The sequence below is a fragment of the Symphalangus syndactylus genome, chromosome 16, assembly GCF_028878055.3.
Source record: "Symphalangus syndactylus isolate Jambi chromosome 16, NHGRI_mSymSyn1-v2.1_pri, whole genome shotgun sequence".
In the NCBI taxonomy this organism is placed as follows: Eukaryota; Metazoa; Chordata; class Mammalia; order Primates; family Hylobatidae; genus Symphalangus; species Symphalangus syndactylus.
Window position 1 is genome coordinate 102159732 of NC_072438.2, and position 144179 is coordinate 102303910.

Genomic DNA, 144179 nt, shown 5'->3' on the forward strand with positions numbered 1-144179 from the left:
CTTTTGTTTATTACTTTATCCCCAACACATTCAATAGTACATACCATATTGCATGTCTACAGAAGTCGTTCATAATTATTTTGTACAATGAATGTATTTTATCTGATAGTTTTTCTTGGCAGTGAAAATATGCTTTTTCCTTACAGCTGCTCTTATTGAAAGACATTCCTCTTAACTGAGTTTCCTCGCTCCAGTAATTCAAGAAGAAAAAGTGTATATAGAGAAAAAGCATTAATAGTATTTTATAACTTATTCCTAAAAAAGAGTTGATTAAATTTTTATCATTAGTGCAGCAATGAAATTTCTTTTAAACTCTGAAAATGAGGACACATTCAGTGCCTTATATTTTCAATGCCTTGTGTAGACCAAAAATAGATAAAAAGAAGAATCAGTAGGAAAGTAATATTTTATATACCAATCTCTAACAGAATCACAATAAAACAAATTAATGTTTGAAATTATCACCATTAGGTCAAATCTATGTCTTCAGCTTCAAAATACTTCATTCATTCAATGGTTAATCGGTCACTGACTACTGTAGGCTGGGTACTGGGGAGCCAAAAGAGAAATTAATCACAGTCATCAATTTAAAAACCAAAAACTCTGTCAGCCAAGTGTATGCAACAGTTTTGCAGAATAAACACAGTGAGTTTGGTTTAAGACAAAGAGAAATTTAAGTTTCCAGAATATTGGGGAGAAAGTGTCTAATAGGATGGTGGAGTTCATGTAGAGATTCTGGACTGGAAAAATGATTTGGCCACCATTAGCATAGGACTAGATGCCACTGAAGTGGCAGAGATCACTTAGAATAAATGGTAAACAAAAAAGAGGCCTTACTTCCTTGAGATTCTTGTGACTAGGAGCCAGACACTACAGAGCATGGAAAATATTTTGTAAGGTAGAGTTACCGAAGACGGCCTTTTTCTCCGAGATATGCTGACATGCTTAATGTGGGCTTTCTTTACAACAATGTGATCATTCCAACAACTACTAGTTCCACGATGTTTTTAGAGTTTACAAATGTATTACTATAGTGAGTTTTATTGTATCTGAGCCTCATGAGAGATATACGATTATTCCTATTTTATGCAAAACTTCAGAAAGTTTAAATGAAAGGTCACAAATAGATGATTGATACCTAATCCACAGCTCTTGGATGATCCATAGCGTCAATGTTTTCAATGAAGAGAAGGTGATTTTCACCCCGTCCTTCACTTCTAGTTTTTCCTAATTGTTCTATATGACTTTATTGAAAGCTACACTTCAAAATCAATCTCTCCCCTTCTCAAACTATCTTTCTTAATAAGAATAATTGTTAGGAAGTTCCCACAGCTACCTAATACCCTCTAATTCCCAAGACCTTGGGAATGTTTCTGACTATTAATTTTGAAGGCATCCCAGCAATAGAGTTTCAGTTTGATTATAAAGAAAATAACATCTCGGATATTATTATATTTAAATATTTAGAATTATTTAAAATTAACTTTCTGCAAATAAATCTTGGAGGGAAATGAGAACAAGAGTTTATTTAAGAAGTAGTATTTTATTTTTTTCTACAGATCGACTTACTAACACTGTGGTTCTCCATAGAAATAAATAAAATTCACATACATAAAAAACGGTAGAGAATACTAAATATGCCAAATAACGAATTCCTTTAAGCATACATATATATATACACACATATATATACATATATATGCACACACATATATATACATATATATACACACACACATACATATACATGTATATATACACACACATATACATATATATACTTTTATACCTGCCCAGAAAGGTAAGTTTGTCACTGCTTAGAGATTGCTGAAAGCAAAATGAAAGAGTTCCATCAAGTGGTCATATCACGACATAGCAGTTAGTATTTCACCAATACAAAGAGGAAAACAATTTCTCTGAAATCTAGTTCAGACATACATTTCCAACCGAGCTATGAAAATTTTATGCCATGCAACATTAAAAAACCGAATTAAATGCATTTTAAACATTACCACTAATTCATTTTCCAATTCATTTTTAAACTGCTACTAAAATAGAAACTATGTAATTTTTATTTTTTGTCTTTTTCATATCAAATACTCTCTCCATATAGTTTGCAGTTGAAAATGCGTGGTTATCTTTGGGAGGCCGAGGCGGGCGGATCACGAGGTCAGGAGATCGAGACCACGGTGAAACCCCGTCTCTACAAAAAAAAAAAAAATTAGCCAGGCGTGGTGGCAGGCGCCTGTAGTCCCAGCTACTCGGAGAGGCTGAGGCAGGAGGATGGCGTGAACCCGGGAGGCGGAGCTTGCAGTGAGCCGAGATTGCGCCACTGCACTCCAGCCTGGGCGACAGAGCAAGACTCCGTCTCAAAAAAAAAAAAAAAAAAAGAAAAGAAAATGCGTGGTTATAATCTTAATTTGCATGTTATAGTCATCTGTTTAAATTAGCAGGTTAACCACAGGTAATACTAAACTAAGTATTTGGATTGCACCGAAAATTCAGAAACTAACTACCTGCAAATGACCTATACATTTTAAAACAGTACAAAGTAAATACAAGGAAAACTCAACTCAAGGTTGTTTTAAAAAATAAGTTATAAAACATAAACATGAGTTAACTTGCTTCTTTTAACAACCTAAAGTTTTTGCCTTGCCAAATTTCATCTCCTTCATAAAGATAGACAAAACAGGCATCTTTCTTTTTAAAGTATAATTGATTTAAAGGGTCATTTTCTAATTATTTTGGAAAAACCATCATGGCTTATTTTAATGTTATAAATGCTACTTCTAAATATATATTACAGATTAAGATTTGTTTCTTGCTTAATAAAGCAGTAGTTCATTTAAGCAACCATTGTTTAATTAAACTTTCTGAATATAATAATATGTATTACTAATGAGATGATGTTAAACAATAGATTTTTATATAAAACCTATGAAATATATATTATCTAGACATAAAATTGGAAGCAATGTATTTAATGATTAAGATCATGGATTTTGGCATCAGAGAGATTTGATTTGAATCTAATCTCTTCCACTTTTTTTCTCTGTAACCTGGAGCAATGGCAAGCGTACTTTGTTTTATTGCACTTTTCTTGTAGATACTGTGTTTTTTACAAATTGAAGGTTTGCGGCCAGCCTGTCTTGAGCAATTCTATCCACACCATTTTTTCCAACAGCATTTGCTCACTTTTGGTTTCTGTGTCATATTCCAGTAACTCTCACAATATTTCAGATTTTTTCATTGTCATTATATTAGTTATGGTTATCTGTGATCAATGATCTTTTATGTCACTATTGTAATTGTTTGTGGGGCACCATACACTCTGCACATATAAGATAGTGAACTTAATTAATATCATGTGTGTTCTCACTTCTTCAGCAACTAGCTGTTCTTTCATCTCTCTTCTTCTCCTCAAGCCTCACTATTCCGAGACACAACAATATTAAAATTAGACCAAGTAATAACCCTACAATGGCCTCTAAGTGTTCAAGTGAGAAGAAAAGCATCATACATCTCTCACTTTAAGTCAAAAGCTGGAAATGATTAAACTTAATGAAGAAGGCATGTTGAAAGCTGAGAGAGGCTAAAAGCTAGGTCTCTTATAAAAAACAGCCAATTTAGGAACACAAAGGGAAAGTTCTGGAAGGTAATTGAAAGTGCTACTACAGTGAACAAACAAACGACAAGGAATGTAAAACAGACTTGTTGTTGATACGAAGAACGTTTTATTAGTCTGGATAGAAAATCAAACCAACTACAACAAGGCCCAAATTATCTTCAATTATCTTCAGGCTGAGAGAAATGAAGAAGAAAAGTTAGACTCTAGAAGAAGTTGGCTGATAATTTTTAAGGAAAGAAGCCATCCCAAAATAAAAGAAAAAGTGCAAGGTGAAGTAGTAGCATGTGCTGATGTAGAAGCTTTAGCACATAATCTGTAAAATCTAGCTAAGATAATAGATGAAGGTTGTTACACTAAACAAGAGATTTTCAGTGTAGATGAAACAGACTTATATTGAAAGAAGATGCAGTCTAGGACCTTCATGGCTAGAAAATAAGTCAAAGCCTGGCTTTAAAGCTTCAGTGCACAGAGTGACACTCTTGGTAGGGGCTAATGCAGCTGGTAAATTGAAGTTGAAGCCAATATTGATTTATGATTCTGAAAATAGTAAAAATTATGCTAAATCTACTGTGCCTGTACTCTATAAATGGAGCAAAGTCTGAATGACAGCATATCTGTTAACAGTATGGTCTACTGGATATTTTTATCCTGCTCTTGAGACCTACTGCTCAGAAAAAAAAGAGTCCTTTCAAAATATTGCTGTTCATTGACAATGTACCTGAACACCCAAGAGTTCTGATGGAGATGAACAAGGATATTCGTGTTTTTAAGCTCGTTAACACAACATCCATTCTGTAGCCTCTGAATCAAGGAGTAATTTCAACTTTCAAGTTTTATTACATAAGAACTAAACATGGTAAGGTTATTGCTGCCATAATGACTCCTCTGATTAATCTGGGTAAAATAAATTGAAAATCTTCAGGAAAGGATTCACCACTCTAGATGACACTAAGGACATTTGTGATTCCTGGGAGGAGTCCAAAATATCAACAATAACAGGAGTTTAGAAGAAGTTGAGTCCAACTCTCACAGATGACCTTGAGGGGTTTAACTCTTCAGTGGAAGTAAATGCGGATGTGGTGGAATCAGCAAGACAACTAGAATTAGAAGTGGAGCCTGAAAATGTGACTGAGTTGCTGCAGTTTCAAGATACAATTTTAATGCATTAGGATTTGTTTCTTAGAGATGAGCAAAGAAAGTCGTTCCTTGAGATAGAATCTACTCCTGGTAATGATGCTGTGAACATTCTTGAAATAACAACAAAGAATTTAGAATATTACAGAAACTTAGTTGATAAAGCAGTGGTAGAATTTGGGTTTGAAAGAAGTTGTACTGTGGGGAAAAAGCTATCAAACAGCATCACATGCTACAAAAAAAAAATCTTTCATGAAAGGAAAAGTCAACCAATGTGGCAAACTTCATTGCTGCCTTGTTAGAAGAAATTGCCACAGCCACATTAACCTTAAGAAACCACCACCCTGATTGGTCAGCTGCCACCAACACTTGGACCAAACCCTTTACCTGTGAAAAATCACAACTTGATGAAGGAACAGATAATCATTAGCATTTTAGCAATAAAGTATTTTAAAATTAAAGTATGTGCATTGTTTTTAGACATACTTCTATTGCACACTCAGCTGCTTATATTGTAATGTAAACATGACTTTTTGATGCATTGGAAAACCAACAAACTTGTATGACTCACTTTATTGCAATGTTTGCTTTACTGCAGTGGTCTGGAACTGAATCTGCAATATCTCCAAGGTATGCCTGTATATCTTCACGTATAATAGGGAAGTAATTCTACTGATACAGGTATGGTAGAGCTTAGATAATGTCTCTTATATCAAGCATCTAGATTAGTAGCTGACTATCATCAAAATGAAAACACATGTTTGGGAAATAATATTTCCACTGTTCTATCTTGTTATTGGTAGGTGAGAGTGGTGGTGAACTTTCACCTCAAATTGTTTGATTTAAATAGTTGAAAAAATATAAACAAGTAAGGAGACAAAAGACAAATGTATTGCTTCTATGATGGCAATACGATCATATTTCTTCTGAGTGCTCTATGACCTTCCTCCAATCTAAGCAATATTTCCATTTCTACTAGAAGCCATAGAGAGATTCACAATGTTACCCTTCTTTCTGTCTTTTGGAAATTTGCAGTGATAATAAGCTGATTTAAAATCCTTACTTAATATCAAGAACAACTCTTCCTGTCAACATGGTAATAAAATGAACACTGAGGATGAAGAAAGAGAGAGAGAGAGAGAGAATGATAAAGTGCATTCAGTAAAACATAAACAAGTAAAGGATGTGGGCGCAAGGTATATAGGAAGTATTAATATTTGTACTCCTCTCACATATTTTGTCATGTGTGAAATAATTCAAAAGTAAGATGTAAGTAAACCTAAAAGAAAAACTAAAACTCCCTTTAGGAAACCTAAAAGTGAATAGATTCACACTTCAACCAACTTTTGACGATATGTCAGCAAGATGGAAAATAACTACAAAAGGACAGCTGGAGATACAAGAAGAAATGTTGAGTGAAGAACATGGAAAGCATGTAGATAAACCAGAGTCTGTGTGAAGTAACAAAAAAATTAAATTTGGGAATACAGAAAGGATATAATTAAAATATGGGACAATAAGTAAGACTAGCAGGTGATTTGATTTTTATAATTCTAAGGTCCCTATGTTATATAAAGAAGGAATAGAGAAAATGATTAATGTAGACTTTAAGTAAATAAATCTGTTAAAATTTCATGGTAACTATTAAAAGAATAAAGAGGGAAATAGAATTTAAATAAAAACTTCATGTAAAGGATGCAGAAAAAGTGATAAAAAGTAAAAGCGATGAAGCAAAAGAGGAACATACAAAACAAGAAATAGGATGGTAATGAATCCAAATATAACAGCAATCCTAATAAATGTAAATAAATTAACTTTCTAGTTAAAGGTTAAATTCAATAAAAGATAAGATCCAGGATTATACTATCGAAGAATCACACATGAAAATAAAAACATGGGAAAACTGATACACAAATGATAAGAAATTAGGCAGCTTAAATATTAGTCAAAGGAAAGCTGGTGAATCTATATTAATATTATAGAGTGAAGTCTTTAAGGCACAAAGCATCATATAGAATGGAAAACATCATAAAACAATGATAATTATACACTCATTTCAACTTTGATGCCTCTAATAACTTGCCTCAAAACATATAAAGAAGTCAACAAACCCATCATACCAAGGAATACACAGTGTTCTCACGTACGCACGGAACTTCAGAGAAAGCCGAACCACATGGGGAAGACATAATGCACATATCAGCCAATTCCAAGGAATTATCAGACAGATATATTTCTCTTAGCACAACGAAGTTCAAAGTCAGAAAAAAACATTTTTTTGAAAAATTTGTAGATTTGGAAATAGGAAAGCATATTGAAAGCATACAAGAAAGCAATAAAGTCTGAAAACAGATAAATTCAACAGTTAACTTAAGATATTAGGGAAAACATAAGAAACCCAAGCAGAAGAAATGCAATTATAAAAACCAACAATAATAATGAATGAAATAGTAAATAGAGATACAGCAGATTAAAACAAAAAGATTAACAAATCCAAAGGCTAATTCTTATATACTTAATATATGTGTGTGTCTAATCTACTCTCAATATTAAACTATTAATCCTTTCTTTCCTAAATATATATCAACAATGATTGTTATATTTTTTCTATTTTTATATTTGCACAGGGAAATGTGATATTCACCATGTTTCACTTAGTGTTTTTTAACTCAGTATCATTTTTGAGGCCAATTTTGAGACCCATGTGTATAGAGAGATACTTTATTCCTTTTAACTATTGCCCAGTAATATAGAGATTAAATTTTTATCCATCTATCCCCCATTTGCTATCTACTAATAGTATTTCAAAGCACATCCCTGAATTTTCCTATGCATCTCTGTTACACGTTACCCTAAAGAGAAATGACAAGCTTTTTAGAGAAGTGGCATACTCAATTTCCCTAAATGTTGGCAAATTGATTATTTAAATGACATTTAGCAGAAAATCTAACAAAACATTTTTCTTCACATTAAAAAAGAAATCCTTAAATTGCTTCTTAGTTTCTATAAAAATGGAAGAGTGAAGAAGTATTCAGGGCTTTATGTTTTATTCAATTGGATCAATATCCTCCATAATCCTGTGAATCATCTTTTTAAAAAATTTGTAAAACTTAAGACAATATTTTATAGTTTTGCTCCACATTATTTGAAATTTAGAAACTTTTATTTCTAATTAGATTGCTATGACATTGAGTGTGTGTGTGTTTGTGTGTGTGTGTGATTGGTATGTATAGAAATTATCTACTACATGCAAGATATAAAAATATGATAAAGTGTTTGGACCTTAGCCTTAGAAAACAACATCTCCATAACTGTGGTGTGGCTGAGATGATGTTCAGGTATCATCTCATATTTGGCTACATTTCTAAGTTTATTTCTACATTGCCAAGTTTGTCACTATAACATGGCCATTTCTTGTATAGGAGACAGATGCTCTTTAGGTGTGCCCATCATAAAACTAGTTTAATAAATCAGGACACATTGAAAATAAAATAAGCCTCAAGCACAAAGCAGGACCAATCCTTGAACAACGTGTATATTCAATATATACTCCATTGGCTTCAATAGTGAAAATATACTGTGAGCTGTCACAAAGTTGGTAGGCTCTGATCCCCAGTGGGTACTGTGCCTGTCCTTTGCATAACTAGAGGGATTGTTAGTCCTCTTTGCATACATCACGATTGTTAATAAAGTGATATTTGTCAAAATGAGTAAGCACCTGTTGCCATGGAAGGTGCCATAAGCAAGATTATAAAACAAATTGTTGTAGTTGGCTAGGAACCAGGAGGAAGATGAACACCAGAAGAAAAGGCATTCTTTCCTTAATTCCTCATACCCATTTTACAATACATTGCATACAGTTGTTTATGCAGAACACAGGCTGTTCTCTTTTTTTCTGAAACCTCATGTAACCGATGGTATTTTAAATGAGCTCTAATACAAAGTGCCTCACACACTGCTATCCTATGCCTCATTTAACCCATTATATGGGTTCCCTCTTGAAACATTTAGTCTTCATTTGTCTATTTTTCCTGTAACTTATTTTTAGGAATAGAAAAATCATGTCCTGGGACGCATGTCTTCTGGCACATATTTAAAATACCTAAGGGGGCTCAGGTAACATCAAGACCCTAGTAGGTGCAGACAGGTCGCCACCAATATCTTGGCATTTTATTTCAATTACTTACTATCTTTCAATATGGCCCACAGCATGAAGATTTTGCATATACCAGTTTATTTTTTAATTGAAAATTGAAATAATACCAATACTCATAAAAAAATCCATTCAATTCTATTCAGTAAACAGTCTTCCTCTTCATGCCAGTAGATATCTGTAACTCTTTCCCCAGGTTCCTTATTTAAAGTATCTTTACCAAAAAAAGCAGACAGGCTTCAAATAACTGTCTGACATTGGAGAATGACAATATTTTTTCTTGTGAGTTAGCATCCTAGCTAGGCACTGATATGAGATATACTGACATAGCTTTCATGCCAAATCTCATTCTTGTATTGTTCATGAATAGATTCATTATTTTGGTACAAAGACTTTAAATATCAAGTTTAATTGATCTTTTATATCACACTTCTCCAGAATTTTTTACTGAAGGATAAATTTGTTCCTCCAAAAAGCACAGCCTGTCCCGAGCAGATGCATGCCATTAAAAAAAAATCACATAAATGTCTTCTTTTGGTTCTATCACAGCCTAACATATGAATCCATGTTTATTGTGGTAATGATTCAAACTAGTAAAATGGGGTATAATTTTTGTTTGTATTATATTTGCAGTGCTCCTCATTTGTAGGTACCCCATACTGGCTATTCTCATGTTTTATGTGAATCACATGGTGTATTGACTAGCTCTGTGATCTTGGAAAAAATGACTAGCTGCAAAAAGTTCTCTCATTTCTTCTGCCAATCCCATTCTGTGAAGAGGAAAATGTAAGACTATGTGTGCAAAAATTCTAAGACACTGAGAGTCCAAAGAAAATAGAGAATAGATTTTTAAGCTTGAGAACAGAAAGCATTTGTGATTATTAAGACTGAATTCTTGTGACTTTGAGTCAGAATGGCTTGTTTTTAGTTGGAAGTTATCTTCTAGATCCTTATTCTCTGATTATATGCAATTTGGAAATGTCCTACATAAAAACTGCTGCCTAACTTGTCACCTGGTTTTCTTCCAATGCACAGAAAGAACTAGAAGCCCTGCAACAAATGGATTGTGTGCACCATCTGGCCATTTTGTGTCGCATACTAAATTTTAAACTAAAAATGCCTTTCTTCTTCTCATACTAGAACATAAGAAATTTGCTATCTTTTCTGGCTTGATGTATAACTTAATTTAGTTGTTAATATAAGTTGTTGATGGCTAAAATTGTGTAAAATGTAGTTATACATAATTTTTAGCTTCAAAGTCACAAATTTTGTCACTTTATTATGGAGGAATTGCAAATATCTCTAGGGTATAAACTCAGCCTGATTTCTGGATATCTGTTTTTTTCTATTTGCAACTTCAAATATGTGTGTAACACCATTGCGAACTCTCAATTTTGTTAGGTATCTTTCAAGTATATATGACAAGTTAACATATGCATATTTTATATAATTTTTACATGTAAGTGCATATGAGTTCCTCTGAACTTTGAGAAACTAAACTGTCCAGAAAGCTATGTTTTTACATGTAGCCATTTGTAATTTGGTAACCACAGGAAATGTAAATCTGAAAATAACTATAAAACAGTTAAGGATAAGTATATAGTGTGATTCTTTTCCTTATCTAATATAAATTTTTAAAGCCACAGGAAAAGGAGCCGAAGACTGGACTATAACAGGTTTGGAGGCTATGGATACATAGAATGATACCAATTTATGGCAATACAGATTGATATTAGCTCGTGTTATTGAGGGCCTACTCTTTGCCTTATTTTTTATGTATGTATGTATGGCTTTATTTATGTATTTATTTATTTTTAGAGACAGGGTCTCACTCTGTGGTTCAGATTGGAGTGCAGTAGCGCGATCACAGCTCACTGCAACCTCAACCTCCCAGGCCTAAGCAATCCTTCTGCCACAGCCTCCCAAGTAGCTGAGACTACAGGCAAGTGCCACTGCACCCAGCTAACTTTAAAAATATTTTGTAGAAACTGGGTCTTTCCCTGTTGCCCAGGCTGATCTTGAACTCCCGGGCTAAAGCGATCGTCCCACCTGGGCCTCCCAAAGTGCGGGGATTACACCCACAAGCCACCGTGCCCAACCGCCATTGCCTTTATACATATTACCTCATTTAAATACACATTTTTCCAATGGAAGGAACTGGAGCTTAGATAAATTCTATACCTCTCAAAATAACACCACGTGGATTTTTAAAAAATCTTTAAGCATTTACCTACTTATTTATTTGGCTAATGGGGAAACAAAGCTTCCAGTCACAAACATCTCCCGTCACAAACATCACGATCCATGATGATAGAGCAAAATCAGATATGCTAAATTTAGCCAAATGTATTGCATACAGTAGGTCATCAATACATGCTTATTGAATTAATTAAAATCCAACTTGAAAAGGAAATTGACCCTGTCAAATATTTGTATATTTTATCTCATCAAATTTAGTTGTGTGTGAGCCAAAGAAAACATATAAAAAGTGTTTTATTTTGCAGGGACAGATGTATAAAATATTATCTAATTTTAATATACTAAAGGCATAGTTATAGTTTTCCTTTAAACATCATTTTGACCTTTATGATGTGACTATTTTACCCTCCAAAAACAGTACACTTTATAATTATAATTGCTGGAACATGCCACTTTCTAGAATTATGAAAAATAATTCGTTTCACATAAAGGCTTTATTTTGGAATGAACAAATGAATGTTGGCTGTCATCCTAATTTGTGCCTCCCGAAAGATTGGTTTCCTACCTCTAGATAGGGATAAAATAAAATTTAATCTTTAAGAATTCACATTTCTTGTTTGGCAAGAGTTTGTATTGCACCTAATTTGCTGAAATAGAAATTAAAGAATCTCGGCTACATTGAACAACTGGGCTTTGAATGTCTAAAACTGTTTCCTCAGAAGAGAACTGGTGATGTCATTGCATCAAGTCACTGGGCTGAATTGCTGAAAGGGAGATGCATGGAAACAATATTGTACCCTCAACATTTCCATTGAGGAGCACAATGTCTCCATATACACTATTACCAGTTTCCCTTCAGAATTTTCTCTATGTCTGCTTTTAATTATCCCAAATTCATTTATCCCCAATATTTAAGTTCTCCCTCCCTCTTCCCCTATATTTCCCTTTGAACGTATCTTTTCTGCATCCATTGCAGAGAGATCACTTCGTTGTAACTGAACACAGATCTGAATGCTTACCACTTGCAGAGTCCAATTCACAAGAGTGAGGTCTGGTAGAAAGAAAGCGATTTTACTAACCAAAGCTAGTAAAGGGGATGCGGTCGGATTCCCATCCAAACCAACCACTTCAATTTTGGGGGTGAGGGTAGGGGTTTAAGTGTGGAAAAATTGATATGGAAGGCGCGCAAGAATTGTGCTGAGTACAATGTCTGTGTGTTTTTCTCTGGTGGCTATTTTGTGTCTCAGTCCTCCTGAATCACGAGCTGGCAGCATCTCAACAATGGCGGGGTTGTTGACTAGCCAGCCACCTTGCAGTAATCTTGGGAATTTTGCAGCTGAGTCTCCAAGCTTCCTTTGTCAGACTCAAGATTAGCCCCTGCAACTTCTAAGAAGGCATATAGACGACAGCATACAATTAGATAAATGTGAAGGGAGTATACATGGTAGGAAAGGGAGGGATATGGAGTCTATTTTATGGCTAAGAGAAAAGGCTTCTGCAGTTTTCTTCAAGGTTTTATCTTGAAACCCAAGATTAAAAAAAATAAAATGCATTTTGAAGTTAAGCTGTCTGGTTTTTTAATGATTTATAGCTCTGGGGGTCTTCTCTTTTCTAAATATCCCCAAGCCCTAGGATGTATTTTGGGCAATATTTTGTACTAAATATGTGAATTCAAAATGAGATATTTATTTACCTTGTACTTTATGTTGCAAATTTCCTAAAACTGTAATTTTAACAATCTACACATTTATATTTATATGATGGTTTTGTTAATTTCAACACTTTTCTCCAACAAGCGGATTTATACAAAACTGACAATGTGAATCTTCTTCAGCATCCCCCTTCAACATCTTAATAGGATAAAATGAATCATAATTTTAAACTACATTTCTTAATTTAAAGAAAAAAATTATGTGGACATATTCACATTCAAGGTGAGCATCCAGCAAACAGTAAATCAGGCAGGTGGTTATGTTGGGAAATGGTAGCAAAACATTTACAATTGATGCCATATGGCTTTCAGCCTAGTAGGGCCAACTAGCTGTGTTCAATGACTCTGGGGAGATTAAGCTGTTTGAAGGTCGTGAATGCTAATTCTAAAGCTCTGGGGCAGTGACAGGAAGTTGGTAGCAATATGCAGGGAAACCATCCCTCCAACTGAGTGGATAAGCCTCTCTCATAAGTGGACCGAGGGTTGTTCTTGTTGGGCCTGTGCTCTGATTTGGAGACAAAGAACCAGGTATAACCACTATTGCTGCATATACACAGCAGGCAGTAACGTATATTCTGATCCTGTCATTGTCTTTCTTAAACTGACCAGGAGTCCTTATCATAAAGTTCAAATCCCCTTCCATTATCTTCCTGTTTGAGCTGATACCCCTGTCCTCTAGACTAAGCCCCAGGCACATTAAGTTTCTAAGTTGACATTTTTAATTAAGTTTTAAAGACATATTTGGAGAATTTTTTAATGCACAAGTATATGTCCAGCTCAAATAATTCTACTTTGAATGTGCTTTCCAGGGTTTCTTGAATGCCATTGAGAAATTACAGCACATATAAAGAAAATAGAAAAGAAATAGCAATCACTGAATCAATGATTAGCGAAAAAAAAACAACAAAAGCTAAAGCTTTTCAGCAATTAAGTTCACCAATTTTCAGTGAATAACTCAAGTGAAATAAATTAATTTATCTACTTGAAAATGGCTAATGCAGAGTCAAAGATTAAAATGTTGAAAATAAATTTTCCTCTTACACGCCAACCTTTAAGGAAAATATTATTGAACTCTTCTGGAACACAAAATCTTTGCAACCAGCGTTATTATGTATCTTATTCACTTACATTAAACTAAAACTATATATGCATGAGGGAATGTTTCTTCAAATATTAACCATAAATAGAAATTAGGTTGTATATTTCATTCCTAAGATTTTCTAGACTGGGTTTTTCTGAAAGATGCAACACCATTCTCTTTATATTCTACAAATAAAAACACACTACCCCAGAGCATTGGGTTCAGAATGTGCTACCCCAGAAGATGGCACCTTCGCATTTGAGAAAATCACAGAGGACAAAGGTCTCTGACCTTCTCCAATCCTTCTTCTCTGAAGCAAGCTGTAAAGGAATCTGATCTTCAGCTGGGTGCGGTGGCTCATGCCTGTAATCCCAGCACTTTGGGAGGCCGAGGTGGGTGGATCACGAGGTCAGGAAATCGAGACCATCCTGGCTAACATGGTGAAACCCCGTCTCTACTAAAAATACAAAAAGTATCCGGGTGTGGTGGCGGCGCCTGTAGTCCCAGCTACTCGGGAGGCTGAGGCAGGAAAACGGTGTGAACCTGGCAGGTGGAGCTTGCAGTGAGTCGAGATCACGCCACTGCCCTCCAGCCTGGGAGACAGAGCAAGACTCTGTCTTAAAAAAAAAAAAAAAAAAAAATCTGATCTTCCTCTGAAGTATGTGATAAGAGCCTCATGTGCCTCATATCTGGAGACAAGGAATGTCACACTGGGACACAGAAAGTAATATGAACAAACAGGCCTTGCTAAGTTGCCCCAGCTTATTACCATTAGATCATACTCCCTCTGTTCAATCATGCTTCCTCATGACTGTCTACTCCCCATCCAACCTAAGCATAAATATACATAGATTTCCCCATTTCTTTGGGTCTTCATTTCTGAAGGTCCACATGTCACATAAAATTTACATTAAATAAATATATATGCTTTTCTGTTGTTAAACTGTCTTTTGTTATAGGTGCTTCAGCCATGAACCTAGTGATGGATGAGAAAAAAAAATCCCTTCTACCCTACACTAACAAGGAAGGACAAGAGAGAGAATTCTAATTTCTTACCATAGGTATTCAATGTGATGAGAGGGTGGTCATTTGATGTATAAAATTAGGAATTCATTCTAAAACATGTTTGAAACTTTTGTGTTTAGGTTATTGCAGAGGAAGGGGCAAGTTTGGTGCTCCAAATTCCTGTTTTATTTGCCATCATAGAAAGGATTTGAATTTGCAAGACACTTCACAAAAGTCTGATTTTTTTTTCACTTTAAATGTGGTATTGTGGTTACTGTAATGAGGTGGCATCGACACTGCTAATACTTACCCTTTGGAGTTTACCCCAAGGCTTTACCATAAGACATCATCCAGATCACTGTGCTTTCTTTTAAAAAACAAGTCTTTATTAAAAAGAAAAGCACAAATTAGACCATCACAAATAGAAATTAGTAATAGCCAGAAATGTATTTAGCAGCAATTTTTTTTTCTTTTCTGTTTTAACAGAGTCTTGCTCCGTCTCTCAGGCTGGAGTGCAGTGGCGTGATCTTGGCTCACTGTAACCTCCACCTCCCAGGTTCAAGCAATTCTCCTGCCTCAGCCTCCCAGAGTAGTTGTAACTAGAGGTATCCACCACCACACCCAGGTAATTTGCATATTTTTAGTAGAGTTCGGGTATCACCATGTTAGCCAGGCTGGTCTTGAACTCCTGACCTCAGGTGACCCGCCTACCAAAGTGCCGGGATTACAGGAGTGAGGCACTGCGCCTAGACTATTTAACATCAGTTCTAAACATTGTTGACACATTGCAGTATCTTTCTAATTTTCTCTAATATCCTTAATTAATTATATAATGTGATTTTTGAAGAATTCTTATATACATTAACATAAAGTTCAAGAAGGCCATTAGCAAAGGGTTTTAAAAAGAGTAGTTTTTTTACAAAGATTTTCCATTTTGAACAGTTTTTTCTTATGAAATAAATTTCTCCATGTCTTTTAAAAATACGAAACTTGGCTCCCATTAAATATGCTCATTTTCAGTTACCCATGGGATACCCTTACTTATCTATGATAACAGACACTTGTCATAATTTCCTGTATACTCCTAATGTCAGAGGTATGTTTACAAGTGGTATCATTTATTTCTGGATTTCATTTCCAGCTATTTAATCTCCAGATTCATGAAAACGCATTTTTAAGATTATCTCTGAAAAAAATACCTGCTTTTTATCTACTCAAAATATATCTACACCTAAGTACACTTTGGATAAGCAGTTATTTTTAGGCAAAACTTTTACTAAGATAAGTATATGACAACATAAATAATTGAGGATATCCATGTGTAACTAAAAGTGAAAATATTTACTTTACCTGGAAGATGTGTTTTTTTTTAAAAAACCCTGAAATAATTGATTTCATGCAAAAAAAAGTGCTAAAAGAAAAATGCGTAATCTCTGTATGATAAAAACATTTTCTCGAGCTGTGCAGATGACCTTGTTGATTTTTATTTTATCTAAGAATGATTTTAATATGCAATAATACAACTTACAGCAACATATAACAATGCTTTTAATAGTAACACAAAAGTAACAAAGAAATACAGATAAAAATGTTATACTGAACTCATCATTTGACATACTTCATGTATTAGAAAAATTTGCCGAATAATGTCAATTATCAAAACATGTAGCTGCTATGTAGTCCCTTAAAAACTGATATTTCCAGCATGTATATAATACACATATAAGTATATTCGTGTTGAACATAGTTTTAATACTTTTTATATTTTTTAAAAAGAAATTGTATGCCTTTTGTTCAAAACCACTATAACATACTTGACCTGTGTGTGATTTTTATTTTCCATTAAAATATTTAATTTCCAATATAGTTTGGATGCAGGAGAGTCTGCATTTTAGGAAGCAAAAAAATAAATTTTAGAAAGGTAAAATATCAAAGCCAGTTTTGTAGTAATAGTAATGTCTAAAAGTTGAAATAGCAGTAGCTGTCATTAAATGAGCACCTACTATATTTCAGGCACTAAACTAGATTCTTATAGACTCTTTAATATTAATATCATACTTTATAAATGTGAAATTTTAGACTGCAAAATACATAACTTGCTAAAAGTCACAGATGTAATAAACTATCAATCCAGAATTTGAACTTAAATCTTTTGGCTGCAGAGAGGAAAACAAAAGAAGGGTAGATAAATAGCTAGACGAATCCGTTGACTGACAGTCGTATCAGCTTCCCTTTACTGAATGCTGATCTCATCACACCAGTATAACTTTGTAAAATGTGTTTATTATTTCCATGTTCAAAGTGAGTGATTTAAGGCTAAAAATGATAAGAAATGTGTCCTTGATGGCAGCTATCACTGGAAGATCCAGAATTTAAACCAATATTTCACTATCCAGTATTACTCATTCCAAAGCACTCAGCCTTTCTGCTATCACATACAATTTCCACTTCAAGTAACAAATTCAAATATAATCAGTACAAAGTTTATCCTACCCTGAAAATGAAATGTATAATATTCAAGAACAACTTGATGATTCACATCTGAGAAAACATAGTACTCTCAAAGTGACAAATACTGAATAAATAAATATTACCTCTGTATTGGATGTCTAAAAATGCGTAAGGACAAGATACTTCAAGCTGGAAAAATTAGAGTGCAACCAAAAGACAACGGAGAAACCAAACATAGCTGGTCACATACGTATTTTTGTAACGATTTTTAAGTCTGGGAGTCTTGTTTCCTAAGCAAACATTTATTTTGTTCTTAGCCAGAAGTTTATATCGGCCTAGATTATGTAAAATACTGAAAAAAGAAATATGAAAACTTTATTTTTGGTTGTGTCATCAAACAGTGCCTTACATATATGAATGACTACATTTTCAAAAGCTGCCAAACTTTAATTTCTTCTGTTAGTATCTCTATATCTGCACATATTCAACATTCAAAGTAAGGAATCTTGTGGTGTGTGTTATATTGTTCAAGTATTGATCATTTTGTTGCAACTCTGGAAACACTTTTTAGCCCCTGAAGCCTGAATTAGGGGTATCTATATAGAGAGGAAATTATTGGCTTATCAAAAGTGTGCATAGATTCTGTACGTCAAGTCTATCCATCATAGACTTCCTAAAAGGTGGATTAGATTTGAAGCTCTCTCAATTTATTTTGTTATGGTTTATTGGCACATTCATTTTGCACAACTGTTTATACAAAATAAATGGCAGCTCATATCTTAAGCCCCTCCATTAGTGGAGTCCAATTCACCATCTAAGATAACAAAAACATAGGAATCTTCAGTTCCTACTGCTACCATTACAGAAGGCTCAAGCTGTAGAATATTTGATGCTTTCTGCTCTCAAAGTTCTGATCCAGTCCTTTCTCTTACATAACATCTGTCCATGGCCTTGCTCAGAGGGACCCAGTGCTCATTCAAAGATCCCTTTATTGTGGTGAATGTTTAATTTCTTACTAATATTCATTCAAATGCAATACATGTATATTTCCATTCGGTCTGTGCTGCTATAATGGAATATAAGAGACTGGGCAATTTGTAGAGATACTTCATGGTTCTGGAAACTGGAAAATCCAAGATGCAAAGGCAAGTGTCTGGTGAGGACCTTCTTTCTGTGTCATCTCATGGTGGAAGGTGAGACAGCAAGAGATTGAACTCCCAGCCTTAAGTTATTTTAAATCAGCATGAATCTGTTCACAAGGCTTCAGCCTTCATGACCTAAACACCTCCCATTGGGCCCCACCTCCCAACAGTGGTTCATTGGATTATGTTCCAACACATGCCTTTTGGAGGGACACAGCCAAACGATAATGATATATAACAGCATTTTCTAAGTGTTCATTTTGATGAATTTTGACAAATGTTTACAGTACTGTAACAACCACTTCAATGGAGACGTTTCATCCTAAAAATTCCTTTGTTCTATAGATTCAATTTTTATATTCTTCTGAAATTTTATGCTGAAATCTAATACCCAATATAATGGTATTGGGAGTTGGAGGCTTTGGGAGGTGATTAGGTCATAAGAACAGAGACTTAATCAAAGGAGTTAGTGCTTTTTATAAGAGACCCTGGAGATATCCCGTCCTTCTACAATGTGAGGAGACAAAAGAATGACAGCCACCTCTGAATCAGGAAGTGAGTCATTACCAGGCACTGAATCTGTCAGTAACGTGAATTTGAACTTCTGGTCTCCAAAACTGTGAAAAATAAATTTTGGTTGTTTATAAACGACCCAGTCTATGATATTCTGTTACAGCAACCTAAAGTACTATGTTACCTGGTGCCCCTTTGTAATCAGTCCTCGCCCCCAACCTGACACCTAGCCCCTGTCTACCCCACTCAGATTTGGGTGGCTACAGTTTTGGCTATTAAATAATGTCACAAAAATTCAATCATATACTATGTAGCCTTGATTGTTTTTTATTGAGTTTACTTAATGCGTTGGAGATTTCTTCATGCTGTTACATATGTCTATATTTTATTTTTTTATCACAAACTAGTGTTCCATTTGATTATACCTTTACTAATACATGGGCCTCTGGATTATTTCTAGTTTAAGGCCATGCAAATAAAGTTGCTATAAACATTAGCAAATGGGTCTCTGTATGAACATGCTTTTATTTCTCTTGGGTAAACACCCAGGAATTGATAGTTGAGTCATATGATAAATGTATATTTAAATTTAAAAGAAACTTCCCTATTGTTTTCCAAAGCAACTATACCACTGATGTTTCCACATATCCTCATCAGTACTCCATCTTCTGTGATTCCATTATAGCCATCCTAGTAGCTGTATAGGGCATCTCATTGCAATTTTAATTGCATTTTCCTTATGACTAGTGGCCTTAAGCAAATTTTCACTGCTTATTTGCCATTCGTATATACAGTGGTTCCACGTTCTCCATGAGGGATTAGTTCTAGAACCCTGATGGAGGCCAAAATCCAGAAATGCTAAAATTCCAACATTGGTCCTGTATAACCTGGGAAAATTAAAAGTAAGCCCTCTGCATCCTTGGGCTGCCCAATCTGGGAATACTATATTTTCTATCCATAGTTGGTTGAATCTGTGAATGTGGAGCTCGTACACATGAAAGGCCAACTGTATTTTTTGAAAGTCCAGTTTTTAGTCTGTTTCTACCAGTTATAAAAATTTCCAGTTCGCATATATGGAAACTTTTTATGTGGATGGCTGAGGGTTCTTTTGGAAAAACATACTGTCAAGAAAAGAACATGGGGATTATAAGCCTGACTTTAGAGCAAAATCTGATTTTTTAAAAAGGAATTTTTATTAAAATGTCTAAAAAACATTGGGGCCCTGTTGACATCACTTGGATACCCGGCTGGTATAATCTATGACAGTAAAAAGAGCCTGTCTACGTACTATTGCATGGAATATGAGATATTGAGGACTTTGGCATGTCGGTAGTTATGTCCACTGGTATTTATTTAGGCAGAGTATGCGGGGCTGCCAGGATTAAGAGAGGGCATAGGGTCAAGTGTGCATCCTGAGAAGCTGTAAACAGAAAAGAAAGTGTAACCTAGTAAACCGTGCAGTTCCTGCAGGAATCTGGCAGGAATGGGACACAGTGGGCCCAGCATGGTCTACCAACCCCCTGCTGAATCCTTGAAATGCCTTCTGAAAACCTCCAGAAAGAAAGGATAGAGTACTACATGGAGGGTTGAAGGTTCTGGTTTCTCCTGGCTCTTGTTTCTGTTTACGATTTGTATCTGTAGTACCTTCCTGGGACTGCCCTAACAAAACAGCACACAGTGGGTGGCTTAATCAGAAGTGTACTGTCTCAGAGTTCTGGAGGGTAGAAGTCTAAAATCATGGTGTTGAAAAGGTGGCTCCTTCTGAGAGCCACAAGGAAAAAGCTATTCCAGAGAAGTCTCTCTCCTAATGTCTTGCAGCTTTGGGTGTTTCTTGGTGTTTTAGTCTGTTGTCCTGCTGCTCATGAAGACATACCAGAGACTGGGTAATTTATACAGAAAAAGAGGTTTAATGAACTCACAGTTCCATGTGCTGGGAAGGCCTCATAGTCATGGCAGAAGACAAAAGGCTCATTTCACATGGCGGCAGGCAAGAGAGAATGAGAACCAAGCAAAGAGGAGACCCCTTATCAAACCAGCAGATCTTGTGAGACTCATTCACCACCTCAAGAACAGCATGGGGAAAACCACCCCGTGATCCAATGATCTCTCACCAGATCCCTCCCACAACACATGGGAGTTACGGAAGCTACAACTATGATTCAATTACCTCCCCCAGATCCCTCCCACAACACATGGGAGTTACGGGAGCTAAGCCAGACCATATCGCTTGGCTTATCAATGGCATTCTTCCTGTGTCTTCACATCGCCTTCTCTGTATGCCTATCTTTCCCTGTGTCCACATTTCTCCTTTTTGAAAGGACAGAGTCATATTGGATTGGGCCCATCCTAAAGACCTCGTCCTGACTTGGTCATTTGCAAAGGCTGTATTTCCATACAAGGTCACATTCACAGCTACTGGAATTACCGCCTCATTATTTGCTGAAGGTACACAATTGAACCCATAACACTGTCAGTCTAGTAATTGTGCCCTTTTAGGTAATTTCTGTTTTCCACTCATAATTTAAAATGAAAGTATCTTGAAATTATAAAAGACAATAGTGCTAAGAGAAAATTTCCATCAACCTATGATTTTAAACTCTTCAAAGTGCTAAGAGAAAATATCCATCAATCTATTATTTTAAACCTTTCTAAATTATTAAGAGTAAGATACATAAAATAAGATAATTTTCAGGACAGCCATGGTTGTTCATGCCTGTAATCTCAGCACTTTGGGAGGCTCGGGAGAGCAGACTGCTTGAGCTCAAGAGTTCAAGACCAGCCTGGACAAGATGGCGAAACTTCATTTCTACTAAAAATACAAACAATTAGCCTGCTGTGGGCATGGTGGCAAATGCCTGTAGTCCCAGTTACCCAAGAGGCTGAGGCGGGAGACCTGCTTGAGCCCAGAAAGTCAAGGCTGCAGTGAACCATGATTGCACCACAGCACTGCAGCCTGGGTGACAGCCTGAGACCCTGCCACAGACACACACACGCACATACACACACACACACATTCAAATAAATGATTGAGTTTACATACCAAAGAGCAACAAAACATATGCTTCAATGAGAAGAAAAGAGTGAGATCTAGGTTCCACTGAGTTATACAGAAACTTGAAAACACGTTGGTGTATCTAAATAATCAATAACCAAAGTAACAGCAATAATAACATTAAGGATAATGACTATTTAGCTAGGAATTTAAAAAACAATACATAATTATATTTATAAATTGTAATAACATAAAAACTGGAAGAGATGATCATATCTAAAATTTTCTATAGCCCTTAAATTGTTCAGGTAGAAGGAGATGATTGATTCAAGTTGTACTTTGTTAATGCAATCTTGTGCTTCTTTAGTGCCAATGCACTTTGTTCAACATTTAAGAATAACTAAATAAAGAGCAATGAAAAGCGACACAGATTAAATGGAAAAGCAAATATACAAACAAACAACACACTCCCCAAAAATATGCAATCAAGTCAATAAAAAGCAGAAAACAAACGAAAAAAGTAAACAAGTAAAAATACAGTGAAATTTTCTTAAAGATGCAGAAATAGATCCATATGTGTCAAAATCATATTTAGTATGAATAGATTAATTTCACTATTAAAAGACAGAGTACAAGCTATAATGACAAAGGATTTTTAAACGCTGAGGGACATAAAATGATATGCCAAAATTTAGATTGTATAGTGACATTAATATCTCATTAAATATGCTAGAGTAAAATCTGAAATATATTCAAAATTAACTTTGGGAGCCCGAGGTGGGTGGATCACGAGGTCAGGAGATCGAGACCATCCTGGCTAACATGGTGAAATCCCGTCTCTACTAAAAATACAAAAAATTAGCCGGGGGTGGTGGCAGGCACCTGTAGTCCCAGCTACTAGGGAGGCTGAGGCAGGAGAACAGGGTGAACCCGGGAGGCGGAGCTTGCAGTGAGCCGAGATCGTGCCCCTGCACTCCAGCCTGGGCGACAGAGCCAGACTCCATCTCAAAAAAAAAAAAAAAAAAAAAAAAGGCTTTCCAGTTGAAATATCTTTATAATGTAATATTGAATTCCCATGGCTAAGGAAAAATAATTTTATAATTAATCAGGTCTAAATAAAATAAATTAAATACTGAAAGGGCAAAAAATTATCTTAAAGCTTTTACACTTCAATGCTCAGTTTTGCTGTGAAACTAAAACTGTTTTAAAATTAAAGTATGTTAAATAGAAATAATTATTTGGGGGACATTTAACGTCTCTTGATTAACCCTTGGACTTGTAGAGATTTTAGCTTAGAACGGGCATAAAAATTGTAACAATTATTATTGTGAATAGAATAGAATATTGTTCTGAGAACAGTAAATATTTCTCGAGAATTTCGATGTGTCAGAGGCTGGAATATTTTCACATATTGTTTAACTCTTTTGTCTTATATACTATTTTGTCTTTAAAACAATCAGATGAGGAAAATGAGGCTCAGATAGCAACTAGCCTGACCCAAATCACACAGCTAGAAAGCAGAGGATGCAGGATTTAAACCCAGAACCTGTTTGACCATTCACTACACTCTACCACCTCCAAGGAACGTGGTGCGTATATGATACTTGAGGACATATCAACAGTCACGACTAAGGTTTAGTAAAACGGTGGAGAAATGAAGACAATGTTGAAAGAGAAAGAGTTCTAAGCCAACCACAATTAAAGTCTGAGTATGAAGAAGTCATGCAAAATATTTAACGATTTTACAAATGAAGAAGATGAGGCTAAGAGAGAATTCATTGCTTGCCTTATCGGACATCACAGTCCTCACTAATTATTTTAGTTTCTGTTTTCTTTCACATGTCTTGAAACTTGCATCATCCTATAATAGCCACTAGAATTTAGTACTTAATTTTTCTCTCGTTTCTGTGCATCTGTGCATGGAGAGGGATACGCCTGCTGCATGCTGATAGAAACTGACATTGTTTGAAAACACCTACTTTCATTTCCTAAATATGTGATTTCAAATATAACATAATTAAATATATAAATACTTAGGATATTTTTCTCTCTCTTAAAATTTATCTTAGCTTTGCAGGCCATATGCTCAGAAATATGTGTTCCTTGTAAAAGCCACCATCTTGACCTCTTATTCTCCAACCATTAGCACAGTAAGTGTGCATTTAAACAGTTAACTAGCTATGAAATTGTTGGTAGAGGAGTTCTACAAAAACTGCAATGTATTAAAATCCTGTTTGGTCACAACTTTCTGAGGGGGGGAAGAAAACTTCATATGAGTTATGGCGATGTAATTTATGTTGATTATAATAAAAAATTGCTTTAGGCCAATAAAATTCAAATTAACAAAACACATTCAGAAACGAGGTTTAAAACATAAATAGCATGAAATAGGGGAGATTAGAGCTAACATTTTCCAGGAGCTAAATAAACACACAAGCTCATATAGCATTTATTGTAAAGGTTAGAAGAGAAATCTAATTCAATATATTTTATGTACATGTAGAATGATTAGAATCTGTCTGGTTCTTGATAAATATAATCTAAATAATTAATTTAGAGATCTTTCTCCCATCTTCAGTCAGAGTTTTATAAATTAATGAAATTATCTCTTATCATTTCATCTTAGATGTCATAAGACTTTGGAAACAGAGGGTATTAGGGACTAATTTACAACACATAAATAGCTTGAACAGGTGGTACTTAATACCATCACAGATACTGGTCACTGGGTAGAGTTCACAGTTATGGAAGTGAATGCCAATTAGAAAAATGTTCATATCCTCGTCACTGAATAAACTTAAACTAAGTGAAAAGATACCACTTGCCAGGTGCAGTGGCTCAGGCCTGTAATCCCAGCACTTTGGGAGGCCGAGGCAGGCAGATCACAAGGTCAGGAGATCGAGACCATCCTGGCTAACAAGGTGAAACCCCGTCTCTACTAAAAATGCAAAAAAAAATTAGCCGGGCGTGGTGGCGGACGCCTGTAGTCCCAGCTACTCGGGAGGCTGAGGCAGGAGAATGGTGTGAACCCGGGAGGTGGAGCTTGCATTGAGCCGAGATCGCACCACTGCACTCCAGCCTGGGCGACAGAGCGAGACTCCGTCTCAGGAAAAAAAAAAAAAAAAGAATGGACGAATACAAATGCTTTTAATTCCGTTCAGACTTAAGACTTCACAGTTCTCAGAGACACCAAAGAAATTCTTTCCCAAAGTTTTTTTTGCAGAGATATATTTAAAGGCATAATTATATTTTTAAGAGCTTCCCAGATTGTAACAAATATAAGTAACTTCAACTAGCAAATAAGAAATTCATAAATGTAGCTAGCTGCTCAGTATTGCTGATTTGATATCATTTGATATCTTCGAACTGTACCAACATTTAATGAGGATATAACTGAGTGAATCCTGCAACATAAATATTAACATATGTGCTAAAATGAGCTATAATGGATATATATATTTCCAATGTCATTTAGAGCAAATACTTATATTAATCAGGCTGAATTATATGACTCCTACATTGAATCTTTGAACAATTGAGTTACAGTGGCAAATAATAGACAAATAAAGAAATGACATAATTGGATCATAAACTGATTTAGTAGTCTTATATAATTTTTAAGTAGAGCCTGAAGGAAGAGTGCTGATCATGAAATAGTATCCTAAAAGAATGCAGCTATTACTTAATAATACAAGGAAATCAGAAAATTTGTCAAGGATCATGCAGCATAGTGAGTAGTGATGATTTACATATATCAGAATAGATGATTTACATATATCAGAACTGATGATTTACATATATCAGAATAGATGATTTACATATATCAGAATTGATGACTTACATATATCAGAATATTCATCCCTTAACTTAACTACTCATAGATAACAACTTGAGCATTGTGAAATGTTGTTTTCTCTCTGAGGTATTCTTTCAGATCCTACATACCAGTGAAACTACTGACATCAGCTCCTCCGAAGGGCTCCAGGAGAAGCTGACTCACTAAAGGGCGAAGTTTCTACATCCTGGTGATTTAAGATTTAATCCCCCTAACCCAAACCAGTCAGTGACTCCATTTATCCAGCCCCTGGTCCTCTACAATCCCTTCACCCCAAACAAGTACTCTCTGGAAAGACAGATTTGAGGGTGCTCGCATCTCCTCACTCAGCTGTCCTGCAATCATTAAACTCCTTCTTTAATGCAAACTCTGTTTATCAATTTATCAGACTGTAACTGCACAGCAGTCAGAGCATACAAACACGTGAGTCCTGTATCATTTATAAATATTTAACTTTTATATATATTTAACTTCTATACACATAATTGACTATTTTGTATATTACTATTAGTAGGTAATAATAATATTTATATTTCTTCCATAGGTAGCTTCTGGGGCATTTCTGCCTGGTAAATTTTATTCTTTAATGACAAAGACTAAAGTAAGTAACTTTAAAATATTATTGAGAATATTTTTTCTATTGATGGGACACTGTATTTGTAGGTAGAAATAAAAACCTAGCTTTTTACTAAACTTAATTTTAAACACAATTCAAAATATAAATATAAAATTAAGAATTTCCAAAATTAAACTTAGTTTTAGAAACTCACATAAGCAAGTGTAATACTGAAGAGCAAAGAAACTATGGTCTACAAAAAAAATTATAAGTAATTCATGAAATCTAAGGGCTAATTTGTGAAGTAAATTAGGAGGATATTTTATGCTGTAGCTCCATCCTAGAGACCGAGAGAATCGCTCTAGGAAAACCTGCTCAACTCTTTTTAACCAGAAATTCTTTCTTTCTCCAGAAATCCCTTTCAGGTAATGCCTAATAATATCTCACTGAACATGTATTAGAAATCGTAGTTTAATTTTTAATTAAATAATTCAGTGAAAATATATTAATTGTAAAGATAAATTTTAACACATATGGGAATACTAGACTTACGGTGGTCATCAACCCAAAATGCTACAAAATTACATGGAATGGTTCGTTTGGCAAAAATAAATATCACCACTACCACCAAAAACCTAGGTTTCAAAAAGAAATACAAGAAGCATTCCAAAATGTTAAAAATTTTTCATTTGTCTACTTTCTAAATGCTCTTTATAATACTTATGTCATCATAATTTTGAAGTTTAAAAGTAAAGAAATATTTCTCCTAGTTAATATACTGCCTTAAAGTTACTCTGGCTCACAAACAGAACAAATCAAAGCATGACTTGACAGCCGTCAAATTACAGGAAATTGAAGCTAAATGAAATTGGACACCTCACCTCATCTAAACTCCTTACTTTATAAGAAGGAAAAGCCTCACAAAATGTTGAGGTCATTTAACTTCAAGTCATCAGGTGAGTTAGAGATAATCTGAGAACACCACTTTTTTTCTCTTTGTTACTATTCTCTCATGAAGTTTTGCCTGAAAACAGGTCTACTAAAGATATAAGAATTTGTAATGAAGATGAATATATATCATTGCCTTTCTGCTTAGGGTTGTTCAATATTTTCCCATTGATAATATATAAAATCCTACCTACTTTGACCTCCTCTCCTACCATTTCCTTGCTATCTCCTAGAACTTCATTCTTGACTCCAAAGCTGCAGCCTCCTGCATCAGTTTCTTTTGTTTGAAATCTTCAGCCCTTCATAAATTTCATCCACCAAACTCTTATTTATCCTTTAACTCCCTATTATTTTTTCTTCCAGTGCCACATTTTCCTTCATTAGCACATATCCAATTTAACGTTATATAGTTTGAGTTTTTGCTTGACTTTCTGTTTCTCCATTAAAGCATAAGCTCCACAAAAGCAAGTATCATGTCTGATTTAACAGGGTATATTCTATTCTTATAAGAGTGCTGCCACGTAAGTGTCAATGAATGTTTGTGAAATAAATGAAGGACTAAAGGAGTGACTGAACAAATAAAAATACGTTCTCTGTGTGTATTGTATGTGTGAATAAGATTTTGAGTTTGGCCAAGGCAGTTAATCACATATTAACAACTCATTAGATACATAAGGTTTATAGCAATGAGGTACAAAATTGGTTCAACACCAAATTCTAAGATGAAACAAGGTTTGTGTTCAGAAATATAGTGTCACTTTTTCTAATATCAGTTGCCCCCCAACTATCAGCATGACACATGCAAACCATTGATACGTGTTTTTCTGGGTTTTTTTTGTATTGAAGATTCCACATGAAGGAAAATTATTATATTTCTAATAGGAAGTCCTGTTCTAAATGACAACAAATCTGAGGGTGAACACATTTGTTTAAAAGAGAGAGATTAAAAAGATGAGATTCTGTGTGTACAGTATATAACTGAAGAGAGTTGTATCTAGCAATTTGACAAGAAAGGTGAAACAGAACATTAACCTGAGCACACAAGTTCAGCTAATGATCTGGGATGGGGAGTTGTGGGTAGAGAGGAGGACAAAGACGAAAGACAAGCATTTACCCCAAGTTACTTTCCAAAGATGAGAAAAAGCCCTCTTAGTAATGTCTTTCAAAATCTAACTACTTTCAAGAACACATCGATGAGATACAGAGAGATACCAATCAAGTTGGACAGTAACTTAAAAGTCAGATGACTTTTTAAGCATAAGTAACTTAGAACTGTAAAGTAAAAAACACTAAATATCATTGACTTTAAAGTGGATACTGAAGCAAAAAAAAAAACCCTTCTATTAAAAACTAGACTATATGCAGTAACTGATGTAGAAAACTTAGCATAAATATTTATACAAAATTGCCCTACCATATTTTATTAAAGTATGACATTATAAATTAAGAGAAAATCATTTTAAAAATGAGTTATATTCTAGGCCTTTTTTCTCAAAATGAGTTTCATAAATTGATATGGTTATTAGCATAGGAATTTCAATAATAGGAACAAAGAAACCAAATGAAAACCTAATGTGTGTGTGTGTGTATACAATTACCTGGCATTCCAACTTCAACATGTTTAAAAATATTTCAGTAAAAAATGTTAGATTTATTTTAAGGTAGTTTGTAAGATATTTATTAGGTTTATTTGTAGGCCTTGCACACTAAGTTAAGCAACACTATCATAAAATAAATTATTTGATGATGAAACAGAAACTCAAAGCTTCATATTATAATTAAATAAACTCTAAAGGATCTAGTAACTTCAACTGTATGCCCTAAAATAACATCAGGACTACAGTGTGTATCAACTTGCCCACAGAAAACGCAACAATGAAAGAAAGAAAGAGATATCTATTTTTTCATAAAAGATCAACACACTTTGTCCAATTTTTTTGTCCAACTGCTATCAAGTGGGCCAACGCTAATGGCAAATAAAAGAGCTGCCATTCAACATGCATTCTAGTAGTGAATATTAACTGACTACTATGTGAAGGCAGTGTTCGTTGAACAAATAAAAGAATCCTTGCCTGTGTGACGCTTATATTTTGGTCACTTTACATTGTACTGGAGGAAACTTGAAGAATAGAATACCAGCAATATTAACAACATTATCCCACTAGAAGGTCTCCAGTGACTGATACTTTCAGACTCATCTCAATGACCCTATATGATCTTTATATTCCAAGGAGCATGGCAATGGATTTTAACATTTCCAAATTAAAAGGTAATGGTAAAGTAATGATAACCAACATAAAAATGACTCCCTGGAAACGAAAGCAACTCATTTCAAATGGCTTTGGAATGCCATTAGGACAGCACCTTTTTCTTTGTAATGCAAAAGTCTCACAATCCAGAGAGCAGGTCTTGTGAATTTTGTGAATTTTGATGAGAGGTAAGGCATTACAGAAAGACCCAAAAGTCATGCTCCAGATCCCGGCAATATAGCTAGTAGGACAGACACAGAGTACATAGTTTTACTACTGATCACAGTGATTTAGAGATTGGAACCCATAGTTCTGTGAGATCAGGCATCATTTCAAGATAAAATTTACATTTTTAATAAATGCAAACTTTGGCTCAGCTAAACAAGGTACCTTGGGCTATATTTACTGTAGATAGATAAATTTGGCGTAATTAACCCTTGCGCAGTCTAAACATACCATGTGCCAAAAATGATGTAAAGCACTGAATATGTGAGATAAAGTATGAGAATTCTATTGACAAATACAGGCAACAGCTTCCATTTAATTGAGAAGAAACCGTATACCTAGCACAAGTCTTTTTCTGTGCATTAACTTTTCATAATACAACTATATGAAGTTTATAGTATAAAATAGTATATGAAACTATTTTATATATAAATAAAAGTGTTTCCAAAGGTTAAGAAAGGGCACGGTGAGAGTGAGAAGCACAGTCTGAGTGGGCAGGACAATCTAGTTGTCTATCTGTGCTTTAAACTCCTATAAACATCATCTCCCACACCACGGCATCTAACTCAGAGTCACATTTCATTTGCCAGCAAATGGAAGCCTCATAAACCCAAAATGTGAACGGCAATGAAGTTCATAGAGCACGCTTTGAGTGCACAGAGTATCTTTGCAAACATTATCTTTTTTTTTTATTATACTTTAAGTTTTAGGGTACATGTGCACAACGTGGAGGTTTGTTACATATGTATACATGTGGCATGTTGGTGTGCTGCACCCATTAACTCATCATTTAACATTAGGTATATTTCCTAATGCTATCCCTTCCCCTCCCCCCAAACATTATCTTTTAAGACTTTCACAATCACGCCATGAGATTATTCCCATATCAAAAAGTAGGAAATGAAAGCCTGGAAAGAAGTTATATTGACCTTAAACTGCTCTCAAACCCAAGTGTACAAATGATTTTTCTTGCAAAGAAATTCATATTCTACACAAAGTTCTATTTCAAAATGAATTCTGGAATTCAATTAAACACTCATCTTGAAAACGAGAGCTTAAGTGGAAATTCCTCACTGGTATTCAAGCAAATAAATTAAATAATGATATTAAATCTACATCTAATCTCTTATTATTACATATTGAAAGTTTGCTATATAGCTACCACTAAGTTATACATTTCCAGTGACACAAACCATAAAATGAATTTGTTTCTATTGGTACTAGGGAAAAAAAAAAAAACACTACATAGACAGCAAAAAGGTCAATCTACTAATTTATCTTCTAATAACTTTCCACCCAGGAGCATTCGTCCCTCTCATTAGACAGTTGCTCTATGCTTCTTTTTTTCACATTCTAATTGCCTCACCTGAACCAAAAAAAGAATGTGGATCTAGGATCAATACCTTTTGAAAAGTCATTTATTTCATTATATTATTTTTTCATATATCTGCATTATTGCATAGAATACCTGATTGGTCTTATGCTAAGTTTTTCATGTAACATTACCTCTGCAAGATTTTAATAAGTATCCTTCCAAAAATGTTTGAAAAATCTTGGGTAAAACATATTAAGTAAGTTCCTGTTTTATAGTTTTCCAAGAGTTTTACTATCCTTGGCCAATGACAAAATTCAAAGCAGAGATACAGTACACAAATTTTGTAAAACCTACCTATTTTTCTTGTAAGACTGTGGCTTTGTTTTGTTTTGTTTTGAACTTCTTTTCTGTGATGTGACATAAGACTGTGTGTTGAGTTAGGGGTGGGGACATACATTAACAGAGGTTTAGGAACTGCTTTGCTAAAGCAAGTTTGAGGAGAAAATGGGGAGACTAATACAAGATTTTCCTTTAAGCAGTGGGAGTTGAAGGGGTAGGTGGTTTTTGGAGAAAGAAGAGACCCATTCATGGCACAGGCTTCTTTATGTTTCTGCTCTTTGTGATACATAATGAGGATACAGACATTCACTTCCTCTATTTCCCACCCCTGGCAGGGGGTAACCCAAAGGTACCTGATAAAGACACAACCTTATAGCTGTATCATGTATCCCTGACTGTGTTAGGACTGGAGAGGCCTGAGGAATTAAAAACATGCATGCATTAAATGGAACAAATACAGAGAAGAAGAAAACTCAGACATGGTAAATTAACTGTGTACCTTTCCTTACAACCCAGCACATCACAGGGTACATGACCTGCTTCCTTTTGACCTGCTTCCTTTACGTTGACTGCATGAACAGGGAAGGGGGTTGGGGTACACGTGGGAGATAATTGCATTTATTATGTACCTGGTATTAATACATCTATAGAGTCAATTGGAATGACTATACTGAAGAAACAGCAAGGGAAGAACTGAAAAGGCTAAAATAAATACTTGGTTCTCTAAAAAATACTACAAAAAGACTTCTCATGTCTGACAAATTACATTTTAGTTTAATAGTAATAAGTGACCAAAACTAAGGTGATTTGATAAATATCATAAGGTATTTCATTGTGAAATTGATATCTATACGTATTGCTTCTAAAGCTCAGTAATCTGTTCTTGAATTGAGAAATTACTGAGACAACATCAAAAGCTGTCATTTTTGTTTCTATGTTGTTGTTGTTGTTATTGTTTGTGAGGTGAGAGCTTCCAAACTTTATGACTGTTTGAAAGGGGCCTCTATAGACCTTGCCTGAATATTAAGTCATGTGAAATGATAAAAAGCTTTCTGATTTATTGGGTTAGACAAAGAAAAAATTGAGAAATTGAGCATCATTAAAATTAAAGACCTTTGTTATTCAAACTGTGCTTAGAATGAAAAGAAAAGCCACAGGTTGGGAGAAAATCTTTTCAAAACATATTCAAAACATATCAGATAAATTAGTGGTATTTAAAGTATACAAAGAACTCGAAAATAAGAAAGAAAACAACTCATTTAAAAAATAGGCCAAAGGTCTAAATACAGCTGTCAAATAGGGATATTGAAGTTACTAGTCATGTATCATTAGGGAACTGCAAGTCACAGCAACCGTGAGATATTATTACATGACTATTAAAATGACCAATATCTAAAAGTCTGATAATACCAAAAGCTGGCAAATGTGAGAAGAAACAGGAACTTTTATTCATTGCTGGCGAGAATGCAGAATAGTACAGCTACTTTGGGAGTCAGTTTGGCAGTTTCTTATTAACTAAACATACTCCTACCACACAACCCAGTAATTACATTCCCTGGTATTTACTTAAAGGATTTGAAAACTTACATGCACACAAAAACTTCTTCCCATGAATGTTACAGGAGCCTTATTCATGATCACTAAAATCGAAATGTCCTTCAGGAAGTGAATGGAAAAATAAACTGTGGTATATCCAGGCAATGGAATAGTATTCTGTCAAGCTACAGAAGACACACAGGAACCTTTAAATGCATATTGCCAAGTGAAAGAAGCCAGTCTGAAAAGTCTATATACTGTATGATTCAACTACATGACCTTCTGGAGAAAGCGAAACTATGGAGACAGTAAAGAGATCAGTGGCTATTAGGGATTTGGAGGAGATTTGTGCAGTCTAAACATGTCATGTGCCAACAATGACGTAAAGATATGTGAGATAAAGTATGACGAATTCTATTGACAAACACACGCAATGGCTTCCATTTAACTGAGAAGAAACCATATACCTAGCACAAGTCTTTTTCTGTGCATTAACATTTTGTAATACAACTATATGAAGTTATAGCCTATTTTATATATGAATAAAAGCATTTCCAAAGGTTAAGAAAGGGCACAGTGAGAGTGAGAAGCACAGTCTGGGTAGGTAGGACAATCTAGTTTTCTATCTGTGCTTTAAACTCCTATAACCATCATCTCAATCTACTAATTTATCTTCTACATAAATTAGTAGAGGAAGCGATGAATGGATGGAGCAAGGAAGAATTTTAGGAGAGTGAATCCCTTATTCTGTGTGACACTGTAGTGAGGATTATTTGTCATTACACATTTGACAAAACCTATAGAATTCATAAGACAAGGAGTAAACTCTAATATAAACTACATACTTTAGTCAATAATAATGTACCAATATTGACTCATCAACTATAACAAATGTACCACACTATTGCAAGATGTTAAAAATCGGGGAAATTTGGGTAGAGGCTGAGGATGACGTGTGAATGCTTATTCACTTCTTTCTACAAACCTAAAATTGCTTTTAAAAAGTCGATACAAATTAAAACAAGGCAGGGTTTTCATGCAATGGAAAAAAACACACAATTTTAGTAAGTGACTGATAATTATGCTTATGCCACTTTGCTAGATTACACTTCATTAATGAATATAGTTTCATTCTTCATGTTATAAAGCAGAATAAAGTCAGATATCTAGAGAAATTGATTTTAATGATTAGAGTAAAAACATTTTCACCTCCAGTGTCAGAATGAGTCCTTCAGAATCAGTCCATTTTATAGTTAAATCAATCATTGTTTTAAAAAAATATTGAGAAAAACATTAACTTCACTTTTTCCATCAAACTCAATGTCATGACAGCATTGTGAATCATTTCAATCTAGGATTAAAACCTATATCTGGACCCAGTGGACTTACTGTGATAGACTCTGAAAATGTAAGACGTTAAAGTCCAGTCTTTGATCTGCTGTCCTCTGCAGTTAACAAAAGGTCAGTTTATCCTGCTTCTTTTCTCTCTTTTTCATATATCTTGCACTTCAGCTTAATATTAGTATCAAGCTAAATTTCTTCTTTTATTTTGATTGATAAAGGAAAACAGATTGTTTCAATACAGTTACTGAGAATAAGCAGCAAAAGGTACTTATAAAGTACACAAGAGAGCTATCAGATAAAAATTTGTTCAAAAAAAGATTTGGAAATTTTTATTGCATGAATGTTCAAACGGAAAGGAAAACTTTCTGGATTCTTTTTCCACCACACATGAGTAGCAGTACTAAAGTAGTGAATAATGTCCGTTCATTTGGTAGTTTTCATGTATTTCTGATATCAGAAATGGACTGTTAGTAACTAGTTTTAAAAGCAGAGCATTTTTGTGCATGGCATTCCCCTGAATTCCAAAGCCCAAACTTAACTTAGGCTAATTTCTCTCTGCTGGGAGCACCATTAATTTCTCATAGATAACATTTCATATATATGTGGCATTCTGATGATGTAAAGGAATTCACACATTATGGGCCTACAAGCCAAATTTAATCAATGGCTTGCTTCATATGGCTGAGAGCTAAAAATTGTTTTGGCATTTTGGAAGTGTTTAAAGAAGGAGAATGAAGGGGAGAAGAAGAATGAGTAGATGAAGGAGAGACAGAGACTACATATGGCCAGCCAAGCCTATAATATTTACTGTCTAGTTCTTTACAGAAAGAAGTTTTCCAATCTTGAACAAAACACACACATCTTTGTTATGCCAAAAGGACTACAATAAGTCTTCATTTAACATCATCGACAGGTGCTTGAAAACTGGTCATAGGTATATAGATTTATGGTCACGTGATGTTTTGATACACGCATACGTGGGGATAAATTGGGGATGGTTAATTGGTACAAAAATACAGTAAGCGAAACCGATTTTACCATAGGTTGACATCAAAAGAGTTAAACTTCTATGGCTTTTGGTAACTAAAACGTCAACAAACTTGTAAATAAAGATCAAAACACTTCTAATATTAAATGCTGAAATAAATTTCAGCTATTCATACATTTAAGATTAATAAAAGCTAGTAAAATCATTATTTACCTACTTATTTGAGTTTAGGGTTGCAGTTGACTGCAGCCTATCCTGTCAGCTCAGGACGCAATGTGGGAACCAGCCCTGGACAGGACGCCGTCGCATTGCAGGTGCACTCACACATACCCACAGTTACTCAGACTGGGACCACATAGACACGTCAATCAACCTAACATGCACAGCCTTGGGAAGTGAGAGGAAACTGGAGCATCCAGAGAATATCCATGCAGACATGGGGAGAATACATACGCTCTACACAGACAGTGAACCCCAATTGGAATCAATTTGTTTTTTCTCATCAACATTATAATGAAATGACATTGAATGAAACGTCGTTATTCGAAGACCTGTTGTACTCAGTTCTAAACATTTCAGAATTAAGAGATCTACACACATCCTCTTCTATATAATGGAGTGGGTCTCTTAAAATTTCCTGGCAACATACTCTTAGCCAGCCTAGGAAACACTTTAGAATAGAACTGCATTATAATAAATTTTCATATTCTATTTATATCTTCATATTTCTCCCTCTACTTATTAAGGTATAGTCTTGTATATGTAATCCTTCGTTCCTGAACAAGGTGAACATATGATCTCATGATGTGTGTTTTAATTTCTTAACTTTGTTGAGATTTGGGAATGTGAGGATGATGGAAAGGAAAGAAAGGAACTCAGCAGCTATAAAAGAAATCTGACCTTTAATATTTTTATTGAATTTGTTTGTTTTATTTTTCCTTCCTTTGCACAAATGAGAGCTTCCAGTTTTACAAAGGGTACCACCAATTTTAGGACAAAAATTTGTATTTGTGGGATAACACAAGTTGGAGACACAATGATTTAGAGATTGCATATCAATTTTATCAAATAAATATGATAAAGTAGGGGATATGCACACACACACACACACACACACACGTAGTGACAAAACCATTGACACAGATACCCAGATGGCACTTAATGTGCTTTCAGCCTTAAATTCTTTCTCAAGGACAAGCCATTTGTTTGCAAATGATTTAATATTCAAAAATGATTAAACATGAGAAAAAATGCATTGCACATAAAGTTCAGATTACAAATGAATTACAGTCATACTAATATAACTATAATTTATAATGAATTCAAATGGCTTTCAGAAGGGTCATCTGTGGCATGTGAAGAGCAATCTGAATTGATTTTTCTGGTAACTGGTCACAGCAATGTTTTCTAGACTAGTGAGTGAGTGCTCATACAGCACCATGTGTGTTCAACAACACATAAAGTTGGATGACAAAATCTACTTTTAGTGAGAAGGCAGCTATTTCCAGGGGCACCAATACTAATGTCTGTTTTGAGTCTTGGGTTTGCTTTTGTTTGTTTACAAGGCAATGTAATGTTTAAGGAAAAAAAAAAATTCTACCAATCCATGTTGAGTGAACATTTCAATCCATGTAAAGGCAAAAGTCAGCTGCCACCATGCCATGCAAACCTTATAGTACATGACATGTTAAATCGGTAACCTCGAAAGGGACTTCTCAGAAGCTATGAGTAAAAGGCACACACAAAATGCCTCTGAGATAAATTCACAAATGAAACGGAAAAGGGTATCTGTGTACATCCAAGAAGAATAGTAATTATCAGAAAACAAGAACACTTCTAAATTGAAAGAATCCCTAAAGTAAAAGAAGACCAAAGAAAAAGAAATAAAGATGAGAAGTGAGATGAGGCGAAAATGGTGAGCGACAAGGAGACATACTGAGAAAAAAAGTAGCTAAAGATAGTGTGTTATTATTTCAGCAAAATTAAGTATATCAATACTGAGAAATATGACTTGAAATAGATTCAGTACCTCAAGCAGAAACATAAACAAATAACATCTGGGTTTTTCTTTTGATAACCAGTATTTTAAATACGAAAATCTAAAAATTTTATCTTTGTGTAAGAGTTACACATTTATCATACCAATCAATAACAAAAAGGGGCTATAAATACTTTATGGAAATAAATGTCCTAGCAGATGTTAACCAGACATCAGTCTTCACCGGTAAGGATTAGATTTGAAGGTGTTTGCAGATAATTAAAACTTGTTTTTATAACATAACTTAGCAGCTAAGTAGTATAATGAAAATGGGATATTCAAATTATAAAATATAAAATATTAAAGATAGAAGAACATGTTTATTTTTTCAATATAAATATTGTTACACCTCAGAGAAACAGTATGAAATCTCAGGGCTCATGAAAGGCCACATTCTAGAGATAGTGATTGACAGGTGTGGTAATTCCCCTACAGCGTGGTGCCTGTTGTCATGGAGTAGCATGTCTCCTACAGGGTACTACCAGCAGGTTCAAGTAGGAAGAGCCAATAGTCCATGTGAGAAACCCCGGAAGGCTAAAGATAGAAGGAAATATTTGTGCCACGTTGAAGAGCAAGTTCACCAGGTGAATTGACATGTGGCTAGGGTACAACTTCCCATACATATATAAATAATGAAACACACAAAAAATTATCAGAAAAGTGTTTTATTATTATTAGAGTCATGATTAGCACTCTCCTCATCAGGAGAGTTTTATGTTTTTTTCTAGCCCTACTCTATACTTTTTAAACACAGTCTCCAATTTTGAAAATAAAACTTTCTTATTTTTAATTCAAATCTCAATCAAAATAAGACAAAAACCGAAAATGTAGAAGTTCCTTATTTTGACCATCTATATATCATACACAACAAAAAGACTGATAAAATTCCACTAAACACAACAGCTAGATCCGTATTCCCGTTACTGCTTAAGCCCATTCCAGTAAGGATTTTGTACCAAATCTGCCCTTGCCAAGGCTACCTGGGGCCTTCATTTTATTATTTGCAATGGACAATTTTAACTTCACATCCATGTTGGCTTCCTTACATCCTAGATGCACATACAGGCAGATTTTTTCCCATCAGATGTGATATGATCTTACAACTTCGGAATGCCTTGATGACCTCCTCTTTATCTAAAGATCACTTTAAAAAGCCTGAAGTATTTGGCTCTTCCCTAAATCTTTGGCCAGACGTAATGTCATCCTCCCATTGGCTTTCTTTGTCCAAACTACATTAGCCTTATCTCAGATCTTCAAACAAGTTATATTTCCTGCCTAAGGTCTTTCTATGAGTGAGTGAAAGGTCTGATGAAGATAGTTCCTTTTTGCCCCCAAAGGTTTCATTGATCATGCTGATAATGAATTTACTGTTATTTTAATCTCTTACTGTTATACTCAGGCTTAAATTCTCTACCCTACACACTTCAGTTGATATAATTATAATTTCCACTATGATGCTTCTCTCTCTTCTATCAACACTCTCTCCTCACAGGGTTTCATCCAGATCAGGAGTCAGTAACATTTTTGACAAAGAGCCAGATAGTAAATATTGCAGGCTTTGTGTTGCCAAGAGGCAAATTTATGGAACTTTCCCTGCTGAAAAGTTTCCCTGTATTTTACATTTTAGACTTATAAATGCCACACGTACTTATAACTCATGAGCCATACAAAAACAGGCGGCAGACCAGATCTGGCTCATGGGCTTTAATAGTTTGCCAACCCCTCACCTAGATTCATGACTTTAGGCATGATCTATAGGCTACGATGATCTAACTCACATCTCTAGCTAAGTCAACTTGTCAGTGCCTACTTGATGTCTCCACTTGGATTCTAACTAGCGTCTAAATTTAAGATTAAAAAAATGTAAAATCAATCACACATACGCACCTACCCACACCTCTGTCACTTGCAAACTGCCTCAGGTCACAAGACTTTGCCATATCACTAAAAGTGACCATAATCCCCCATGTCCCTAAATCCAAATACCTTGATATAATTCTTGCTCGGTAAATTCAGTCATCTTCAAATCAACTTCCAATCTCAACTGATTTTCTCCAACTTTATTGCTACACTCATAATCCCAACCACCATCATCCTTCAACTGGACAGGTGCAATAGTCAGCTAAATGAACCCCCTTCCTTCACTACTGTACCCTTCCACAATAGTACACCCTCCTAAGAGCTAACCTCATCATATCACACATCCATCATACACTGTTCAATGTAGTTAACTTATATTCACACTTTGATATAAGATCTAGATTTGGTCCCTGAGAACACTCATGTAATCTCTCTCCATGCTCTTCCTTCATGGACATTCCAGCCAACCCGGCCTTTTCTTTGTAAGAAAGTATCAAGCTCTCTTTTTAAATTACAGAATCTTTATATCTGCCCTTCTTTCTGCTCAGAGCACCCCAGATCTTCAAAGTACCTTCCTATTTGTCTTCACTCAACTTTCAAATGAAATATTACCTCGTCAGAGAGAAAAATGCTCTGAAATACCTATAGCCAGATCAGTGCCTTCCTACTTGCCAGTTTTACTCAGCCATGTTATCACATGTAATCTTCTTCGTAGTAGTGTACCTTATAGCCCTTCACACCATTGCTTTGCTTAGATATTTGTATGTCTTCGTCCTCTTTCCCTCCTCACTACAGGATAGCCAACTGTGTCTTCGCCTTCTTCACTGCTATATCCCCTAGTGCCTGGTAGGCTTTCTATAAACAGTCATTTATTGACTTATTGACTACATGTATATGCTAATCCTTTTTACTAATTTTTGTTACACTATATATTTCTCTTCTCCCTCTCTTCGCTTCCCTCTTTTCATGTCCCTTGATGCTTCCTACTCAATATTAATATGGACATCATTTTGTGTCTTCAGCATTTCTCTTTTCATTATATTATGATAGGTTAATTTTCCTAAGAAAACACTATTTTGACAAAAGCAAAGCATTCAAGTAAAGCAGCATAGGATCAATTTTTTCCTACTGAAAAGGAAACACCATCTTTCCGAGAAGACAATTCCACCAGGAAACAAAACAAACAAACACATTTCTGGTAAGTCCTAGTTCCCAAGACTTGAAGCCAGTATGTTTTTCCACTTTCAAGTATCCTTGACTGTAGAGATAAAAGGTATCCACTTAGAGATATTAACTCATTACCACTGCCTAAATTTGGCTTCCAGAAACACAACTTAATATGACAACAATGGATGTGATAATCATTTGAAAGTAGCTTTATCAAAATCATCCAACAGAACAAGTTACTTTCCTAATTAGCATCTTCAGTTAAATACCTAAATCTGATGAATAATAAGTTATGCATTATGCTAAATTGCATTGGCTCACTATCCTAGAATGCTTTCAAATTAATTAAAAATGAGATATTCAGTGATGAGAAATATAAAAAGATAAAAACCTATTTCAATCAGTTTAAATTAGAATTTAACATTTCTTCAATACACTATTTTGTAGTCAATTGCAAGAGTAATAAAGCAAAATTATTGAGTCTTTAACAGGGACCGTTCAAAATTCATAATGAATTATTAAAAAGAAAACTAAGGTCGCTACCAACTTTCCACCTCACTTCAAAGCACAGCCAAGGTCATTACAACAGGAAGTAAGACTCCACACAATTCCCACTTCTTCGCCTCTATTCTGTTACTTCTGGAATCTTCTACTACTCCAAATTGTGTGTTAGCTCCAGACTCAGCAGTTCTCACCACCTTGTTCTTCCAATTGCCATCTTCTCTGTGCTGCCTTTCTTGACTACCCAGTTAAAAATTACCCTTTGAAAATTACCTGATCCCCATCCAGGATTACTTTTCACCATCTAACTTACGATACTTTGCATATTTATGTGGCTCATTGTCTGTTATCTGTCTCCCTAAGTAAGAATGCGAGCTTCATGATGGCAGAGTTTTGGTCAATTTCCTTCACTCAATAATTCCTGACCCAAAGTAAACACTTCATAAGTATTTTTTGAATATACAAATATATAGTCCGAATTATCAAGGAGCTTATAAATAAATAAAGACACAACCCAGCATATAGTGCAGTTTGAGAAATATTGATAGTGTGGTATAGGAGGAGGTATGTAAACTATGAGAAGCAACAGTTAAATAAGAAGCAATCCAGAAAGACACACAGTGTGGGTGACATCTGAGTTAAAGGACAGAAGGTAAGAAGATAACCAGATGGAGAGAAGAGAGGAAGATCTTACAAACAAGCATCAGAAGTTACCATAAGAAAAGCAAGTCCAAAATCATCATAAGAAAAACAATTGCATCCCAGTTATTATGACAAACATAATTAACTATGAAAACCCAGAACAGTTCATGCTTTGATAATGCTAAAGTTGATACGTAGATTAAGATGTGATATAACAATCTGCACATCTTAGTGCTTCCTAACTTCTGAGAAAACATTTTTAGGCAAGATATGATGATTTAAGGAAGAAAAGTTGCTGATGGATGAGGCACGTCCCTTAAAGACAAACACTATGAAGACTGCGTACAGCCTTTATAATGGAAAGGTGCCAGGTTTTTTTTTTAGTCCTTAGAATCTCAGTTGGCAACTTTGAAATTCATGTGTAATTCATGAGTTTTTTAAAAGAAATGTAATAAGTAACACAAGTGATTCTAGAGCTTGTCTTTAGGCTGAGGTAGATATTGGCATTATAAATTGAAGTGTTAGAAAGGAACAATAAGAATTAAGAATAAGCAGTAATTTCTGCCAAGATCTGTGGCATCCAGTCTCACACATAAGGCTTTTTGGAATCTCTTGGTTTCCAAAGTTCAGGCTCTCATACTTAAGTTTGTACATAAAGGACTTAAGTTATTCTTAAAGCACAGTTTTAGCACTTCACACCAGGAGATGGTTATGAGACTGATCACAGGATAAAGTGAAATAGGATGTGCGCCTGCTTGTAGAAGGAACCTCGTTCCTTTTGCCATTCTATTCCTACTTTTCTGGCAGGAAAGTCCTAGAAAAAAATTCATATATAGATTAACTTTAAACAATTTACATTATATTTTACTATTATTAGCTTCTAGAATATCTTAACTTAGGCTGGCCCTGGTGGCTCACACTTGAAATCCCAGCACTTTGGGAGGCTGAAGTGGGTGGATCACTTGAAGTCAGGAGTTTGAGACTAGCCTAGCCAACATGGTCAAACCTAGTCTCTACTAAAAATCGAAAAATTAGCCGGGTGTGGTGATGCATACCTGTAATCCCACCTACACGGGAGGCTGAGGCAGGAGAACCATTGAGCCCGGGAGGTGGGGGCCACAGTGAGCCAAGGTTGTGTCACTGCACTCCACCTGGGAAACAGAGCAAGACTCTGTCTCAGAAAAACAAAAAACGAACAAACAAAGTGTATCTTAGCTTATATATTTCTCACATCTGATCCTACCACTTTACTTCTTTTTTCCTGTTTATACCAATTATTTCTATTCCTCTTTACATACAGACAGAAAGATAAGACTAAAATGTGTCATAGACAATGACATCTAGTAAATTGACGTATTCTTCATGTTTAATTCCACAACAGATTTCAAATACAACCAAAATCTCCAAATAAAATCTTAATTCTAAATTGAGTGCTTGTACAGTCTTCAAATATGTTCAAATAGAACATCAAAGCTCAATAAAAATAGTTATATCACTTGGGATGGTGTTTAAAATATTTTTTCCTAAATAAATTCAGCTTCAGAAGATGAGAAAACCTTCATTAGGAGATGTTTTAAAGAACAAATTAAGTTAAATGTGAAGGAAATCATACTTTATTAGGTTGAATAGTAAGATTTATTTATTACTATTGTGAATTAATGCCATCCAAATATTGAGTGATGTAATTCAATTTAGTAAAAGAAAAAGGTCTAAATTATCAACTTCCTTTCTTATAAAAATGTAATATGCTATAACTTGCATTTTTTCCAAGGCAACGACCCTGATGATCAGAGAGGTTAAAACCTAAAAACATTTAAAATCATCTAATCTAAATTATAAAAAAGAAATCCCTTTCTTCAGAAAAAATATTTTTTTAAGGAAGCACTCAAAAACAAATCTCTACTAGTAGATATACAGCATACACATCTCTTACTATCTCCCATGCAGACTGCATAAAATGGCTTGCTGGCTACTTTTAAGAAAACAACATTCAGATGTCTGGAAAGTATCTGAAATGCATGATTAATCTACACAGATAATTTTCTCAAGAAACCAAATTTTGAAGACAAGTAATTCAAAAGTCTATTGTCTTTAAAGTAAATCCGCTGGTATTCTTAAACTGCTGTAATCCTTTCTCTGTTTACCTTACAGTGTGCACCTCTCAAGCTATGGGAATGCATGTCTTCTGTAAGAATAGCTGACTTCTTTTGTAGGAAATAGGTGTTGGAAATGACTGTTAGGATTTCAAATGTTTGGGAGTGTGTATTCATGTGGGTTTTATGTGTTGAATATTTGCATTTATAATTTTAAGATGCTTAAATCAAAAACTAAAATGACCTATGTAACATAATTCCGCCATAGGATAAATTAAATTCAATTAAATGTTCCCATACAAATTATTATCTACCACAATGTAAAAATATTTATATATCACAAAGACGTAATAAACACTGACTTCCATTATACAGCAGAGTTCAATTTCACTACTACTTAGCTTGATGATATTTTAAGGTCATGTCTCTTGGAATACACATTCAATATTCATTGCCAAATGTCACATTCAATATTCATTGCCAAATGTCTGAGCTCACCTCTCTTGAAGCAATATTCAATTATCAAATGAAAATAATTTACCAAGCAACCTCACAAAACACAAACTCTAGGTAGCATCAAGGTTTTTCAAAGTGATTATTCCTTACTGGTCACGATCCTAAGATATTAAAACTCATAGATCACATTATCTGAGATTTTCTAATTGAAAAGCCGTAGCTGTAAACCTTTCATTCAAAGTCGGATACTACCTTCAGCTGTCAAAAGAATTATGCAATCACTTAAACTTCTGGAATGAAAGAGAAAATGAAGGGAACAATAAAAGTAACTTTGAAATGCACTGGGAAATGAATATAAGGAACCAAATGGAGGCAAAGACAGAGAGAGAGAGAGAGGGCTGTTTATCTAACCTTCCCTTCTTGAGTGGGTTTTCTCTGATATCTCTAGAGAACAATTGGATGGGTAACAATGAAATACAAAACACAAGATATTGTCTTCCTATAATTACTTGTAATGATTCCAAGATGGCATAATTTGGGAACCTGCTAAATAGGACAACAAAGTGATCTGCTTTTCCAAAATTTTGCCCCTTACCTTCTATATTATTTCATGGTGAAGATCAATAAAACTGAATATTGGAATTGCCAGATATTATCAGATTTTATTTTTTGAATGCTTAACAGCTGACTCAAAATCTGGTCATAAAAATGGAAGTTAAATTAAATTGTCCTCAAAATTTAAGTTTGCTACATTTGTAAGAACCACTTGCTTCTTCAAAATCTCAAACTTTCTCATATCGAGCAGCAAATTGAAATGAGGAATTTAAGCATGTAAATTCATCGTGGAAACCAAATTGATTAAAATTTTCTGTGTATTCATGATAATGTTTAAAATTTTTGCTACATTTAAACCCTAAGTTAGTTACAAAAACTCTAAAATTATGCTTGTTTAAAAACTTGGGCTAACTTGCTTTTGAAAACATACTGACATATTCGTTCCATTCTTCTTATAATTATTTTTTTGTCACTCCCAAACAGCACACCATTGTATATATCCCCAAAATAGCACTTCTTTGTTAAAGCCATTAAGACAGAAATATTTTTGAGCCAGGTGCAATGGCTCATGCCTGTAATCTCAGTATTTTGGGAGGCCTAGGTTAGAGGACTGCTTGAGGATAGGAGTTTGTGACCTGCCTGGGCAACATAGCAAGACCCAGTCTTTACAAATGAAATGAAAATAAAATATAAAATAAACTGGCTGGGCATAGTAGTGCACACCTGTGGTCACAGCTACCAGAAGGCTGAGATGAGAGGACTATATGAACCCAGGGGTTTGGGGCTGTGAATGAGCTATGACTGCACCACTGCACTTCAGCCAGAACTATGGGTTGGTGAGTCAGAAATAAGTTCTCAGTTCTGAATATAATAACTGTTCCTGGAACTCCCCAGAATGAGCTGGGTTTTCTTTTGCCTCTCTATAGTCCCTCTTCCTCAGGAAATACCCCCATGGTTCTGCCCGCTGTGCTATTAATTACACCAATGCTTATTATATGTCAGTTCAGTTTTATCTAGATTCTCCCAAAGTCAGTGCTGAACTTAGTTGTTTGAAAATGTATATATTGTAATAGTTACCAAAAAGACAAAATACAGCTAGATATTTATGCTATTTGTTTTATTTCCATCGTAGGTATATTTCCTTTTAAAATTCATGAATATCTTTCTCTAAGGATTGTCTCCGTTTCCAGATGTTAAGCACTTTCTCATGCACACACCACCTAAGCAGCAAAGACACAGAGTCCACGTCAGGGAATGTCACATTCAGGATAAGCACCTATTATTCTGTAATTCAGAAGTAGGAAAATGGATGTCCTCAAGCAGATGCTTTTCTTGACAGATACAAAAAATTGACAAGGATCATTGACTTACTTCCAACTCACCATTCATCCCTTTTCTCTTATTTTGACCCTAAGGGTCCAAGACGGATAATGGCCCTACATTCTTATTTGGAATTCAGATTTCAGACTGCATTTCTTCTATCATTGTTTATAAGTAGTGGTTGCACACAGTTGCGATAATACTATGACATTAATCTACATTCCTCGTTAAATCGATTTTTGCCTTCCATTTTTTGAGCTTAGCTACAATTTCTCACATGGTTTCTCTAGGAAGATTCCCCAATGACTGAAACATTTAGAACATGGTCCATTCATAAATATGACATTGGGATTCCCCAACGACTGAAACATTTAGAACATGGTCCATTCATAAATATGACATTGGGATTCCCCAACGACTGAAACATTTAGAACACGGTCCATTCATAAATATGACATTGGGATTCCCCAACGACTGAAACATTTAGAACATGGTCCATTCATAAATATGACATTGGGATTCCCCAAAGACTGAAACATTTAGAACATGGTCCATTCATAAATAAGACATTGGGATTCCCCAACGACTGAAACATTTAGAACATGGTCCATTCATAAATATGACATTGGGATTCCCCAATGACAGAAACTTTTAGAACATGGTCCATTCATAAATATGACATTGGGATTCCTCAATGACTGAAACATTTAGAACATGGTCCATTCATAAATATGACATTGGGATTCCCCAATGACTGAAACATTTAGAACATGGTCTATTCATAAATATGAAGAGCTTGTGTAGAAACTATAATTTACTTATCCTATTATGCTTAAGAAATTATGTGAAATAATGTGAAAATAATCTTATAACATTTGCATGCATATTTGCTGCAAGAGTCATAATTCATTGATACTTAATCATAATCTTGGATATGGTGGGTCCCAATAACCAGTATTTCATGCAAGACTGTAAACTTAATAGAGAGAAAACCTTATTTATAAATTTTCATGTGTTCTTTTCTTGACAATAAGGAGCTGTGAGATTTGTATTTTAAAAGATACTTAGTAATAAAAACTTTAATTTTTAAAACTTTTAATTTTAAATTCTGCTTAATTGCATAAAAGTTAAAAGGTAATATTTAATATTTAATGAGGCTTATTGAGCTAAATGATGATATGCAGCTTGGGTTATACTTGCAATTATAAGATTTGCTCATTATACCTAAGCAATCTCCTTCACTCAATCTAGCTACCACAAAGGAAGCAAAATTCCCTGAATCATAATATCAAAGCATTCCATTATGTTTTCTATTAAGTTGTTTTGTTCTTTGAATCATTGTCTATTTTAATTTATCCTTTTAGAAAGAAAACAAATTACTTAATTTGCATTTCCCACTAGAAGCTTCACTACAGCTAGACCTGGAATTGATTTCAGGCCATTTTTTAATAAATGATTGTCCCTAGTGAAAGATAGAATACTTGAGCCATCAATATTGAGTAAATAAAAGGGTTTGGGTAAATAAGAGAGAAGATACCTATTTTTCTCAAATATTTTAAATATCTAATAACCTATTCCTCATCTAAAACAAGCCACAATTACTGGAAATGATGGCCAGAGGAAGGTTTTAGCAACCCTGTGTAATACTACATGTCATGTTGGATCGCTATTACAGAGAAACAGTTGTCATGCTGCATTTTAGTAATTCTACACGTTACCAGAGAAATAGACAACTCTTATAGCCACAGAAATCCAACGTAGCTACTGTCTACATATTCTTGTTTCAGACCTTTGGTGAAAAAAACTACTATGTGTATTGAATATATTTTACATTAGTTTTATCACAAAAAAGAAAAATGAGAATTCTATTAGATGCAAATACAAATTCTGAATGACAGGAAAGAAAAATTAAAATCAAAGCTGATCTTAATTAACAAAATGTATTATCTGCTTACATGTATATACAACTGTTCATATAAAGGCACAGATGCATTTGTGGTTTTGAAAAATATCTATTTCATTTCAAAACTTCATTGAACAATATTACATATGGCAAGAAAACTGCTTTTTTTGAAGGATCTTTTAAAAAGTGTTAAACTTTATTAGATACTTCAAACTAGCAAAGCTCAACTTCATCACAATTATATAATAACACTGCACACTTTCAATTTTATCTGGAGAAATATACCTATCCCTTGAAATAACTCTGTAAACTTCCTGCTCACAGATTTCATTTCAAGCCTTGAAAATGCAGGAAATCAATGCCGAATATACTTGCCCCGAAAGGAAAAGAAAATTTCAGCGATGTCAGGATGTTTTATCACATAAAATACAGAATTGCAATTTGTATCTGAGCAGGCAACACACCTCCAAAAATAATACAATACTTATCACAAAATACATTCACAGATACTAGATTTGGCACAAACCACTCCATACAGCTATTGATGAAATCAGTATTGAAAGCCTTATTACAAAATCTATGGCCTTTTTCTACGCTCCAACAGACATTTCAGGATGCCACAACCTTGCAGCTCCACTCTCTCATTAATTTCCCCTAAATACACTTGGCAGAAGAATGAGAAACGTCACATTTTTCATTTAATTTCTAAAGAACATCGCATCCTTTAAGAATAGGTTCTTGAAATTTTAAAATGTAAAACATAAAAACCCTAAAGAGACAAACATCCAAAAACATAAAAACCCTAAACAGACAAACGTCCAAAAACTTTTCTTCAAAATCACGACAACTTTATATGCTACGTGTTCTTGTAAAATACCACACACACAAACTCACAGGCACACCCACCCACCCAAAACCCACACACACGCATATTTATGGCCTCGTAACACCTCACATATATATACATATCACCAACTACAACAGAGACACACGCATATATATGGCTTCATAAAACCTCACATATATATACATATCATCAATTACAACAGAGAAAAGCCAATTTCAGAAAGATGGCTTCAATTTTGATGCATTTACTCACACCTAATTCTATTTCAATTTAACTGGTGCAGAGATATTACAATACCCTGTAACAAAAACCTGACGGAAGATTGTAACAAATTGCTTAAACATCAAACCAAAGACTCAACATAATTTCATCACAAAGTGAAATTCGCATCCAACTCGCAAAGAATTAGAAAATCCTTGCACTTACCTTGGCCTTGTCCATTCCCCAGATGACCCCAAAAGACCACCGTCATCATCAGCAGCCCCGGAGCCCACGTCCACATCCTTCTAGTGACACGCTCATGTCTTCTGGCCATTGCATCTTAAACTCTGCATATTCAGTGGGGTGGATGTGAAAGTACAATAAATTACATTCTTAGAGAAATACACTATGACTCAAATCCCATATCTAATATGCACTGTGCATTTCTGAATTATCCTGCCTACAAGGAGGTATATTTGAAAATCATGCTTCCCTTTAGGGTTGTCATATTGATGATTAATACGAAAGCTCATTCATTTTTAATCTTTAAGCATTCATCTGAATTACATTTTTAATATCATTTTCCAAAACAGGCCACTTAACCTATGAATGTTAAAAAGTACTCCGGATATACATATTGGAGTTCAGTCAAGCAAAAGCATGGTGTATGGACACTACTTAAGTATAACTTGATATTTAGGCAAATTGATGAATTTAACATACCATGTAATCTCTACATATATACAAAAGGACTTTTCAACACATTTATGTAAGTTTTGCATAAATACCCTTGAAAATATTCTCAAGTTTTAAGTGGTATTCTAATTATGTCAGTAATTTTAACTGAATAAAGAGATGCATCATGTGCAAAAACTAATCTTGTTTACTTAAAATTGAGAGTAAAATTAATTATAGAAGGTACAAAACACTTGTAATTTTGATTTCAGATATATGACCCACAGGAACCTTCATATATACAAATATTATACACATATAAGACAATGTATATTTGAATGTTCATTTTGAAACTGCTTTTCATACTGATACATGAAAATACTTAAGTGTCCACCAAAGCAAGGTTATTTATTCATACATTTGAATGATATACAGTAGCTCAAAAGAATAAACTTGAGTTGCATGTACTAATATGGATAAGTGTCCAAAATGAATAGTGAAGCAAAACTAGCAAATTTAATAATGATAAGTTCAAAACTACACCTTTCATATGTAAACATGTGCAATAGTTAAAACTATAAATTTTATGTTGCATAAATATATAATACAGTATAATAACGCATAAGAATGATAAACACCTTCAAGACCAAAGTTAGGAAATTACAAGACTACAATTTAGATGGTTACTAGGTGGAATTTTAAATCAGAGGTTACTCCTAAATCCCAATTTTTCCACAGTTGACAAAATACGGAGTTAAGAAAAATAAACTTAATGATTTCCAGAATGAATGCTTTATTCAAAATGCTACGTAATTACAATTCTAATAAACTTGCAAGGGAATCCAGTCACCCAGAAATTTTTTATGCCTTTCTCCTACATCACGAAAGGGGAAGATTTAATTACCAACTTTGCATTACTTAACGTCAGACACATAGTATCAGAGCTAAAGAGAAATTTAAGAAACACCTAACTCAACCTCTCTATTTTAAATGACCAAATGAGTTGAGAAGGTTACAATGGCATTTCTAAGTTCATATGTAAAAACAGAATTTTGATGACAATGGCAGTTTAAGTACTAATAAACACTCCTTGAAAAGTTACTGTAATCCAGGTTATTTTACTGTGCTAAATGCCTTACATTCTTTACCCAATTCAGTTTCCACAGAAATCCTATGAACAAAGCACTTCCAAAATTTACCACTTCACAGCTAAGAAAACAAGGCTTAGAGAAATGCTACACGATCCCCTAGTCATGAGGTTAGTAGGTACCACTGTGGAGACTGAGGCAAAACAGGACGATTTCAAAGCCTATGCTCTGAACAAGTAAACACTAAGCAGGAATTTAGTTCTAGATCTCCCAGTTGTAGTCCAATAATCAGCCAAAAAATGGTGCTGAGAAGAGGGGAAAGAAAGATGTCTTGTATATGGAGCCTCATATATTTGATCCCAAATAAATCTTCAAATTGAAAATCATTAGAGCACAAGGCAATAGAATTATTAGTTTCTAAAATCATCAACCTTTCCCAAGTTGAACATACAAGTATATTTTATCATACATATACTATATGTGTGTATAACGTGTGTTTATCTAAGTATTCCTGTGGTTTATATATCTGGATTTGGAATTACAAGTGTTTTGTGGTTTATTATTTATTTATTATTATACTTTGAGTTTTGGGGTACATGTGCACAACGTGCAGGATTCTTACATATGTATCCATGTGCCATGTTGGTGTGATGCACCCATTAACTCGTCATTTAGCATTAGGTGTATCTCCTAATGCTGTCCCTGCCCCCTCCCCCCACCCCACAACAGTCCCCAGAGTGTGATGTTCCCCTTCCTGTGTCCACGTGTTCTCATTGTCTCCCTCTGTTGCTCTGGCTGGAGTCAGTGGTGTGATCATAGCTCACTGCAGACTCCAAGTCCTAGGCTCAAGCGATACTTTTGCCTCAGCCTCTCAAGTAGCTCGGACTACAGGCACGCACCACCATCCCCGGCTAATTGTTTTACAGAGATGGGGTCCCACCGTGTTGCTTGACTGGTCTCAGCCTCCTTAAGTCAAGGGATCCTCCCACCTAGACTTCCGAAAGCACTGAGATTACAGGTGTCAGCCACCGTGCGTTTTTTGATTTCTTCAATTAATTTTACTTATACACTTGATTACACAAGATTAATTTTGTGTACATAATGAATCTCTTTTGAGGTTTAAGTTACTGATTAATTAGAGTACCACTTAACAAGCGTGTCATCCCAGCACTTTGGGAGGCTGAGGTGGGCGGCTCACCTGATGTCAGGCATGAGCCACCGTGCCCGGCTTACACACATTCTTTTCACTCCTGCTTGCAGATCTCTGTTCCCTTCTAATTCCAGTGGAACCACTTTCACTTAGTATCAAAATATCCAGATCCACTCATCAAAGTGTAAATAATCCTCCAGCAAATTACCTTTGCAAATGTACTTTTATGTAATATTTCCTTAACTTCTTCTTACCTACATCCAGTAGTCATTTTACACGGCAGAATTTTTTCTATTTTATATAGAACTGAGGCAGTATTTGAAAAAAATCTCAAAACACTCTTCAGGAAGGACTGGCATCTAAAACACCAGTTCCAATATATATTTTAGTAACATTTTAAAGGACAGATGGTTTTCAAAATGTTATTATAATTTAAAAAAATGTAACCTTCCTCTCTGAGTTCATGTTTATGGAAAACTAATATTTCATAAATGCCAAGTTACTATGATGTATTGTCTAAATGCTGCCCCTGACATTCTATAAATGTAAAAATCATAACCTTCTAACTAACTTTGGTATTAGTCAACAACTGTGCTGATGAAAAGTAAAATCAATTCATTTAAAAAAAATTTTCCATGAAAAAAAAAACAAGTAACTTGTAAGTAGTAGCGTAGATGAACCAAAAAATAAAGTAACATTAACCAGAAAGACATGCCATGGATTTCTCTAATCTTTTTTTGGAACACACTTTTCATGCATATGAAAATAAAAATTAAATATAAAATGCCTACTTTATGTATGTACTTTTACTTGTGTCTATTGTTCTTTAAAGGTTAAAATAACTCCTAAAGCCTGCATAGCTGAGCCCATTGTGCTCTTCTGCCCATAAAATAGATTGGATGTGCAGTGAAAGAGGTATAACTTAGGCTTTCAGATTAGTTATGACGATGGAAACACAATTCTATTCAATAGTGTTCATGTTGGTCTTTGAAATGTTTAAGGTCACAAGGCAAAAGAGAACAGACTTTAAGAATGTTCGTGTATTACTTCTCGTCTTACCCAATAGCTAGATTAGTTCAATAAGGCCAGTGTTTTGGAGTAAACAGCATTGTGAAATGTGTCGCGGAGTCCGGAGGCTCCACCACCTACCTCCAGGTAGTTGTTCTGTCCGGTGGAGCCTAGACTAATACCTTAGGAGATGCATTACATCTACAGGTACCAACTAGGAAGGGTAGTCTTGAATTAAATGGCTTTAGAACACGTTATAAGAGCAAATCGAAGCTTCCAGGTATTAGAACCACTTCAATCACAGAGCGTCTCTGGGTTCTATCTGTGGCCGGCATCATGTCTCTGTCTGCCCTCCCCGAATGCTTTCTCTCATCATGTGGATCTTCTAGATGGTTTTATTCTTCCCCAGCCAGCCAACTTGATCAACAAGCCTAGGTATATTAGGTATGTATAAAGTTGGTTCTTAAATAAAGTCCATTTCTGTATCTAGGTAAGTAATGTCTTCAGACTTACAATTTCATTGATATCTATAAAGAGTGACTCTAGTTAGCTTCTAGTGTCAGTTTTCCTAGCAGCTTCTTTAAAAAAAAAATCCTCTCTGTAACAAAGCTTCCTTGCAAGTATTGCTGTTGGCAATAGTCCTGTTTACTAAAATGCTTATCCGGTGAAACTTGCGCTGTGCCAGTGAGCCTGCAGGTTGATGGTCCTTTTGTTCAACTTCTCCATTATAAAGCAACCTCTCTGATCACCCTTTTAAAACTAAAGACCAAAGAGTCAAATGAGATCAGGAAGTGACCAGAGCTCACAGGTCATCAACTCCTCTTCTTAGCATATTATAGCACACAGTCTAAGCCCGAAAAACACAGCAGAACCCATTACAGCTCTCGAGTTCCAGTTATTAACATTGATTTTTTTCAATGGAAAATTTTCATTAGAAGCTATCACAGGACTCACATTCAGTAATAACTTAGATTAGGATACATACTGGAGCCTTTGTCCTTAGAGTAGGTGCCACTGAGTCACTATTAAAAGGAGTCTTTTTGACCTTAGTAAATTCTCACAGGGCTTATCTCAGTCTAAACTGTAACTGGCCTTTACTAGTGATGTCATGTGTAATTCAAATTAATATTGTAATGTATATAAATTGTATATATAGGTATAATACATGCATGTATTTACAATTATTTATTTTATTTTATTTTTTAATAAGATGAAACTTAGAGGTTAAAATATGACTCTAGGCCATTGTGCTTTAGAATGAAGAGCACAGACATGGGTTGCAAATGTAAATTTTGGCCCAATTTAATTTCTGTGACAAATTCATTAATGTCTTCAAGGTTCAGGCTCTATGTGTGAGACAAATGAAAACAGCTCTAAGATTCCTGAAAACCCTAAAGTATTAAAATTCCACTCTGCCATCAGTTCAGATAAATCATTTGCCAATTTGCCCCACAAGAACCAGGCATCTTTAAATGGTAACATAACATGCACTTCTCTCTCCCAAAGTGTAGTGCATAAACGTTCTGCTTCTGAATAACACAGGATGCCTGCTAAAATGTGCTGTCAGGGGTATTAGTAAGGAAATGTTGTATCAAAACTTCTGCAGATGTGGCCCTGAAATACACATTGTAATAAATCCTCCAGGCCTCTCAAGTTAGGAATAACTGGTTTATAAAATTGTACTTACTTAAAAATTATAGATAAACAGATTTTACCAAAACCCAGTTTTTCTGATCTGAATGAAATAAGGCTCTATATTCAGACTGACTTTTCAGTGAAAAACAACTTAAAATAGTGACAAATCATGTATAAGTTTAAATGAATATAACTAGGAGACCTGAAAACTCAGGTTTAGCAATCATCTTCCAACAGTTTGAGAGCCCACAGGAGCCACAGAGCCCTCATGTCTCCCCAGAGAAGCGGGGTGATTCTTCCCCCTAAACACCATGCAATTCTTCTTCTTTTTTTTTTTTTTGAGACGGAGTCTCGCTCTGTCACCCAGGCTGGAGTGCAGTGGTGCAATCTCAGCTCACTGCAAGCTCCGCCTCCTGTGTTCACGCCGTTCTCCTGCCTCAGCCTCTCGAAGTAGCTGGGACTACAGGCGCCCGACACCACGACTGGCTAATTTTTTTTGTATTTTTAGTGGAGACGGGGTTTCACCGTGGTCTCGATCTTCTGCCCTCATGATCCGCCCGCCTCGGCCTCCCAAAGTGCTGGGATTACAAGCGAGAGCCACCGCGCCCGGCCAACACCATGCAATTCTTGAAGTGAGTGAAAGCATCCCTGCTCACACTGATACCCTCTCAAGTGAACTCAAAGTTAAGCCATCTCCAGCCAGACCAGATACCCTGGCCCATATCTCATTCATTAATATATGTTGAGAAGCATTTGTTTCTTGGAAACTACATGAAGTGAATAGGCTGTGGACTCCACTGGACCTAGTGGTCTATATTTAACCAATTCCCTTCACACATATGTATCAGATGCTCTCTTAGTTACGGAGCTGCAGTGGTGAATAAGAAAGCCACAGTCCTGTACTCCTAGGGTTTCAATTCTGAAGACGAAGACAGGCACAGAAATCCAACTGAGCAAAGTGAAGAGATTATTACAAAATGTGTTCACATGCAAAGTGAAGCAAGGGACTGAATATCCAACAAGGGTGTTGGGGCGAACATTAGATATAATCTTAATTCACATTATATAAGATTCATACATATAATTTTTATATATAGATATATTAATTTGGGCCGGGCGTGGTGGCTTATGCCTGTAATGCCAGCATTTTGGGAGGCCAAGGCGGATGGATCACTTGAGTCCAGGAGTTTGAGACCAGTGTGATCAACATGGCAAAACCCCATCTCTACTAAAAATAAAAAAGTTAGCCGGGTGTAGTGGTGTGCGCTTGTAGTCCCAGCTACTCAGGAGGCTGAGAAAGGAAAACTGCTTGAACCCAGGAGGCAGAGGTTTCCGTGAGCCAAGATTGTGGCACTGCACTCCAGCCTGGGTGACACAGCAAGACCCTGTCTCAAAAGAAAAAGAAAAAAAGAAATATTAATTTGGATTATACAGACTCTAACCACTTCTTTCAAGTGAGAATATTTAAGCTAAGACCTGAGAATAAAAAGAGTTAGCTTTTCATACAATACAGAAAGATTCGTCTTATAGGAAAAACCCCCAGTGTTCAAGGACCCTAATATATGAGCAAGATCTTGGCATGTAGAAGAAACCTGTGAATTGGATGAAATGAAAAACTGAAAAGTAGGAATCTGGATGAAGTACAGAAGGGAGAAAGAGTAATGTGAGACGTGGCTGAAAGAGAAGGATATGTGAAACAGTACAGGTCTTCATTAGTAATGATGAGGAACATAAATCTTAGTCCAAGTACACCAGAAAAGTGGGAGAGTTGGAAACTGAAAGACATGTTAAGAGATCACTTTGGTTTCTCTGTAGCTAACAGGGTGTCGGAGATAAGAATTAAAGTAAGTTGACTAAGGATGACCTAAGAAAATAAGCGTAGGTAAGAAAATATGTGGCTCTGGCTAGGCTGGGGACATTGGAAATCAAAATAGGTGGAGGAAATTACAGATGTATTTGGAACCAAAATATTTTTTAAATGAATGTTGAATTGGATATTGTCAGAATATTGAGGAAGGGCCAAAAATGACTTATAAGCATCTAGCATGGCTGGCAGTGCCACTTACTATCATGTGGGAAACCAGGACATGTTACCTCTGAATTATTCGAGTGCTATTGTCACGTAAATCATCAACTCCCAGAATAAAGGTCTGGACCAAACTCTAAGACTGGAAATTATGAGCTGTTTAGTAGTGTTTAGAGCTTAGAGAGAGTATGTGTGTGGAGAGAAAAGAAGAGCAATTAGGACAGAACCCTTAGAAACATCAACATTTAAAATTTGGGAAGAGAAAGAGAAACAAATAAATTGTGGGAAAATGAAGCTCAGGGTAGTTGCAAGGGAATGCTAAAAATGAACTATGGCATTTGTGGAGGAAAACGTGGAAACTGAAAGCAAGAGAGTACGGATGGATCGTGAGGGAGCAGCAGCATCTGTGTCCTAAGGAGAGTCTCAGTGAAAATGAAGGGTTGTAGGAATGAGGACATCTGGGCCAACGAGCTGGCAAGGAGTGATGTCCAGGAGGCAGAATATTTGCATCTAGATCCTGGTGGTACATACCCTTATAGAAAATGTTTCAGATTTGATGACAATAAAGTGGAGGAAAGAAAAAAAGTAATGGAAATAAAGATGTCAAAAAACGGGGAACCGAGGTTTGTACTGGTCTTTTCACGTGAAAGCTGAGCCACTAAAATGATGGCTGAACTTGCCTGAAGATGATATTGAGCAAAAGATCTAAAGCCTTAAATAAATGACAAGAGGCCAGGTGCAGTGGATCATGCCTGTAATCCCAGCACTTTGGGGGGCTGAGGCAGGCATATCACCTGAGGTCAGGAGTTCGAGACCAGCCTGGCCAACATGGCGAAACCCCGTCTCTACCAAAAATACAAAAATTAGCTGGGTGTGGTGGTATGCACCTGTAATCCCAGTTACTCAGGAACCTGAGGCAGGAGAATCACTTGAAACCGGGAGGAGGAGGTTGCAGTGAGCCGAGATCACACCATTACACTCCAGCATGGGTGACAGAGCAAGACTCCATCTCAAAAAAAAAAAAAAAATAAGACCAGAGTGCCCAGGAGGGAGGTCTGTTGATGATGGTAATACCAAAGGGGCATGGCTGATATTTCCAAGGGGTTTGAGTTTCAAAGGAACAGTCTAATTTGCAAGGAGCGGAGAAATTAACAGTCTAGAAGTTGTAACGGGAACCAAGAACAACCACCTCGGCTTCCAGACATAGGTATGTGGAGGGTGAGAAAAAGACCTGTCTCAATTTATGAAAGCTAGAGGAAAAACTGCACTTTAGTATCAACCAACTTTTGTTTTAAGATAATTACAAACCAATATGGAACTTAGCAAGAGTCAATTTTGACAGTTTCCTGCAGCTTAGTAAATTCTGCAAAAAATTAAGATTCAACACAAAAGTAGAGAAAAATTTTAATGGCATAGCACATTTCTTCACAATTCCTTAAACCAAATAATTCCCTGTTCTTCTAACTCTCACCTTACACTATCAACTAGGCTTCTTATTCAATGAACGGTTTAAGTCTACTAAGACACACACACACACACACACACACACACGTCTTATCCAGCTGCAGATCTCATTTTTGAAGGTACATTGAAAGTACATAGATCATTCTATAATCATCAACTATGAAGATTGTGAGCAACTGGAACAAGTATTCTTGGAAAAGAAGTTTCCTGTGTATAAGAAAAAAAAGAGTCCAACTCTGGGAACTGACTTGGCTGAGTCATCATTATATGCCACTGGCAAGAAATCAAGAAGTAACACAGGACTGATAAACTTTGTTAAAGGAAATGGAAACAGCCTATCTGTGAGGCTTAATTCTTGATAATCTGGCCAAGATATAGCATCTGGATAAGAGTTCACTGACTCAACTAAATTTTGTGAAGGTGAAGTACTTGTTAAAATGAAAGATCTATTTAGAGAGAAATAAGTAGACATAATGTCTGCACTATGGATAGGTGTATACCTGTTTTTTGCAAAAACAGTTTGTATCTTTGAAATGCTGGTTTGCCCTGGACAGAGCTAACTTAAATAGAGACCAGGCGCGGTGGTTCATGCCTGTAATCCCAGCACTTTGGGAGGCCGAGGAGGGTGGATCATGAGGTCAGGAGATCGAGACCATCCTGGCTAACACGGTGAAACCCCGTCTGTACTAAAAATGCAAAAAATTAGCCGGGCATGGTGGCGGGCACCTGTAGTCCCAGCTACTCTGGAGGCTGAGGCAGGAGAATGGTGTGAACCCGGGAGGCGGAGCTTGCAGTGAGCCGAGATCGCGCCACTGCACTCCAGCTGGGTGACAGAGCGAAACTCCGTCCCAAAAATATATATATATAGTTTTTTATATATATATATATGTATATATACCCAAAGGATTATAAATCATGCTGCTATAAAGACACATGCACACGTATGTTTATTGTGGCACTATTCACAATAGCAATGACTTGGAACCAACCGAAACGTCCAACAATGATAGACTGGATTAAGAAAATTTGGCTGGATACATATGTAACAAACCTGCACATTGTGCACATGTACCCTAAAACCTAAAGTATAATAAAAAAAAGAAAATGTTGCACATATACACCATGGAATACTATGCAGCCATAAAAAAGGATGAGCTCATGTCCTTTGTAGACACATGGATGAAGCTGTAAACCATAATTCTCAGCAAACTATCACAAGGACAAAAAAAACCAAAAGCTGCATGTTCTCACTCATAGGTGAGAATTAAACAATGAGAACACATGGACCCAGGAAGGGGAACATCACACTCCGGGGCCTGTCATGGGGTGGGGTGAGGGGGAGGGACAGCATTTGGAGATATACCTAATGTAAATGATGAGTTACTGGGTGCAGCACACAAACATGGCACATGTATACATATGTAACAAACCTGCACGTTGTGCACATGTGTCCTAGAACTTAAAGTATATATATATATATATATATATATATATATATATAAAGAGAAAACCATTAAAGAAAGGCTATAATACACAGGAACATACAGACATACATACACCTGTGTGTCTATATCTTCAGTTATCACACTTTTTCTATACAGACTCCACACGAGACAAACATGTTACATTTTATGAGAAACTATAAGTGGAAAGAGGAGAATTTGTGAAATCAATATAGAATGTTCCTTGTTTAGCATAATTCTAACTGTTTCTCATTAGAGGTCTGAGTATCAATCTGTATTATATGTGGCCATGCTGGCATTTGGGAAATTCCACAAGAAACTTTTTAAATATGAATTTGGAAAAGGGAAAAGGATTTTTAAAGTGTCTTTTTTTGTTCTGCATTCTATGTGGAACATCTATTTTGTGCTAACTGCTCGTGTTAGCTTGTGATTGCCTGTGACTATGTGGAAGATATACTTTACGTGACTATGTGAGCAATAGTCTTAAAGTTAAGAAATCTAAAATTTGGTTGGTTTAGTTGCTAATTAGGTAAATTACCTTGTAATGCTTACTTAACCTCTCAAAGATTAATTATCTTCAGTGGTACATTGAAGGTTCCATTCATATTGATTTTAGTAGACTTATCCTACTAAAAAGTAAATTTAACAGAAATTATTCTAGACCTCATTATTTCAGGAGACCCCACCCCAGCTTTTATTCCTAACTTCAAGAAATGCAGAGAAATTTAAAAATTCGATGTTCTCCCAATTCAACAGAATATAACTGAACTAAATCGATTTATGTATAATTCATTATTTCAACCTTTAACGCTATATCCGAGCGGTTTGTTTTCACCATAAAGTTATAGCTGTTTAGGCCAATAATTATAGAGGACCTTGATAGAGAATGACAAGAGAGGATGATCACCCTATTGTCTATCTTCCAGCTGTTTTCAATGCCCTGAAGTTTTATTCACACCCAAATATTAGAATCTTATCTGAGAGAGCGTACTCAAATGATGAATCATGCTAATTTCTCAAGAAAAGTGTTACAGAATAATAAATGCCTTTCTGGTCAAAGCACTGATGCTCTGGAAATAATCTTTATCCAAATGAGGTACAGGAATTGTTAGGACTATTAAAAGTTTGTATATGATATCTGCCAGGTTCGACTGAGCTTCACTTAAAATCTACCATATTAGGGCCAAGTGTAATGACTCAAATTAGTGAACTTAAAAATTGTTTTAAAATGTTTCCTGGAGACATTTCAAATATTGCTCTCTGATTTATCACTGTTACTTTTGCTGAATTCAATTTGATGCCAAGATTTATTCAGATTAATCAAATGCCATAAACTCTGATACCTAATGTTCCTTAACACCTTAAGAACTTTTAAACAGATCAAATGTTGAAGATACGCTTTTAGTGAAACTGTACCTAAGCACATGAATTCTATTGAATATAGCTTTTTAGAAGACTAACAAAGAAAGAAGACTTAGGAAATTCGGAAACATTTTTTAAACCTTCTAGAGGGAATTAAACTACTGAAAAATAATTTCAATTGGTGAATCTAATGGCATTAATCAGAAGATAAGAAAAAAGTAACCATAAAACTTTATGGGGGTAATATTTGCTATGAGGATCAGGAAAAACAACTAATGGATATTAGGCTTAATATCTGGGTGATGAAATAAACTGTACAACCAATCCCATGGCATAAGCTTACCTCTGTAACAAACCTACACTTGTACCCCTGAACTTAAAAGTTAAAATTTAAATAAATAACGTTGTGCTATTAATTTCAACCAGAGCCTTTCCAAGGTGCAGGGAACTTTTGAGAATTTTATTTCTTGCAAAAGGAAACTTGATTCCTTGCTTAGGGCCTTCCTAGGAAAACCTCTATTCTTTGGAGAAGCATCATACTCCTACAAGATTTAAGGACCATCATATTTGTCAGACTTTTTTTCTGTTTTACTGTGAGCAGTTTACAGAACATAAAGAAAAATCAAATCCGAAGGTGCACTACACGTGTTTTATCAAAAGGAACATTTTTGTGTACTTTTAAGAAAATACGACAAATTGAGTTTTCTGACCTATTACCAAGTTAGACATCTTGAGTGAATTGAATCTGTTGTGATCCTGTTTGGTTTTCATCCCATGGCTCTGGAAAACTGACATTTATCTCCAATTTTTCAACTCTGCTTCTTTCCAGTACCTCATCTATACGACTATTATAGTACTTTTCATCTGCTTCTACCACTACACTATGGCTGCATTACTTTTAACACAGTGTCCCACATGTTACCCATTTCTACCTTATATAAAGAGTAGAAATTGAATTGTAATTGAGTATGCAGTTGCCTCATATTCAGGTCTTCAACTGAAATAACTCCAGCTATCTCAAAACTTCAACCCTCTCTGGAAGTATTGGACCAAATTATCCCAGATTATAGCACTCTCAGGCTAAAATTACTAATGCTTCTATAGTTTCAGAGACTGTATCAGGTTATTCAACACAACATTCCATGCACCATTCCAGCCTCATATAATCAGAGGACACTTAGACGACTTTAATAGCCTTCAAAAGACACCCTCCTCTTTTACTTATATATATATTTATTTATCTATTTATTTAATGGAGACAGGGTCTTACTCTGTCACCCAGACTGGAGCGCAGTGGCATAATCACGGTCCACCGCAGCCTGCACCTGCCGGGCTCCGATCCTTCCACCGCAGCCTCCTGAGTGGCTGGGACCACAGGCGCCGCCACCACGTCTGCCTGGTTTTTGTATTTTTGTGGAGATGGGGTTTCACATGTTGCCCAGGCTGATCTGAGACTCCTGGGCTCAAGAGATCCACCTGCCCCGGCCTCCCAAAGTGCTGGGATTACATGAACGAGCCATTGTGCCCAGCCGGTCCCGCCCGGTTTTTAACCTTCGTACTGTTTATATAATCATCCTTCACAAAATAGAACACTTCATTACTCGATGGTTCTCATTATTCTAATATGAAGAACTATATTAAGAAAATAAATTCCTGGCCGGGCGCGGTGGCTCACACTTGTAATCCCAGCACTTTGGGAGGCCGAGGCGGGCGGATCACGAGGTCAGGAGATCGAGACCACGGTGAAACCCCGTCTCTACTAAAAATACAGAAAATTAGCCGGCGTGGTGGCGGCGCCTGTAGTCCCAGCTACTCGGGAGGCTGAGGCAGGAGAATGGCGGGAACCCGGGAGGCAGAGCATGCAGTGAGCCGAGATCGCGCCACTGCACTCCAGCCTGGGCGACAGAGCCAGACTCCAGCTCAGACAAAAAAATAAATCAATAAATTTCCAATATTTCCTAGCATATCCAATTTAATTCTATACATCACATAAAAATAAAAGCCGTCTTACTGTGTTAGTTTCTTAGTGCTGTTACAGTAAATTAACATAAACTCAGAGGCTTCAAACGACACATTTTTTTTCTTTATGCTTCTGGGGGTCAGAAGTCCAAAATGGGTCTTAGTGTGCTAAAATCAAGGTATCATCAAGTGTATATTTTGTCTAGAGATTCCAGGAGAGAATTCACCAGGTTTGAGGGGTCACATGTATCCCTGAGCTCTTGGCCTCTGCACATCTTGGACACAGCACATCACTTCAGCCTCGGCTCCAGTTTCCCCAAGCTCTTCTGCTCACTCTGGTCTCTCCGCCTTCCTGTCTGAAGGTTCTTTGTGACTACAGTGGGCCCACCTAGATAATTCAGGATAATCGCTCCAGTTTAAGGTGAGGTGATTATCAATCTTAATTCCACCTCTAACCATAATGCTTCCATGCTGCCTAACAACACATTCAAAAGGTCATCCTGCTAAGGGTCATTATTCTACCTACACACTAAGTGACTGAGAAAAAGTAAAGTTATGTATCATGCCTTACCTATGGCGAGGAAATAATAACTTATAATGATTTATCTACGAAAACCTGTTTTTAAAAGCTTTGGTCCTAGTCTATTGATTAAAGTTTTGGTATATTCCAGATAAATTTCATGTCCTTGATGCTAACACATTGTGCACAGTAGATGGCCTTTTTAAAATAGTACTGCATAAAGGAATATTTAAGGTTGTCTGGACAATAGAAAAGGAACTTTAGTTGCTATGCCACAAAAGGCCGGATTTCTGCACATTACACCTCCTACCAGTGCACACATGTGCCAAACTCCTTCCTGAAAGCCTGGTTTATGTTTCCTATGTGCTTAGCAATAGTTTTACTCTCACGACTGTTTATATTAAGTCCTATTTTTTAAAGCATATCCTCATTTGTTTGTTTTCCTGAGCCTCTGAACTGGATTTCATCTGGTATGTATTGCACAGGTTTGCACACTTGATTGTACGCTACCTTAAAGCATCCTCTTGTGTTCTGGACACGGTTATTTTTCTCCATGGTAAGGTGATAAGTGACTTCTCTGAGGACTTGCCACCTTAGAATGCAGTGGTGACATCACCTGCTCAGGCTCTGTCTGCAATGTGGAATTTAGTATTTTCCCACTTCTGGTCTAACTTGAACTTCATAATTAAGCAGAGCCGCCTTTTGAGGGAACAGTAGGGTGTCTGCCCCTAAACGTCTGTGTAAATGCAGAGACACATTTGGGAACATAACTGACTTTTATGTACAGAAGCCAGATGCATTTCATGCCCATGCATGCTTAGGGAAGCAAGTTCATCTCATCTATCACAATAAGCATCTGTGCCACTAAATTCCACTGCAGGATACTTTTCACACTTAGACAACAAAACATTTAAGGAAATAAAAGCTCTTTCCAATAAAAATGTGCATCAAATACTGTGTGTATGTTTAAAAAAAAACCTTCCTCTATAAGATAAGGCCACAGGAACTACTAAAAAAGCATTCTTGAAATACATTTTCTGATAGGAATCTAGGCCCTTGCCTTATATAAGATTTAAGGAAAGTGATGTGTGTGTCTTTATACTTGAAAGGCTGTTTTCAACAGCAAAGGGTATGCTTTGAGGTATCAATATAGTTTTGAGAATGCAAAAGTTTAAAAGAAATGGAATGCATATTCTCCAGGTATGAACATGCAATTGTCATTATTTTCCTACCATCTACTAGATTAGAAACAGAAGAAAAATTATGGAAATGTCTGTTTTCCCTCAATAGGAGTACCTATTTATTAAAGTTAATTAATTACTATTCTTTAAACATTTTCAAAATAGACTCATAAGTGACAACTTTCAGAGAAAACAAGGGTTTTTGGATGTAAATATTTACTTATAACATGGATAAAATAATTTTGTTAAATATTAACTCCATATTCATAATGTTCTCTATTGTTTTTGCATTTTGTTTAACAATAGAGAATCTAAGACATTTAGTGTTCATGAGTTTCATACAGTTTCCTGTCAATGTACTTTGTCTTTTTTTTATTGGACTACTAATCATTTATTTATGATTTGTTGGAACTACTCATATTTTAAATATGTCAAGTGAATTGCAAGCACTTGTTGCTGATTTGATATTTGCTTTTTACACATATTCATTGTATCCTCTGAAAAAGAAAAGTTTTATATTTTAACAAATTCCAATCCATAAATTTTTTTTTAAATTTTCTGTTATTGGTTAGGGCTATGTTTGGATATTTAATTTTAACCGTAATGTTGCAAGTGATATTTGTCTATGGTATTTTTTCTTTATATTTTGAAAAAGTGTATTTGACATCCACTATGGAATTAATATTTGTTAATGACATATTATACCTTTGCAACTATAAAATACATATAGCCAATTATCTGAACACCATTTTATGAACTGTTTATCACTTATCCACTGATTTGAAACACTATCTTTATCATATATTGGATTTTAGGTTTATCGAGATTATGTAACATGAAATTATTTAATTATGAAATTATGTGAATTCAGGCATGACAGTCAGCTCTACTTCCCCACCACTACCCTGTAAAAGGATGGATGGAATAATTGCTTCCCTATGGCTTAAGTGTATGAGAGGTATCCAACATGGTCTTGATGAAGTGGGAACTACACAGAAACTGTTTTTGGTCCTGAAATGTACTCCAGCTTTACCAATTTGTTCTACACATATACCATTGAGGGTAGAAGCTGAATTTTGCTAATGATTATATTTACACTACTTAACATTGTGCCAGATACTGAGTAGATGCTTAGAAACATGTTTAATGACTTGTTTTATTGCTAGAGACCTAATTATCTGCTGTAGTGGTGCTATCTCATTCAGAATCATTTTGACCAGCCTTTCTCCATCATGAATAAAACACTTATTTACACACTTGTGTACATGCACATGTGCATAGAAACACACACACCCTTTGCAGAGACAAACTGCATCGAAAGCATGTACAAACATTATAGTATTTTTGTTGATTCTGACCTGATTCTGATTCTATTGTATACATTTTCATTCTGATCACAATAACAATAAAAATAGAAAACTATAAGTTGTGAAGCTGGAAGATGCAGAACATGAAAGATCGAATTACCAATTTTTTTTTCTATTTTCTTTAGTTGGCTGCTGATAAAATCAGAAAAGAAATGGACACAAAAATGAAAGTATGCAATGTGTGTGCGTGTGTGTGTGTGTGTGTATCACATGCACTCGTTTCCATGATGTACATATGGAATTTCATAACCAGCCAAACTAAGCTTCATAAGTGAATGAGAAATAAAATCCTTTACAGACAAGCAGATGCTGACAGATTTAGTCACCATCAGACCTGCCTTCCAAGAGCTCCTAAAGGAAGCACTAAACATGGAAAGGAAAAACCAGTACCAGCCACTGCAAAAACACACCAAAATATATAAACCAGTGAAACTAGGAAGAAACTGCTTCAACTAATGTGCAGAATAACCAGCTAACATCATGATGACAGGACCAAATTCACACATAACAATATTAACGGTAAATATAAATGAGCTAAATGCCCCAATTAAAAGACATACACTGGCAAATTGGATAAAGAGTCAATACCCACAGGTGTGCTGTATTCAGGAGACACATCTCACTTGCAAGGACACACATAGGCTCAAAATAAAGGGATGGAGGAATATTTACCAAGCAAATGGAAAGAAAGAAAAAAAAAGGAGTTGCAATCCTAGTCTCTAATAAAACAGACTTTAAACCAACAAGGATAAAAAAGGACAAAGAAGGGCATTACATAGTAGTAAAGGGATCAATGCAACAAGAAGAGCTAAGTATCCTAAATATATATATATGCCAAATACAGGAGCACCAGGATTCATAAAACGAGTTCCTAGAGACCTACAAGGAGACTTAGACTCCCACACAATAATAGTGGGAAACTTTAACAACCCACTATCAATATTAGACAGATCAACAAGAAAGGAAATTAACAAGGATATTCAGACTTGAACTCAGCTCTGGTCTAAGTGGACCTAATAGATACCTACAGAACTCTCCACCCCAAATCAACAGAATATACATTCTTCTCAGCACCACATAGTACTTATTCTAAAATCAACCACATAATTGGAAGTAAAACACTCCTCAGCAAATGCAAAAGAATGAAAATCATAACAAACAATCTCTCAAACCACAGTGTAATCAAATTAGAACTCAGAATTAAGAAGCTCACTCAAAACTGCACAACTACATGGAAACTGAACAACCTGCTTATGAATGACTACTGGGTAAATAGCAAAATTAAGGCAGAAATAAATAAGTTCTTTGAAACCAATGAGAACAAAGACACAACATATCAGAATTTCTGGGATACAGTTAAAAGAGTGTTTAGAGGGAAATTTACAGCATTAAATGTCCACATTAGAAAGTGGGAAAGATCTAAAATAGACACCCTAACATCACAATCAAAAGAAGCAATGGAAAACACATTAAAAACCTAGTATAAAACAAGAAATAACTAAGATCACAGCAGAACCGAATGGGAGAGAAACACAAAAAAACCTTCAAAAAAAAATCAATGAATCTAGGAGTGGGTTTTTTGAAAAGATTAACAAAATAGATAGACCGGTAGCCAGACTAACAAGGAAGAAAAGAGAGAAAGATCAAATAGACACATTAAAAAACGATAAAGGGGATATCACCACTGATCCCACAGAAATACAAACTATTATTAGAGAATACTGTAAACACCTCTACACAAATAAACTAGAAAATCTAGAAGAAATGGATAAAGTCCTGGACACATACACCCTCCCAAGACTAAAGCAGGAAGAAGTCAAATCCCTGAATAGACCAATAACAAGTTCTGAAATTGACGCAGTAATTACTAGCCTACCAACCAAAAAAAGCCCAGGACCAGATGTCTTCACAGCCGAGTTCTACCAGCGGTACAAAGAGGAGCTGGTACCATTCCTTCTGAAACTATTCTGAACAATAGAAAAAGAAAGACTCCTCCCTAAATCATTTTATGAGGCCAGCATCACTCTGATTCCAAAACCTGGCGGAGACCCAATAGAAAAAGAAAATTTCAGGCCAATATCACTGATGAACATCGATGCGAAAATCCTGAATAAAATACTGGCAAGAGAATCCAGCAGCACATCAAAAACTTATCCACCACGATCAAGTTGGCTTCATGCCTGGCATGCAAGGCTGGTTCAACATATGCAAATCAATAAACATAATCCATCACATAAACAGAACCAATGACAAAAACCACATGATTATCTCAATAGATGCAGAAAAGGCCTTCAATAAAATTCAACACCCCTCATACTAAAAACTCTCAATAAACTAGGTATTGATGGAACATATCTCACAAAAATAAGAGCTATTTATGACAAATGCATAGCTAATATCATGCTAAATGGCCAAAAGCTGGAAGCATTACCTTTGAAAACTGGCCCAAGAGTAGGATGCCCTCTCTCCCCACTCTTATCAACATAGTATTGGAATTTCTGGCCAGGGCAATCGAGTAAGAGAAAGAAATAAAAGCATGCAAATAGGAAGAGAGGAAATCAAATTGTCTCTGTCTGCAGATGACATGATTGTATATTTACAAAACGCCACCACCTCAGCCCAAAAATTCCTTAACCTGATAAGCAACTTTGGCAAAGTCTCAGGATATAAAATTAATGTGCAAAAATCACAATCATTCTTATATACCAATAACAGACAAGCAGAGAGCCAAATCATTAGTAAACTCCCATTCACAATTGCTATAAAGAAAACAAAATACCTAGGAATACAACCTACAAGGGATGTGAAGGACCTCTTCAAGGAAAACTACAAACCAGAGCTCAAGGAAATGACAGGACACAAACATATAGAGAAACACTCCATCCTCATGGATAGGAAGACTCAATATCATGAAAATGGCCATATTGCCCAAAGTAATTTATAGATTCAATGCTATTCCCATCAAGCTACCATTGACTTTCTTCACAGAACTAGAAAAAAACTATGTTAAATTTCATATGGAAGCAAAAAAGAGCCTGTGGAGCCAAGGCTAACCTAGCAAAAAGAACAAAGCTGGAGGCATGACGCTGCCTGACTTCAAACTATATTACAAAGCTAAAGTAACCAAAACAGCATGGTGCTAATACCAAAACAGATATATAGACCAATGAAACAGAATAGAGGCCTCAGAAATAACACCACACATCTACAACAATCTGATCTTCAACAAACCTGACAAAAGCAAGCAATGGGGAAAGGATTCCCTATGTAATAAATGGCGCTGGGAAAACTGGGTAGCCATATGCAGAAAAGAGAAACTAGACCCCTTCATTATACCTTATAAAAGAATTAACTCAAGGTGGATTAAAAACATAAATGTAAAACCTAAAACTATAAAAACCCTAGAAGAAAACCTAGGCAATATGATTCAGGACATAGGTGTGGGCAAAGACTTCATGACTAAATCACCAACAGCACTTGAAACAACAGCCAAAATTGACAGATGGAATCTAATCAAACTAAAGAGCTTCTGCTCAGTAAAATAAACTATCACAAGAGTGAACAGGCAACCTACAAAATATGAGAAAATTTTTGCAATCTATCCATCTGACAAAGGTCTAATATCCAGAATCTAGAAGGAACTTAAACAAATTTACAAGAAAAAAAAAACAAACAACCCCATCAAAAAGTGGGCAAAGGATATGAACAGACACTCCTCAAAAGAAGATATGTATGTGGCCAATAAACATATGAAAAAAGCTCATTATCACTGTTCATTAGAGAAATGCAAATCAAAACCACAATGACATACCATCTCACACCAGTTAGAATGGTGATCATTAAAAATTCTGGAAACAGATGCTGGAGAAGATGCAGAGAAATAGGAACACTTTTACACTGTTGGTGGGCTTGTAAAATAGTTCAACCATTGTGGAATACAATGTGGTGATTCCTCAAGGATATAAAACCAGAAATACCATTTGACCCAGCAATCCCATTACTGGGTATATACCAAAGGATTATACATCATTCTACTCTAAAGACACATGTACATATATGTTTATCATGGGACTATTTACAATAGCAAAGACTTGGAACCAACATAATGCCCATCAATGATAGACTGGATGAAGAAAATGTGGCACATATTCACCATGGAATACTACACAGCCATAAAAAAGGATGAGTTCACGTCCTTTGCGGGGATATGGATGAAGCTGGAAACCATCATCCTCAGCAAACTAACACAGGAACAGAAAACCAAACACTGCATGTTCTCACTCATAAGTGGGTGCTGAACAATGAGAACATGTTGACACAGGGAGAGGAACATCACACACTGGGGTCTGTAGGTGGGTGTGGGGAAAGGGGAGGGAGAGCATTAGGACAAATAGCTAATGCATGTGGAGCTTAAAACCTAGATGACGGGTTGATGGGTGCAGCAAATTACCATGGCACAAGTATACCTATGTAACAAACCTGCATGTTCAGCACATGTATCCCAGAACTTAAAGTAAAATTTTAAAAAATGAAAGTATGCAATATGTGTATGTGTGTGTATACATACATATAAAACAAGCACTCATTTTCATTATGTACATATATGCACATTATGAGTGTGAATATATGTTAAATAATATCCTATCAGTTTTGTATTTGTAACACATATATGTACATGCATATACAACAAATAGAGGTGTTTTGCATAATAATTTCATTTATATTCATTTCATCAGCTAAGAACTAAAAAGAATTTAAATCAAAATCAATTATTCATTTACAGGTGTTTTTAACCATCATCTCCCCCTTTATCTTCACTTTTATGCCTCCTTGTATTGCCATTTTGTGACTTTTTTGCCATAAATTATACATATTTGGAACAGTCACTTTAAGAAATTCAATCTTTGGATAAGATCTCTAAGATTGATTTAGTATGAATACGTGTGTGGGCACACACTTGACAAAGAAAGGTCAGTTATAAATATATGTGTACACTTATCAAAATAATTCACATAAAATCTCTGACTAAAATTATCTGTATGCTTTTTCTGTCAATAAAAGCAATATAGTATAATTCTTGGTAGTAAACCTGTTTGTTTTCATTCTGTTGCCTACCATGTGAGCTGCCATGTTGGTATAAAACATCGATCATTTGATATTTTACTACAGCAAATAATAGTGATCCCCACGAAATAATAAATAAATCAGTGAGTTTCACGGAAATAAGTTTTTGGATGGATCAGATAATTTGAAGTTGTTAGTTTATTCTCCAGCAAGGTGAAAGAAAAAAGCTGTTAGTTTGTTCTCTATCAGGTGATCGAAGATGAAAACTAAAGTTCTCAAGGCCAGTGCATAATAATGGTGCCGTATTCTGTGCATCAATCACCATTACCAAATACCTATATTGCCAAATATTTCATGTACCGCTTTAGTGGTGATTAATCAATGTGCCATGGCACTGAAACTGAAACGAGACTTTGTAGTACAAGTGATATTCAAAGGGTTTTGAAAATTTATCAGCTCTATAGATATAGATGAAAATTTATTATCATCTATCTAGAAATCCTGTTTTTATAAATGTTACCTAGCCAAATATTGGTTTTATTTACTTAATATTTAGAAAACATGAGTTTAGTAAAAATTGTTCAGATTTTCTTAATGTAGTGTGTGAAATTACTATGTAATTATACAAGAAATATGCTACACAGCTGAATACACAAATAGGTCAGCAGAGGGAGCAAAAGGTGCCTTTCCACTATAATCCACAGCAACATCACCCGCTCTTCTCTCTACATCATCGATGTATGTTATCTAAAGTCCTGTGCAAATGCCACCTCAACACGAGTCCTCTAGCCTTGCCTTCTTATCAGAAGCAGCTCGAAAGCCCCGATAATTCTAGAACCACTGAAAAATACACACTTGTTGCAAGGATTGAAAAGCCTCATATTGCAAATTCAGAATTCACAGTACTGAAAAAATTCATAATTTTTTTAAAGTTACAATACTGTGAACTATACAAAATGAATTATGTTGGGATCCGATGACTCTCTTCATTCCAGCCTATCTTCTATTTTCTCATTCATTTCTCCACATAGTCACAACAACAGACTCACTATTACATTTCATTAATGGCTATTTTATAATAAATGATCTCAATAGCATTTCTGAAACCTCTGCTGTTCTGGTTTTACATAACTCTTGAATTTTTGAATGAGTTAGTTTTTGATTGAAAAAGACCTGACTCTTATGCTTAGAAAAGCCATCATTTCTTTCTGTAAGCTTTCCATCTTCTATAAGCTTTACATGTTCCATAAGCAAACATTCGCTGGTTTGGTGATCAAACTAGAGAGGCAAATTCAGTTAATAATAACAACGTCATTTATCATCCTCAAATCTAGTGTTATGGATAATACGATCTCCACAAGGAGACGGTTGCACGAGCGACAAGAGAAAGACAATCAACAGTCTTTTACTCATACCAAGATATGTCCACACACACTTGTTTCAACAGTCAAAGTAACGCCATATGTCCCCAGTGATGTGGGTGGGCAAAAGGAACAGTTGGCCTGCTAATGAGGGCCATATGTACACGCAGCCTATCGTACCATCCTTCTTACTTATGGTTGCTGAAAACTCAGTGGAAGAGCTTGCTCTGAGGAATGGCATGGCTGGAGGAGGAGAGGCTTCCTTAAGAGCAGGAAAGGACCATTTGTTGTACAACTACTGTATCTCTGAAACTGGGAGCTAAAGATATGCATGTACGTTACTCATTCTTATTAAGAGTTCCTTACGCATCCGTAGAGTTCTTTACTCCAGTTTCACCTTCTTTCACTAAATTCTTTTGCATTTATGTGCAAAGGGATTTTGGGCCCTTTTCAAAAATTACTTTTCCTAATCAATCTTGTTAATTTGATGTTCATTTACATCGGCTTCTCTTTATTTTTAGCTTGATTTCCAGAAAAATTATACTTTCTTTGACATTGTTAAATGTTACAATATTAAAAGAAATGAAAAAGACTTAAAAACTTAGAATATTTGAATGAGGGTTTCTGGAAGGCAGAGAGAACAATAAGGCAAAAGTACTTACTGCACTACTGTTCCAAAGTAAAAGAAAAACAAAGATTTTAAAAATGATTATAGCAGCTTTGTATCTCAACCAGGGTTTCCTTTGAAATTTCTACAACTGCAAACACTATTCAGCAATTTGCACTGATTATAAAATTTATTGTTTTAAGGTCAATTGTGATACTATGATCAGATAATATAATTTACTTTACTCTTAATGGCTTCATTTTGACAACTGAGGGAGCTTTCAGGAAGGACAACGCTTCCTGCACAACAACCAGTAAAGCAGGTCACATCCATTTTCAATATAATTTTAAGAAAAATGAAGGACAAACTACTTGTGAGGCAGCAAGAATTCATTTGCATTAAATTAATTTGAACAGGGCATTTCAAGTTCTCTCTGGCAACAATGGAATAAAGGGGAAAATGAATCTATCTTATGCAATGATCCTCTTCTAGGTTACAGAAAGATTTGAAAGGCTGACATGACCATTGCTAAATTCCTTCTAGAAGTCTATGATTAGTGTCATAGATACAACTCATGAGATAAAATATTCACAAAGAATGTCTGTGAACTGCATCAATTGTGATGGAACTACTGTCTAACATCCCTTTGAAAAGTTATATTCTGCAAAGGTTAAAAAAACACCAACCTTTCGATGCTTTCTTATATGGATGAGCTTTTGTCAACAAGAACTAAGCTTCACAATTAAGCACTATGGAAGATAATGTTCTAGGTTAATTTAAACCTAACTAATCCAGGACTTGGCCTTGATAAATAATGGGTTTAATTAATATTTTTGACCCTAGCAGTGCAAATACTTTTACTTATATTTTACTAAAGCTAGTTTTGACAAATCTAAGGGTATTTAATTTATCAGTATCTGTTGTCAGATGAAAACTTCCCCATCAATACCTTCTAATGGTTCAAAAATAAACTGTTACCCCCACAGATACATTGTTTTTCCATGCGTAAGCAAGTACATTAATTTCAGGGTCTCAAGGCATAAAAGTGATATTACCACTTGTGATAGGCTGCATAATAGTCCCAAAAGATGTTCTTCACCTAATCTCCCGGCCCTGGGAATGTGCTGCCTTACACAGCCAAAGGACTTGTAGATACGATTCATTTAAGGATCTGGAGACAAGGTGATTATCCCAGATCATCCACGTGAGTCCAAAGTAATCACAGGAGTCCTTAGATGAAGTGGAGAGAAGGACTCAAAGTTAAAGGAGGAGACAGCGCGGAGACAGAAACAGAAATAAAAGCAACGCACCTTGAAAATGGAGGAATGGGGAAAAGACAATGAAGACAGGTGCCACCAGAAGCAGAAAATGCAAGAGAATGGATTCTCTCCTCAGCACCTCCAGAAGGAACCCACACTGCAGACACATTGACTTAGCCATATTAAAGTGATTTTGGACTTCTGACCTTTGAAACTGCAAGACAATAAATATGTGTTAAGTTATGTAAATGTGTCGTAATTTGTTATAGCAGCAGTAATACAACTAATACACCACTACAATAAGCAAAGGAAATAAAGTGCAATAGTGACAAACTTAAGGGTTTCCAGGAAAGAGAAACGAAGTGGTAAACTCAATCACAGGATTATATTAGTAACTGTAGTATATGTTACTTGCTTACCCTTTCAATCACATTATTGCTGTAATTATCATTATCATCCAATCAATATGATTACACCAGTATGTCTAACTTAGACATGAAAATTTTTTTCTATTTCACTCTTCCCATAATTCCATGCAGCTACCCCTAAGCAACTATGTATCTGATGAAGCTAATATTTTCAGGGAAAATCTTCCATGTTAAGCAGAAAATTTACATCTAAAATTAAATTCTTTTAAGCCAGTCTGGGGACAATACCTAGAAAATTCAAACATTACTTCTCAAGAATACCATTAGCAGTGAGTTTGTGACGCTATCTTCCACCAACTGAATCAAAATTAATTTTAAATATTTTCAAAGCAATATTTTAAAAAATCGTGTACACATTTTTTCCTCTTGGTAAAAATAAACCACTTCTCAACCATCCATTATATTTATGTTAATTACATGAAGTCCATACATGAATTATCATACCACAAATAGAAAACTATTTAAATAGAAAAATCTCACTTGGTGCTGACAGAATGACAGCATAAAACTGTTAAGCATGAGGAGAAAGTTGTTTGCAGTGTAAATATTTCCCTTTTCCTATCAAAGTGTGTCCTGTGATCTAGCGCTCTTCTCTCCACATGCTTAAGTACAGCAAAAGTTATAAAAACACTCATTCTAGTTTTCTATACTTTAATGGTTGTAGAACATCAGAAGAGAATTGGGAGATGGGAATGTTTTGTGCTTGACATTGCATTTGAGGGGAAAATAAAAACTTGGACATAATATGTGGGATGTCTCCACAGTAATACATGGGAGGGCAAGAAAAAAATGCTATCAAATTTCTACCATGCGCTGAGCCCCTTATATAAACAAATATCCAGCCTTTCTAATGTACTAACAACCACTCTTCATAGCAGGTATTCTATTCCCAGCTTGTAGGTAAGAAACAAAGCTTCAGAAAGGGATCTTCACCAATTTCACACAGTCAATAAAAGGCAGAACTAGGGCAAATATCAATAATAAAAATAGCAATCTAATTCTAATTGGACCTGGCACTGTTCTAAGAAGAAAATCATTAACAAAGGATTTTGAGTTACCACACTCTTAGTCTCCCCGTTTTACAAAAGAAGCAACTGGGGTAAAGTGAAGCTATGCCGTTTCTTTTCAAGCTCATATACCTAACAAGATACCACTTTAATCATGGGTCTCTGATAGATCGTGTACCTCATTTCTAGCGTTTGCTGAGATTTTTCTTATTAACCCTAAGCAAGTATTTGATCCCTGGTAAGTATGCTGTAATTTTTTCACCGCTCATTCTTATCACGGTTCTTCAAGAAATGTACAGTTCAACACATTTGTCCTATTTGGTTACAAATTTTGAAATTCAAAATATGTATCACACTAAGCTGTTAGCTCCATTTGGAATTTTAAAAAACTAAATTTTTCACTCAGTTAAAAAAAATTGCATTGTTTACTCCCATATCTACAATATAGCTTATAAGTGTATATTTGTATTGAAAACATAATTTTCTACAACTTTTATAATATTTAAATATTATTTAAGGTTTTAATAATATTTAAATATTTAAACAATACATTTAAAAACATAGTTCAACAAGTCCGAATAATCCATCACTTACTTATGACAGAATATTTGTTCAGTATCTTCTGTTTGTTCACTCTTGTGTAATATATCCTATTTTAAGAATCAAAAACTTCTCTTAATGTCAACACTACAGCCTCTTCACAATTCCTACTTATTCCTAATTACCCTTCAGGAGCAAATAAAATGAATTTATCCCAAATTTCTTTGCTTTGAAACAACTTCAGTGAAAATGGTGGTTGTCAACCATATCTACCATTCATATATCCCATTGTTTTCTGCATTAAATTTCATCTAATACTCCTTATGCCATCAGTGTCACTACAAAGGGGGACAGGGGATGAATCTCATCATGAACAAAGGTATATACACTAGATCTTAGGATGTTCAATCATTTCCTTACTCTATTATGTCCCATCTGAACTACTCATATTAAAATGAGCAACTATATGAACATGGTACTTTTAAGAAAGGATGTTCAAAAATTAATTCATATCTTGTACAAATTTGTATCCAAGAAATCATGACCTAATAGGCATCACATATGTGAATGAAAAAATTCACTTTCAGCAATGAATGTTGATGACACTCCTTTAGCAAGAGTTGTACCGAGCTACCCACAACTCCTCAGCACTCACTATTCTCATACATGCGGTCGGACAATGTCCAAGGGTGCAGTGATTCTGTCCAGAGGCTTTTCTGGGCCGTTAGAGCTGTCTCAGCCTGTGTACAGGGTTATACAGACACTCTAGGGCATTCATGACTCTGATCACTGGAGCAGCCCTGTACTAACTGCAAATTTATGGAGGAAACTTTCAAGTCCTCTTGCCCCCCAGTTGGGGTAACTCTGTGACCTATTTCATGTGGTCTCAGTTCTCCAACAAAAATGATCTCGGCCTGCTCATCTTACTTCCATTTCACTACATGGCACAACTAGAAGTTGACTAGGTATTCTGCTTTAATGTATATGCAAAGCCCTCTTGTTCAGGAATGTTTGTAGAATAATATTTCTAAATTAGGAATACAATTGGTCTTGTTCTTTCCTGAGGGATAAAATGTCATCTCTCTTCTTCTCTCCCTCTCTCCTTTCTTCCTAACTCAGCTAACCCTCTATCTGAAAGAATTACAAAGGAAGAAATCTAGGGCATTGTTTAGCATTCTCAGGAGGATTGGAAATGTTGGAATGACAGCGAGTATCACACATACACTGCTTGAAGTATTTTGTAGGATCCAAGGGAAGAGAAAATTTTGACATTCCAGAAAATTTAAGTCATCCTTTTAATATCAGGACCAGAAAGAAACAGGTCACACGGGCAAGAGCCATAAAACTAATTATCTTGACTCTTTCCAGAATACCTGAGCTATAAATGTACAGGGAATCCTGTAATCAGATGCAAAGTTGTGTATAATATACTTAGTTCCCAAATGTAACTAGGAATTTTATGTATATAATGTGAAAAATCGTTCCAAAGTATTTGAGACTCCAAAAACTTTCCTAGCTAGCATTCAATATTCTTGCTTAACTTCTCCTTATACCCCTAACTGTATTGAGCATGCATAGACACACAAAAGCTAGGATCAACTATTACCGCTTAAGAAAGAAAAGGAGGAAAAAGGCTGTATTATAGGGATTTAGTTTTCTTCCTCAACTCTTGAAGAAGCCTATTTGTATCAGCCCGTGTCAGACAACAAAGTACTTATCAATAAAGTTTTATGAATGTGGTCACATATGAAATATAAGAGCATTCAGTTTCTACCTCTCCTTTTCTCATAAATCCTACATCAGATAGACATTAGCTATATCTGCCAATGTTTCCACGGAATCTTAAAGACTATTCACTGCAAAGCTGGCAGTGTAGCCTGAAAGCAAGTTATGTCTGCGTTGCAACTTCACACTAAGTGGTTTAAAAATACAACTAAATGTGGCCTGTCTTTATCTTGATTATAAGACATAAATTATCCCAAGAATATTCTTAGTAAAAATTGGGTCTCCCGGTCAAGCCACTTCTATTAAGAAGGACACAGGTCAGTTTTTAGGAGTTTAGGTGTTATTTGGAAGTTAGGAGCATCTAAATATGGAATATAACTCCATTAAATTATAGTATATTTTATATCAAAGAGAAACGACAAAAATAAGAAATGTTTTAAGTATTTTTTCGTATAGCATGTTCATATATAATTACTTCAGTAGTCTCAATGTAGTCATGCAATTGTTTGGGTAAAGAACTAAACTTGAAGTTAAATAGCATAGGTCTGAATTCTTATGGTTTATAACATTCATATATTTTATATGTTCCAGAATAATATGTAATTTCTAAGTTTATAACATAATAATTACAGAAATCTAGGTAAAGTAATACTTCTGTGACACAGTCTCTTCATCTACAAAATGGAATATTGCTTTTCTCCTTAAATTTATATTAAAAATTGGAGAAGTAATATATGTGAAAGAACCTTACATTAAATATGCAAGTTTTATTTGTTGAATTCAAACAGTCATTAAAGAACAAAATAAAACATTACATTTGGATTAACAAAGTAGATACATATATCTCAATCTGAGAAACCTTTAAGCTCTCTTGACCATAAAATGACATTGGATCCTATAAGAGAGTTTGGTAAATATTTGAAAGATATTTCAATTTCACACCTAAATGTTGATTCTGACATTTATTTCCTAAACTTATCATTTGTATACTTACCTGCTATTAAATCCACAGGGGTCATGTCACTAACTGTATGCCCACCGATTTTATTGAGAGGTATTCAGCAAGGCCCACAAAGTAAGTATTGAATTTTTTTAAAAAACAGACCCAAAACACCTAAAAGCAAAACACTTAGTAAATTCTTATAATCATGAAGATCACAAATTAGTGCTATTAGTAAGAAAGAAACTTCTAAACCAAATAAAGTCCTAATACCTCCAACGAATTTTGTCTCTCTGATACACACACACACGATTAAAAAAAAAATGAAGGAAATGTAAAAAAAATAAATAAATGAAGGAAGTTCTGTGGGAAATGTCCATAATTTCATGCCCAGAATTTCTCTATCAATCTCTTTCCCCAAAGTTCTTCCGAGAAAATAAAGTTGCCTTTCTCTCAACGTTAACTCATCACTTTTCTCATAGCATTTTCAAAAGAAATATTTCCTGTCAGCCGGCCACTTAAACTTTGTGCTGTTAAAGAAATCCAAAAAGGTATCAATTTTGCAACAAAGGATAAAGAGGAGACGAAGTGAACCAACATGGCTTTTAAGCTAAATTGCCGTCACCTGTCACAGGTTGTCTAGCGAGCCTCAAGTTCCCTCTAATAAGCTTATGGAGGGTGCGGAGCAAAGGCACCTCAAGGTGCTCTGCGGGTTTTCCCCTGGTAAATTAGGCTGAAAGGAAAAGAGTCCCACCCCCCACCCCCAAACTTGGAGACCAGGGCTGCCCTGCCGAATGCTGTGCCCAGACCTCCTACTTCCACGCCCTTCCAGTCCTTTCCTCGGCTTGGAAAATTGGGCATGAGGCAAGCTAAAGGAAGGACAGAAGGCCAAAACGGGCATCCGGGAAGCCAAATTTCTGTCTCAAAAGCTCGTCTAGAAACGCGTACATAGCGCGTGCCTTGCGGACATCTCCTAAAACCCCGTTCACTGAAGCTAATTCCTCCCGAACGCCCCCACGCCGGCTGAGGATCGCAACCGCCCATCCGCCCCTCCAGCCTGTGCAGCCGCCCCCAAAACCTCCCGTGAATCGGGAAATGTCAAGGCAGCAGCGCTTGGGGAGCCGAGCAGCCTCGCCAGTTCCAAGTCTCTGGTTCGAGACCCCTCGCTTCGCCTCTTTGGGGAACTCACCTGGAGTCAGGTTTAGATGGCAGCCTCCACCCAGGGGACCGGGAAGCGGCCCCGGGAAGCGCCGCCGCGTCCTGTGAATAACGAGCGCAGCGCAGCGGAGCAGCTCCCCCTGGACTGGCCGCTCCCCGATTCCTCCCGCTCTGTCCGGGAACCGTCCCTCCGTTCTTTCCTCTCCCTCCCCTGCCTGCAGCCGCCGCGCTCCCTCCTCCTGCTGGCGGCTCAGGGCTGTGCTTCCGCCTCCCTCCTGCGGGCGCACGAGCTGCCCGCGCTGCTAATGAGCAGGCTCCAGGCTCCGCCCGGCCAGGGGTGCGCACACGCCCCACGCCGGAGACGAGCTCCCGGGAGCGGAGCTATGGATACACCTGGTGCGGCCGCTGGAGAAATGAACTGGAGGAAGCATCCAGCATCTCACACTTTCTGGCCACTCAGCTTAACTAAGCCATAACCCCAGACTTCTTCCTAAATCTCCAGTAATTTACAGGTGCTGAAAAGTCAATGAGGGGTTTGAGCACAATCTGTGTTAACAGTATTGCCAGTATAGAGATGCTAATCTGGGTAGATTCTAGGGATGAAATGTTCAAGGGACGGTATATGATTCTTTCTGGTGGTTATTTTGACATATTTTGGCTATACTTACAGATCTGTAAAATAAACCAGCAATCTTCTAATCATGACAACACAGATTCCTAATTGAAGGCAGCTGATACTTATTAAATACCAGGCTCTGTTTAATAGGCTCTTCTTTCCCAGCTGATCTTTACTACAATTCTGTGAGCACTACTAGCACCCCTATTCTATATTTTAAGAATTTGGGTTTAACTTTTAAAACAAGACGGTCTTAAAACAAGACTAAGGATCATGTCCAACCTTGCAGAGATTCTAAGTTTCTGAGCCTAAATAATAACTGAAATCTGTAGCTCCCACAACCCATAGCCTGTGTATAATGTGTTGCAGCATCTTGGATGGTACTGTGTAACTGAACCAACAAAGATAATAGGACCATCAGCAAATACACACCACGAGACTAATGATTACCTAGAATCCTAGTGAGACTTGTAAATAGTCAAGCACCCTAAGTAACAATAGTTCAAGTGCATGCTAAACATGGTGATTACTTATAAAAGAACAGCAACCAGTATGAGTGAAGACAGGCAAATAATGTTCAAAATGTTCAGAATCAATGTCCAGCCACTTATGAGTTGAATTCCCCACTCTAAAAAGGAGGCCAGATGTGATGTATTCTAAGAAGTCTACAATGGGCGTGGTCTTTTCGCAACCAAAAAGGGCTTTTTAAACACTTATTTCCCATTAAGAATATGCAATAGCTAATTAATATTAAATCTGAAAATCAGTGATAATTTATTTCAACTAACCTTACATGAAAAAATCATTACTCATTCAAGCTTTTAGAATTAGATTAAATAGCATTGAGTATCAAATTTACTTCAACCCATAGAAATAATAGACAGTTAATTAATAAAGTAAGTAATTTAATTAACTTTACTTTTGTGTCATGATGTATTTTTCCTTAGGAAAAGGATAAGACATTTTTTCCATGGTATAAAATACTAGAATATGACTCTTATATTTTTCTTCATGAAGATTAAAGAATTAATAAAATAAGTACAGACATATTGTCAACAAATCTATCCAGATCATTCATTCTCCACTCAAGAAATTATGCTAGGCAAGCTTTATTTCTCCATATGTACAAGGCAATTCAGAGGTCAAAAATTTGAAAACACTTCAATGAACATCAACCATTAATTAACTAAGAGTAGATTTTATTTATAAACAACTTTAAAAGACTATAAAAAAGGTATAACAAACTTCTACTTTATCAGTACTGCTACTCCTGTTGAACACAAAGATATATAATTATAGTTTTCTCCCTATTTAAAATATTTATTGATTCTGGCATAATAATGTCATACTCATCCCTCAATAATCAGTGTACATGGAACCAGAAATCTTTTCTTTCACCTAGTCAATTTAAGTATTTCTGTGTTTTGCATGTTAACACTCTATTTATTCTGTGTTTCTAGTGCTTATCCTCAAAATTTTTATAGTTCCGTTCACATATGAATTCTACCAATCAGCACTATATATAAATAATGCAACGTATAAAATGTGTTAAATAAATGGATGTAAGATTTATGCTAAATTTTTCACATAGTAAGTACTTCAAAACCCTTATTATTTTTCCTTAAGCTTTTATGTGCATATATTTTATCTCTCCAACTAAAGAATAAACTTCTAAATAAGAAGAGTTTTGTCTATAAATTTTACGCATTTTAATACATTATTAATCTAAAACCTTGGACTAGAGTTTGGAATTCTTTTATGTATTCATTTATTGATTCAAAAAATAGGTGTCCATGCCATTTTTTCTAAACCTTGTGCAAGATGTAGGGTATACAATGATGTCCAGACTTTAGAGTCCTTGACCTCATGGCGTTTAAAGTGCAGTAATGTACAGTAATTTTAAAATCTATTTATTATTATTTAAAACAATCAATGAATACATTCTTGTCGAAAATAACTGAAAAGTCTGTCTGAATTCCCTGGCCAAGGCCAAAACATGAAAGCAAAAGAGCTGCCTGAAAACAGTGCAAGCCACTCTCCAGAGGGTTTCTCTGTTGAAACAGCACATCGCATTATGGAAATAATGAGAAAAATTAGTAACTGTGCAAACGACAACACATATGCATCTTTGTGGTTTCTGACCTTTTAGCATCGTCGAAGCAAGACCACAAACCTTTCAACACCAGGCGTGGTATTAATCTTGCACAGAATATAATGTTTTCACATATTTTATTCTGATTTCCTACAAAGTAATTTCAATTTCTAGCTAAAGCTAATGGATTTTTCTAGTGAAAACATTGTGTACCGAATGACTTTCCAGTGAGATCCGCGTACCATGCGCCATTTTCATGTTCGTGCTCATTTCTCTGAAGTCTGTTTGCCTTTAATTCACCATAATAAAATTCCTTGTGTACTTTTATTGGCAACCATTGCATAGTGACACTTGCATCCAAATGTAATTCCATTTGAGCTTGGCAGTGTTTGCTTTTTTATCAGAAGAGGAAAGTTAGAGGGAACAAGGGGCAAAGATGTGTGTAAGAATATCTGAGGGACCATCACAGCATCATCACAAATTCAAGATTTTTTTGAAACATTAGACAAGGGACTCACAGCCATGCCCTGGGATGGCTGAAACTCTTCACAACCTGCTCATGTTTATGACCAAAATCATCACCTAAAATGAATTCAATGTGTCAATATCATAATATTGTTTGTGTATAAGTAATCATGAAGCAGTTAGGGAAGGGAGTATAATCTAGTAAGAAATTGGAACAAAAAGTGTTAGACAAAATTCAAGAAGATTTAAAAGAAGAAAATTAACCTGTCTGATCTGAACAGAATTGGAAAAGCACATCAATCATAGCTCTATACATTGACCATAGACTTAAAGCATAACATAAAAATAAAGAAGGCAGATAACTCAGGAAAACATTTCTATTAAATCTACTCCGTAAAGTTTTCCCATACTTTTATTTTACTAACAGGAGCATACATTTAAATCTCACAAAATCATATATATTTTGTTGATTCAATTTGTAGCAGATAGAGGAGCATGTCCCAGTGCTATGACAGTGAGTTGTCACTATAACATACCACTGCTTTACATCTTACCCACAGGCTAAAATGTTTACCCCTAGAGTCGTGACTTTGTATATGACAGGAGATTGCTACTAAAAGTAAATATATTTGGCTGAAGGGTAGATACAACTTTAGGCCATTATATCATTCACTAAAATTTAGCTGGCATTTACATATTTACCTGCTTAGTTCATATGACAAATATGTTTGACAGACTGCCATATACAAAAAAAAAAAGATGGAACCATCTTACAAATTTAGAGATTACTTAAAGAAATGGAACTGAAGGGTTAACTGTGATGGCAAGAATGAAGAGAGCAAAACCAGAGGGTACTTCAAGGAGAACAGGCATGAGAGAGGCATTATAATTTGGAGGGTGCTATGATTTGAACCTATGTGCCCATCCAAAGTTTGTATGTTGAAACTAAAATCCCAGGACAATGACATCAAGAGATGGGGCTTTTGGTTAAGTGATTAAATGAAGAAGGATCCACCCTCATGAATGAGATAAACGTCCTCGTAAAAGATGCTTTAGAGGAATGCCGGGCTCCTCAGTCTCTTCTGCCATGTCCTTACATTGTCCGTTTTTGCCCACTTTTGTCACGTGAAGACGAAGCAAGAAGGTGCCACCTCGGGACCAACTGCCAAATCTCCACTGCCTTGATTTCGGACTTCTCAGCCCCAGAACTGTGAGAAATACATTTCTGTTTTTTATGAATTACTCAATCTGTGGCATTTTGTTATAGCAGCATACAGACAAAAACAGGGTAAACAGCCTGGTGAGAGTGGATATTTTAGAAACTTGAGATGATTCAATGTCGCTGATTCTCCATTTTCTCATATGTAAAATGAAGGAAATAATGCTGATTACTTCATAGTTCATTGTACAAATTAAATTAACTATGTAAATAAAGCAATATAGTTCCTTTTATCTAGTATACATTGTTTAAGTGTTGTTGTCATTACATGAGGAAAACAAGAACTTCCCCAAACAGAAGGATGTGGGAACCAAAACTAAGATATAAGAAAGGACCAAAGTTCACTGTGACAATCTGGTCAAGCGCTGGTTAGGGAAGATAGCATAATGTTACGCATAGATATTATTATAGGATAATTTTCCTCCACCCCGAACTCCTCTAGCACTTTCCCTACGTCTTTCATTGCACTTCTTCATTTGTCTCTTTAATTACGGTTATTTATATAAATCTTTTAGCTTCCTACAAAAATAAGCTTGTAGTGGGACAGATTCTTGAGGATCTATGTCAAAGCAATTTTTCTATTTCCTACAGCAAGTAACCCAGTAGTAATCACACAGAATTTGTTAAAAGAATAAACATAGGAAGATTAATTTCCATTTTTTTCTTTGCTAATTTTTAATCAGAATTATACCATTGTTAGGGAGGGAGAAATTATAAATTGAGGACATGAGTATTAACATTTAAATCTGTTATTCTGCTTTATTTTAGAGCTTGCCATGTTTTGTGATTAAAAAAAGAAACAGGACATTCTATATAGCTGTTGCAAAACGTGTGGTCTGTTGGTGAACTAGCAGCACCAGCATTATCAAGATTTCCATAGTTTGCAGGGCTACTGAGTCAGAATTCGCATTTTGACAAAACTCCAGGTGATTCATGCTCTGCATTTAAGTTGGAGAAGCACTGTTCTATAGTTCTCCTTATGTCCTAAATGCATTGTCAGTGAAAGAAAATACTATACGTATGATAATAATAACGGTAATATTAACAAAAATGTAACTATTAGTAATTTTCTATGCTCTCCCAGATACTAAGTCCTTTATTTAATACTTGTGATATTTCTGCGAAGTTGCAATTGATATCACCTACTAAACTGATACTCAGAAATCTGAAGTAATTCTCCAAGGTCACAAAGCTAGTGAATCACAAACCAGATTTTTAAACTCTTGCTGCTTCATTCCAAAGACTAAACCGTTTCTAACTCACGGTTAATACATTTGCTTCTGCCTTCCATTTCCTAAATATGGTTTCCTTTCTATTTCATTAGCTTTACTTATACATGACTGATTTTTAACCCTCTCTAACATTTGCAGAATATGGTGTACTATGGTTAATAAGGACAATACCAAGTAATATCATGTTGAGAAAGCGTGCAGAAGTAGCATCAAAAAACAGACTTTTTCCAAAATGTTTACTAAAAACTTTCAATAAAAACAAGATTTTCTACTTAGAATTTCTACCTTGCATAACTCAAATGGAGCATGATTATTAAAATGACAAAAAGATTCCGTAATTGCCTAAGAGCTAAGAATAAGAATTGCTATATAAAAAAGCATAAATATGCCATATGAATGACATGTATAAGAATCATGGGAGTGCTATTTGGTATTTAGTATTTAGTTCCATTCTGCAGCATGATCAAAAAGAAGCATCTGTATAGTTCACTGTGCATTATAGCACAATAAATCACCTCATTAGGCTCAGATATATGTAAAGATTTACAGTCTGGGAAAGTCCACTAGATATTCTTAATCACTTCTTAGACTGTACTGTCCCCCATATTTCTCTTTTTCTATAGAAAGGTTGCACATGGAAAGGCTTTATTTGAAATCCAGCAATGAATGGAATGTCTGTGAAGCAAGAAATAGATGGAAATTGACATTTTAAAAGAAAGTTTGGCTTCTGAAGAGATACAGCTGTGACCTTGGTCTTTTTGTTGGAGAGAAGTATTCCCTAGCCTTACTGTACTATTTTTCCCAAAGCACCCTCTCTATTGTTCTCCCTTCATCTCTAGCTCCTATCATATGGCCCCTCCCTCATTCTATCTGGTGAGTTCTGAGAAAAATGCTTAAATTCTGCAGAGAAGATTGAGAACAATGCTAAATATTCCTCAGAGAAGCAAAATATTATGTTAACAGTTTATATTTTCACATGAAATTGTCTATCTCTTCTCTCTGTCTCATGTGTGTATGTGTGTATGTGTGTATGTGTATATATATATATACATATAATATACAGTAGATATGTATATATAGAGTATAATATTCAGTATATATGTATATATAGTATAATATACCGTATATATGTATATATATACAGTGTGTGTGTGTATATATATATGTATATATATACTACCATTTACCTCCCAGGCTATACGTCCTGACATCTTAAAAGTAGAAAGCCCTCACAGGCCGCGGTTGCTCATGCCTGTAATCCCAGCACTTTGAGAGGCCGAGGCGTGCAGATCACCTGAGGTCGGGAGTTCAAGACCAGCCTGACCAACATGGTGAAACCCCATCTCTACTAAAAATACAAAAAATTAGCTGGGCGTTGTGTTGCGCACCTGTAATCCCAGCTACTCAGGAGGTGGAGGCAGGAGAATCACATGAACCCGGGAGTCGGAGGTTGTGTGAGCCGAGACCATGACATTGCACTGCAGCCTGGGCAATGAGAGCAAAACTCCATCTGAAAAATAAAGGTGGATAGGCCTTAAAAGACTTTTGAAAATGAGATTTGTCAAATATTTATTAGAGATGAAGAAAATAAGTGCGGACCCACACGTAACTTGTCTGAGGTCACAGAAGTAGGGACCCACACGTAACTTGTATGAGGTCACAGAGGTAGTCATGCTGCAGCAGCCTTATTGGTTTTCCTCTATGACATGCATTATTATTGTTTTTGATCATTTCAAGAGGTTTCTAGTCGATAGTGGGACAAAATTTCTAATTTGGGAACCTAATTTTCTCTGCAAATCTTCTTTACATCTCTAGCTTATTAATACACCTCAGAAGTGTTACAGGAATTAATTCGCAGGATTTTGAAGAATATTTTGAGGTATGCTGGGAAAAATCATGTCAAGTATCAATGATTAGAAACTAAACAATCAATATTAGATATTGTAAAATTATATTTAATCTTCCATATGGCATAAATAAGTTATTTTAATGTACAGTCGTTGTACTTTGTAAATTTGCATATAAAATATTTGAAAAAATAACTTTCAATATGTAAAATGTAAATATACAAAGGAAAGGATCGGAAAAAATAGATAAAAATAATCAGGCTAAGAAAACACTACAGTGTCACCCTCAGAAGACTATAGAAGGATTCTCACCCTCGAGAAACAGAGGAACTTGAACATGGAAATGACCCTCTGCTGGCCATGCTGATTATGGTACATAATTTTAAAAGGCTTTTAGAGAGAAGGGAAATGTTTTATTATGCATTCAGCACAGTGTTATGGTGATGTTTCTTAACTATCAGCTATTTTTAAAATTCTTATAATCTTTCTATAGATGACAAAGTTACATAAATATGAAGGATAAGAAGGGCCCCTGCAAACCTGATAATACAATTCTCTTTTCAATGATAACGTATTTCTAAGCGCGCATCTCCTAATCATATTGATGTGCATTAAGTGTTCTTTTACCTACACCTGTCAAAGTGGCTAAAGTAATATTTCATGAGGAGATAATTTTTTCCTTTAGGTGATTTTTTCCGCATAATACTCTAACATTTCCAATTCCATCTTTCTCGAAAAAGTTTACATGATATACATATACAATTACTAAAATTTTGGCGGCATAAATAATTTAAATGGACTTTACTTCAAAGATAATATTTACTTTTAAAGTTGTAAACCTTTGAATCATCAATTAATTAGAATTATCTTTTTCTTTATAAATAAAGTTTTTTGTCCCTACATATTTATGATTTGGAAATTTTCACCTGGAAAATTTCATTTTCAGTTGTATGCCTTGTCTTTAGTATAAAATTCAGTATTTCAATTTCAATATAATTTTTTGATTGATTTTAATGCAGAGAACAGAAAGGAATATCTTCAAATATAAACTACACAGAATCATTCTGTGAAACATCTTTCTGATCTGTGCATTCAGCTAACAGAGTTAAACCGTACTTTTGATTGAGCAGTTCTGAACACTCTTTCTGTAGAAAATGCAACTGGACATTTGCAGCGCTAAGAGGGTAGTAGTGGAAAAAGGAATATATTCAAATATAAAGTAAACAGAAGCATTCTGTGAAATTTCTTTCTGTTCTCTGCAACTTCTTTCTGTTCTCTGCATTCAACTAACAGAGTTGAGCCTTACTTTTGAAGGAGCAGTTCCGAAACACTCTTTGTGTAGAAACTGAAATTGGACATTCGGAGAGCTAAGAGGATAAAAGTCGAAAAAGGAATATCTTCAGCTAAATACTACACAGAAGCATTCTGTGAAACTTATTTCTGATATGTGCATTCAACTAACAGAGTAAAACCATACTTTTGATTGAGCCATTATGAACACTCTTTCTGAAGAAAATGCAAGTGGACATTCGGAGCACTAAGAAGGTAATACAGGAAAAAGGAATATATTCAAATATAAACTACACAGAAGAATTCTGTGAAACTTCTTTCTGTTCTGTGCATTCAACTAACAGAGTTGAACCTTACTTTTGATTGAGCCGTCCTGAAACACTCATTCTGTAGAAATTGCAATTGGACATTCTGAGCGCTAAGTGGCCTATATTGGGAAAAAGAATATCTCCAAATAAAAACTACTCAGAAGAATTCTGTGAAACTTATTTCTGATCTGTGCATTCAGCTAACAGAGTTAAACCATACTTTTGATTGAGCAGTTATTAAACACTGTTTCTGTAGGAAATGCAAGTGGACATTAGGAGCGCTAAGATTGTAATAGTGGAAAAAGGAATATCCCCAAATAAAAACTACACAGAAGCATTCTCTGAAACTCCTTTCTGTTCTCTGCATTAAACTAACAGAGTTGAGCCTTACTTTTGAAGGAGCTGTTCTGAAACACTCTTTGTGTAGAAACTGCCAGTGGACATTCGGAACGCTAAGAGGGTAATAGTCGAAAAAGGAATATCTTCAACTAAATACTAAACAGAAGCATTCTGTGAAACTTCTTTCTTTTCTGTGCATTCAACTAAAAGAGTTGAACCTTACTTTTGATTGAGCCGTTCTGAAACACTCTTTCTGTAGAAAATGCAAGTGGTGATTCGGAGCGCTAAGAGGGTAATAGAGGAAAAAGGAATATCTTCAAATATAAACTACACAGAAGCATTCTGTAGAACTTCTTTCTGTTCCTTGCATTCAACTAACAATATTGAACCTTACTTTTGATTGACCAGTTCTGAAACTCTCTTTCTGTAGATACTGCAATTGGAAATTCTGAACGCTAAGAGTCCTATATTGGAAAAAGGAATATCTTCAAATAAAAACTACACAGAAGAATTCTGTGAAACTTCTTTCTGATCTGTGCATTCAACTAACAGAGTTAAACCATACTTTTGATTGAGCAGTTCTGAACACTCTTTCTGTAGAAAATGCAAGTGGACATTCGGAGCTCTAAGAGGGTAATAGTGGAAAAAGTAATATGGTCAAATAAGAACTACAGACAAGCATTCTGTGAAACTACTTTCTGTTCTGTGCATTCAAATAACAGAGTTGAACCTTACTTTTGATAGAGCCATTCTGAAACACTCTTTCTGTAGAAAATTCAATTGGACAATCTGAGCGATAAGAGGCCTATATTGGGAAAAAGAATATCTTCAAATAAAAACTACACAGAAGCATTCTGTGACACTTTTTCTGATCTGTGCATTCAGCTAACAGAGTTAAATCATACATTTGATTGATCAGTTCTGAACACTCTTTCTGTAGAAAATACAACTGGACATTTGGAGCGCTAAGAGGGTAGTAGTGCAAAAAGGAATATATTCAAATATAAACTACACAGAAGAATTCTGTGAAACTTATTTCTGATCTGTGCATTCACCTAACACAGTTAAAACATACTTTTGATAGAGCAGTTCTGAACACACTTTCTGTAGAAAATGCAAGTGGACATTCGGAGATCTAAGAGGCCTATATTGGTAAAAAGAATATCTTCATATAAACACTACACAGCAGCATTCTGTGAAGCTTCTTTCTGATCTGTGCATTCAGCTAACAGAGTTAAACCATACTTTTGATTGAGCAGTTCTGAAACACTCTTTCTGTAGAAAGTGCAACTGGACATTCAGAGCGCTAAGTGGGTAATAGTGGAAAATGGAATATATTCAAATATAAACTACACAGAAGCATTCTGTGAAACTACATTCTGTTCTGTGCATTCAACTAACAGAGTTGAACCTTAATTTTGATTGAGCAGTTCTGAAACACTCTTTCTGTAGAAAGTGTAATTGGATTTCTGAACGCTAAGAGTCCTATATTGAGAAAAATAATATCTTCAAATAAAAACTACAGAGATGCATTCTCTGAAACTACTTTCTGATCTGTGCATTCAGCTAACAGAATTAAATGATACATTTGATTTAGCAGTTCTGAAACACTCTTTCTGTAGAAAATGCAAGTGGACATTCGGTGCGCTAAGTTGGTAATTGTGGAAAAAGTAATATCTTCAAATAAAAACTACACAGAGGCATTCTCTGAAACTTCTTTCTGTTCTCTGCATTCAACTAACAGAGTTCAGCCTTATTTTTGAAGGAGCAGCCCTGAAACACACTTTCTGTAGAAACTGCAAGTGGACATTCCGAGCGCTACTAGGGTAATAGTGGAAAAAGGAATACCTTCAAATAAATACTACACAGAAGCAATCTGTGAAACTACTTTCTGTTCTGTGAATTCAACTAAAAGTGTTGAACCCTACTTTTCATTTTGCCGTTCTGAAACACTCTTTCTGTAGAAACTGCAATTGGATATTCGGAGCGCTAAGAGGCCTATATTTGAAAAAGGACTATCTTCAAATAAAAACTACACAGAAGCATTCTGTGAAACTTCGTACTGATATGTGCATTCAGCTAACAGAGATAAACCATACTTTTGATTGAGCAGTTCTGAACACTCTTTTTGTAGAAAATGCAGGTGGACATTCGGAGCGCTAAGAGGGTAATACTGAAAAAAGGAATATATTCAAATATAAACTACACAGAAGCATTCTGTGAAACTTCTTTCTGTTCTCTGCATTCAACTTACAGTGTTGAGCATTACTTTTGAAGGAGCAGTTCTGAAAAACTCTTTGTGTAGAAACTGCCAGTGGACATTCGGAGCGCTAAGAGGTTAATATTCAAAAAAGGAATATCTTCAACTAAATACTACACAGAAGCCTTCTCTGAAACTTATTTCTGATATGTGCATTTAACTAACAGAGTAAAACCATATTTTTGATTGAGCCGTTCTGAACACTCTTTATGTAGAAAATGCAAGTGGACATTCGGAGCGCTAAGAGGGTAATAGTGGAAAAAGGAATATATTCAAATATAAAATACTGAGAAGCATTCTGTGAAACTTCTTTTTGTTCTGTGCATTCAACTAACAGAGTTGAACCTTACTTTTGATTGAGCCGTTCTGAAACACTCTTTCTGTAGAAACTGCAATTTAACATACTGAGCGCTATGATGCCTATATTGGGATAAAGAATATCTTAAAATAAAAACTAAACAGATGCAGTCTGTGAAACTTCTTTCTTATCTGTGCATTCAGCTAACAGAGTTAAACGATACTTTTGATTTAGCAGTTCTGAAACACTCTTTCTGTAGAAAATGCAAGTGGTCATTCGGTGCGCTAAGATGGTAATTGTGGAAAAAGGAATATCTTCAAATAAAAACTACACAGAGGCATTCTCTGAAACTTGTTTCCGTTCTCTGCTTTCAACTAACAGGGTTGAGCCTTATTTTTGAAGGAGCAGTCCTGAAACACTTTCTGTAGAAACTGCAAGTGGACATTCGGAGCGCTAAGAGGGTAATAGTGGAAAAAGGAATATATTCAAATAAATACTACACAGAAGCATTCTGTGAAACTACTTTCTGTTCTGTGCATTCAACTAAAAGAGTTGAACCCTACTTTTGATTGAGCCATTCTGAAACACTCTTTCTGTAGAAACTGCAATTGGATATTCGGAGCGCTAAGAGGCCTATATTGGAAAAAGGACTATCTTCAAATAAAAACTACACAGAAGCATTAAGTGAAACTTCGTACTGATCTGTGCATTCAGCTAACAGAATTAAACCATACTTTTGATTGAGCAGTTCGGAAACACTCTTTCTGTAGAAAATGCAAGTGGACATTCGGAGCGCTTAGAAGGTAATAGTGGAAAAAGGAACATCTTCAAATATAAACTACACAGAAGCATTCTATGAAACTTCTTTCTGTTCCGTTCATTCAACTAACAGAGTTGAACCTTACATTTGATTGAGCAGTTCAGAAACACTCTTTCTGTAGATACTGCAATTGGACATACTGAGCGCTAAGACTCCTATATTGGAGAAAGGAATATCTTCAAATAAAAAGTACACAGAAGCATTCTGTGAAAATTCTTTCTGATCTGTGCATTCAGCTAACAGAGTTAAACGATACTTTTGATTGAGCAGTTCTGAACACTCTTTCTGTAGAAAATGCAAGTGGACATTCGGAGCGCTAAGAGGGTAATACTGAAAAAGGGAATATATTCAAATATAAACTACACAGAGGCATTCTGTGTAACTCCTTTCTGTTCTCTGCATTCAACTAACAGAATTGAGCCATACTTTTGAAGGAGCAGTTCTGAAACACTCTTTGTGTAGAAACTGAAATTGGACATTCGGAGAGCTAAGAGGATAATAGTCGAAAAAGGAATATCTTCAACAAAATACTACACGGAAGGATTCTGTGAAACTTATTTCTGTTATGTGCATTCAAATAACAGAGTAAAACCATACTTTTGATTGAGCCGTTCTGAACACTCTTTCTGTAGAAAATGCAAGTGGACATTCGGAGCACTAAGAGGGTAATACTGGAAAAAGGAATATATTCAAATATAAACTACACAGAAGCCTTCTGTGAAACTTCTTGCTGTTCTGTGCATTCAAGTAACAGAGTTGAACCTTACTTTTGATGGAACCGTTCTGAAACCCTCTTTCTGTAGAAAATGCAAGTGGACATTCGGAGCGCTAAGATGGTAATAGTGGAAAAAGGAATACATTCAAATATAAACTAAACAGAAGCATTCTGTGAAACTTCTTTCTGTTCTGTGCATTCAACTAACAGAGTTGAACCTTACTTTTGATTGAGCCTTCTGAAACACTCATTCTATAGAAACTGCAATTGGACATTCTGAGCGCTAAGTGGCCTATATTGGGAAAAAGAATATCTCCAAATAAAAACTACTCAGAAGCATTCTGTGAAACTTATTTCTGATCTGTGCATTCAGCTAACAGAGTTAAACGATACTTTTGATTGAGAATTTATGAGACACTCTTTCTGTAGAAAATGCAAGTGGACATTCGGAGCGCTAAGATTGTATTAGTGGAAAAAGGAATATCCCCAAATTAAAACTACACAGAAGCATTCTCTGAAACTCTTTTCTGTTCTCTGCATTCAACTAACAGATTTGAGCCTTACTTTGAAGGAGCTGTTCTGAAACACTCATTGTGTAGAAACTGCCAGTGGACATTCGGAACGCTAAGAGGGTAATAGATGAAAAAGGAATATCTATAACTAAATACTACACAGAAGCATTCTGTGAAACTTCTTTCTGTTCTGTTCATTCAACTAAAAGAGTTGAACCTTACTTTTGATTGAGCCGTTCTGAAACACTCTTTCTGTAGAAAATGCAAGTGGTGATTCGGAGCGCTAAGAGGGTAATAGTGAAAAAAGGAATATCTTCAAATATAAACTACACAGAAGCATTCTCTGAAACTTCTTTCTGTTCCGTGCATTCAACTAACAGTATTGAACCTTACTTTTGATTGAGCAGTTCTGAAACTCTCTTTCTGCAGATACTGCAATTGGACATTCTGAGCGCTAAGAGACCTATATTGGAAAAAGGAATATCTTCAAATAAAAACTACACAGAAGAATTCTGTGAAACTTCTTTCTGATCTGTGCATTCAACTAACAGAGTTAAAACATACTTTTGATTGAGCAGTTCTGAACACACTTTCTGTAGAAAATGCAAGTGGACATTCGGAGCTCTAAGTGGGTAATAGTGGAAAAAGTAATATCGTCAAATGTGAATTACAGAGAAGCATTCTGTGAAACTACTTTCTGTTCTGTGCATTCAAATAACAGAGTTGAGCCCTACTTTTGAAGGAGCAGTTCTGAAACACTCTTTGTGTAGAAACTGCAATTGGACAATCTGAGCACTAGAGGCCTATATTGGGAAAAAGAATATCTTCAAATAAAAACTACACAGAAGCATTCTGTGCAACTTCTTTCTAATCTGTGCATTCAGCTAAGAGAGTTAAATCATACATTTGATTGAGCAGTTCTGAACACTCTTTCTGTAGAAAATGCAACTGGACATTTGGAGCGCTAAGAGGGTAGTATTGGAAAAAGCAATATATTCAAATATAAACTACACAGAAGCATTCTGTGAAACTTCTTTTTGTTCTGTGCATTCAACTAACATAGTTGAACCTTACTTTTGATTGAGCTTTTCTGAAACACCCTTTCTGTAGAAACTGCAATTGGACATTCTGAGCGCTAAGAGGCCTATATTGGTAAAAAGAATATCTTCATATAAACATTACACCGCAGCATTCTGTGAAACTTCTTTCTGTTCTGTGCATTCAGCTAACAGAGTTAAACCATTCTTTTGATTGAGCAGTTCTGAAACAATCTTTCTGTAGATAATGCAACTGGAGATTCAGAGCGCTAAGTGGGTAATAGTGAAAAATGGAATATCTTCAAATATAAACTACACAGAAGAATTCTGTGAAACTTCTTTCTGATCTGTGCATTCACCTAACAGGGTTAAACCACACTTATGTTTGAGCAGTTCTGAACACTCCTTCTGTAGAAAATGCAACTGGACATTTGGAGCGCTAAGAGGTTAATAGTGGAAAAAGGAATATCTTCAAATAAATACTACACAGAAGCATTCTGTGAAACTTCTTTCTGTTCTGTGAATTCAACTAAAAGAGTTGAACCCTACTTTTCATTGAGCCGTTCTGAAACACTCTTTCTGTAGAAACTGCAATTGGATATTCGGAGCGCTAAGAGGCCTATATATGAGAAAGGACTATCTTCAAATGAAAACTACACAGAAACATTCTGTGAAACTTCGTACTGATCTGTGCATTCAGCTAACAGAGTTAAACCATACTTTTGATTGAGCAGTTCGGAAACACTCTTTCTGTAGAAAATGCAAGTGGACATTCGGAGCGCTTAGAAGGTAATAGTGGAAAAAGGAATATCTTCAAATATAAACTACACAGAATCATTCTCTGAAACTTCTTTCTGTTCTGTTCATTCAACTAACAGAGTTGAACCTTACTTTTGATTGAGCCTTTCTGAAACACTCTTTCTGTAGAAACTGCAATTGGACATTCTGTGCGCTAAGAGGCCTACATTGGTAAAAAGAATATCTCCATATAAACACTACACAGCAGCATTCTGTGAAACATCTTTCTGATCTGTGCATTCAGCTAACAGAGCTAAACCATACTTTTGATTGAGCAGTTCTGAAACACTCTTTCTGTAGAAAATGCAACTGGACATTCAGAGAGCTAAGTGGGTAATAGCGGAAAATGGAATATCTTCATATATAAACTACACAGAAGAATTCTGTGAAACTTATTTCTGATCTGTGCATTCACCTAACAGAGTTAAATCATACTTTTGATAGAGCAGTTCTGAACACACTTTCTGTAGAAAATGCAAGTGGACATTCTGAGCTCTAAGAGGGTAACAGTGGAAAAAGGAATATCTTCAAATACAAACTACACAGAAGCAATCTGTGAAACTACATTCTGTTCTGTGCATTCAACTAACAGATTTGAACCTTAGATTTGATTGAGCCGTTCTGAAACACTCTTTCTGTAGAAAATGCAAGTGGAGATTCGGAGCGCTAAGAGGGTAATAGTGGAAAATGGAATGTCTTCAAATATAAACTGCACAGAATGATTCTGTGAAACTTCTTTCTGATCTGTGCATTAAGCTAACAGAGTTAAACCATACTTTTGATTCAGCAGATCTGAACACTCTTTCTGTAGAAAATGCAACTGGACATTTGGAGCGCTAAGAGGGTAGTAGTGGAAAAAGGAATATATTCAAATATAAACTACACAGAAGCATTCTGTGAAACTTCTTTCTGATCTGAGCATTCAGCTAACAGAGTTAAACCATACTTTTGATTGAGCAGTTTTGAAACACTCTGTCTGTAGAAAATGCAACTGGTCATTCGTAGCGCAAAGTGGGTAATATTGGAAAAAAGAATATGTTCAAATATAAACTACACAGAAGCATTGTATGAACCTTCTTTCTGTTCTGTGCATTCAACTAAAAGAGTTGAACCTTACTTTTGATTGAGCCGTTCTGAAACACTCTTTCTGTAGAAACTGCAATTGGACATTCTGAGCGCTAAGAGGCCTACATTGGGAAAAAGAATATCTTCAAATAAAAACTACACAGATGCATTCTGTGAAACTTATTTCTGATCTGTAAATTCAGATAACAGAGCTAAACCATATTTTTGATTGAGCAGTTATGAAACACTCTTTTTGTAGAAAATGCAAGTGGACATTCGGAGCGCTAAGATTGTAATAGAGGAAAAAGGAATATCTCCAATTAAAAACTACACAGAAGCATTCTCTGAAACCCCTTTCTGTTCTCCGCATTCAACTAACAGAGTTGAGCCTTACTTTCGAAGGAGCAGTTCTGAAACACTCTTTGTGTAGAAACTGCCAGTGGATATTCGGAACACTAAGTGGGTGATAGTCCAAAAAGGAGTATTTTCAACTAAATACTACACAGAAGCATTCTGTGAAACTTCTTTCTGTTCTGTGCATTCAACTAAGAGAGTTGAACCTTACATTTGATTGAGCCGTTCTGAAACACTCTTTCTGTAGAAACTGCAATTGGACATTCTGAGCGCTAAGAGGCCTATATTGGGAAAAATAATATCTTCAAATAAAAACTACACAGAAGCATTGTTTGAAACTTATTTCTGATATGTGCATTCAGCTAACAGAGTTAAACCATACTTTTGATTGCGCAGTTCAGAACACTCTTTCTGTAGAAAATGCAAGTGGACATTCGGAGCTCTAAGAGGGTAATAGTGGAAAAAGGAATATATTCAAATATAAACTACACAGAAGAATTCTGTGAAACTTCTTTCTGTTCTATGCATTCAATTTCCAGGGTTGAACCTTACTTATGATTGAGCCGTTCTGAAACACTCTTTCTGTAGAAACTGCAATTGGACATTCTGAGCGCTAAGAGGCCTATATTGGGAAAATGAATATCTACAAATAAAAAGTACACAGAAGCATTCTGTGAAACTTCTTTCTGTTCTGTTCATTCAACTAAAAGAGTTGTACCTTAGTTTTGATTGAGCCGTTCTGAAACACTCTTTCTGTAGAAACTGCAATTGGACATTCTGAGCGCTAAGAGGCCTATATTGGGAAAAAGAATATCTACAAATAAAAACTACACAGAAGCATTCTGTGATACTTATTTCTGATCTGTGCATTCAGCTAACAGAGTTAAACCATACTTTTGATTGAGCAGATCTGAACACTCTTTCTATAGAAAATGCAACTGGACATTTGGAGAGCTAAGAGGGTAGTAGTGGAAAAAGTAAAATATTCAAATATAAACTACACAGAAGCATTCTGTGAAACTTCTTTCTGATCTGAGCATTAAGCTAACAGAGTTAAACCATACTTTTGATTGAGCAGTTTGGAAACACTCTGTCTGTAGAAAATGCAACTGGACATTCGTAGCGCTAAGTGGTTAATAGTGGAAAAAAGAATATGTTCAAATATAAACTACACAGAAGCATTGTATGAAACTTCTTTCTGTTCTGTGCATTCAACTAACAGAGTTGAACCTTACTTTTGATTGAGCCGTTCTGAAACACTCTTTTTGTAGAAACTGCAATTGGACATTCTAAGCGCTAAGAGGCCTACATTGGGAAAAAGAATATCTTCAAATAAAAACTACACAGATGCATTCTGTGAAACTTATTTATGATCTGTAAATTCAGTTAACAGAGCTTAACCATATTTTTGATTGGGCAGTTATGAAATACTCTTTTTGTTGAAAATGCAAGTGGACATTCGGAGCGCTAAGATTGTAATAGAGGAAAAAGGAATATCTCCAATTAAAAACTACACAGAAGCATTCTCTGAAACCCCCTCTGTTCTCCGCATTCAACTAACAGAGTTGAACCTTACGTTTGAAGGAGCAGTTCTGAAACACTGTTTTTGTAGAAACTGCCAGTGGATATTCGGAGCGCTAAGTGGGTAATAGTCCAAAAAGGAGTATCTTCAACTAAATACTACACAGACGCATTCTGTGAAACTTCTTTCTGTTCTGTGCATTCAACTAAGAGAGTTGAACCTTACATTTGATTCAGCCGTTCTGAAACACTCTTTCTGTAGAAACTGCAATTGGACATTCTGAGCGCTAAGAGGCCTATATTGGGAAAAATAATATCTTCAAATAAAAATTACACAGAAGCATTGTTTGAAACTTATTTCTGATATGTGCATTCAGCTAACAGAGTTAAACCATACTTTTGATTGCGCAGTTCAGAACACTCTTTCTGTAGAAAATGCAAGTGGACATTCGGAGCGCTAAGAGGGTAATAGTGGAAAAAGGGATATATTCAAATATAAACTACACAGTAGCATTCTGTGAAACTTCTTTCTCTTCTGTGCATTCAACTAACAGTGTTGAACCTTACTTTTGATTGAGCCGTTCTGAAACACTCTTTCTGTAGAAACTGCAATTGGACATTCTAAGCGCTAAGAGGCCTACATTGGGAAAAAGAATATCTTCAAATAAAAACTACACAGATGCATTCTGTGAAACTTATTTCTGATCTGTAAATTCAGTTAACAGAGCTAAACCATATTTTTGATTGAGCAGTTGTGAAACACTCTTTTTGTAGAAAATGCAAGTGGACATTCGGGGCGCTAAGATTGTAATAGAGGAAAAAGGAATATCTCCAATTAAAAACTACACAGAAGTATTCTCTGAAACACTTTTCTGTTCTCCGCATTCAACTAACAGAGTTGAGCCTTACTTTTGAAGGAGCAGTTCTGAAACACTCTTTGTGTAGAATCTGCCAGTGGATATTCGGAGCGCTAAGTGGGTAATAGTCCAAAAAGTAGTATCTTCAACTAAATACTACACAGAAGCATTCTGTGAAACTTCTTTCTGTTCTGTGCATTCAACTAAGAAAGTTGAACCTTACATTTGATTGAGCCGTTCTGAAACACTCTTTCTGTAGAAACTGCAATTGGACATTCTGAGCGCTAAGAGGCCTATATTGGGAAAAATAATATCTTCAAATAAAAACTACACAGAAGCATTGTTTGAAACTTATTTCTGATATGTGCATTCAGCTAACAGAGTTAAACCATACTTTTGATTGCGCAGTTCAGAACACTCTTTCTGTAGAAAATGCAAGTGGACATTCGGAGCGCTAAGAGGGTAATAGTGGAAAAAGGAATATATTCAAATATAAACTACACAGAAGCATTCTGTGAAACTTCCTTCTGTTCTGTGCATTCAACTACCAGGGTTGAACCTTACTTTTGATTGAGCCGTTCTGAAACACTCTTTCTGTAGAAACTGCAATTGGACATTCTGAGCGCTAAGAGGCCTATATTGGGAAAAAGAATATCTACAAATAAAAACTACACATAAGCATTCTGTGAAACTTCTTTCTGTTCTGTTCATTCAACTAAAAGATTTGAACCTTAGTTTTGATTGAGCTGTTCTGAAAAACTCTTTCTGTACAAAATGCAAGTGGAGATTCGGAGCGCTAAGAGGGTAATAGTGGAAAAAGGAATGTCTTCAAATATAAACTACACAGAATCATTCTGTGAAACTTCTTTCTGATCTGTGCATTCAGCTAACAGAGTTAAACCATACTTTTGATAGAGCAGATCTGAACACTCTTTCTGTAGAAAATGCAACTGGACATTTGGAGCGCTAAGAGGGTAGTAGTGGAAAAAGGAATATATTCAAATATAAACTACACAGAAGCATTCTGTGAAACTTCTTTCTGATCTGAGCATTCAGCTAACAGAGTTAAACCATACTTTTGATTGAGCAGTTTTGAAACACTCTGTCTGTAGAAAATGCAACTGGACATTCATAGCGCTAAGTGGGTAATAGTGGAAAAAAGAATATGTTCAAATATAAACTACACAGAAGCATTGTATGAAACATCCTTCTGTTCTGTGCATTCAGCTAACAGAGTTGAAACTTACTTTTGATTGAGCCGTTCTGGAACACTCTTTCTGTAGAAACTGCAATTGGACATTCTGAGCGTTAAGAGGCCTATATTGGGAAAAAAAATATCTTCAAATAAAAACTACACAGAAGCATTGTGTGAAACTTATTTCTGATGTGTGCATTCAGCTAACAGAGTTAAACCATACATTTGATTGAGCAGTTCCGAACACTCTTTCTGTAGAAAATGCTAGTGGACATTCGGAGCGCTAAGAGGGTAATAGTGGAAAAAGGAATATATTCAAATATAAACTACACAGTAGCATTCTGTGAAATTTCTTTCTGTTCTGTGCATTCAACTAACAGAGTTGAACCTTACTTTTGATTGAGCCGTTCTGAAACACTCTTTTTGTAGAAATTGCAATTGGACATTCTAAGCGCTAAGAGGCCTACATTGGGAAAAAGAATATCTTCAAATAAAAACTACACAGATGCATTCTGTGAAACTTATTTATGATCTGTAAATTCAGTTAACAGAGCTAAACCATATTTTTAATTGAGCAGTTATGAAATACTCTTTTTGTTGAAAATGCAAGTGGACATTCGGAGCGCTAAGATTGTAATAGAGGAAAAAGGAATATCTCCAATTAAAAACTACACAGAAGCATTCTCTGAAACCCCCTCTGTTCTCCGCATTCAAACAACATAGTTGAGCCTTACTTTTGAAGGAGCAGTTCTGAAACACTCTTTGTGTAGAAACTGCCAGTGGATATTCGGAGCGCTAAGTGTGTAATAGTCCAAAAAGGAGTATCTTCAACTAAATACTACACAGAAGCATTCAGTGAAACTTCTTTCTGTTCTGTGCATTCAACTAAGAGAGTTGAACCTTACATTTGATTCAGCCGTTATGAAACACTCTTTCTGTAGAAACTGCAATTGGACATTCTGAGCGCTAAGAGGCCTATATTGGGAAAAATAATATCTTCAAATAAAAATTACACAGATGCATTGTTTGAAACTTATTTCTGATATGTGCATTCAGCTAACAGAGTTAAACCATACTTTTGATTGCGCAGTTCAGAACACTCTTTCTGTAGAAACTGCAATTGGACATTCTGAGCGCTAAGAGGCCTATATTGGGAAAAATAATATCTTCAAATGAAAACTACACAGAAGCATTGTGTGAAACTTATTTCTGTTATGTTCATTAAGCTAACAGAGTTAAACCATACTTTTGATTGCGCAGTTCTGAACACTCTTTCTGTAGAAAATGCAAGTGGACATTCGGAGCGCTAAGAGGGTAATAGTGGAAAAAGGAATATATTCAAATATAAACTACACAGTAGCATTCTGTGAAAATTCTTTCTGTTCTGTGCATTCAACTAACAGAGTTGAACCTTACTTTTGATTGAGCCGTTCTGAAACACTCTTTCTGTAGAAACTGCAATTGGACATGCTAAGCGCTAAGAGGCCTACATTGGGAAAAAGAATATCGTCAAATAAAAACTACACAGATGCATTCTGTGAAACTTATTTCTGATCTGTAAATTCAGTTAACACAGATAAAACATATTTTTGATTGAGCAGTTATGAAACACTCTTTTTGTAGAAAATGCAAGTGGAGATTCGGAGCGCTAAGAGGGTAATAGTGGAAAAAGGAATGTCTTCAAATATAAACTACACAGAATCATTCGGTGAAACATCTTTCTGATCTGTGCATTCAGCTAACAGAGTTAAACCATACTTTTGATGGAGCAGATCCTAACACTCTTTCTGTAGAAAATGCAACTGGACATTTGGAGCGCTAAGAGCGTAGTAGTGGAAAAAGGAATATATTCAAATATAAACTACACAGAAGCATTGTGTGAAACTTCTTTCTGATCTGAGCATTCAGCTAACAGAGTTAAACCATACTTTTGATTGAGCAGTTTTGAAACACTCTGTCTGTAGAAAATGCAACTGGACATTCGTAGCACTAAGTGGGTAATAGAGGAAAAAAGAATATGTTCAAATATAAACTACACAGAAGCATTGTATGAAACTTCTTTCTGTTCTGTGCATTCAACTAACAGAGTTGAACCTTACTTTTGATTGAGCCGTTCTGAAACACTCTTTCTGTAGAAACTGCAATTGGACATTCTGAGCGCTAAGAGGCCTATATTGGGAAAAAGAAAGTCTACAAATAAAAACTACACAGAAGAATTGTGTGAAACTACTTTCTGTTCTGTTTGTTCAACTAAAAGAGTTGAACCTTAGTTTTGATTGAGCCGTTCTGAAACACTATTTCTGTAGAAAATTCAAGTGGAGATTCGGAGCGCTAAGAGGGTAATAGGGGAAAAAGGAATGTCTCCAAATATAAACTACACAGAATCATTCTGTGAAACTTCTTTCTGATTTGTGCATTCAGCTAACAGTGTTAAACCATACTTTTGATTGAGCAGATCTGAACACTCTTTCTGTAGAAAATGCAACTGGACATTTGGAGCGCTAAGAGAGTAGTAGTGGAAAAAGGAATATATTCAAATAGAAACTACACAGAAGCATTCTGTGAAACTTCTTTCTGATCTGAGCATTCAGCTAACAGAGTTAAACCATACTTTTGATTGAGCAGTTTTGAAACACTCTGTCTGTAGAAAATGCAACTGGACATTCGTAGCGCTAAGTGGGTAATAGTGGAAAAAAGAATATGTTCAAATATAAACTACACAGAAGCATTGTATGAAACTTCTTTCTGTTCTGTGCATTCAACTAACAGAGTTGAACCTTACTTTTGATTGAGCCTTTCTGAGACACTCTTTCTGTAGAAACTGCAATTGGACATTCTGAGCGCTAAGAGGCCTATATTGGGAAAAATAATATCTTCAAATAAAAACTACACAGAAGCATTGTCTGAAACTTATTTCTGATATGTTCATTAAGCTAACAGAGTTAAACCATACTTTTGATTGCGCAGTTCTGAACACTCTTTCTGTAGAAAATGCAAGTGGACATTCGGAGCGCTAAGAGGGTTATAGTGGAAAAAGGAATATATTCAAATATAAACTACACTGTAGCATTCTGTGAAAATTCTTTCTGTTCTGTGCATTCAACTAACAGAGTTGAACCTTACTTTTGATTGAGCCGTTCTGAAACACTCTTTCTGTAGAAACTGCAATTGGACATGCTAAGCGCTAAGAGGCCTACATTGGGAAAAAGAATATCTTCAAATAAAAACTACACAGATGCATTCTGTGAAACTTATTTCTGATCTGTAAATTCAGTTAAGAGAGATAAAACATATTTTTGATTGAGCAGTTATGAAACACTCTTTTTGTAGAAAATGCAAGTGGAGATTCGGAGCGCAAAGAGGGTAATAGTGGAAAAAGGAATGTCTTCAAATATAAACTACACAGAATCATTCGGTGAAACTTCTTTATGATCTGTGCATTCAGCTAACAGAGTTAAACCACACTTTTGATTGAGCAGATCTGAACACTCTTTCTGTAGAAAATGCAACTGGACATTTGGAGCGCTAAGAGCGTAGTAGTGGAAAAAGGAATATATTCAAATATAAACTACACAGAAGCATTCTGTGAAACTTCTTTCTGATCTGAGCATTCAGCTAACAGAGTTAAACCATACTTTTGATTGAGCAGTTTTGAAACACTCTGTCTGTAGAAAATGCAACTGGACATTCGTAGCGCTAAGTGGGTAATAGTGGAAAAAAGAATATGTTCAAATATAAACTACACAGAAGCATTGTATGAAACTTCTTTCTGTTCTGTGCATTCAACTAACAGAGTTGAACCTTACTTTTGATTGAGCCGTTCTGAAACACTCTTTCTGTAGAAACTGCAATTGGACATTCTGAGCGCTAAGAGGCCTATATTGGGAAAAAGAATGTCTACAAATAAAAACTACACAGAAGAATTGTGTGAAACTTCTTTCTGTTCTGTTTGTTCAACTAAAAGAGTTGAACCTTAGTTTTGATTGAGCCGTTCTGAAACATTCTTTCTGTAGAAAATGCAAGTGGAGATTCGGAGCGCTAAGAGGGTAATAGTGGAAAAAGGAATGTCTCCAAATATAAACTACACAGAATCATTCTGTGAAACTTCTTTCTGATCTGTGCATTCAGCTAACAGAGTTAAACCATACTTTTGATTGAGCAGATCTGAACACTCTTTCTGTAGAAAATGCAACTGGACATTTCGAGCGCTAAGAGAGTAGTAGTGGAAAAAGGAATATATTCAAATAGAAACTACACAGAAGCATTCTGTGAAACTTCTTTCTGATCTGAGCATTCAGCTAACAGAGTTAAACCATACTTTTGATTGAGCAGTTTTGAAACACTCTGTCTGTAGAAAATGCAACTGGACATTCGTAGCGCTAAGTGGGTAATAGTGGAAAAAAGAATATGTTCAAATATAAACTACACAGAAGCATTGTATGAAACTTCTTTCTGTTCTGTGCATTCAACTAACAGAGTTGAACCTTACTTTTGATTGAGCCGTTCTGAAACACTCTTTCTGTAGAAACTGCAATTGGACATTCTGAGCGCTAAGAGGCCTATATTGGGAAAAAGAATGTCCACAAATAAAAACTACACAGAAGAATTGTGTGAAACTTCTTTCTGTTCTGTTTGTTCAACTAAAAGAGTTGAACCTTAGTTTTGACTGAACCGTTCTGAAACACTCTTTCTGTAGAAAATGCAAGTGGAGATTCGGAGCGCTAAGAGGGTAATAGTGGAAAATGGAATGTCTCCAAATATAAACTACACAGAATCATTCTGTGAAACTTCTTTCTGATCTGTGCATTCAGCTAACAGAGTTAAACCATACTTTTGATTGAGCAGATCTGAACACTCTTTCTGTAGAAAATGCAACTTGACATTTGGAGCGCTAAGAGAGTAGTAGTGGAAAAAGGAATATATTCAAATATAAACTACACAGAAGCATTCTGTGAAACTTCTTTCTGATCTGAGCATTCAGCTAACAGAGTTAAACCATACTTTTGATTGAGCAGTTTTGAAACACTCTGTCTGTAGAAAATGCAACTGGACATTCGTAGCGCTAAGTGGGTAATAGTGGAAAAAAGAATATGTTCAAATATAAACTACACAGAAGCATTGTATGAAACTTCTTTCTGTTCTGTGCATTCAACTAACAGAGTTGAACCTTACTTTTGAATGAGCCTTTCTGAAACACTCTTTCTGTAGAAACTGCAATTGGACATTCTGAGCCCTAAGAGGCCTATATTGGGAAAAATAATATCTTCAAATAAAAACTACACAGAAGCATTGTGTGAAACTTATTTCTGATATGTTCATTAAGCTAACAGAGTTAAACCATACTTTTGATTGCGCAGTTCTGAACACTCTTTCTGTAGAAAATGCAAGTGTACATTCGGAGCGCTAAGAGGGTAATAGTGGAAAAAGGAATATATTCACATATAAACTACACAGTAGCATTCTGTGAAAATTCTTTCTGTTCTGTGCATTCAACTAACAGAGTTGAACCTTACTTTTGATTGAGCCGTTCTGAAACACTCTTTCTGTAGAAACTGCAATTGGACATGCTAAGCGCTAAGAGGCCTACATTGGGAAAAAGAATATCTTCAAATAAAAACTACACAGATGCATTCTGTGAAACTTATCTCTGATCTGTAAATTCAGTTAACAGAGATAAAACATATTTTTGATTGAGCAGTTATGAAACACTCTTTTTGTAGAAAATGCAAGTGGAGATTCGGAGCGCTAAGAGGGTAATAGTGGAAAAAGGAATGTCTTCAAATATAAACTACACAGAATCATTCGGTGAAACTTCTTTCTTATCTGTGCATTCAGCTAACAGAGTTAAACCATACTTTTGATTGAGCAGATCTGAACACTCTTTCTGTAGAAAATGCAACTGGACAATTGGAGCGCTAAGAGCGTAGTAGTGGAAAAAGGAATATATTCAAATATAAACTACACAGAAGCATTCTGTGAAACTTCTTTCTGATCTGAGCATTCAGCTAACAGAGTTAAACCATACTTTTGATTGAGCAGTTTTGTAACACTCTGTCTGTAGAAAATGCAACTGGACATTCGTAGCGCTAAGTGGGTAATAGTGGAAAAAAGAATATGTTCAAATATAAACTACACAGAAGCATTGTATGAAACTTCTTTCTGTTCTGTGCATTCAACTAACAGAGTTGAACCTTACTTTTGATTGAGCCGTTCTGAAACACTCTTTCTGTAGAAACTGCAATTGGACATTCTGAGCGCTAAGAGGCCTATATTGGGAAAAAGAATGTCTACAAATAAAAACTACACAGAAGAATTGTGTGAAAGTTCTTTCTGTTCTGTTTGTTCAACTAAAAGAGTTGAACCTTAGTTTTGATTGAGCCGTTCTGAAACACTCTTTCTGTAGAAAATGCAAGTGGAGATTCGGAGCGCTAAGAGGGTAATAGTGGAAAAAGGAATGTCTCCAAATATAAACTACACAGAATCATTCTGTGAAGCTTCTTTCTGATCTGTGCATTCAGCTAACAGAGTTAAACCATACTTTTGATTGAGCAGATCTGAACACTCTTTCTGTAGAAAATGCAACTGGACATTTGGAGCGCTAAGAGAGTAGTAGTGGAAAAAGGAATATATTCAAATATAAACTAAACAGAAGCATTCTGTGAAACTTCTTTCTGATCTGAGCATTCAGCTAACAGAGTTAAACCATACTTTTGATTGAGCAGTTTTGAAACACTCTGTCTGTAGAAAATGCAACTGGACATTCGTAGCGCTAAGTGGGTAATAGTGGAAAAAAGAATATGTTCAAATATAAACTACACAGAAGCATTGTATGAAACTTCTTTCTGTTCTGTGCATTCAACTAACAGAGTTGAACCTTACTTTTGATTGAGCCTTTCTGAGACACTCTTTCTGTAGAAACTGCAATTGGACATTCTGAGCGCTAAGAGGCCTCTATTGGGAAAAATAATATCTTCAAATAAAAACTACACAGAAGCATTGTCTGAAACTTATTTCTGATATGTTCATTAAGCTAACAGAGTTAAACCATACTTTTGATTGCGCAGTTCTGAACACTCTTTCTGTAGAAAATGCAAGTGGACATTCGGAGCGCTAAGAGGGTTATAGTGGAAAAAGGAATATATTCAAATATAAACTACACTGTAGCATTCTGTGAAAATTCTTTCTGTTCTGTGCATTCAACTAACAGAGTTGAACCTTACTTTTGATTGAGCCGTTCTGAAACACTCTTTCTGTAGAAACTGCAATTGGACATGCTAAGCGCTAAGAGGCCTACATTGGGAAAAAGAATATCTTCAAATAAAAACTACACAGATGCATTCTGTGAAACTTATTTCTGATCTGTAAATTCAGTTAAGAGAGATAAAACATATTTTTGATTGAGCAGTTATGAAACACTCTTTTTGTAGAAAATGCAAGTGGAGATTCGGAGCGCAAAGAGGGTAATAGTGGAAAAAGGAATGTCTTCAAATATAAACTACACAGAATCATTCGGTGTAACTTCTTTATGATCTGTGCATTCAGCTAACAGAGTTAAACCACACTTTTGATTGAGCAGATCTGAACACTCTTTCTGTAGAAAATGCAACTGGACATTTGGAGCGCTAAGAGCGTAGTAGTGGAAAAAGGAATATATTCAAATATAAACTACACAGAAGCATTCTGTGAAACTTCTTTCTGATCTGAGCATTCAGCTAACAGAGTTAAACCATACTTTTGATTGAGCAGTTTTGAAACACTCTGTCTGTAGAAAATGCAACTGGACATTCGTAGCGCTAAGTGGGTAATAGTGGAAAAAAGAATATGTTCAAATATAAACTACACAGAAGCATTGTATGAAACTTCTTTCTGTTCTGTGCATTCAACTAACAGAGTTGAACCTTACTTTTGATTGAGCCGTTCTGAAACACTCTTTCTGTAGAAACTGCAATTGGACATTCTGAGCGCTAAGAGGCCTATATTGGGAAAAAGAATGTCTACAAATAAAAACTACACAGAAGAATTGTGTGAAACTTCTTTCTGTTCTGTTTGTTCAACTAAAAGAGTTGAACCTTAGTTTTGATTGAGCCGTTCTGAAACATTCTTTCTGTAGAAAATGCAAGTGGAGATTCGGAGCGCTAAGAGGGTAATAGTGGAAAAAGGAATGTCTCCAAATATAAACTACACAGAATCATTCTGTGAAACTTCTTTCTGATCTGTGCATTCAGCTAACAGAGTTAAACCATACTTTTGATTGAGCAGATCTGAACACTCTTTCTGTAGAAAATGCAACTGGACATTTCGAGCGCTAAGAGAGTAGTAGTGGAAAAAGGAATATATTCAAATAGAAACTACACAGAAGCATTCTGTGAAACTTCTTTCTGATCTGAGCATTCAGCTAACAGAGTTAAACCATACTTTTGATTGAGCAGTTTTGAAACACTCTGTCTGTAGAAAATGCAACTGGACATTCGTAGCGCTAAGTGGGTAATAGTGGAAAAAAGAATATGTTCAAATATAAACTACACAGAAGCATTGTATGAAACTTCTTTCTGTTCTGTGCATTCAACTAACAGAGTTGAACCTTACTTTTGAATGAGCCTTTCTGAAACACTCTTTCTGTAGAAACTGCAATTGGACATTCTGAGCCCTAAGAGGCCTATATTGGGAAAAAGAATATCTTCAAATAAAAACTACACAGAAGCATTGTGTGAAACTTATTTCTGATATGTTCATTAAGCTAACAGAGTTAAACCATACTTTTGATTGCGCAGTTCTGAACACTCTTTCTGTAGAAAATGCAAGTGTACATTCGGAGCGCTAAGAGGGTAATAGTGGAAAAAGGAATATATTCACATATAAACTACACAGTAGCATTCTGTGAAAATTCTTTCTGTTCTGTGCATTCAACTAACAGAGTTGAACCTTACTTTTGATTGAGCCGTTCTGAAACACTCTTTCTGTAGAAACTGCAATTGGACATGCTAAGCGCTAAGAGGCCTACATTGGGAAAAAGAATATCTTCAAATAAAAACTACACAGATGCATTCTGTGAAACTTATCTCTGATCTGTAAATTCAGTTAACAGAGATAAAACATATTTTTGATTGAGCAGTTATGAAACACTCTTTTTGTAGAAAATGCAAGTGGAGATTCGGAGCGCTAAGAGGGTAATAGTGGAAAAAGGAATGTCTTCAAATATAAACTACACAGAATCATTCGGTGAAACTTCTTTCTTATCTGTGCATTCAGCTAACAGAGTTAAACCATACTTTTGATTGAGCAGATCTGAACACTCTTTCTGTAGAAAATGCAACTGGACAATTGGAGCGCTAAGAGCGTAGTAGTGGAAAAAGGAATATATTCAAATATAAACTACACAGAAGCATTCTGTGAAACTTCTTTCTGATCTGAGCATTCAGCTAACAGAGTTAAACCATACTTTTGATTGAGCAGTTTTGTAACACTCTGTCTGTAGAAAATGCAACTGGACATTCGTAGCGCTAAGTGGGTAATAGTGGAAAAAAGAATATGTTCAAATATAAACTACACAGAAGCATTGTATGAAACTTCTTTCTGTTCTGTGCATTCAACTAACAGAGTTGAACCTTACTTTTGATTGAGCCGTTCTGAAACACTCTTTCTGTAGAAACTGCAATTGGACATTCTGAGCGCTAAGAGGCCTATATTGGGAAAAAGAATGTCTACAAATAAAAACTACACAGAAGAATTGTGTGAAAGTTCTTTCTGTTCTGTTTGTTCAACTAAAAGAGTTGAACCTTAGTTTTGATTGAGCCGTTCTGAAACACTCTTTCTGTAGAAAATGCAAGTGGAGATTCGGAGCGCTAAGAGGGTAATAGTGGAAAAAGGAATGTCTCCAAATATAAACTACACAGAATCATTCTGTGAAGCTTCTTTCTGATCTGTGCATTCAGCTAACAGAGTTAAACCATACTTTTGATTGAGCAGATCTGAACACTCTTTCTGTAGAAAATGCAACTGGACATTTGGAGCGCTAAGAGAGTAGTAGTGGAAAAAGGAATATATTCAAATATAAACTAAACAGAAGCATTCTGTGAAACTTCTTTCTGATCTGAGCATTCAGCTAACAGAGTTAAACCATACTTTTGATTGAGCAGTTTTGAAACACTCTGTCTGTAGAAAATGCAACTGGACATTCGTAGCGCTAAGTGGGTAATAGTGGAAAAAAGAATATGTTCAAATATAAACTACACAGAAGCATTGTATGAAACTTCTTTCTGTTCTGTGCATTCAACTAACAGAGTTGAACCTTACTTTTGATTGAGCCTTTCTGAGACACTCTTTCTGTAGAAACTGCAATTGGACATTCTGAGCGCTAAGAGGCCTCTATTGGGAAAAATAATATCTTCAAATAAAAACTACACAGAAGCATTGTCTGAAACTTATTTCTGATATGTTCATTAAGCTAACAGAGTTAAACCATACTTTTGATTGCGCAGTTCTGAACACTCTTTCTGTAGAAAATGCAAGTGGACATTCGGAGCGCTAAGAGGGTTATAGTGGAAAAAGGAATATATTCAAATATAAACTACACTGTAGCATTCTGTGAAAATTCTTTCTGTTCTGTGCATTCAACTAACAGAGTTGAACCTTACTTTTGATTGAGCCGTTCTGAAACACTCTTTCTGTAGAAACTGCAATTGGACATGCTAAGCGCTAAGAGGCCTACATTGGGAAAAAGAATATCTTCAAATAAAAACTACACAGATGCATTCTGTGAAACTTATTTCTGATCTGTAAATTCAGTTAAGAGAGATAAAACATATTTTTGATTGAGCAGTTATGAAACACTCTTTTTGTAGAAAATGCAAGTGGAGATTCGGAGCGCAAAGAGGGTAATAGTGGAAAAAGGAATGTCTTCAAATATAAACTACACAGAATCATTCGGTGTAACTTCTTTATGATCTGTGCATTCAGCTAACAGAGTTAAACCACACTTTTGATTGAGCAGATCTGAACACTCTTTCTGTAGAAAATGCAACTGGACATTTGGAGCGCTAAGAGCGTAGTAGTGGAAAAAGGAATATATTCAAATATAAACTACACAGAAGCATTCTGTGAAACTTCTTTCTGATCTGAGCATTCAGCTAACAGAGTTAAACCATACTTTTGATTGAGCAGTTTTGAAACACTCTGTCTGTAGAAAATGCAACTGGACATTCGTAGCGCTAAGTGGGTAATAGTGGAAAAAAGAATATGTTCAAATATAAACTACACAGAAGCATTGTATGAAACTTCTTTCTGTTCTGTGCATTCAACTAACAGAGTTGAACCTTACTTTTGATTGAGCCGTTCTGAAACACTCTTTCTGTAGAAACTGCAATTGGACATTCTGAGCGCTAAGAGGCCTATATTGGGAAAAAGAATGTCTACAAATAAAAACTACACAGAAGAATTGTGTGAAACTTCTTTCTGTTCTGTTTGTTCAACTAAAAGAGTTGAACCTTAGTTTTGATTGAGCCGTTCTGAAACATTCTTTCTGTAGAAAATGCAAGTGGAGATTCGGAGCGCTAAGAGGGTAATAGTGGAAAAAGGAATGTCTCCAAATATAAACTACACAGAATCATTCTGTGAAACTTCTTTCTGATCTGTGCATTCAGCTAACAGAGTTAAACCATACTTTTGATTGAGCAGATCTGAACACTCTTTCTGTAGAAAATGCAACTGGACATTTCGAGCGCTAAGAGAGTAGTAGTGGAAAAAGGAATATATTCAAATAGAAACTACACAGAAGCATTCTGTGAAACTTCTTTCTGATCTGAGCATTCAGCTAACAGAGTTAAACCATACTTTTGATTGAGCAGTTTTGAAACACTCTGTCTGTAGAAAATGCAACTGGACATTCGTAGCGCTAAGTGGGTAATAGTGGAAAAAAGAATATGTTCAAATATAAACTACACAGAAGCATTGTATGAAACTTCTTTCTGTTCTGTGCATTCAACTAACAGAGTTGAACCTTACTTTTGATTGAGCCGTTCTGAAACACTCTTTCTGTAGAAACTGCAATTGGACATTCTGAGCGCTAAGAGGCCTATATTGGGAAAAAGAATGTCTACAAATAAAAACTACACAGAAGAATTGTGTGAAACTTCTTTCTGTTCTGTTTGTTCAACTAAAAGAGTTGAACCTTAGTTTTGACTGAACCGTTCTGAAACACTCTTTCTGTAGAAAATGCAAGTGGAGATTCGGAGCGCTAAGAGGGTAATAGTGGAAAATGGAATGTCTCCAAATATAAACTACACAGAATCATTCTGTGAAACTTCTTTCTGATCTGTGCAATCAGCTAACAGAGTTAAACCATACTTTTGATTGAGCAGATCTGAACACTCTTTCTGTAGAAAATGCAACTTGACATTTGGAGCGCTAAGAGAGTAGTAGTGGAAAAAGGAATATATTCAAATATAAACTACACAGAAGCATTCTGTGAAACTTCTTTCTGATCTGAGCATTCAGCTAACAGAGTTAAACCATACTTTTGATTGAGCAGTTTTGAAACACTCTGTCTGTAGAAAATGCAACTGGACATTCGTAGCGCTAAGTGGGTAATAGTGGAAAAAAGAATATGTTCAAATATAAACTACACAGAAGCATTGTATGAAACTTCTTTCTGTTCTCTGCATTCAACTAACAGAGTTGAACCTTACTTTTGAATGAGCCTTTCTGAAACACTCTTTCTGTAGAAACTGCAATTGGACATTCTGAGCCCTAAGAGGCCTATATTGGGAAAAATAATATCTTCAAATAAAAACTACACAGAAGCATTGTGTGAAACTTATTTCTGATATGTTCATTAAGCTAACAGAGTTAAACCATACTTTTGATTGCGCAGTTCTGAACACTCTTTCTGTAGAAAATGCAAGTGTACATTCGGAGCGCTAAGAGGGTAATAGTGGAAAAAGGAATATATTCACATATAAACTACACAGTAGCATTCTGTGAAAATTCTTTCTGTTCTGTGCATTCAACTAACAGAGTTGAACCTTACTTTTGATTGAGCCGTTCTGAAACACTCTTTCTGTAGAAACTGCAATTGGACATGCTAAGCGCTAAGAGGCCTACATTGGGAAAAAGAATATCTTCAAATAAAAACTACACAGATGCATTCTGTGAAACTTATCTCTGATCTGTAAATTCAGTTAACAGAGATAAAACATATTTTTGATTGAGCAGTTATGAAACACTCTTTTTGTAGAAAATGCAAGTGGAGATTCGGAGCGCTAAGAGGGTAATAGTGGAAAAAGGAATGTCTTCAAATATAAACTACACAGAATCATTCGGTGAAACTTCTTTCTTATCTGTGCATTCAGCTAACAGAGTTAAACCATACTTTTGATTGAGCAGATCTGAACACTCTTTCTGTAGAAAATGCAACTGGACAATTGGAGCGCTAAGAGCGTAGTAGTGGAAAAAGGAATATATTCAAATATAAACTACACAGAAGCATTCTGTGAAACTTCTTTCTGATCTGAGCATTCAGCTAACAGAGTTAAACCATACTTTTGATTGAGCAGTTTTGTAACACTCTGTCTGTAGAAAATGCAACTGGACATTCGTAGCGCTAAGTGGGTAATAGTGGAAAAAAGAATATGTTCAAATATAAACTACACAGAAGCATTGTATGAAACTTCTTTCTGTTCTGTGCATTCAACTAACAGAGTTGAACCTTACTTTTGATTGAGCCGTTCTGAAACACTCTTTCTGTAGAAACTGCAATTGGACATTCTGAGCGCTAAGAGGCCTATATTGGGAAAAAGAATGTCTACAAATAAAAACTACACAGAAGAATTGTGTGAAACTTCTTTCTGTTCTGTTTGTTCAACTAAAAGAGTTGAACCTTAGTTTTGATTGAGCCGTTCTGAAACACTCTTTCTGTAGAAAATGCAAGTGGAGATTCGGAGGGCTAAGAGGGTAATAGTGGAAAAAGGAATGTCTCCAAATATAAACTACACAGAATCATTCTGTGAAGCTTCTTTCTGATCTGTGCATTCAGCTAACAGAGTTAAACCATACTTTTGATTGAGCAGATCTGAACACTCTTTCTGTAGAAAATGCAACTGGACATTTGGAGCGCTAAGAGAGTAGTAGTGGAAAAAGGAATATATTCAAATATAAACTACACAGAAGCATTCTGTGAAACTTCTTTCTGATCTGAGCATTCAGCTAACAGAGTTAAACCATACTTTTGATTGAGCAGTTTTGAAACACTCTGTCTGTAGAAAATGCAACTGGACATTCGTAGCGCTAAGTGGGTAATAGTGGAAAAAAGAATATGTTCAAATATAAACTACACAGAAGCATTGTATGAAACTTCTTTCTGTACTGTGCATTCAACTAACAGAGTTGAACCTTACTTTTGATTGAGCCTTTCTGAAACACTCTTTCTGTAGAAACTGCAATTGGACATTCTGAGCGCTAAGAGGCCTCTATTGGGAAAAATAATATCTTCAAATAAAAACTACACAGAAGCATTGTGTGAAACTTATTTCTGATATGTTCATTAAGCTAACAGAGTTAAACCATACTTTTTATTGCGCAGTTCTGAACACTCTTTCTGTAGAAAATTCAAGTGGACATTCGGAGCGCTAAGAGGGTAATAGTGGAAAAAGAAGTATATTCAAATATAAACTACCCAATAGCATTCTGTGAAAATTCTTTCTGTTCTGTGCATTCAACTAACAGAGTTGAACCTTACTTTTGATTGAGCCGTTCTGAAACACTCTTTCTGTAGAAACTGCGATTGGACATGCTAAGCGCTAAGAGGTCTACATTGGGAAAAAGAATATCTTCAAATAAAAACTACACAGATGCATTCTGTGAAACTTATTTCTGATCTGTAAATTCAGTTAACAGAGATAAAACATATTTTTGATTGAGCAGTTATGAAACACTCTTTTTGTAGAAAATGCAAGTGGAGATTCCGAGCGCTAAGAGGGTAATAGTGGCAAAAGGAATGTCTTCAAATATAAACTACACAGAATCATTCGGTGAAACTTCCTTCTGATCTGTGCATTCAGCTAACAGAGTTAAACCATACTTTTGATTGAGGAGATCTGAACACTCTTTCTGTAGAAAATGCAACTGGACATTTGGAGCGCTAAGAGCGTAGTAGTGGAAAAAGGAATATATTCAAATATAAACTACACAGAAGCATTCTGTGAAAGTTCTTTCTGATCTGAGCATTCAGCTAACAGAGTTAAACCATACTTTTGATTGAGCAGTTTTGAAACACTCTGTCTGTAGAAAATGCAACTGGACATTCGTAGCGCTAAGTGGGTAATAGTGGAAAAAAGAATATGTTCAAATATAAACTACACAGAAGCATTGTATGAAACTTCTTTCTGTTTTGTGCATTCAACTAACAGAGTTGAACCTTACTTTTGATTGAGCCGTTCTGAAACACTCTTTCTGTAGAAACTGCAATTGGACATTCTGAGCGATAAGAGGCCTATATTGGGAAAAAGAATGTCTACAAATAAAAACTACACAGAAAAATTGTGTGAAACTTCTTTCTGTTCTGTTTGTTCAACTAAAAGAGTTGAACCTTAGTTTTGATTGAGCCGTTCTGAAACACTCTTTCTGTAGAAAATGCAAGTGGAGATTCGGAGCGCTAAGAGGGTAATAGTGGAAAAAGGAATGTCTCCAAATATAAACTACACAGAATCATTCTGTGAAACTTCTTTCTGATCTGTGCATTCAGCTAACAGATTTAAACCATACTTTTGATTGAGCAGATCTGAACACTCTTTCTGTAGAAAATGCAACTGGACATTTGGAGCGCTAAGAGAGTAGTAGTGGAAAAAGGAATATATTCAAATATAAACTACACAGAAGCATTCTGTGAAACTTCTTTCTGATCTGAGCATTCAGCTAACAGAGTTAAACCATACTTTTGATTGAGCAGTTTTGAAACACTCTGTCTGTAGAAAATGCAACTGGACATTCGTAGCGCTAAGTGGGTAATAGTGGAAAAAAGAATATGTTCAAATATAAACTACACAGAAGCATTGTATGAAACTTCTTTCTGTTCTGTGCATTCAACTAACAGAGTTGAACCTTACTTTTGATTGAGCCTTTCTGAAACACTCTTTCTGTAAAAACTGCAATTGGACATTCTGAGCGCTAAGAGGCCTATATTGGGAAAAATAATATCTTCAAATAAAAACTACACAGAAGCATTGTGTGAAACTTATTTCTGATATGTTCATTAAGCTAACAGAGTTAAACCATACATTTGATTGCGCACTTCTGAACACTCTTTCTGTAGAAAATGCAAGTGGATATTCGGAGCGCTAAGAGGGTAATAGTGGAAAAAGGAATATATTCAAATATAAACTACACAGTAGCATTCTGTGAAAATTATTTCTGTTCTGTGCATTCAACTAACAGAGTTGAACCTTACTTTTGATTGAGCCGTTCTGAAACACTCTTTCTGTAGAAACTGCAATTGGACATGCTAAGCGCTAAGAGGCCTACATTGGGAAAAAGAATATCTTCAAATAAAAACTACACAGATGCATTCTGTGAAACTTATTTCTGATCTGTAAATTCAGTTAACAGAGGTAAAACATATTTTTGATTGAGCAGTTATGAAACACTCTTTTTGTAGAAATTGCAAGTGGAGATTCGGAGCGCTAAGAGGGTAATAGTGGAAAAAGGAATGTCTTCAAATATAAACTACACAGAATCATTCTGTGAAACTTCTTTCTGATCTGTGCATTCAGCTAACAGAGTTAAACCATACTTTTGATTGAGCAGATCTGAACACTCTTTCTGTAGAAAATGCAACTGGACATTTGGAGCGCTAAGAGCGTAGTAGTGGAAAAAGGAATATATTCAAATATAAACTACACAGAAGCATTCTGTGAAAGTTCTTTCTGATCTGAGCATTCAGCTAACAGAGTTAAACCATACTTTTGATTGAGCAGTTTTGAAACACTCTGTCTGTAGAAAATGCAACTGGTCATTCGTAGCGCTAAGTGGGTAATAGTGGAAAAAAGAATATGTTCAAATATAAACTACACAGAAGCATTGTATGAAACTTCTTTCTGTTGTGTGCATTCAACTAACAGAGTTGAACCTTACTTTTGATTGAGCCTTTCTGAAACACTCTTTCTGTAAAAACTGCAATTGGACATTCTGAGCGCTAAGAGGCCTATATTGGGAAAAATAATATCTTCAAATAAAAACTACACAGAAGCATTGTGTGAAACTTATTTCTGATATGTTCATTAAGCTAACAGAGTTAAACCATACATTTGATTGCGCACTTCTGAACACTCTTTCTGTAGAAAATGCAAGTGGATATTCGGAGCGCTAAGAGGGTAATAGTGGAAAAAGGAATATATTCAAATATAAACTACACAGTAGCATTCTGTGAAAATTATTTCTGTTCTGTGCATTCAACTAACAGAGTTGAACCTTACTTTTGATTGAGCCGTTCTGAAACACTCTTTCTGTAGAAACTGCAATTGGACATGCTAAGCGCTAAGAGGCCTACATTGGGAAAAAGAATATCTTCAAATAAAAACTACACAGATGCATTCTGTGAAACTTATTTCTGATCTGTAAATTCAGTTAACAGAGGTAAAACATATTTTTGATTGAGCAGTTATGAAACACTCTTTTTGTAGAAATTGCAAGTGGAGATTCGGAGCGCTAAGAGGGTAATAGTGGAAAAAGGAATGTCTTCAAATATAAACTACACAGAATCATTCTGTGAAACTTCTTTCTGATCTGTGCATTCAGCTAACAGAGTTAAACCATACTTTTGATTGAGCAGATCTGAACACTCTTTCTGTAGAAAATGCAACTGGACATTTGGAGCGCTAAGAGAGTAGTAGTGGAAAAAGGAATATATTCAAATATAAACTACACAGAAGCATTCTGTGAAACTTCTTTCTGATCTGAGCATTCAGCTAACAGAGTTAAACCATACTTTTGATTGAGCAGTTTTGAAACACTTTGTCTGTAGAAAATGCAACTGGACATTCGTAGCGCTAAGTGGGTAATAGTGGAAAAAAGAATATGTTCAAATATAAACTACACAGAAGCATTGTATGAAACTTCTTTCTGTTCTGTGCATTCAACTAACAGAGTTGAACCTTACTTTTGATTGAGCCTTTCTGAAACACTCTTTCTGTAGAAACTGCAATTGGACATTCTGAGCGCTATGAGGCCTCTATTGGGAAAAATAATATCTTCAAATAAAAACTACACAGAAGCATTGTGTGAAACTTATTTCTGATATGTTCATTAAGCTAACAGAGTTAAACCATACTTTTGATTGCGCAGTTCTGAACTCTCTTTCTGTAGAAAATGCAAGTGGACATTCTGAGCGCTAAGAGGGTAATAGTGGAAAAAGGAATATATTCAAATATAAACTACACAGTAGCATTCTGTGAAAATTCTTTCTGTTCTGTGCATTCAACTAACAGAGTTGAACCTTACTTTTGATGAAGCCGTTCTGAAACACTCTTTCTGTAGAAACTGCAATTGGACATGCTAAGCGCTAAGAGGCCTACATTGGGAAAAAGAATACCTTCAAATAAAAACTACACAGAAGCATTGTGTGAAACTTATTTCTGATATGTTCATTAAGCTAACAGAGTTAAACCATACTTTTGATTGCGCAGTTCTGAACACTCTTTCTGTAGAAAATGCAAGTGGACATTCGGAGCGCTAAGAGGGTAATAGTGGAAAAAGGAGTATATTCAAATATAAACTACACAATAGCATTCTGTGAAAATTCTTTCTGTTCTGTGCATTCAACTAACAGAGTTGAACCTTACTTTTGATTGAGCCGTTCTGAAACACTCTTTCTGTAGAAACTGCAATTGGACATGCTAAGCGCTAAGAGGCCTACATTGGGAAAAAGAATATCTTCAAATAAAAACTACACAGATGCATTCTGTGAAACTTATTTCTGATCTGTAAATTCAGTTAACAGAGATAAAACATATTTTTGATTGAGCAGTTATGAAACACTCTTTTTGTAGAAAATGCAAGTGGAGATTCCGAGCGCTAAGAGGGTAATAGTGGAAAAAGGAATGTCTTCAAATATAAACTACACAGAATCATTCGGTGAAACTTCCTTCTGATCTGTGCATTCAGCTAACAGATTTAAACCATACTTTTGATTGAGGAGATCTGAACACTCTTTCTGTAGAAAATGCAACTGGACATTTGGAGCGCTAAGTGGGTAATAGTGGAAAAAAGAATATGTTCAAATAGAAACTACACAGAAGCATTATATGAAACTTCTTTCTGTTCTGTGCATTCAACTAACAGAGTTGAATCTTACTTTTGATTGAGCCGTTCTGAAACACTCTTTCTGTAGAAACTGCAATTGGACATTCTGAGCGCTAGGAGGCTTATATTGGGAAAAAGAATGTCTACAAATAAAAACTACACAGAAGAATTGTGTGAAACTTCTTTCTGTTCTGTTTGTTCAACTAAAAGAGTTGAACCTTAGTGTTGATTGAGCTGTTCTGAAACACTCTTTCTGTAGAAAATGCAAGTGGAGATTCGGAGCGCTAAGAGGGTAATAGTGGAAAAAGGAATGTCTCCAAATATAAACTACACAGAATCATTCTGTGAAACTTCTTTCTGATCTGAGCATTCAGCTAACAGAGTTAAACCATACTTTTGATTGAGCAGTTTTGAAACACTCTGTCTGTAGAAAATGCAACTGGACATTCGTAGCGCTAAGTGGGTAATAGTGGAAAAAAGAATATGTTCAAATATAAACTACACAGAAGCATTGTATGAAACTTCTTTCTGTTCTGTGCATTCAACTAACAGAGTTGAACCTTACTTTTGATTGAGCCTTTCTGAAACACTCTTTCTGTAGAAACTGCAATTGGACATTCTGAGCGCTAAGAGGCCTCTATTGGGAAAAATAATATCTTCAAATAAAAACTACACAGAAGGATTGTGTGAAACTTATTTCTGATATGTTCATTAATCTAACAGACTTAAACCATACTTTTGATTGCGCAGTTCTGAACACTCTTTCTGTAGAAAATGCAAGTGGACATTCGGAGCGCTAAGAGGGTAATAGTGGAAAAAGGAATATACTCAAATATAAACTACACAGTAGCATTCTGTGAAAATTCTTTCTGTTCTGTGCGTTCAACTAACAGAGTTGAAACTTACTTTTGATTGAGCCGTTCAGAAACACTCTTTCTGTAGAAACTGCAATTGGACATGCTAAGCGCTAAGAGGCCTACATTGGGAAAAGGAATATCTTCAAATAAAAACTACACAGATGCATTCTGTGAAACTTATTTCTGATCTGTAAATTCAGTTAACAGAGATAAAACATATTTTTGATTGAGCAGTTATGAAACACTCTTTTTGTAGAAAATGCAAGTGGAGATTCGGAGCGCTAAGAGGGTAATAGTGGAAAAAGGAATGTCTTCAAATATAAACTACACAGAATCATTCGGTGAAACTTGTTTCTGATCTGTGCATTCAGCTAACAGAGTTAAACCATACCTTTGATTGAGCAGATCTGAACACTCTTTCTGTAGAAAATGCAACTGGACATTTGGAGCGCTAAGAGCGTAGTAGTGGAAAAAGGAATATATTCAAATATAAACAACAAAGAAGCATTCTGTGAAACTTCTTTCTGATCTGAGCATTCAGCTAACAGAGTTAAACCATACTTTTGATTGAGCAGTTTTGAAACACTCTGTCTGTAGAAAATGCAACTGGACATTCGTAGCGCTAAGTGGGTAATAGTGGAAAAAACAATATGTTCAAATATAAACTACACAGAAGCATTGTATGAAACTTCTTTGTGTTCTGTGCATTCAACTAACAGAGTTGAACCTGACTTTTGATTGAGCCGTTCTGAAACACTCTTTCTGTAGAAACTGCAATTGGACATTCTGAGCGCTAAGAGGCCTATATTGGGAAAAAGAATGTCTACAAATAAAAACTACACAGAAGAATTGTGTGAAACTTCTTTCTGTTCTGTTTGTTCAACTAAAAGAGTTGAACCTTAGTTTTGATTGAGCCGTTCTGAAACACTCTTTCTGTAGAAAATGCAAGTGGAGATTCGGAGCGCTAAGAGGGTAATAGTGGAAAAAGGAATGTCTCCAAATATAAACTACACAGAATCATTCTGTGAAACTTCTTTCTGGTCTGTGCATTCAGCTAACAGAGTTAAACCATACTTTTGATTGAGCAGATCTGAACACTCTTTCTGTAGAAAATGCAACTGGACATTTGGAGCGCTAAGAGAGTAGTAGTGGAAAAAGGAATATATTCAAATATAAACTACACAGAAGCATTCTGTGAAACTTCTTTCTGATCTGAGCATTCAGCTAACAGAGTTAAACCATACTTTTGATTGAGCAGTTTTGAAACACTCTGTCTGTAGAAAATGCAACTGGACATTCGTAGCGCTAAGTGGGTAATAGTGGAAAAAAGAATATGTTCAAATATAAACTACACAGAAGCATTGTATGAAACTTCTTTCTGTTCTGTGCATTCAACTAACAGAGTTGAACCTTACATTTGATTGAGCCTTTCTGAAACACTCTTTCTGTAGAAACTGCAATTGGACATTCTGAGCGCTAAGAGGCCTCTTTTGGGAAAAATAATATCTTCAAATAAAAACTACACAGAAGCATTGTGTGAAACTTATTTCTGATATGTTCATTAAGCTAACAGATTTAAACCATACTTTTGATTGCGCAGTTCTGAACACTCTTTCTGTAGAAAATGCAAGTGGACATTCGGAGCGCTAAGAGGGTAATAGTGGAAAAAGGAATATATTTAAATATAAACTACACAGTAGCATTCTGTGAAAATTCTTTCTGTTCTGTGCATTCAACTAACAGAGTTGAACCTTACTTTTGATTGAGCCGTTCTGAAACTCTCTTTCTGTAGAAACTGCAATTGGACATGCTAAGCGCTAAGAGGCCTACATTGGGAAATAGAATATATTCAAATAAAAACTACACAGATGCATTCTGTGAAACTTATTTCTGATCTGTAAATTCAGTTAACAGAGATAAAACATATTTTTGATTGAGCAGTTATGAAACACTCTTTTTGTAGAAAATGCAAGTGGAGATTCGGAGCGCTAAGAGGGTAATAGTGGAAAAAGGAATGTCTTCAAATATAAACTACACAGAATCATTCGGTGAAACTTCCTTCTGATCTGTGCATTCAGCTAACAGAGTTAAACCATACTTTTGATTGAGCATATCTGAACACTCTTTCTGTAGAAAATGCAACTGGACATTTTGAGCGCTAAGAGCGTATTAGTGGAAAAAGGAATATATTCAAATATAAACTACACAGAAGCATTCTGTGAAACTTCTTTCTGATCTGAGCATTCAGCTAACAGAGTTAAACCATACTTTTGATTGAGCAGTTTTGAAACACTCTGTCTGTAGAAAATGCAACTGGACATTCGTAGCGCTAAGTGGGTAATAGTGGAAACAAGAATATGTTCAAATATAAACTACACAGAAGCATTGTATGAAACTTCTTTCTGTTCTGTGCATTCAACTAACAGAGTTGAACCTTACTTTTGATTGAGCCGTTCTGAAACACTCTTTCTGTAGAAACTGCAATTGGACATTCTGAGCGCTAGGAGGCCTATATTGGGAAAAAGAATGTCTACAAATAAAAACTACACAGAAGAATTGTGTGAAACTTCTTTCTGTTCTGTTTGTTCAACTAAAAGAGTTGAACCTTAGTTTTGATTGAGCCGTTCTGAAACACTCTTTCTGTAGAAAATGCAAGTGGAGATTCGGAGCGCTAAGAGGGTAATAGTGGAAAAAGGAATGTCTCCAAATATAAACTACACAGAATCATTCTGTGAAACTTCTTTCTGATCTGTGCATTCAGCTAACAGAGTTAAACCATACTTTTGATTGAGCAGATCTGAACACTCTTTCTGTAGAAAATGCAACTGGACATTTGGAGCGCTAAGAGAGTAGTAGTGGAAAAAGGAATATATTCAAATATAAACTACACAGAAGCATTCTGTGAAACTTCTTTCTGATCTGAGCATTCAGCTAACAGAGTTAAACCATACTTTTGATTGAGCAGTTTTGAAACACTCTGTCTGTAGAAAATGCAACTGGACATTCGTAGCGCTAAGTGGGTAATAGTGGAAAAAAGAATATGTTCAAATATAAACTACACAGAAGCATTGTATGAAACTCCTTTCTGTTCTGTGCATTCAACTAACAGAGTTGAACCTTACTTTTGATTGAGCCGTTCTGAAACACTCTTTCTGTAGAAACTGCAATTGGACATTCTGAGCGCTAAGAGGCCTCTATTGGGAAAAATAATATCTTCCAATAAAAACTACACAGAAGCATTGTGTGAAACTTATTTCTGATATGTTCATTAAGCTAACAGATTTAAACCATACTTTTGATTGCGCAGTTCTGAACACTCTTTCTGTAGAAAATGCAAGTGGAGATTCGGAGCGCTAAGAGGGTAATAGTGGAAAAAGGAATATATTTAAATATAAACTACACAGTAGCATTCTGTGAAACTTCTTTCTGATCTGTGCATTCAGCTAAGAGAGTTAAACCATACTTTTGATTGAGCAGATCTGAACACTCTTTCTGTAGAAAATGCAACTGGACATTTGGAGCGCTAAGAGAGTAGTAGTGGAAAAAGGAATATATTCAAATATAAACTACACAGAAGCATTCTGTGAAACTTCTTTTTGATCTGAGCATTCAGCTAACAGAGTTAAACCATACTTTTGATTGAGCAGTTTTGAAACACTCTGTCTGTAGAAAATGCAACTGGACATTCGTAGCTCTAAGTGGGTAATAGTGGAAAAAAGAATATGTTCAAATATAAACTACACAGAAGCATTGTATGAAACTTCTTTCTGTTCTGTGCATTCAACTAACAGAGTTGAACCTTACTTTTGATTGAGCCTTTCTGAAACACTCTTTCTGTAGAAACTGCAATTGGACATTCTGAGCGCTAAGAGGCCTCTATTGGGAAAAATAATATCTTCAAATAAAAACTACACAGAAGCATTGTGTGAAACTTATTTCTGATCTGTAAATTCAGTTAACAGAGATAAAACATATTTTTGATTGAGCAGTTATGAAACTCTCTTTTTGTAGAAAATGCAAGTGGAGATTCGGAGCGCTGAGAGGGTAATAGTGGAAAAAGGAATGTCTTCAAATATAAACTACACAGAATCATTCGGTGAAACTTCTTTCTGATCTGTGCATTCAGCTAACAGAGTTAAACCATACTTTTGATTGAGCAGATCTGAACACTCTTTCTGTAGAAAATGCAATGGACATTTGGAGCGCTAAGAGCGTAGTAGTGGAAAAAGGAATATATTCAAATATAAACTACACAGAAGCATTCTGTGAAACTTCTTTCTGATCTGAGCATTCAGCTAACAGAGTTAAACCATACTTTTGATTGAGCAGTTTTGAAACACTCTGTCTGTAGAAAATGCAACTGGACATTCGTAGCGCTAAGTGGGTAATAGTGGAAAAAAGAATATGTTCAAATAGAAACTACACAGAAGCATTGTATGAAACTTCTTTCTGTTCTGTGCATTCAACTAACAGAGTTGAACCTTACTTTTGATTGAGCCGTTCTGAAACACTCTTTCTGTAGAAACTGCAATCGGACATTCTGAGCGCTAAGAGGCCTATATTGGGAAAAAGAATGTCTACAAATAAAAACTACACAGAAGAATTGTGTGAAACTTCTTTCTGTTCTGTTTGTTCAACTAAAAGAGTTGAACCTTAGTTTTGATTGAGCCGTTCTGAAACACTCTTTCTGTAGAAAATGCAAGTGGAGATTCGGAGCGCTAAGAGGGTAATAGTGGAAAAAGGAATGTCTCCAAATATAAACTACACAGAATCATTCGGTGAAACTTCTTTCTGATCTGTGCATTCAGCTAACAGAGTTAAACCATACTTTTGATTGAGCAGATCTGAACACTCTTTCTGTAGAAAATGCAACTGGACATTTGGAGCGCTAAGAGAGTACTAGTGGAAAAAGGAATATATTCAAATATAAACTACACAGAAGCATTCTGTGAAACTTCTTTCTGATCTGAGCATTCAGCTAACAGAGTTAAACCATACTTTTGATTGAGCAGTTTTGAAACACTCTGTCTGTAGAAAATGCAACTGGACATTCGTAGCGCTAAGTGGGTAATAGTGGAAAAAAGAATATGTTCAAATATAAAATACACAGAAGCATTGTATGAAACTTCTTTCTGTTCTGTGCATTCAACTAACAGAGTTGAACCTTTCTTTTTCTTGAGCCTTTCTGAAACACTCTTTCTGTAGAAACTGCAATTGGACATTCTGAGCGCTAAGAGGCCTCTATTGGGAAAAATAATATCTTCAAATAAAAACTACACAGAAGCATTGTGTGAAACTTATTTCTGATATGTTCATTAAGCTAACAGAGTTAAACCATACTTTTGATTGCGCAGTTCTGAACACTCTTTCTGTAGAAAATGCAAGTGGACATTCGGAGCGCTAAGAGGGTAATAGTGGAAAAAGGAGTATATTCAAATATAAACTACACAATAGCATTCTGTGAAAATGCTTTCTGTTCTGTGCATTCAACTAACAGAGTTGAACATTACTTTTGATTGAGCCGTTCTGAAACACTCTTTCTGTATAAACTGCAATTGGACATGCTAAGCGCTAAGTGGCCTACATTGGGAAAAAGAATATCTTCAAATAAAAACTACACAGATGCATTCTGTGAAACTTATTTCTGATCTGTAAATTCAGTTAACAGAGATAAAACATATTTTTGATTGAGCAGTTATGAAACACTCTTTTTGTAGAAAATGCAAGTGGAGATTCGGAGCGCTAAGAGGGTAATAGTGGAAAAAGGAATGTCTCCAAATATAAACTACACAGAATCATTCGGTGAAACTTCCTTCTGATCTGTGCATTCAGCTAACAGAGTTAAACCATACTTTTGATTGAGCAGATCTGAACACTCTTTCTGTAGAAAATGCAACTGGACATTTGGAGCGCTAAGAGCGTAGTAGTGGAAAAAGGAATATATTCAAATATAAACTACACAGAAGCATTCTGTGAAACATCTTTCTGATATGAGCATTCAGCTAACAGAGTTAAACCATACTTTTGATTGAGCAGTTTTGAAACACTCTGTCTGTAGAAAATGCAACTGGACATTCTTAGCGCTAAGTGGGTAATAGTGGAAAAAGGAATATGTTCAAATATAAACTACACAGAAGCATTGTATGAAACTACTTTCTGTTCTGTGCATTCAACTAACAGAGTTGAACCTTACTTTTGATTGAGCCGTTCTGAAACACTCTTTCTGTAGAAACTGCAATTGGACATTCTGAGCGCTAAGAGGCCTATATTGGGAAAAAGAATATCTACAAATAAAAACTACACAGAAGAATTGTGTGAAAGTTCTTTCTGTTCTGTTTGTTCAGCTAAAAGAGTTGAACCTTAGTTTTGATTGAGCCGTTCTGAAACACTCTTTCTGTAGAAAATGCAAGTGGAGATTCGGAGCGCTAAGAAGGTAATAGTGGAAAAAGGAATGTCTCCAAATATAAACTACACAGAATCATTCGGTGAGACTTCTTTCTGATCTGTGCATTCAGCTAACAGAGTTAAACCATACTTTTGATTGAGCAGATCTGAACACTCTTTCTGTAGAAAATGCAACTGGACATTTGGAGCGCTAAGAGAGTAGTAGTGGAAAAAGGAATATATTCAAACATAAACTACACAGAAGCATTCTGTGAAACTTCTTTCTGATCTGAGCATTCAGCTAACAGAGTTAAACCATACTTTTGATTGAGCAGTTTTGAAACACTCTGTCTGTAGAAAATGCAACTGGACATTCGTAGCGCTAAGTGGGTAATAGTGGAAATAAGAATATGTTCAAATATAAACTACACAGAAGCATTGTATGAAACTTCTTTCTGTTCTGTGCATTCAACTAAGAGAGTTGAACCTGACTTTGATTGAGCCTTTCTGAAACACTCTTTCTGTAGAAACTGCAATTGGACATTCTGAGCGCTAAGAGGCCTCTATTGGGAAAAATAATATCTTCAAATAAAAACTACACAGAAGCATTGTGTGAAACTTATTTCTGATATGTTCATTAAGCTAACAGAGTTAAACCATACTTTTGATTGCGCAGTTCTGAACACTCTTTCTGTAGTAAATGCAAGTGGACATTCGGAGCGCTAAGAGGGTAATAGTGGAAAAAGGAGTATATTCAAATATAAACTACACAATAGCATACTGTGAAAATTCTTTCTGTTCGGTGCATTCAACTAACAGAGTTGAACCTTACTTTTGATTGAGCCGTTCTGAAACACTCTTTCTGTAGAAACTGCAATTGGACATGCTAAGCGCTAAGAGGCCTACATTGGGAAAAAGAATATCTTCAAATAAAAACTACACAGATGCATTCTGTGAAACTTATTTCTGATCTGTAAATTCAGTTAAGAGAGATAAAACATATTTTTGATTGAGCAGTTATGAAACACTCTTTTTGTAGAAAATGCAAGTGGAGATTCGGAGCGCTAAGAGGGTAATAGTGGAAAAAGGAATGTCTTCAAATATAAACTACACAGAATCATTCGGTGAAACTTCCTTCTGATCTGTGCATTCAGCTAACAGAGTTAAACCATACTTTTGATTGAACAGATCTGAACACTCTTTCTGTAGAAAATGCAACTGGACATTTGGAGCGCTAAGAGCGTAGTAGTGGAAAACGGAATATATTCAAATATAAACTACACAGAAGCATTCTGTGAAACTTCCTTCTGATCTGAGCATTCAGCTAACAGAGTTAAACCATACTTTTGATTGAGCAGTTTTGAAACACTCTGTCTGTAGAAAATGCAACTGGACATTCGTAGCGCTATGTGGGTAATAGTGGAAAAAAGAATATGTTCAAATATAAACTACACAGAAGCATTGTATGAAACTACTTTCTGTTCTGTGCATTCAACTAACAGAGTTGAACCTTACTTTTGATTGAGCCGTTCTGAAACACTCTTTCTGTAGAAACTGCAATTGGACATTCAGAGCGCTAGGAGGCCTATATTGGGAAAAAGAATGTCTACAAATAAAAACTACACAGAAGAATTGTGTGAAACTTCTTTCTGTTCTGATTGTTCAACTAAAAGAGTTGAACCTTAGTTTTGATTGAGCCGTTCTGAAACACTCTTTCTGTAGAAAATGCAAGTGGAGATTCGGAGCGCTAAGAGGGTAATAGTGGAAAAAGGAATGTCTCCAAATATAAACTACACAGAATCATCCTGTGAAACTTCTTTCTGATCTGTGCATTCAGCTAACAGAGTTAAACCATACTTTTGATTGAGCAGATCTGAACACTCTTTCTGTAGAAAATGCAACTGGACATTTGGAGAGATAAGAGATTAGTAGTGGAAAAAGGAATATATTCAAATATAAACTACACAGAAGCATTCTGTGAAACTTCTTTCTGATCTGAGCATTCAGCTAACAGAGTTAAACCATACTTTTGATTGAGCAGTTTTGAAACACTCTGTCTGTAGAAAATGCAACTGGATATTCGTAGCGCTAAGTGGGTAATAGTGGAAAAAAGAATATGTTCAAATATAAACTACACAGAAGCATTTTATGAAACTACTTTCTGTTCTGTGCATTCAACTAACAGAGTTGAACCTTACTTTTGATTGAGCCGTTCTGAAACACTCTTTCTGTAGAAACTGCAATTGGACATTCTGAGCGCTAAGAGGCCTATATTGGGAAAAAGAATGTCTACAAATAAAAACTACACAGAAGAATTGTGTGAAACTTCTTTCTGTTCTGTTTGTTCAACTAAAAGAGTTGAAACTTAGTTTTGATTGAGCCGTTCTGAAACACTCTTTCTGTAGAAAATGCAAGTGGAGATTCGGAGCGCTAAGAGGGTAATAGTGGAAAAAGGAATGTCTCCAAATATAAACTACACAGAATCATCCTGTGAAACTTCTTTCTGATCTGTGCATTCAGCTAACAGAGTTAAACCATACTTTTGATTGAGCAGATCTGAACACTCTTTCTGTAGAAAATGCAACTGGACATTTGGAGCGCTAACAGAGTGGTAGTGGAAAAAGTAATATATTCAAATATAAACTACACAGAAGCATTCTGTGAAACTTCTTTCTGATCTGAGCATTCAGCTAACAGAGTTAAACCATACTTTTGATTGAGCAGTTTTGAAACACTCTGTCTGTAGAAAATGCAACTGGACATTCGTAGCGCTAAGTTGGTAATACTGGAAAAAAGAATATGTTCAAATATAAACTACACAGAAGCATTGTATGAAACTTCTTCCTGTTCTGTGCATTCAACTAACAGAGTTGAACCTTACTTTTGATTGAGCCTTTCTGAAACACTCTTTCTGTAGAAACTGCAATTGGACATTCTGAGCGCTAAGAGGCCTCTATTGGGAAAAATAATATCTTCAAATAAAAACTACACAGAAGCATTGTGTGAAACTTATTTCTGATATGTTCATTAAGCTAACAGAGTTAAACCATACTTTTGATTGCGCAGTTCTGAACACTCTTTCTGTAGAAAATGCAAGTGGACATTCGGAGCGCTAAGAGGGTAATAGTGGAAAAAGGAGTATATTCAAATATAAACTACACAGTAGCATTCTGTGAAAATTCTTTCTGTTCTGTGCATTCAACTAACAGAGTTGAACCTTACTTTTGATTGAGCCTTTCTGAAACACTCTTTCTGTAGAAACTGCAATTGGACATTCTGAGCGCTAAGAGGCCTCTATTGGGAAAAATAATATCTTCAAATAAAAACTACACAGAAGCATTGTGTGAAACTTATTTCTGATATGTTCATTAAGCTAACAGAGTTAAACCATACTTTTGATTGCGCAGTTCTGAACACTCTTTCTGTAGAAAATGCAAGTGGACATTCGGAGCGCTAAGAGGGTAATAGTGGAAAAAGGAATATATTTAAATATAAACTACACAGTAGCATTCTGTGAAAATTCTTTCTGTTCTGTGCATTCAACTAACAGAGTTGAACCTTACTTTTGATTGAGCCGTTCTGAAACTCTCTTTCTGTAGAAACTGCAATTGGACATGCTAAGCGCTAAGAGGCCTACATTGGGAAATAGAATATATTCAAATAAAAACTACACAGATGCATTCTGTGAAACTTATTTCTGATCTGTAAATTCAGTTAACAGAGATAAAACATATTTTTGATTGAGCAGTTATGAAACACTCTTTTTGTAGAAAATGCAAGTGGAGATTCGGAGCGCTAAGAGGGTAATAGTGGAAAAAGGAATGTCTTCAAATATAAACTACACAGAATCATTCGGTGAAACTTCCTTCTGATCTGTGCATTCAGCTAACAGAGTTAAACCATACTTTTGATTGAGCATATCTGAACACTCTTTCTGTAGAAAATGCAACTGGACATTTTGAGCGCTAAGAGCGTAGTAGTGGAAAAAGGAATATATTCAAATATAAACTACACAGAAGCATTCTGTGAAACTTCTTTCTGATCTGAGCATTCAGCTAACAGAGTTAAACCATACTTTTGATTGAGCAGTTTTGAAACACTCTGTCTGTAGAAAATGCAACTGGACATTCGTAGCGCTAAGTGGGTAATAGTGGAAACAAGAATATGTTCAAATATAAACTACACAGAAGCATTGTATGAAACTTCTTTCTGTTCTGTGCATTCAACTAACAGAGTTGAACCTTACTTTTGATTGAGCCGTTCTGAAACACTCTTTCTGTAGAAACTGCAATTGGACCTTCTGAGCGCTAGGAGGCCTATATTGGGAAAAAGAATGTCTACAAATAAAAACTACACAGAAGAATTGTGTGAAACTTCTTTCTGTTCTGTTTGTTCAACTAAAAGAGTTGAACCTTAGTTTTGATTGAGCCGTTCTGAAACACTCTTTCTGTAGAAAATGCAAGTGGAGATTCGGAGCGCTAAGAGGGTAATAGTGGAAAAAGGAATGTCTCCAAATATAAACTACACAGAATCATTCTGTGAAACTTCTTTCTGATCTGTGCATTCAGCTAACAGAGTTAAACCATACTTTTGATTGAGCAGATCTGAACACTCTTTCTGTAGAAAATGCAACTGGACATTTGGAGCGCTAAGAGAGTAGTAGTGGAAAAAGGAATATATTCAAATATAAACTACACAGAAGCATTCTGTGAAACTTCTTTCTGATCTGAGCATTCAGCTAACAGAGTTAAACCATACTTTTGATTGAGCAGTTTTGAAACACTCTGTCTGTAGAAAATGCAACTGGACATTCGTAGCGCTAAGTGGGTAATAGTGGAAAAAAGAATATGTTCAAATATAAACTACACAGAAGCATTGTATGAAACTCCTTTCTGTTCTGTGCATTCAACTAACAGAGTTGAACCTTACTTTTGATTGAGCCGTTCTGAAACACTCTTTCTGTAGAAACTGCAATTGGACATTCTGAGCGCTAAGAGGCCTCTATTGGGAAAAATAATATCTTCAAATAAAAACTACACAGAAGCATTGTGTGAAACTTATTTCTGATATGTTCATTAAGCTAACAGATTTAAACCATACTTTTGATTGCGCAGTTCTGAACACTCTTTCTGTAGAAAATGCAAGTGGAGATTCGGAGCGCTAAGAGGGTAATAGTGGAAAAAGGAATATATTTAAATATAAACTACACAGTAGCATTCTGTGAAACTTCTTTCTGATCTGTGCATTCAGCTAAGAGAGTTAAACCATACTTTTGATTGAGCAGATCTGAACACTCTTTCTGTAGAAAATGCAACTGGACATTTGGAGCGCTAAGAGAGTAGTAGTGGAAAAAGGAATATATTCAAATATAAACTACACAGAAGCATTCTGTGAAACTTCTTTCTGATCTGAGCATTCAGCTAACAGAGTTAAACCATACTTTTGATTGAGCAGTTTTGAAACACTCTGTCTGTAGAAAATGCAACTGGACATTCGTAGCTCTAAGTGGGTAATAGTGGAAAAAAGAATATGTTCAAATATAAACAACACAGAAGCATTGTATGAAACTTCTTTCTGTTCTGTGCATTCAACTAACAGAGTTGAACCTTACTTTTGATTGAGCCTTTCTGAAACACTCTTTCTGTAGAAACTGCAATTGGACATTCTGAGCGCTAAGAGGCCTCTATTGGGAAAAATAATATCTTCAAATAAAAACTACACAGAAGCATTGTGTGAAACTTATTTCTGATATGTTCATTAAGCTAACAGAGTTAAACCATACTTTTGATTGCGCAGTTCTGAACACTCTTTTTGTAGAAAATGCAAGTGGACATTCGGAGCGCTAAGAGGGTAATAGTGGAAAAAGGAGTATATTCAAATATAAACTACACAATAGCATTCTGTGAAAATTCTTTCTGTTCTGTGCATTCAACTAACAGAGTTGAACCTTACTTTTGATTGAGCCGTTCTGAAACACTGTTTCTGTAGAAACTGCAATTGGACATGCTAAGCGCTAAGAGGCCTACATTGGGAAAAAGAATATCTTCAAATAAAAACTACACAGATGCATTCTGTGAAACTTATTTCTGATCTGTAAATTCAGTTAACAGAGATAAAACATATTTTTGATTGAGCAGTTATGAAACTCTCTTTTTGTAGAAAATGCAAGTGGAGATTCGGAGCGCTGAGAGGGTAATAGTGGAAAAAGGAATGTCTTCAAATATAAACTACACAGAATCATTCGGTGAAGCTTCCTTCTGATCTGTGCATTCAGCTAACAGAGTTAAACCATACTTTTGATTGAGCAGATCTGAACACTCTTTCTGTAGAAAATGCAATGGACATTTGGAGCGCTAAGAGCGTAGTAGTGGAAAAAGGAATATATTCAAATATAAACTACACAGAAGCATTCTGTGAAACTTCTTTCTGATCTGAGCATTCAGCTAACAGAGTTAAACCATACTTTTGATTGAGCAGTTTTGAAACACTCTGTCTGTAGAAAATGCAACTGGACATTCGTAGCGCTAAGTGGGTAATAGTGGAAAAAAGAATATGTTCAAATAGAAACTACACAGAAGCATTGTATGAAACTTCTTTCTGTTCTGTGCATTCAACTAACAGAGTTGAACCTTACTTTTGATTGAGCCGTTCTGAAACACTCTTTCTGTAGAAACTGCAATCGGACATTCTGAGCGCTAAGAGGCCTATATTGGGAAAAAGAATGTCTACAAATAAAAACTACACAGAAGAATTGTGTGAAACTTCTTTCTGTTCTGTTTGTTCAACTAAAAGAGTTGAACCTTAGTTTTGATTGAGCCGTTCTGAAACACTCTTTCTGTAGAAAATGCAAGTGGAGATTCGGAGCGCTAAGAGGGTAATAGTGGAAAAAGGAATGTCTCCAAATATAAACTACACAGAATCATTCGGTGAAACTTCTTTCTGATCTGTGCATTCAGCTAACAGAGTTAAACCATACTTTTGATTGAGCAGATCTGAACACTCTTTCTGTGGAAAATGCAACTGGACATTTGGAGCGCTAAGAGAGTACTAGTGGAAAAAGGAATATATTCAAATATAAACTACACAGAAGCATTCTGTGAAACTTCTTTCTGATCTGAGCATTCAGCTAACAGAGTTAAACCATACTTTTGATTGAGCAGTTTTGAAACACTCTGTCTGTAGAAAATGCAACTGGACATTCGTAGCGCTAAGTGGGTAATAGTGGAAAAAAGAATATGTTCAAATATAAAATACACAGAAGCATTGTATGAAACTTCTTCCTGTTCTGTGCATTCAACTAACAGAGTTGAACCTTTCTTTTTATTGAGCCTTTCTGAAACACTCTTTCTGTAGAAACTGCAATTGGACATTCTGAGCGCTAAGAGGCCTCTATTGGGAAAAATAATATCTTCAAATAAAAACTACACAGAAGCATTGTGTGAAACTTATTTCTGATATGTTCATTAAGCTAACAGAGTTAAACCATACTTTTGATTGCGCAGTTCTGAACACTCTTTCTGTAGAAAATGCAAGTGGACATTCGGAGCGCTAAGAGGGTAATAGTGGAAAAAGGAGTATATTCAAATATAAACTACACAATAGCATTCTGTGAAAATGCTTTCTGTTCTGTGCATTCAACTAACAGAGTTGAACATTACTTTTGATTGAGCCGTTCTGAAACACTCTTTCTGTATAAACTGCAATTGGACATGCTAAGCGCTAAGTGGCCTACATTGGGAAAAAGAATATCTTCAAATAAAAACTACACAGATGCATTCTGTGAAACTTATTTCTGATCTGTAAATTCAGTTAACAGAGATAAAACATATTTTTGATTGAGCAGTTATGAAACACTCTTTTTGTAGAAAATGCAAGTGGAGATTCGGAGCGCTAAGAGGGTAATAGTGGAAAAAGGAATGTCTCCAAATATAAACTACACAGAATCATTCGGTGAAACTTCCTTCTGATCTGTGCATTCAGCTAACAGAGTTAAACCATACTTTTGATTGAGCAGATCTGAACACTCTTTCTGTAGAAAATGCAACTGGACATTTGGAGCGCTAAGAGCGTAGTAGTGGAAAAAGGAATATATTCAAATATAAACTACACAGAAGCATTCTGTGAAACATCTTTCTGATATGAGCATTCAGCTAACAGAGTTAAACCATACTTTTGATTGAGCAGTTTTGAAACACTCTGTCTGTAGAAAATGCAACTGGACATTCGTAGCGCTAAGTGGGTAATAGTTGAAAAAAGAATATGTTCAAATATAAACTACACAGAAGCATTGTATGAAACTACTTTCTGTTCTGTGCATTCAACTAACAGAGTTGAACCTTACTTTTGATTGAGCCGTTCTGAAACACTCTTTCTGTAGAAACTGCAATTGGACATTCTGAGCGCTAGGAGGCCAATATTGGGAAAAAGAAAGTCTACAAATAAAAACTACACAGAAGAATTGTGTGAAACTTCTTTCTGTTCTGTTTGTTCAACTAAAAGAGTTGAACCTTAGTTTTGATTGAGCCGTTCTGAAACACTCTTTCTGTAGAAAATGCAAGTGGAGATTCGGAGCGCTAAGAGGGTAATAGTGGAAAAAGGAATGTCTCCAAATATAAACTACACAGAATCATTCTGTGAAACTTCTTTCTGATCTGTGCATTCAGCTAACAGAGTTAAACCATACTTTTGATTGAGCAGATCTGAACACTCTTTCTGTAGAAAATGCAACTGAACATTTGGAGCGCTAAGAGAGTAGTAGTGGAAAAAGGAATATATTCAAATATAAACTACACAGAAGCATTCTGTGAAACTTCTTTCTGATCTGAGCATTCAGCTAACAGAGTTAAACCATACTTTTGATTGAGCAGTTTTGAAACACTCTGTCTGTAGAAAATGCAACTGGACATTCGTAGCGCTAAGTGGGTAATAGTGGAAAAAAGAATATGTTCAAATATAAACTACACAGAAGCATTGTATGAAACTTCTTTCTGTTCTGTGCATTCAACTAACAGAGTTGAACCTTACTTTTGATTGAGCCGTTCTGAAACACTCTTTCTGTAGAAACTGCAATTGGACATTCTGAGCGCTAAGAGGCCTATATTGGGAAAAAGAATGTCTACAAATAAAAACTACACAGTAGAATTGGGTAAAGCTTCTTTCTGTTCTGTTTGTTCAACTAAAAGAGTTGAACCTTAGTTTTGATTGAGCCGTTCTGAAACACTGTTTCTGTAGAAAATGCAAGTGGAGATTCGGAGCGCTAAGAGGGTAATAGTGGAAAAAGGAATGTCTCCAAATATAAACTACACAGAATCATCCTGTGAAACTTCTTTCTGATCTGTGCATTCAGCTAACAGTGTTAAACCATACTTTTGATTGAGCAGATCTGAACACTCTTTCTGTAGAAAATGCAACTGGACATTTGGAGCGCTAAGAGAATAGTAGTGGAAAAAGGAATATATATAATATAAACTACACAGAAGCATTCTGTGACACTTCTTTCTGATCTGAGCATTCAGCTAACAGAGTTAAACCATACTTTTGATTGAGCAGTTTTGAAACACTCTGTCTGTAGAAAATGCAACTGGACATTCTTAGCGCTAAGTGGGTAATAGTGGAAAAAGGAATATGTTCAAATATAAACTACACAGAAGCATTGTATGAAACTACTTTCTGTTCTGTGCATTCAACTAACAGAGTTGAACCTTACTTTTGATTGAGCCGTTCTGAAACACTCTTTCTGTAGAAACTGCAATTGGACATTCTGAGCGCTAAGAGGCCTATATTGGGAAAAAGAATATCTACAAATAAAAACTACACAGAAGAATTGTGTGAAAGTTCTTTCTGTTCTGTTTGTTCAGCTAAAAGAGTTGAACCTTAGTTTTGATTGAGCCGTTCTGAAACACTCTTTCTGTAGAAAATGCAAGTGGAGATTCGGAGCGCTAAGAAGGTAATAGTGGAAAAAGGAATGTCTCCAAATATAAACTACACAGAATCATTCGGTGAAACTTCTTTCTGATCTGTGCATTCAGCTAACAGAGTTAAACCATACTTTTGATTGAGCAGATCTGAACACTCTTTCTGTAGAAAATGCAACTGGACATTTGGAGCGCTAAGAGAGTAGTAGTGGAAAAAGGAATATATTCAAACATAAACTACACAGAAGCATTCTGTGAAACTTCTTTCTGATCTGAGCATTCAGCTAACAGAGTTAAACCATACTTTTGATTGAGCAGTTTTGAAACACTCTGTCTGTAGAAAATGCAACTGGACATTCGTAGCGCTAAGTGGGTAATAGTGGAAAAAAGAATATGTTCAAATATAAACTACACAGAAGCATTGTATGAAACTTCTTTCTGTTCTGTGCATTCAACTAAGAGAGTTGAACCTGACTTTGATTGAGCCTTTCTGAAACACTCTTTCTGTAGAAACTGCAATTGGACATTCTGAGCGCTAAGAGGCCTCTATTGGGAAAAATAATATCTTCAAATAAAAACTACACAGAAGCATTGTGTGAAACTTATTTCTGATATGTTCATTAAGCTAACAGAGTTAAACCATACTTTTGATTGCGCAGTTCTGAACACTCTTTCTGTAGTAAATGCAAGTGGACATTCGGAGCGCTAAGAGGGTAATAGTGGAAAAAGGAGTATATTCAAATATAAACTACACAATAGCATACTGTGAAAATTCTTTCTGTTCGGTGCATTCAACTAACAGAGTTGAACCTTACTTTTGATTGAGCCGTTCTGAAACACTCTTTCTGTAGAAACTGCAATTGGACATGCTAAGCGCTAAGAGGCCTACATTGGGAAAAAGAATATCTTCAAATAAAAACTACACAGATGCATTCTGTGAAACTTATTTCTGATCTGTAAATTCAGTTAAGAGAGTTAAAACATATTTTTGATTGAGCAGTTATGAAACACTCTTTTTGTAGAAAATGCAAGTGGAGATTCGGAGCGCTAAGAGGGTAATAGTGGAAAAAGGAATGTCTTCAAATATAAACTACACAGAATCATTCGGTGAAACTTCCTTCTGATCTGTGCATTCAGCTAACAGAGTTAAACCATACTTTTGATTGAACAGATCTGAACACTCTTTCTGTAGAAAATGCAACTGGACATTTGGAGCGCTAAGAGCGTAGTAGTGGAAAACGGAATATATTCAAATATAAACTACACAGAAGCATTCTGTGAAACTTCCTTCTGATCTGAGCATTCAGCTAACAGAGTTAAACCATACTTTTGATTGAGCAGTTTTGAAACACTCTGTCTGTAGAAAATGCAACTGGACATTCGTAGCGCTATGTGGGTAATAGTGGAAAAAAGAATATGTTCAAATATAAACTACACAGAAGCATTGTATGAAACTACTTTCTGTTCTGTGCATTCAACTAACAGAGTTGAACCTTACTTTTGATTGAGCCGTTCTGAAACACTCTTTCTGTAGAAACTGCAATTGGACATTCAGAGCGCTAGGAGGCCTATATTGGGAAAAAGAATGTCTACAAATAAAAACTACACAGAAGAATTGTGTGAAACTTCTTTCTGTTCTGATTGTTCAACTAAAAGAGTTGAACCTTAGTTTTGATTGAGCCGTTCTGAAACACTCTTTCTGTAGAAAATGCAAGTGGAGATTCGGAGCGCTAAGAGGGTAATAGTGGAAAAAGGAATGTCTCCAAATATAAACTACACAGAATCATCCTGTGAAACTTCTTTCTGATCTGTGCATTCAGCTAACAGAGTTAAACCATACTTTTGATTGAGCAGATCTGAACACTCTTTCTGTAGAAAATGCAACTGGACATTTGGAGAGATAAGAGATTAGTAGTGGAAAAAGGAATATATTCAAATATAAACTACACAGAAGCATTCTGTGAAACTTCTTTCTGATCTGAGCATTCAGCTAACAGAGTTAAACTATACTTTTGATTGAGCAGTTTTGAAACACTCTGTCTGTAGAAAATGCAACTGGATATTCGTAGCGCTAAGTGGGTAATAGTGGAAAAAAGAATATGTTCAAATATAAACTACACAGAAGCATTTTATGAAACTACTTTCTGTTCTGTGCATTCAACTAACAGAGTTGAACCTTACTTTTGATTGAGCCGTTCTGAAACACTCTTTCTGTAGAAACTGCAATTGGACATTCTGAGCGCTAAGAGGCCTATATTGGGAAAAAGAATGTCTACAAATAAAAACTACACAGAAGAATTGTGTGAAACTTCTTTCTGTTCTGTTTGTTCAACTAAAAGAGTTGAAACTTAGTTTTGATTGAGCCGTTCTGAAACACTCTTTCTGTAGAAAATGCAAGTGGAGATTCGGAGCGCTAAGAGGGTAATAGTGGAAAAAGGAATGTCTCCAAATATAAACTACACAGAATCATCCTGTGAAACTTCTTTCTGATCTGTGCATTCAGCTAACAGAGTTAAACCATACTTTTGATTGAGCAGATCTGAACACTCTTTCTGTAGAAAATGCAACTGGACATTTGGAGCGCTAACAGAGTGGTAGTGGAAAAAGTAATATATTCAAATATAAACTACACAGAAGCATTCTGTGAAACTTCTTTCTGATCTGAGCATTCAGCTAACAGAGTTAAACCATACTTTTGATTGAGCAGTTTTGAAACACTCTGTCTGTAGAAAATGCAACTGGACATTCGTAGCGCTAAGTGGGTAATACTGGAAAAAAGAATATGTTCAAATATAAACTACACAGAAGCATTGTATGAAACTTCTTCCTGTTCTGTGCATTCAACTAACAGAGTTGAACCTTACTTTTGATTGAGCCTTTCTGAAACACTCTTTCTGTAGAAACTGCAATTGGACATTCTGAGCGCTAAGAGGCCTCTATTGGGAAAAATAATATCTTCAAATAAAAATTACACAGAAGCATTGTGTGAAACTTATTTCTGATATGTTCATTAAGCTAACAGAGTTAAACCATACTTTTGATTGCGCAGTTCTGAACACTCTTTCTGTAGAAAATGCAAGTGGACATTCGGAGCGCTAAGAGGGTAATAGTGGAAAAAGGAGTATATTCAAATATAAACTACACAGTAGCATTCTGTGAAAATTCTTTCTGTTCTGTGCATTCAACTAACAGAGTTGAACCTTACTTTTGATTGAGCCGTTCTGAAACACTCTTTCTGTAGAAACTGCAATTGGACATGCTAAGCGCTAAGAGGCCTACATTGGGAAAAAGAATATCTTCAAATAAAAACTACACAGATGCATTCTGTGATACTTATTTCTGATCTGTAAATTCAGTTAACAGAGATAAAACATATTTTTGATTGAGCAGTTATGAAAAACTCTTTTTGTAGAAAATGCAAGTGGAGATTCGGAGCGCTAAGAGGGTAATAGTGGAAAAAGGAATGTCTTCAAATATAAACTACACAGAATCATTCGGTGAAACTTCCTTCTGATCTGTGCATTCAGCTAACAGAGTTAAACCATACTTTTGATTGAGCATATCTGAACACTCTTTCTGTAGAAAATGCAACTGGACATTTGGAGCGCTAAGAGCGTAGTAGTGGAAAAAGGAATATATTCAAATATAAACTACACAGAAGCATTCTGTGAAACTTCTTTCTGATCTGAGCATTCAGCTAACAGAGGTAAACCATACTTTTGATTGAGCAGTTTTGAAACACTCTGTCTGTAGAAAATGCAACTGGACATTCGTAGCGCTAAGTGGGTAATAGTGGAAAAAAGAATATGTTCAAATAGAAACTACACAGAAGCATTGTATGAAACTTCTTTCTGTTCTGTGCATTCAACTAATAGAGTTGAACCTTACTTTTGATTGAGCCGTTCTGAAACACTCTTTCTGTAGAAACTGCAATTGGACATTCTGAGCGCTAAGAGGCCTATATTGGGAAAAAGAATGTCTACAAATAAAAACTACACAGAAGAATTGTGTGAAACTTCTTTCTGTTCTGTTTGTTCAACTAAAAGAGTTGAAACTTAGTTTTGATTGAGCCGTTCTGAAACACTCTTTCTGTAGAAAATGCAAGTGGAGATTCGGAGCGCTAAGAGGGTAATAGTGGAAAAAGGAATGTCTCCAAATATAAACTACACAGAATCATCCTGTGAAACTTCTTTCTGATCTGTGCATTCAGCTAACAGAGTTAAACCATACTTTTGATTGAGCAGATCTGAACACTCTTTCTGTAGAAAATGCAACTGGACATTTGGAGCGCTAACAGAGTGGTAGTGGAAAAAGTAATATATTCAAATATAAACTACACAGAAGCATTCTGTGAAACTTCTTTCTGATCTGAGCATTCAGCTAACAGAGTTAAACCATACTTTTGATTGAGCAGTTTTGAAACACTCTGTCTGTAGAAAATGCAACTGGACATTCGTAGCGCTAAGTGGGTAATACTGGAAAAAAGAATATGTTCAAATATAAACTACACAGAAGCATTGTATGAAACTTCTTCCTGTTCTGTGCATTCAACTAACAGAGTTGAACCTTACTTTTGATTGAGCCTTTCTGAAACACTCTTTCTGTAGAAACTGCAATTGGACATTCTGAGCGCTAAGAGGCCTCTATTGGGAAAAATAATATCTTCAAATAAAAACTACACAGAAGCATTGTGTGAAACTTATTTCTGATATGTTCATTAAGCTAACAGAGTTAAACCATACTTTTGATTGCGCAGTTCTGAACACTCTTTCTGTAGAAAATGCAAGTGGACATTCGGAGCGCTAAGAGGGTAATAGTGGAAAAAGGAGTATATTCAAATATAAACTACACAGTAGCATTCTGTGAAAATTCTTTCTGTTCTGTGCATTCAACTAACAGAGTTGAACCTTACTTTTGATTGAGCCGTTCTGAAACACTCTTTCTGTAGAAACTGCAATTGGACATGCTAAGCGCTAAGAGGCCTACATTGGGAAAAAGAATATCTTCAAATAAAAACTACACAGATGCATTCTGTGATACTTATTTCTGATCTGTAAATTCAGTTAACAGAGATAAAACATATTTTTGATTGAGCAGTTATGAAAAACTCTTTTTGTAGAAAATGCAAGTGGAGATTCGGAGCGCTAAGAGGGTAATAGTGGAAAAAGGAATGTCTTCAAATATAAACTACACAGAATCATTCGGTGAAACTTCCTTCTGATCTGTGCATTCAGCTAACAGAGTTAAACCATACTTTTGATTGAGCATATCTGAACACTCTTTCTGTAGAAAATGCAACTGGACATTTGGAGCGCTAAGAGCGTAGTAGTGGAAAAAGGAATATATTCAAATATAAACTACACAGAAGCATTCTGTGAAACTTCTTTCTGATCTGAGCATTCAGCTAACAGAGGTAAACCATACTTTTGATTGAGCAGTTTTGAAACACTCTGTCTGTAGAAAATGCAACTGGACATTCGTAGCGCTAAGTGGGTAATAGTGGAAAAAAGAATATGTTCAAATAGAAACTACACAGAAGCATTGTATGAAACTTCTTTCTGTTCTGTGCATTCAACTAATAGAGTTGAACCTTACTTTTGATTGAGCCGTTCTGAAACACTCTTTCTGTAGAAACTGCAATTGGACATTCTGAGCGCTAAGAGGCCCATATTGGGAAAAAGAATGTCTACAAATAAAAACTACACAGAAGAATTGTGTGAAACTTCTTTCTGTTCTGTTTGTTCAACTAAAAGAGTTGAACCTTAGTTTTGATTGAGCCGTTCTGAAACACTCTTTCTGTAGAAAATGCAAGTGGAGATTCGGAGTGCTAAGAGGGTAATAGTGGAAAAAGGAATGTCTCCAAATATAAACTACACAGAATCATTCTGTGAAACTTCTTTCTGATCTGTGCATTCAGCTAACAGAGTTAAACCGTACTTTTGATTCAGCAGATCTGAACACTCTTTCTGTAGAAAATGCAACTGGACTTTTGGAGCGCTAAGAGAGTAGTAGTGGAAAAAGGAATATATTCAAATATAAACTACACAGAAGCATTCTGTGAAACTTCTTTCTGATCTGAGCATTCAGCTAACAGAGTTAAACCATACTTTTGATTGAGCAGTTTTGAAACACTCTGTCTGTAGAAAATGCAAATGGACATTCGTAGCGCTAAGTGGGTAATAGTGGAAAAAAGAATATGTTCAAATATAAACTACACAGAAGCATTGTATGAAACTTCTCTCTGTTCTGTGCATTCAACTAACAGAGTTGAACCTTTCTTTTTATTGAGCCTTTCTGAAACACTCTTTCTGTAGAAACTGCAATTGGACATTCTGAGCGCTAAGAGGCCTCTATTGGGAAAAATAATATCTTCAAATAAAAACTACACAGAAGCATTGTGTGAAACTTATTTCTGATATGTTCATTAAGCTAACAGAGTTAAACCATACTTTTGATTGCGCAGTTCTGAACACTCTTTCTGTAGTAAATGCAAGTGGACATTCGGAGCGCTAAGAGGGTAATAGTGGAAAAAGGACTATATTCAAATATAAACTACACAATAGCATTCTGTGAAAATTCTTTCTGTTCTGTGCATTCAACTAACAGAGTTGAACCTTACTTTTGATTGAGCCGTTCTGAAACACTCTTTCTGTAGAAACTGCAATTGGACATGCTAAGTGCTAAGAGGCCTACATTGGGAAAAAGAATATCTTCAAATAAAAACTACACAGATGCATTCTGTGAAACTTATTTCTGATCTGTAAATTCAGTTAACAGAGATAAAACATATTTTTGATTGAGCAGTTATGAAACACTCTTTTTGTAGAAAATGCAAGTGGAGATTCGGAGCGCTAAGAGGGTAATAGTGGAAAAAGGAATGTCTTCAAATACAAACTACACAGAATCATTCGGTGAAACTTCCTTCTGATCTGTGCATTCAGCTAACAGAGTTAAAGCATACTTTTGATTGAGCAGATCTGAAC